This window comes from Panthera pardus, unplaced genomic scaffold (genome assembly GCF_024362965.1).
Source record: "Panthera pardus isolate Hobbes unplaced genomic scaffold, ASM2436296v1 HiC_scaffold_17, whole genome shotgun sequence".
NCBI lineage: Eukaryota > Metazoa > Chordata > Mammalia > Carnivora > Felidae > Panthera > Panthera pardus.
In genome coordinates this window covers 144,937,347-145,062,901 of record NW_026526732.1, presented here as the reverse complement: position 1 = coordinate 145,062,901, position 125,555 = coordinate 144,937,347, and the positions used below count along the sequence as shown (strand labels likewise).

At 41.4% G+C, this 125,555-nt stretch overlaps 2 protein-coding genes, 3 long non-coding RNA genes and 1 pseudogene across 7 annotated transcripts in view; 2 read left to right on the top strand and 4 right to left on the bottom strand.

The window, feature by feature from the left end:
* The first annotated feature begins 5,038 nt into the window (after positions 1-5,038).
* KCTD20 (potassium channel tetramerization domain containing 20) lies at positions 5,039-42,231 on the top strand. 2 transcript variants are annotated; one of them, XM_019456938.2, is made up of 8 exons: positions 5,039-5,152; positions 26,937-27,142; positions 29,765-30,038; positions 32,836-32,938; positions 33,296-33,416; positions 34,931-35,128; positions 36,915-37,025; positions 38,325-42,231. In XM_019456938.2, the coding sequence occupies exons 2-8, from the start codon at positions 26,983-26,985 to the stop codon at positions 38,615-38,617; spliced, it is 1,260 nt and encodes a 419-aa protein (XP_019312483.1). In that variant the 5' UTR covers positions 5,039-5,152; positions 26,937-26,982; the 3' UTR covers positions 38,618-42,231. The 2 variants fall into 2 exon arrangements, with proteins under 2 accessions (XP_019312483.1, XP_019312484.1); XM_019456939.2 differs by lacking the exon at positions 5,039-5,152 and having other exon boundaries at positions 27,028-27,142; positions 29,791-30,038.
* Positions 42,232-45,667: 3,436 nt separating this feature from the next.
* On the bottom strand, positions 45,668-88,152 carry STK38 (serine/threonine kinase 38). Of its 2 annotated transcripts, none has more exons than XM_019456941.2 (14): positions 87,862-88,152; positions 82,808-82,943; positions 72,264-72,315; positions 71,232-71,354; positions 69,327-69,410; positions 65,190-65,313; positions 62,803-62,957; positions 57,266-57,368; positions 56,394-56,455; positions 51,011-51,128; positions 49,606-49,729; positions 49,319-49,414; positions 48,161-48,255; positions 45,668-47,684 (listed from the first exon to the last, which is right to left on the bottom strand). In XM_019456941.2, the coding sequence occupies exons 2-14, from the start codon at positions 82,936-82,938 to the stop codon at positions 47,554-47,556; spliced, it is 1,398 nt and encodes a 465-aa protein (XP_019312486.1). In that variant the 5' UTR covers positions 82,939-82,943; positions 87,862-88,152; the 3' UTR covers positions 45,668-47,553. The 2 variants fall into 2 exon arrangements, with proteins under 2 accessions (XP_019312486.1, XP_019312485.1); XM_019456940.2 differs by having other exon boundaries at positions 82,808-82,940; positions 87,862-88,151.
* LOC128777742 (60S ribosomal protein L38-like) lies at positions 78,876-79,125 on the top strand (annotated as a pseudogene).
* Positions 88,153-90,155: 2,003 nt separating the features above from the next.
* LOC109271527 (uncharacterized) lies at positions 90,156-95,793 on the bottom strand. The gene is made up of 2 exons (XR_002082000.2): positions 95,040-95,793; positions 90,156-90,338 (listed from the first exon to the last, which is right to left on the bottom strand). It is a non-coding gene; the product is annotated as an uncharacterized LOC109271527 (long non-coding RNA).
* A 25,586-nt stretch (positions 95,794-121,379) lies between these two features.
* LOC109271798 (uncharacterized) lies at positions 121,380-123,574 on the bottom strand. Its single transcript, XR_002082116.1, has 2 exons — positions 123,438-123,574; positions 121,380-121,553 (listed from the first exon to the last, which is right to left on the bottom strand). It is a non-coding gene; the product is annotated as an uncharacterized LOC109271798 (long non-coding RNA).
* A 508-nt stretch (positions 123,575-124,082) lies between these two features.
* Positions 124,083-125,555, bottom strand: part of LOC128777741 (uncharacterized) — a 1,630-nt gene continuing 157 nt past the window's right edge. Inside the window, exons 1-2 of the long non-coding RNA XR_008423094.1 lie at positions 125,081-125,555; positions 124,083-124,970 (exon numbers count right to left, since the gene is read on the bottom strand). The exon at positions 125,081-125,555 is cut by the window's right edge and continues 157 nt beyond it. This is a non-coding gene — a long non-coding RNA (uncharacterized LOC128777741). The remainder of the gene's footprint in view (positions 124,971-125,080) is intronic.

Sequence of the window (125,555 nt, the reverse complement as noted above, 5' to 3'; positions counted from 1 at the left end):
TGTTTATCTGTTTTTCATGATAACGTTTCCTAAAGAGTGAAGGTAAGGGGCCAGGACACATACTTCAGTAAACAGACTCTGCCTTATCTCAGTTACTGAAATTTTGAGGGAAAGAGCAGGTATGGTTTGAGCAAGGTAAAAGAATGTCTTGGTTTTCTGTGGTGGGTCAGTGGGTAACTGGAGTCTATTTTGCAAGCCTAAAGTTTACTGGTTCAAACCCTAGTTTGAAGAATATATATTTAAGGGCCTATTTGTTTTCTTTTTCAGATGCAGTTCATTTAAAACTCTTACAAAGTTGGGGCGTCTGGGTGGCTCAGTCGGTTGAGCGTCCGACTTCAGCTCAGGTCACGATCTCGCGGTCCGTGAGTTCGAGCCCCGCGTCAGGCTCTGGGCTGATGGCTCAGAGCCTGGAGCCTGCTTCGGATTCTGTGTCTCCCTCTCTCTCTGTCCCTCCCCCATTCATGCTCTGTCTCTCTCTGTCTCAAAAATAAATAAATGTTAAAAAAAAAAAATTAAAAAAAAAACAACAAACTCTTACAAAGTTAAAAAAAAAAAAATTCCCAGCATTCTCAGTATTGGGTTCAAGTGAGACTTCTGTGTTCATAAACAGAGACAATGTGTGCTATCAGAGCTGGTGCATGGGATTTGGAAGGTCAGAGTCTATAAACTGCAACACAAGTAATGAGAGATAAACATATTATCAGTTTACACCCAGCGTCTGCTGTAGCCCCAGGCTAACGTATTTCTACATTTTCTGACTCTCCTATTCTGGCTCCCCATAGGACTTCTATTTACAGAGGTTTATTTGATTCTTGAGTCTCAAGCTAAGCATTCTATGCCCTTTTAAAAAGTTCGAGAATTCTGAGATGAATTGTCCTCACATGTGAGAGAGCGAGGGAGGGAGCTCTTGCCCCTATCAAAATCTCCATGGGAAATGTTATAGATTACTCTCCTGACCATTATAGGAATCTAACCATTAAGTTTCAGGAAACTGTTCCTTATCTTTCATCATTCCATTTACCTTTTCTCTAACACTCAAAATATACTCTACTACCTACTTATCCCTTACCTTCTAAAAAAAGACAATAACTCAAAACTGTATTACAATATAGACTGTCTTCCCAAGGATTTGGGTTTTTTTTTTTTACGCATTTTTCTTCTTTAAATAATTTAGCCTTAATAGTGTTCCAGGAAACCAAATGGATACATTGGAAAATAGCTAGGTATGGAGAAAATACATTTCAGCTCTTGGGTAGGACTGGCCTGTCTCTCCAGCCTTTTTTTCCTTTTAATCTTTTTATCATAAAATAAAACACAGAGGGGCGCCTGGGTGGCTCAGTCCATTAAATGTCCAATTCTGGATCTCAGCTCAGGTCATGATCTCATGTTTTGTGAGATCAAGCCCCACCCTGGTCTCTGCGATGAGCGTGGAGCCTACTTGGGATTTTCTCACAATCTCTATGCCCCTCCCCCCTCAAAATAAATACATTAAAATAGAATAAAATAAAATAAGATAAAATAAAATAAAATAAAATAAAATAAAATAAAATAAAATAAAATAAAACAAAACACAGAATCAGAAGATACTATAAAGGAAATATTTACCTTAAGAAATTATTCTAAGGCAAACACCATCCCCAGGTGAAGAAACTTTGCTACCTACCCTTAGAAGCTCCTTCCAAGTGTCCCTTCTCAATCATTTGCTACCACCAGCACCTTGTAAGTAACCATTATCCTAACTTTTATAGCATCACTTTCATTTCCTTTTTTCTTTAATGATTTTTCCACCCAAATGTTCACTCCTAGACAGTATAGTCTCTCCCTTAACACACAAAACACAGTTAAAAATTTTTTTTGATATATCTTTTAAGTCATTTTTTTTTTAACTTTATAATATTGAAGAACGGAGGCTCTTTGACTTGTAGTTTCCCATAGTGAGGACTTTGCAGATTGCATGATCATGATACAGTTCAACATATTCCTGAGTTTCCTACAAACTGGCAGCTGGATCTCAAGTCTATATCAGATTCAGGTTTGATCTCTTTAGCAGCATTTTAAGTGGTGGTGTGGTCTTTCCTCAGGAGGTACATAATGTCTAATTCTCTTTTTACGATCCTAGCTGTTAAGGCCTAATGCCTATATTAATTCACAGGGAGTTACGAAACTGGGATATTCTATCATTTCTCTTTTACTTAATAGTGGAATACTCTTACCTAGATTCACTTTCCCTTATCTCTAACTTGGTTACCCAAATAACCAAATTTAACTTTTTAAAGTTGAAAGCCTGCTATCATCGGCTACATAATTCTCCTGAGATCCTACCTTTGAGTTGTGGCTACATGTTTTGTTGAATTTGTAGATGAGACATTGTAAGTGAGACTAAAAGGCTTACCGAAGTTGTACGTAAAGCAGATATATACTAATAAAGATCCAGTAGCAAATTCCAGCCACTAAAAACTTAAAATTCACGATTCTTTGGTTGATTATGTTTTCAAGGTCCACTCTTCGTTTCCTTTGTGACTTTCATGAAGAGATTGTTAACAAAGGTGAACTGATAGAAGTGAAGGAAAAAGGATTCTTGTGAATATATTTTGGGTTAACTGCAGGGTTCCGGCCCCTCTCCAGAAAGTCAGAAATTAAATAGCTATTTACATCTACATTTGAGCACAATTTTGGACTTACAAATGAAAGTGATTAGTCTTTTAAAAAGTCTCCTTTTTTTTTGTACGTCCGCAGTGATCTAGAAATCATACAACCTAAATCATTTAGTTTTTAAAAATGCAAATATAATTACTTTGAGAGTTCAAAAATCTTGGGATTTTTGCATTGTTTTTACATTTACTACATATGATGTACTATGTAAAAAGGATAATTAGTTTCTTATACAATAACTGATAATAGTTATTGCTTTGAAAATATTTTCATTCTGAGATACAATCAACCTTAAATGGTTCGGTGTTGACAGCTGAAGGCATTTAAGGTGCTTCCTAGAGGCACTGAGGAGTTCAACTGGAGGCAATTATCAGAACTGCCATATGCTCAGTGGATGCTGAGCAAGAATTTGGGGGGCAAATGATCTAGATTCTCAGCCCACCAGCACCACTTCATAGTTTAATGACCTTAGATTCTTGTTTATGTCTTGTTTTCCTCATTTGTAATCTGAGTAGTAAAATCCATCTCCCAGAGTTGTTGAGAATTTTAAGCAATGTAAAATAGTGGAAAAGGTGCTTTGTAAAATTTACTGGTAGTAGATATCATATTTAAGGAGACTCATCACAGTTGATCAGATAAACTGTATCGCCTTCTGAACTAGCCATTATGGAAATGCAAAATTCCAGGTCTGCCAATGTGACATTAGAAAGGGTTTTCAGCTTCAGATATGAATACTTCTGAGAGATTCATGTTTGGAGATACATTAACTTATAAATAAATGATAAAAATCAGCATGAACCAGTGCTTTCTGTGAATATACATTTCTCATTTTTCATCTCCTTGGTGTCTACCCCAAAAAAGTGCTAGATCTGATATTCTATTCATTATATGAAATTATAGGCAAAAAGAGAACAATTTAGTCTTAACTATTAATTAAAAGATACAGTCATTAGCCTGTAATGACTTGTCTGACTTTTGTGCCAGATTTTTGTATATTACAAGTCTGCAGAGAAAGTTTTCCAGAAAGGAGGCATAACATTGTACTTTATAGAAATGGAAATAAAGGCATTAGTTTGAACAATCCTCTATGTTACTTTGGTTGTAAAGTTTGGATCCTAAGATTGTCTAAGACCTCTAAGATCCAATTATAATGAAAAATGTATAGCTTCAGTTTTCAAAATTAAAGTTATTGACCCTGACAATGCAATTTTGCTATACAAGTATCCAGCAACCATTTGCAACCTATTGGAATGAGAATCAAAACAGTTTCCTCATATTCCTTCCACTTCAATTCTAATCCTAATCTTTAGCCCCAAATTAGTTTCCAGAGACTTTTGTAACAAAAAAAGTTGACTCAGAATTTAAGAAATCATGCTATTAACGTATATGGTTTTCAACAATTTTAAAATAAAGCAGTTTGCATAATCAATATAACTTTATAACTTTTAAAAACACAAAAGCCACTAGAAATGAGGACAATAGGGGCACCTTGGTGACTCAGTTGGTTGAGCATCGGACTCTTGGTTTCTGGAGGGGTCGTGATCCCAAGGTGGTGGGGCTCTACACTGAACATGGAGCCTGCTTGGGATTCTCTCTCCTCCTCTGGCCCTCTCCCCTGCTCTCTCTCCCTCTCTCTCTCTCTCTCTCTCTCTAAAAAAAAAAAAAAAAAAAAATTAAAGTCAAGACAATAAGGATTGATGCTATTTCTTTCCTTTATGTTTTCAGCACTCGTTTTATAGGACACGGACCATACATTGTTTTTCGGGTGTTGAAATATTTTACTAGCACAACCAGTTTTCCAATAATCCGCTTCGGTTGATTTAATGTTTATTTATTTTTGAGAGAGACAGAGTGTAAGCGGGGGAGGGCAGAGAGAGAGGGAGACACAGAATCTGAAGCAGGCTCCAGGCTTCACACCCCCCCCCCCTTCCTTTGGCCAGAACGTATATCCAGAATAGTTTTTAAGCAAAACGTGTTTAAGGACCTCGGTTACTCTTGCTACGTACCCCCTTCCCCCAAACGGTTGGAGAGATCGGGGCTCCGCAATTCTCTTTAAGTATTGCTGTCCTGGGGCTTTGCGAAGATTATTTAACAACCCAGGTAACTAGTAACTTTCCGTTGTATACCTTTAATAATTGAGAGGGGGCATCCGCAGCTCAGAAATCGAATCCACCCCAGCTGCGCTGGAGTGAGAGCGTCCTCCCACGGACGGGGGTGGGGGGGCGTGTCGGGAAAGAAAGAGGACACCTCTCCGCGGCCGCCCCGGCGGCGGGCCGGGAGCCCGGCCTTCCCGGCGTGCCCCGCGCGCCGTGGGGACTCTTAATGTGAAGCGCTGGGTGACTCAGCCGCGTGGCCGCGCCGGCCAGGGTGGGGGGCGCGCGCCGCTGCGGCACGGCCGGTCCCCGCGGCGGCTCCTCGCGGCGGCTCCTCGCGGCGCGGTGTGCGCGCGCCTCCCGGGCGGGTTCGGGCCCCGAGCGCGAGAGCGCGGCGGGAGCGTCAGGTAAGTGGCGGCGCGGGCACCCGGTAGGGCGAGTGTGGCGGCGGGCAGGGCCCGGACTCTGCCTCTGTGGCGGGGGGAGAGGGGCATCTCCTCGGGCCGCCGAGTCGGACCCCAGTTGAAAGGCCGCGGGGGACTGAAATCCCCGCGACGAAAAATGTCCGCAAGCGGGTTTCGGGCGCCGGTTTTCGTGCCGAGGATAAAGTCTTACAGTCCGGAGAAGGGGGTGGCACCTTCTCAGGAAATCGCGAGCGCAGCCGTGGGGACAGCTGAAGTGTAACTTGACTGTTTTCTGCAGGCCTGTGGTGCTTTCGTCCCGCCGGCAGAGAAATGACGATAAAGCCCCGAGTGTTTCCTGATAACGCGTTTGCAGACGCGTTTTTGTTGGTTGGTGGGTTGGGTTCTGGCAGTGAGTCGAACTCTTTACAAATTAGGTAGTTGGTCGCACTTCTCATCAAACTCTGCCTGAAGCGGAGAGTGCGTTTTTGCTCGCACTCCACCCCTGCTTCCGAGTCTTCTCTGCCGCTGGCTTTTCGTTAGTAGCTCTGAGTGCAGAAGCGCCGGGCAGAGCATCTGGGTGATCTTTTCTTTCAAGTGAAACCATGCTCTTTATAGCAGTGACTTCAGGTTTACAAGCCTCGTTCTGCACTACCAACAAACCTCTTCGATTTTGGACTGTGTGATTCTTAATTGAAAAGTTCCTGCGTTGAACCGGTTTGTTTTTAAACACGAAGCCAATGAAGAAACACAATGGGATAAACAAGGCCGTGGAGGAACTGGTTAACCAGTTGGTGAAAATGCATTTTCCAGGTCCTTCCATTGTGCCCCCGTTAGCTGTTGAGCAACTAGCTGCGGCTGCGTTAGTTAACCTGCGAGACGGAGGGTTTTTTTTTTTTTAATGGTCCCCCAAAACAAAGTGGTGTAGTCGAACGTAAAGAATCCGGAGTCCAAAGAACCTCACCTCAATCCCTCCCACCCCCTCATCCCCCATTTCTGGGGCAGTGGTTCACTAGTGTAAGTTTGCTCATAAAAATGCCAGTACCACTCCCAGAATTTGGGTTCTAGAGATCTGTGATGGGTCCCTGAAACTGCACTTTAAGCAGGCACCCCCTTCCTTGGTCTGTTATACCACACTTTAAGAAACACCACCTTGGGGCTGCCCTGAGAATTTTTAGAACTGCCCAACTCCCTTACCCCTTTGTTGATTTACTCTCCCTTCAGTCCTAAGCCAAGAAGCCGGCTTCTCCAGTGGGAAACTTAAGAAAAGGTAGGGCTTTCTTGGACTCTGACACCAGGCTAGGAAATGACTTCCATACACGTTCTGATACTGCCTTGGTGGGTTAGAGATAGCCAGCGCCTATTAATCTGTGCTTTTTCCTTCTGGGGGCTGCTTCGAGTATCAGAATTTAAGCAACACCATTAGGCCACATCTTCTCATCCCAGTCTGACCATTAGAACCAGGGCAGCCAGTGCCGTGTAATTCCTGTGGCCTTGAGTCCTCAGAGTTCATGGTACCTAGCAGCACGGGTAGCATTTATGAGGGCTTTCAGGTCAGATGACCTCTCATTCAGTCATCAGATACCCGGGTAATGCCTGTTTTGTGCAAAGCCCTGGAGGAGGCCACTTGAGCAACAACATTGCAAAGATGGCACACGGTTGCATTGCTTCCTTGAGACGAAAATGAGGACTGAGTAACCTGTGCTGCTGAAAGCTTCTTCTGTTTCTTAGATCCTCTTGAGATAGATACGAAGGGGTGAGGTTAGAGTTAGGTGGTTTGACATTTTTCTGGTTTTGGTGTCTCTTTTTTGGTCTCCTCTCATTAATCTCTTTCTGTTGGCTTACAGAATGTCAGTGTCTTTCCTTCTGTAGCCCTGGGCTTCCTGATTACCGTGCCTTCCCTCTGCCCCTGAATCTGACCATGCCTGTCCCTACTTGGCTAACTGGAGTAAAAAGTTTAGGGAAGTTGTTGGAATGCTGAATGACCTCTTGCGGGAAGACCCAGAATCATGGAAATCAGAGGCTTTGAGATCTAAGGAAACCTATTACAAACTTACATAGTGGAGTCCTCATCTTTCAGGTAAAGAATCTGAGCGATGAGGTGGCAGAGGAAAGGACTCCTGGCTCCTAGCTGAGTGTTCTTCCACTAAATCATCTCAAGACAAATGCTTCAAAAATGGAAAAGGTTGAGAGAAATTCAGTTATAAGTAGATGAAGAAAATGGAAAGACTTCCACATGACTACAAAAGTAGTGTTTTCTGGAAAAATGGAGATTGAACGAGAATGTGATCTAAACATACAAATCATGAAGAGTGGGAGTACTAAAATAAGGACTCTGAAGCTGGAAATAAGTAGTAAAAGTTCAAATAAAAGCAAAAAGTTACCTTGTACTCCCCAGAGACATTACAAACTTAGTATTTTTTTTAAAAATTCAGTTAAGGGGCGCCTGGGTGGCTCAGTCGGTTAAGTGGCCGACTTCGGCTCAGGTCATGATCTCGCGGTCCGTGAGTTCGAGCCCCGCGTCGGGCTCTGTGCTGACAGCTCAGAGCCCGGAGCCTGTTTCGGATTCTGTGTCTCCCTCTCTCTGACCCTCCCCTGTTCATGCTCTGTCTCTCTCTGTCTCAAAAATAAATAAACGTTTAAAAATAAAAATTAAAAAAAAAATTCAGTTAAGCTTAAGATACTGGTGAATTTTTATTAAATAGTAGATGTTTGAGCAATGTCCAGAATGTTTTGAAGTTGTCACATAACTGTACTGTTGTCCTTATCGAAGTTACTAAGTATTCTGTGGGAGACAGAATATAAAACTGATATAATCTGGTTAAATATATTTTCTTGAGGGAAATGAGGTTATTGGGGTAGTATATGCATTTCTGGAAGGTAGAAGGAAAGGGGTATGTATGCAAAAAGAACCTTTTGGTATTTTTGCTTGCAGTCCCCAAGTTAAATATTATTGGATTGTCCTTGTATATTCATGAAAGAATTAGAAGAGTCAGTGCTTAATAATTAGACATTATTATGTGCCAGACACTGTACTAAATGCTTTACATCCGTTCTTGTATTATCTCCATTTTATAGTCAAGGAATCTAAGATACAAACAGCTTAAGTTTGCCCAGAGTCTGTTCAGACTTAAATCTGCCTGCCTCCAAAGGCATTAAGATTTATGCTCACTTCATTGGGTAGTAGTTAAGAATGTGGTAATTGAAGCCAGGCTTTCCTGAGTTCAAATCCTGGCGCCTTTATTTATTAACTTGGATAAAATACTCCTCAGTTTCTATGTCCCTGAAATAGAGATTGTCATAGGTACCTACCTCAGAGGGTTATTAGGGATGAATTAATTTATGGAAAGAGCTTAGAACTGTGCCTGACACATAGTACATTCTCAGGAAATAAATGTTGGCTTTGGTTTTGTTTGTTTGTTTTTTAAATTTTATTTCAAGGTATTCTTTAGATTCAGATTGTGCTTTCTACTCAGGCTTTATGATAAGTATAGATGTAAACTTTATCTCTGTTCTTACTAAAACGGGGGAACCTTGCTAAAATTTTGGAAAATACTGGATACAAATAGTGCAAAGATCTGTGACTGGGACCAGAGGGTTTGGTTTCTATTTGTTTCCTAGAGAAGGTTGTAAGGATCAGATGAAGTAACAAATACAAATAAAATTTAAATTGTATATGCTATGCAAATGAGAAATACTTATTAAAATTAGAGAGCAAAGTTGCAGTATATTATTGAGATTATTAAAAGAACATTTTTCCTTTAAAACAGGTAGTGATCTATAGCTCTATATGAAGATCACAATCTGTACCATAAAATCATCTAAGATTCCTTCCATGTGTTTGTTCTAAATCTCTTTTTTGGTGGTAGAGCATGAAATAGAATTTTTGCAGTTGTTTCTGTATATAAGTTTGCTAGGACTACCTAAAAAGTACCACAGACTAACTTAACCAACAGAAATTTTTTTCCTACAATTCTGGAGGCTGGAAGTCTGAGATCAAGATGTCTGCAGGATTGGTTTCTTCTGAGGCCTCCCTCCCTCCTTGGCTTATAAATGGTTGCTTCTTAGTGTGTCTCCTGTGGGCTTCCCTCTGTGTGTGTCTCTTCATGTCCTCTTCTTAAAAGTCATACTGAACTAATGACTTCACCCTAATGACTTCATTATCTCTTTAAAATCTTACTTTCCAAACACTCACATTCTGAGGATTTAGGAGTTGGGACTTCAACATCAGAATTTTGAGGGGAACACATTTTTTAGCTCATAACAGTCTGTTTAGAGAATTATATGCCAGGTAATCACAGTGCTCCATTGCCCTCATTGTTGAGTGCCCCGGGGCTGAAGCAACGTCCTTTATCCTGTGCCTGCCTACCTATCCTACCTTCCACCCGTTACTTAGAACCATGCTTGCAGTTGAGTACCCTAAGAAACACATGCCTCTGCATGAAATCATTGCATTTGGATTTAAAGCAAATTATTGTCATCCTGTCAAATAATCTGCTTAAGAAACTATTCCACATATTTTAGCCTAATAAATTCCTTATTTGTTTCGTAAGCATATTTGTTCTTTCATCTAAATTGAAAAATTTCAAAATCTCTTATGTAGTAATATTTTCTTTCTCTTAAACTGTCTTAAGCTTTAAAAAAAAAAGTTCTGGGGCGCCTGGGTGGCTCAGTCAGTTAAGCATCCGACTTCAACTCAGGTCACGATCTCGTGGTCCATGAGTTCGAGCCTTGCGTTGGGCTCTGGGCTGTTGGCTCAGAGCCTGGAGCCTGCTTCCGATTCTGTGTCTCCCTCTCTCTCTGCCCCTCCCTCGTTCATGCTCTGTCTCAAAAATAAATAAACGTTAAAAAAAACATTTTCTTGAAGAGGTCCCTGTTTTTACAGAGAATGTTTTCCTTTTTTCCCATTTTAGAAGTAGTAACACTTAGAGACTCAGGAGTATTCAATAAAATACAATTTAAAAACACATATGATGAGCCTATAATTAAGGGAGAATAATTAATATGTTCAGTCTTTTTTCCATGAATATATTTATTCTAACCTGCCTTTTTTAAACCTAATAAATCATACTGTTTACTGCTGTTTTAGTTATTAATCTAAAACATTTCTTATTAGTCTTTAATGTGGTAAATTATATTTTTATATTAATTTTAGAATGTTAAGCCAACCTTATAGTGTATTATCCCTTTTTATGTATCTGGATTTGATTTTTTTTAATAATGTTTAGGATTTTTGTGCTTATGTTTATAAGAGAAAATAACCTCAGAAAATGAATTGGAAAATATTCTTCCTTTTTCTATTCTCAGGAAGAGTTTGTAGAAGATTAATGTAGTTTCTTCCTTAAAGATGTGGAAGAATTTGCTAGTCAGGCCATTTGGTCCTAGAGTTTTCTTTATGGAAAGGTTCTAGTTATGGATTATGGTTCTCTGTGTGTATACGTGACAATAATATATGTCATCTATATATAAATACATATATATGTTAAGATAGTTATCATGGAGTTGGCCTATAGGATTGTGGCCGTCAGGAAGGGCAGGTTGGAATTCTGAACTGTTGAGGCTGCAATCCACAGTTGAATTTCTTCTTTCTCAGAGAACCTTAGTTCTGCTCTTATAGCCTTTCAATTGACTGGATCAGGCCCACTCAGATTATCTAGGATAATCTTCCTTAATTGAAGTGATTATAGACTTTAATCACATCTGCCACATACTTTCACAGTGATACCTAGATTAGTGTCTCATTGACCTAGGACTGTAGGCTAAGCAAGTTTACATATGAAACTGACCATCACAGCTTCTCTCCGGTCTAGTCTTGGCTCCCTTACTAGTTGTTTGATGCCTTCAAGCAGTTGTTTTTTCTGCTTTACCCATTTTTCTGAAGGGTGTATTATTCCAGGGGATAGGACTAAAACTAAGCATGGAAGACATGGTGGGTGTGGGGAGGAAAGCAGACTTTGGCTCAACCCAAGAAGAAGAAAAATGTTTCCCCAAGGATTGCTTTCCAGCTTTTTGAGTGAGCAAACCAAGAGACTTTTTATTTTTGGATATTTTTAGTTAGGTTACACTGAACTGGTAGAAGTGTTTTTTAGTCCTAGGTGATTGGGATCCAGATTTTTTGAGATTCATGATTGGTAAAATTATGGGGGAAGAGATTGGAAGCCCATTTAAAAAGAAATCTGGCCATGATTTTCTGTCACCATTCTTTCATAAAAGAAAAAGCATTTAATATCAAAAAAGAATTACAGGTGTAACTTAGGTACAAAGGATAGTCCTTCTCAAGAAAACATAACACTAATATATACTGTAATCCTTCACATTTCAATATTTTTGAAATCCTGATGTATATTAAAATCACATATGTATCTAATATGCTAGTGTTTCTTTTTCCTAAAAAGCTATTAGCGGATTGATGATGTCTCGGTCAGTGTCAAGTGTCTTTGAACTGGAGTAATTTGTGTGTGTGTGTGTGTGTGTGTGTGTGTGCGTGCGCGTGCGCTGCACTGTTATAATTTCTGCTAAGTATTCAGGAAAAACTTTGACACTAATTGGTACTGGGCCTTGAACCATCTCACACAATGATTTTGGATTGTCTCCAGAGTTTTCAACATGATCTATAGCTATAGTACTGATCCATGGGTCTGTCCGCAAGACCTTCATATACACACTTTCTTGCCATACACACACTTAGCTTTTTCCTGTAAAATGGCCTACTCTGTTGACTAATACATCTTTAAATTTTTTAATTGCACTGGCTTGTACTGTTCTTTTCAAGACCTTATTGCTAATAGCATATTGCTTTGATATTTCCTGGAAGTTTGTATAAGTAATCTTTAACAGCTTGTGTATCTCTTCCTTTATAGGATTTTAGGTTTTTAGCAAGCAGAAGAGTGTCCTGGACATTAGGGAACTCACCCCAGAGATGCCATAATATGTTGACTGGCTTTTTCTTAGGAGTCATAGACTTTGCCTGATCTGTTATGTGCCATGGATTGTTCTTAGCATAAAGGTGTCACTAGCATGACCATAACTCGTTGAATCCAATCAAAAGATGGAAACACCGTGTGTAGAAATGACAGAATTTCATTTATCCAGTTTTTAGGTAATACAGAAGTCCTCTCCTAGCAACTATTTAAACAGAAAAGGTGCTAGATATGCCCACTATTGGCACAGAAAGGTTGTATGCCCAAGCCGTAGATCTTGGGCTTGGAATTATATTTCTAAACCTATACAGTTTACGTAGAAATCGTGAAGTAAATCAGCCCTATAAGGAGAGGTAACATAACATGATGGTAACAGTAGACTGTGAAGCCAGAAGCCTGGGTTTGAAGCCTGGCGCCACTATTTATTAGCTGTGTGACTGTGAGAACTTTCCTTAGGCTCTTTCTTCCTCAGTTTCCTCACCTATAAAGTGAGGGTAATAATGGCACCTACTTCATAAAATTCTGTGACTATTAAATAACATTTATAAAGGACTTAGAACCATATGTGATACGAGATATGTGTGAATAAAGTTTATGGCCATCTGTACTTAAGATGTAGGGCTTGTAGTAATTTGACATATTGAATAGCCTCAGCTGATTAATTTGTGATCCTAATGTAAAATGTGTTCTTGAGTAATTAGGTTTTAGATTCAATTATTAATTTAAGGATGTAAGAAAACTTTGCTGTTTAAATATTTAAGAACTTCTTGAGATACACTAGAATTCATCAGTTTCACTTTTTAGATTTACCAGTTTTTTCATTACTTGAAGATTTGCTTGGTAGGCAATCAAAGTGCTAGAACAAAAAAAGAAAATACGTTAAGATTGTAGATATAGTTTGAAATCTTTGATGGAAACACAAAACTTAGGATAGTGGTTATAGGGGATTCAACTGTATTGTCATATTTTGTATTTTAAACTGGGTGGTAAGTATAGATTTTTTATTATATTGTTTAAATCTTTTTGTTTCCAGTATAGTAGTTTTTTTTTTAACTTGATAAATTTGTAACAGAAAGTAAGGGCAGTCTTAGTTACAAGTTGAACACAAGGTCTTAAGTCTTAATTTAAATCCAAGTAACTATAATATAGCCTCTTGGTGCATAAAACCTGTTCTTGGATGTAAGGTATATTGACAAAAAGGTACTGAGGGCAGTAAATTGGGGATGTCAAGTAGAAAAGACAGGAAAATCTGTCCGAGCAATTATGATCTTGTCACTACTGTCGTTGTGCTTTTATCTGCCTGCCTGTTAGCCTGGCCTCAGCAGTTCATAGGGGAGAAGGAAAGAAAAGGGAAGGAATCAGCTCCAGCCTTTCCATGGAATTGGCATGTCCTCTTCTCTCCTGCATCTCTTCTCTCATTGTGGCTTTCTTCCAAGATAGAAGAAATGAGGAACAGAAGTGGTTCTGCCAATAGACGTCTTTGAATTTTATGTCTTCTCCAACTTGTGCGGTTTTTTGCCTTAAATTCTATTTTGTAGGCTATTAATACAGCTTCACCAGCTCTCTTTTGGGTATGTCTCTCTTTCCATCCTTTGCCCATTTTTCTGTTGGGTTAGTTTCATGCATTTTTATAACCCCTCATTGAATATTGTGATAACTCTGTGTAGTATGTTGCAAATACGATTTTTCAAATCTATTTTTTATAGGATCTCTTGCCATACAAAAGTTTTTAGTTTCTTGTTTTTGGGAGGGGGTTTGTAATCACATGTGTCTTTCTCTTCTTTTTTAGCTTTTGGGTTTTTGGTCCTGATTATAAAGGCCTCTCTACCCCAAGATTGTAAGTCTCCTAGAATATTCTTCAAAAAGAATATTGTTGTGCTTCAGTCTCTCATCCATGAAATGAAAGATTATACTAAATCATTTGTTCCCAAACATAGCTAGTCTACAGGATCACCTGAGGAGCTTATTAAAAATTCATTCTCAGATCCTACCCTAGACTTACTGAATCAGAATCTCTGGGGAATGGGGCCCAAGAATATGTTTTTAATAGGTTCTTCTATGTAACTCTGATTATCAGTTAGACCTGAGAACCACTGGACAATATAATCACTTAGGTCTCTTATTCCAAAAATGCCACTTTTCTGTTTTGTATAACTCTCGTGTTTTGATTTTTCTCAACTAGATTGTAAGCTCTTTGTATGAAGGGAGGACTATGTCTTAAGTACTACCCTTCTTGACAATAACCTATTGAGATCCTGTTATTTCACACTTAGACAATTCCAATAGCCTCTTCTTTTAACTATTCCAGTCCATCTGTGGCTGTATTTATCTTGAAGCATTTATCTTCAAACATATTGAACATGAGCCTTCCATATGTAAAAACTTTGGCTACAAGACAAAATTCTATTTTACTTTATAATTCAAGGCCCCCATAAGTTGGCTCCATCGTGTTTTTCAACTTCCCCAGGGCCAGTATGTATAGTCGTCTAAGTTGTGCATTGTATAGCTTCTTAGATGATGGTATACATGGGGTTCCCTGGAGTTGTATGATATGATGGTGAACCTGATTTCCCCACCCTTTCACATTAACCCTTCACTCTAGCCTGATTAGTCTCCCACCCACCCCATTTTATGTAGTAATAAAGCCTTGTTCACTTTTACTTTCCTGCCTGTTCTATGCCATCTGCACTATCTGGCCTGCCCTTTCCTCTTTTCTCTACCAAAGTTCTACATATTAACATCTGCAGAGTGGAGTATTACATAGTAATAAAAAGAATGAGGCTGGTTTCTAATCACTCCTTTGGAGTGAATTCCAGGATATATTGTTAAGTAAAAATAGCAAAGGACAGGATTGGATATGGTGTTCCATCTTTTGTATAAGAAAAAGAGGAATTAAGAATTTATATGTATATACACATTTTATCCTAATTTCTTCAAAGAGAAACATGAAGGATAAACAGAAATTAATAAAACTGGTTATCTGTAGGGAATAGATGGGGAAAGATTGGAGGGAAAAGGGAAGGGAAAAACACTTCTCTCAACATTCCTTTCTGGTAACACTGTAACTTAAACCATGTAAATGTTTTACATAGTAAGTGTAGAGAGAAATAAACCTAACCTATAGGACATACAGAGAAAAAATAACTTGAACATATCATACTGATAATACATCAGGGAAGAATCATCAGTAGATTGCCAAAAGGACAAAAGGACAAAAAGAACTGCCCCCCCCCCCCCCGCCGTAGACTTAAAACTTAGTATGTTTATTGTGAGTAATAATGTTGATATTATAATTTTGAAACTAGTTTATGAACCAAGATTTTCATTGTAAGGGAAAAGATGCTAATATAAAGAAAAACTATAGTGTTGAATTTGAGTTGAAAGTATCAGTGTAAATTCTTGCTTGTTTAAAAAAAAACAAAAAAGTCCCCAGCTTTATCTACTGAAATGGCCTAGAAGCAGTGACAACCCAGTAGCTGTGAGGACAGTTAGTGCTCAGATCCTGATTTATAAATGCCATTGCCCACTGAAAGGAACAAAGGCTCCTGGCAAAGTGGCTGATTCCAGGTCTGGGGCAGAGATGGTAAAAGGTGCGCTTGGAGAAATCTTACGCCGGAAGTAGCCTCAAAAGCACATAGAATTGTGTTAAAATGACAGACAGTGGCTTGAAGAGAACTCCACTAGCCATATCTGGGACAGTTTAAACCAAAAATTGGGGACAGTTTTAAAAAAAATCATGGTAATGGATTATTATAATACACTAGATTAAAACAAATCTTTGAGTTCATAATGATACTTAAAAGGGAGAAATAAAGGAAAGGTGTAGAAATAGTTGCACTTCATGGAAGGCTGCTATACAGTAGATGTAGGAGGAACAACACAGTTAGCCCTCATTTTGTAGTCCCAAATGTAATAACTGACTCAGGCAAGAATCATCAGTAGATTGCCAAAACCACTGGGTGAAAGGTTATTGGGAGAGTATTACATCTCTCTTTACAGCGGGGAGAGATCTATAGTCACCATTTAACCAAGTGGCCAAGCTTTTCCCCTATAGTAGGGTATGGTGGCGTTATGTCTCTAATGTGATGGCATTTGGAAGGATACAGCTGCCATCTGTGTAGTATTCTTGTTGAGACACATAGGAGAAAATTTTTTACTTGTGTGGAAACAGATCCAGGATGTTGGAACTGACCTAGTCTCTTGTAAAATGTAAATTTCATTTTAAAAAAAAGATGGAGGGAGGGACTATACGAGGTTAAAAAATTTGGGACAACTAGGGGCACATGGGTGGCTCAGTTGGTTAAGCTTCTGAGCGGCTTAGGTCATGATCTCACAGTCCATGGGTTTGAGCCCCGTGTTGGGCTCTGTGCTGACAGCTCAGAGCCTGGGGCCTGCTTAGGACTCATTCTCATATTCTCTCTCTCTCTCTCTCTCTCTCTCTCTCTCTCTCTCTCTGTCTCTGTCTCTCTTCCCCCCACTCGTACTCTGTCTCTCTCTCTCTCTCTCTCTCTCAAAAATAAATAAAACATTTAAAAAAATGCAAGAAACAAGCCTTAATTATGGATCCCCAGAAAAGTCTATAAAAGAAAATATGAAACCAAATTAGTAAATTTGATTATGGATTATGTGTTGAGATTATGGAATTGTCCATTTTCTTAGATGTGAAAATGGTACTGTTGTGTTTTGTAGGGGAATGTTGTAATTCTTAGACTGTGCATACTGAAGTATTAGGGATGAAGTGTGATATCTGTAATTCTCAGGTGATTTGGAAAATCTGTGGAGGGGGAAGGAATGCAAAGTGCACCCAAATGAGGCAGGATGATCATTGGTAAATCTGAGGGGTATACACCTGTGTACTGATTGTAATGATTTTTCTATTTTCCTGAAGATTTGAAGTGTCCAAAAACTGGGGAGAAAATCTCTTCAGAGCCCTGTATAGATTTTGTCTGATAAAGACTTCCTTTTCCCAAGCACACCAGCTAGAGGTGATTTTCTCATATGAATTTTTATGACTTTTATGTTTCTTTTATGATCCCCAAACCTAAATGCATATGAGAGCCGCCTAAGTTGACTTTTTAGAAAAAATTACGAACTGCTGGACCCCACAATGAGCCTATGTTAATATACTCTGGGAAGATAGGCCTGACAATCAAACCAAGGGTTAGAACCGCTTATTCTGTATGTATTAGTTAAATTTATTTATCTTTTTCACATATTCCCACCTAACCAGCATGGGAGCTTAGGATCAGCCCTGAAGGTGTTCCACAGTCCTTTGCCCCTTTTTGCTGGCACGGTGTTATGTGTGTTCCACACAGTAGATGTTTGGTAAATACATGCTGACTATATATGTTTGCTAATTTGTTGACAGTCTGAAGAGGTTACCAGAAACTTCTCTAAATTCTGAGAGATTAAAATAACCTAGCTGATAAAAGTGCTTAGTCAATTCAAAAGATTCATTTGAAAGCTGTCTAGGTTTTAGTTATAAAATTAGAGGTTTGGTTTACAAAAATAACATGTCTGTTATCGGTAAATATTTGAAATTAAGAGTTACCAGTGGAATCATAAATGAATTTCATTACCTCTGCAAACAGACATATTCAGAATCCAGTACTTAACAAAAAAATACAGATACACAGATAAATAAAGGGGTTGTTAGTATTGGAATTGAAATGAGGGATAATGTGGTAGCTAGGTAATAATGCAAAAAAGGAGAAACAAGCAGAGATTAAAACTTTTATGAGTATGATTTTTATAAGCTTGAAGCTAGGTTTGAATATATGAATAATAGTAACAGCTAACAATTTTTCAGTGTTTACCATATGCCACAGATCGTACTTGATCTGAAGTATTTGTGATCCCTAAAATAGCTCTTCCAAATAGATGGTATTATTAATTTACAGATGAGAAAATGGAATCTCAAGAAGTTAGTCATGTGCCCAGATTCACGTAGCTAATAAGTGGTGGAATCACAAACCAAACTATTTAGTCTAGCTTCAAAGCACTTGCTGGCAAATATGGGAGAGGCAAGATAGGGTATGGTTAAATATAGCTTCCCTTAATTTGAGACTTTGTGAAGAAATGGTATGGTAAATGGGAAAACATTTTATAGCATCAGTTCTTTGAAAAGAAATCTAAACAAGGGGCGCCTGGGTGGCTCAGTCAGTTGAGCGTCCGACTTCGGCTCAGGTCATGATCTCGCAGTCTGTGAGTTCGAGCCCCATGTCAGGCTCTGTGCTGACAGCTCAGAGCCTGGAGCCTGCTTCAGATTCTGTGTCTCCCTCCCTCTTTGCCCCTCCCCTGCTCATGCTCTCTCTCTCTCTGTCAAAAATAAACATTAAAAAAAAAATTAAAAAGAAATCTAAACAAGATAAAGCAGTTAGGGGAGAAGGGTTGATGTTTACTAGGGGTTAAACAGTTGCATAGGCTCATAGGGAGAGTATATAAGGAGGGCATGTACTGACCAGTATTCAAGAAGTACAGTATCATAAGTTCTTTTTCTGCACAGAAGCAGTCTTCTGGTGTAGCTGCAATATTAACCTAGACTGCATAATCTATCTTTAATCCATATAATGTATTTGTATGTGTTAAAATAGCTGAAGTAAACTTACGTTTTACTTTTGAATTAAAAATTTGATTAAACATTGTCTCAACAATAAACAGCAAAATTAGTATTAATAGTTTCAGTTATCCATACATTTTTAATATTTCATTGGAATGAGTTATGGCAGTTATCTTTTTAGGTAAAGCAAGTTTTTACTTCCTATAAAAAAAGAACAAACAGGGGCACCTGGCTGGCTCAGTTGGTGGAGCATGCAACTCTTGATCTCAGGGTTGTGGGTTTGAGTCCCACGTTGGGTGTAGAGATTGCTTAAAAAATGAAATCTTTAGGGCACCTGGGTGGTTCAGTTGGCTAAGCATCTGACTCTTGATTTAGGCTCAGGTCATGATTTCATAGTTCGTGGGCTCGAGCCCCATTTCGGAATCTGCCCTGACAGTGCAGAACCTGCTTGGGATTCTCTCTCCCTCTCTGTCTGCCCCTCCCCTGCTTGCTCTTTCTCTCTCAAAAATAAATAAATAAACGTTTAAAAAATACTAAAATAAAATCTTTTAAAAAAAGGAACAAAGCTACATTCTGGGTAACAAACTAGTACAGAGAATCTGTGTACAACCTCTATCCATTAAATGTAATGTTCTAGGACTCTTATCACAGTAATTCTAAATTAATAAAATATATTACTCATTGAAGAAAAAACATAAATAGTTCAGACATAATTTTAAAAGTCAGAAGAAAACATTTCCCTGTTGACAACTTAGAAATATCATTTTAGAACTTCCAGATAAGTGACATAGAAAAATGATGGCAAGATTGTTAAACTGAAATTATACATGACATTGGCACAGAAATAGATGAATCAGTGGAACAGAGTGTAAAAACCAGGTCAAGCATTTATCATATGTCAGTATTTGATGAAGGTGACACCTCAAATCAGTATGGAAAAAATGGACTCTTCAGAATACATTAACGCAGTTAATTGGTTAACCATTTGAATTTTGGTAGATCCCTATCTCATGCTATATACAAAACAGATTCTATATGGGTTAAAGATTATATAAAAAAAGAAACAATAAAACACAAAATCAGTTGAGTGAAATTTGGTATAACCATGTAACAGAATAATATGTACCATTGAAAATGATGTAAGAGTGTGATTATTGACCTACAGCCAAAATCATGTTATGTTGAGAAATGTAGCATAGTATTTACAGAATTTCAAATTGTGAAAAATAAAAAAATATTTATGTGTTTATGCTTAGGAAATTCTGGAAGAAGAATTATGGGTGATTTTTGTCTTTTCGGTATTTCTGCCAGGAACAATAAACCTGTACTACCTGTGTGCAGGATTATTCTTTGTTTTTTAAAATTCTGCAGGACTAAAAAAGCTAAAGAAAAGACAGTTTGACGATAGAAGAGGAGGATGTGGTATCTTCCTGAGGAGAAAAATGGAAAGACACAGAAGGTCAAGTGCAAATGAAGTTAGGCAACTGAGGCAAAAAATAATTTGTAGAATTCCAGAAACAGTACACGGTGTGATTTCACTGAATCAAAATGACAAAGGTAACTGAAATCAGTAGAATCATACAATAAAACATAGTAAGTATATCCAAAAGTGGAGGATGAGCATGATGAGCTTAGAGAGCTAAATAAATGCTAACTAAGCAGTTGTTCAAGGGAGATTCACATCAATCTCCGCGTTTATCACTTGTCTTTTGTATAGTGCTTCGTGATTTTTGAGAGCTTTTCCGTGCATCCTATTTGAGAAAGGTTTGTCTAGCTTAGTAATGGCAGGTACCATCCTCTGTTTTTATGGATGAAAACAATGAAGCTTATAGAATGTTTTGGTGACATGGCTAGTTAATAATGAAGCCAAAGTCAGAACCTGCTTTGCTTATCTTGTGGGTGGTCTTGTACGATTATACCTTGTTCTCTCACAGACATCCAGGGAAATGAGAGCAAGTCATGGGAAATATCCAGTGATTCTAGTCAAGCCTGAAAAACTGGATGTGAATAGATCATGGCTATTACCTAATACCTACCCAGCAGGGTTGTCTTTCCCCACCCACTCAAAACTTCTAAGGCTTTCAAAGGTGAAATTTTAGAAGTATCGATGAAAGTTTTAAGTGAACTATGATAGCTCATTTTAATGTAATTTTATCAGATTAGCAAAGATGAAGAAAACTGAAACGCTGTTAGCAAGGGTTCTAGAGAATGGATGCTCCATGCTGCTGGAAAGAGTTTAAACTGGTATATTTATAGAGGACAGTCTGGCAGTACCTATCAAAACTTAAAAATTATTTACTTTTTTCCATATCTGTTTTACTTCTAGGAGTTTATTCCAAGAATATAGTGGGGAGATGCCCAGAGTTAACATGTGCAAAGAGTTCACAGCTTTGTTGATTTTTAAAGTATTGCTGTCTTTGTATATTGACTGAAATTTTTTCAGTGAGTACTTAATGGCTTTTATAAGTAGTGAAGTACTAACAATGCTATTTCATGGAAAAATATAACCATTCTATTACAGGATTCTTACATTACTACCATAACTCCTACATGTTAAGAACAGCAGCTATGACCCTGGATATTACTGACTTTCTCTTTCATTTGTGACAAACAATAGTTCTATAATCAGTAATGGATGAAAGGCAAGATGGTTCGGGGGAAGCAGTGTGATTGGATGGAAAGAATATGGGAATCCAAGAACCTAAGTTTAGAATCTACCTTTGCCTCTTAGCTAGAGTTAGGATTTGGGGCAAATTGGCTAACCTCTCTAAAACTTGATTTCCATCCCCACCCCCAGTTTGAGTGAGGATAATTAAAGCATCTCTCCTGGGGTTGTTTCAGTACCAAATAGATTAGGTTTGTAAAATTTCTTTGTAGACTCTCTGATTTGGGAATAAAACAATAATCAACGTTTATTGAATGTTACGTGCCAGGCATTGTACTAAGTGCTGATTTACTCCTTATATCAACCCGGTGTGGCTAACAGTTACTTCCTTTTTGTCAAGTGAGGAAATTGAGACTCAGATTTAGGAACCTGCACAGGGCCACAGTTATAAAAAGTAGAGCCATAATGGAAGATCACACTTGGAGAGAAATGTACCAAGAGATCTCTAAGAAGTTATTCATGCCTCACCAGTCTGCCAGAGTTCAAGGAGGTACATACATGTGAAGGGAGGACCCAGTGGAAATAATTTACTAACAGGGGTCTCTTTCTTTGCTCATGTAAACAGCTAAATTCTTATGGGTTGAGAAACAATGTAGGAAACTCTGATATTTAGAATGTTAAGAATAGAGTTTATATGGGCTTAAGACTGGAATGGTCTTATTCAGTATTCTTAGAAATAATCTGGAAAAAGGAAAACCAGAATTCCTTAAATAGAAGACTGAATTTCTTCTGAGATTGGAACATTAGGGTCATACTTGCAAAGGGGGTGAATAGAACATGACAGAAAAGCTTCAATAGAAGTTGTTTCAAAATATATATACCCAGAGGGGCATCTGGGTGGCTCAGTTGGTTAAGCGTCCGACTCTTGATTTCAGCTCAGGTCATGATCTCGCATTTTATGAGTTCAAGCCCGCATCCAGCTCTGCACGGACAGTGCAGAGCCTTCTTGGGATTCTCTCTCTCTTCCTCTCCTCTGTGCCCTTCTCCGTGCTCTCTCTCTCTCTCTCTCTCAAAATAAATACAAACTTTGGGGGAAAAAAAACATACACCCAGAGTACATTGCGAAAATGGTAACCTCTTTGCTACCAGTTAATGATATCTTAGAAGGTGATCATGTAGATATTTTAGATTATCTTCTACCTCTCTTGTCTCCCACTGCCCTCACTGTTACCCTTCTGGCTATCACCCGAGAATGTATGTGAAGCAAAATGGAAAATCTGTTCACCTTTAATAGAAAACATTAGCAGGGTTATTACTATGCATAAATAGAAAAACATAATGTAACTAGGCCAAAGTCAATGATAGGTGATTAAAATAGTTAAAGGAACATAGTGGTTTTTACATAAGAATGGACAGAGGGCCTCAGTTGGGTTAAGCCTCCGACTTCGGCTCAGGTCATAATCACACGGTTTGTGAGTTTGAGCCCTGTGTCGGGCTCTGTGCTGACAGCTTAGAGCCTGGAGCATGCTTCGGATTCTGTGTCTCCCTCCCCCTCTCTCTGCCCCTCCCATGCTCATGCTCTGTCTCTCAATGATAAATAAACATTAAAAAAAAATTTTTTTTAAAGAACAGATGGAAAAGACTGGGATTTGTTTGAAATGAAGGTTTGGCACAGATGTGACTACTTTCTAAATCTGATTTCTAGAGTACAGGTGAAGGGTAGATTGGTTTATGTAGCAAATTCTGTGGCATCCTACCTTATCACCACCCAGATTACTCTGAAGTTATTAAAAAAAAAAAAAAAAAAAGGATACTACCTTTTAAAAGATCATACCCTTGTGGGATGCCTGAGTGGCTCACTCAGTTAAGTGTCTCTTGATTTCAGCTCAGGTCATGATCTCCCGGTTTATGAGATTGAACCCCTGTGCAGAGCCTGCTTGGGATCTCTCTCTCTCTTTCTCTCTTTGCCCCTGTCCTGCTTTGCACATGCGTGCTTGGATGCTCTCAAATTAAAAAAAAAAAAAAAAAAATCATACCTTTGTACCATTAACAGTCTGAAAGCATTATGCTTTTGAGATAGATCCATATTAGGGTTGTTTGCCCCTGACCACTTTACAACTAGATTTTAAAATCTATTCAAAAAATGTTGACTAGTTCAGTGGCAAGATATTGAACTTAATGGCACAGTGATCCATGTAATTATCTTACATTCTTCAGAGATAATTGGTTAGAGGAAATTGCAAGTAAGAAAAAAATACATAGACATTATCTAGAGGTTATTTTGGATTAATACTCGAGATGATTATGTTCTAAGGAGAAACTGTGGTGTGTCCATTTTAAGGTGTAAGGAATATGTGGAGATACTTCCACCATCAAAGATTGTATGTAAATTTTCCAAGATGGGAGATTATGATGCTGTTCCAGGTCAGCAAAATGAAGACTTAACAAAGAATGGGCCTTCATGTGAGGTCTATGATATAAATAATAAATATATTTGCGTAGTTCTTTACAGTGTATAAAAATGCTCTCCCATACTGTGTGGAAGTGAAGCTTCAGCCAGCTTGTTGGATGTTAAGTTTTCTCTGCTTAATGGCTATATAGTCTGAGTTCTGTTATTAATATATTTCTGACTCCTAGTTCTTTTCTGAAGCAGTCTCTTCATTTACTGTTAAGTGTGCCAGGGGGTGTCATGATCCTTTAGTTTTCGTAATTGTATGTTGCTGTGACTTTTAGGACTGTGTTTTGACCAAAGATAGTTTTGTAGCAATAGAGACTATATTATTGAAGTGCTTTGCTTATTTATTTTTTCCTTTTTCCTAGATCTGTTCTAAGGACCAAGATTCATTTGGGGGATGGTTACAGAATTGAACCATGATAGGCATTGAAAACATAAATTCAAAGTTGAATGAAACACCAATCCTGGAAGGGGAGTAGTAGTATGTTTAAAGTGGTTGCTCTGGTGTATGTTGAAAACTTGGTGTTAGTTAACTTTTCAGGTTTCAAAGTTTTGTTCTGTCATTCTAGAATTACAGAGGAATTACTTCATAGGAGACTTTGGGTAAATGTTGCATTAGGTAATTTCTTAGTGTGTGCCACTAAGCTTTAATCCTGAGATGATTTCTTGAAAAAAGGAGTTCTGACGCCAGATACATTTGGGAGAAGTCTGTAATCTGGGTCCTTTCTTGGAGCTTCATAGTATACTCTAATCTTGTTCGTTGAAGCATTGTTTGTAATAGTTAAGAAACAGCTTAAATATTCATGGATAGAAGAGTGGAATCAGACTGTTCTACAGCAGTTAAGAAGGAATTGGGGCACCTGGGTGGCTTAGTCGGCTGAGCATCTGACTCTCGATTTCGGCTCAGGTCATGATCCCAGGGTTGTGGGATCGAGCCCTGCATCAGGCTCCATGGTCGATATTCTCTCTCTCTCTCTCTCTCTCTCTCTCTCTCTCTCTCTGCCTCTGCCCCTCCCCCTCTCTTTCCCCCTCCCCCTCTCCTTTCCCTCTTTCCCCTTCTCCATCTCCCCCTTTCTCCCCCCTCCCCCTTCCTCCCTGCCTGTCCCTCTGCCCCTCTCCCTCACTGGCTCTCTCCCTCTCTCTTTAAAAAAAAAAGAAGAAGAAGAAGGAATGAACCAGATCTTGATCTTTCAACATGGATGCATCTCAAGAACAGTAATTTAGAAAAACATTACAGAATGAGAATGATGGATGTATAGTATATAGTTTGTGTGTTCTTTTGAAACCATATGCTTTTACCAGCATATCTGTAGAGTATAAATTCATTTTTGTAAAGTCAAAAGGATTCAAACCAGCAAGCTGTGATATGGAGAAGTGATTGGGATTGGGGATGATGATCAAAGCATCCTTTTTTTTTTTAATATTTTTTTTTAACGTTTATTTATTTTTGAGACAGAGAGAGACAGAGCATGAATGGGGGAGGGGCAGAGAGAGAGACACACACAGAATCGGAAGCAGGCTCCAGGCCCTGAGCCGTCAGCCCAGAGCCCGACACGGGGCTCGAACTCATGGACGGCGAGATCGTGACCTGAGCTGAAGTCGGACGCTTAACTGACTGAGCCACCCAGGCGCCCCAAAGCATCCTTTTTAAGAAGGGAAATATTCATGTATTATTTGCAATAAAAATTAAATGCAAGTAAAATGCCTGTTAAGTGCTCAGAGGGCTACTTTCTTTTACCTCATTGGAGATGCCTAACTTGCTAAGTTTCAATTCCATCCTGCTGTGTATTAATTCAATTCATTATATACAAGTTAAACTTCATTTTGAGCCCTGATTCCACTAGGAAGAAACTGTTTTCAAACTATTCCATTGTAATGTGACTGTTCTTCACACATTTTAAGGAATAAATGAAGTAATTTATACAGTGTAGTCTGTGCAGATTCTCAAGAGATGGATTTATTCAGGCTTACCATCTTTGGTCCAGGAGGTCTTTAGGAGAGCAACAAAGAGAAGTTTGAACTTGGTTCTTGAGCCGCTAGTGGAAGAGCTGAGAAGCAGTATCTGTACTGCTCAGTGGAAACATTGCCATTCAAAACCTGTTAAGCTTAAAGAAGCAACCCCCCTTTTGGTCTTTCCATTGTTGGCAGTAATGCTCTTCCCAGTTCTATATCCTTTTCTTATCCTGTTCAGTAGACCTGATTTTGGCCTTTCTGAATCAAACTTGAGAGCAGTGGTGGTTTTGAGTTTACCAGTCCCTGGGGATCTTTTTTAACCTCTACATGTTACTGCCTTTAGTGACCTAACTTCTTCCTGAACTGGTGTTAGCATGCAGTCCATTTGCATAAAAATTGGTAGTGATGAAAGAGGATTCTTCTACCAGAACACCAAGTGGAAATCAGTACAGTATAAACTGAAAATGCTAATAAGTAGGGTGAACTTCAGAAATGTTTCGAGTAGCTGGGCATCCCTCAAGGATGGAAGGGCTGCAGGGCTTGATTGTCTGGAAGAAAGGTATGAAGCCTCCTGAACTGCCCTCCCCCGCCCCCCACATCTGCCTGATCAGCAAATGCCTTGCACGTGGCCGTAGCTCATTATGTGTTCTTGGTCACGACTGTGCACTGCTTGGGAGAGAGTTAGCCTTATCGCCAGTGACGTCTTCATGTAATTTTGAGGTGGGGGCTAGGGTTGAGGATAGGTGCAGAAAGAGAGAACTTATAAAGAAGAACTTGAGCACGATAAGTCAGATTTTGCTTGAGTACTCCCATAATACTCCCATGAGTATTATGGCTGTTTGTTTTTGTTTCCTATTGCTTAATTGTTGCAGGAACATATGTGTCTCAATTGTTTTTGAATAGAGGCAGGTTTTCTTTAATTGACCAGTTGGATTCTTCCCCTCTTTTGTGTCTGTGATACAAACATCATCAAATTATTGCACTACCATTTACTTTGTAGTATTGATCAAGATTGTGGCCAAAACTGTGGATTTGATATCTGTTTTTGGATACAGCTTAAAATTACTCCCAAGTAACAAGTTTATCAACATGCTTATATTCTTAGTGATGTGGTAAAGACCATTTAAATAAGCTCAATTCCTGTAAGTATAAAATTACAGAAATGTTTAAGATGTCATTTCTTCTCAGAACAAGACTGAGAGCTTTTGGTGAGTTCTCTAGTTTGGCTTTCTTTCCTTGGAAGTCCTTGGAAATCTGTTTTGAGAGCGTTCTAAATCCTGCATATTCCTGTCTTCTAGGATTTTTTTCTGGTCAAGCAGACAGTTCAGGATACAGAATCCAAGGATGAATGTTCACCGTGGCAGTGAGAGCGACAGGTTATTGCGGCAGGAGGCTGGCTGCCTGACGGATGAAAGCCCAGCTGCGGCACAAGAGAAAGAAACAAATAGCCCGGCTTCTTCTGGTCTTCAGAACCTTACTTATCCTCTAGGCCCCAGGAGCGATGGTATGACGCTTAGATCTTGACTTCATTTGGTGGGCTTTCCAACATCTGAGCATCCACTCTACCCAGAAGGCATGCATATTCTTTACCCAAATAAAATATCCAGCCAATTGGCTTAGCTTACATATCACAGCTCTATACAGCTGACCATCACAAAAAATCTCCACTTAATCAGTCCAGCATATCTAATGTGGCAATGATAGTATAAGAAAGATTGTCTTGGATTCCGAGTCAGAAGACACATTCAAATTCTAGCTCTGCTACTATCATCTGTAACCTTGGATGAGCTGCTTAATCTTTCTGAGCCCTGCTTTCTTAATCTGGAAGACAGGGATATTAATAATCTTCTTACTTCATGAGACCAAAAGACTTTTTAGTTATTGGACGTGCAGGCTCTTGATAAACTGTTAGGTTCTTCTTAATTTTTAATAAAGACAGTGGCAACACTAATAATATCAGTTACAGTTTATTGAGCATTCACTGTGCTAGGAACTTTACATACATTTTTTTTTTCAGTACAGGGTGGCAAATCTAGACCACTGCCTATTTTTGCAAATAAAAATTTTAAATAACAGCCATCATGTTTACATGATGCCTATTTGTTTACATATGGTCTTTGGCTCCTTTCCTGCTACAGTGACAGAGACCATGACCCACAAAACCCAAAATATTTACCTTCTGGCCTTTACAGAAAGTTTGCTGATCTCTGCTTAGATTAATCCTTGTACAGATGAGAAAAGTGAGGCTTCAGAAGCTTAGAAAACTTGTTCCGGTTCACACTGCTGGGAGTTAGGGGACTGGGATTTGAACTTGTGTCTTTCTGACCAGCGCTGTGCTCTTCTACATGTTTTAGCTGCCAGAGGAGCAGAGTGTGCCTGCCATCCTAGAGTGTACCGTCAGGGAGAATTTGTGCAGTGAGTTTCTTTTCCTACTCACCCATTTATGCTGGGTGCAACTTGAGGTGTCCTTCAGGAATCAGCCCGAGTTAAATTGCTTCGTTGCTGGGAGGGGGTGCAGGGGAGAGGGCAGCGGGCAGGGAGGGAATCGAGCATTCTAAAATCTGAATTTGTGGTGTAGGTACCTACTTTCAGTTTTTAGAACAGCGCTTTGAATGTGAAAGCCTGTCTTGGTGATTAAAGTGTTCTCTTGTTGTAAGCTTGCCTATGGATTTTGTGGAAGCTTGGCTCTTGGTATGCAGACACAGGGCCACATTGAAAATTTGTCAAAAGCTGTAGGACGTGAATCCTCAATAGGTTTTTGGTCTAGATTTTGGTTTCCTTTTCTCTAGAAGCAAATGGAGTGGGGGTGGGGGGAGTGAGTGTTCTCTAGGTCACAATTTATTTGGTTATCTAAGTGCCCAAAGTCAGACTCATTTCCCAGAGGTCATGGGCAGTAATCATGTTCGTGAATTATTGTGTACAAACTTAAAGTACATGAGGAATGGGAGATTTGGGGGGAAAAAAAAGATTTGAAGAAAATGTAGAAAAGTGTTAATTTGTCAAATCTAGGTGTCAGGATATGCATATTGTTAACTCTGTGCTTTGGTATGTTTGAATTTTTTCCTTAAAAAACTTTTTTTTAACTTAAAATATATTAGGAGAACTGCCAATTTAAAAGAATCCTATGGCAATCCTTTATAAATACTTTCCCCTGATTGTCTTCTGTGTACATCCAGATTTCAGCTACAGCATTTAGTTTTAAGCCTTTTTTGCATGATACAGTATTAACACACTTTGAAGTGCTCTCACATACTTTATTTCAGTTGATAAAATAATCCTGTGAGGGAGGTGGCGTGAACATTATTTTCATTTTACAGAAATGAACAAGGTTTGGAAAATTAAATAAATTACTTAAAATGACTCTTTGGTGATACTAGGATAGAAAACTGAGGTTCTGGGAATGAATCCTAACCCAAGGCCACTTGCAGTGGAACCTTTCTGCTGAGGGCAAGACTTGCCTTTACAAAAAATGGGGCGTTGGCAATGTTAGGATTCTTCTGTGCATAGTGAAAATGCATTTTTATGTGAATTTCTAGCAAAAGTAATGCATTAGACAATTAGAGACTATCATCCCTTCTGGGAAGTAAAATTTAGAAACATTTAGAAATTTTTGAATGTGGAAAATGAAATAGTTCCTGCACACAGAGGCAGCAGTTTCCTTAAAAAAAAAAAAAAGAAAAGAAAAAACAGGAAATATAAGAGTATTATTTAGAACTAGAAGTGGAAACGGAAGTAAAAAGTGATTGCCTCTGTGAAACAAACAGGGGAGGGCACGGAGTGTGGTAGGGCCTTGCTGGTTGTCCACAGAAATTCTTGAGTGCTTAAATTTTTTTAAGCCATGCACATAGTTTACTTTAAAAAATTTTAACCATTTTATTATAAAATGGGCATTATTGCCTTCATTCTCTCCTCCCCAACATACAAACCTGGAGAAAAGCTCAGGGTGATCCAATATGAGTTTCTAGTTTATTTTTCTTTGATTTGTTCGAGGCAAGAATTTTTTGCTTGTGAACACCTAAAAATGGGGGGTGGGGGGTAAGTTGGTTTTTTAAAGAAGAGCAGTTTTATTTTCCCCCCAAGCCTTTTTGCTGTCATGTTATTTTGATTTGTTTGTATGATCTTTTAGACCTTTCACTTGACTATGCCTCTCAGCCAGCAAATCTCCAGTTCCCTCACATAATGCCACTTCCCGAAGACATCAAAGGCTCCTGCTTCCAAAATGGGAATAAGCGGAACCATGAACCCTTTATGGCTCCAGAACGATTTGGAAACAGCACTGTGGGCTTTGGCAGTAACGTTCACTCCCAGGCGCCAGAGAAAGTGACACTTCTTGTAGATGGCACACGTTTTGTTGTGAATCCACAAATTTTCACTGCTCATCCGGATACCATGTTGGGAAGGTAATTGATGATAATTTCCTTCCAGATCCACTCTGTTCCCTATGAATAGAAATACCTGCTGTTTATCTTGCACTAGAATGAGGAAAAGAAGCACTGATTGCTTATTTTTCTACCTTCATACTTTTATGAGACAGGGAGGGCAAGCTTGTAAAACACCTTATATCTGTTGATAATTTGGGGGATGTACTTAATTTCTTTACAAAGCCAGTATAGTAAAATGAGCCCCCACAACTACCTGAGCAGTCAGAACTGTGGAAAATAATCTGCTGAGTAGCATTCCTTAGTCCTCGATAAACTCACTCTAAAGCAGAAGTCAGAGACCTGATTTCTATTACCCCATAGTTTGTATACCTCACAAAAGTAATAATCTTCTGAGTTCCACGTCAAAGATCTAGAGTTAAGGTGAGATCTATGTTGTTGTTTTTTTTTCTTTTGTCTTTTAATAAAAGATAGAATTAGACATGGGTTCCACATGACATAAGAACAAAGGCATTTTACTAAAGAGCATTTCACCTGCCATCCATTGCCCGTTATGCTTGGCAGGAGGATTATGCTGTCGTTTTCTAATGTCTCCATCACTATTCAAGTTTTCCAAAGCCAAATCTTTATATCTGGCTCTTTCATTGTTTCGTGATTGAGCTCTCTTTTCTTCATGTTCGACCCTCTGTGCTGCTTTTAGACTGTAGTCTTACCATCTCCTGCCTCCAGCATTTTAGGGTTAGAGTTTAGGAAATGGAAAGAGCCTGCCAAGGAGGAGCACTGTCCAGAAAGTATTCTTGGAGCCTGGGCTGGGAGTGAGGAGATTCTCTTTCTGGCCAACCACAGACCTTAACATGAGGAAGAGCAGATTGGGGTAGGAGTAAAAACAATAACTTGTATGTGTACACACAAACACTTGGCTTTTGAGGGTTTTTATCTACTTCGAAGTAGATCTTATTTAAAGATCTAACCTCACTCAGGACTTTGATTTAGAAATCAAAATGGACCATACTCATTTGTTGAGTTTTAGGCTAAATGGAATCCAGCTATTCAAATATATTTATATTTGAACATATACATAGAGATTCATGATGAACCATTTTTAACCAGAATCAAACTTGTATATTTCTCAGACATCTGAATTAAGACTAAACTAGGACATTAAAACATTTTCCAAATTGGCCCTATAGTTTATCAGACTTGACTTCCTGTCCTCGGTCTTGGTATCACTACACTATTGCACCCCCCTCCCCCGCTTCAAAGTCAGCATTAGCCTCAACACAGGCTGCTCTTTGAGGTAGATTGGCTCTGAAAACAGTGACCAAGAGAAGCAAGCAAGCATTTTCTGAGTAATAGATTAATAGACTCTTGGGTGACGCCCTTTGAATCTAGGAATGAGTTGTCCCATGACAAGAGAGTCTGATTCTTTATCTGGGTGGTTCATCAGCTGAGTCAGCTGAAGTCATCTGTTCTGAGAGTTGCTTGGGTTTGCTCTGTCCTGAGGTTATATACCGTGTGCATAAGCCTAGGCAGTGAGCTTACAGGTGTGGGCCAGTAGTCACAAGGGGACAAGCTGAGAGATTGCAAATGGATTAACATTAATCCATGTCACTACCAGATAGAGAACTCTGAGCTTAGGTTCCGCTGATGATACTTGGGGGGCGGGGAGGGGGGGTGGATTACATGGCACGTTGACTATTTTGATTCATAGCTGTCTTGGCTAAACTTCAGCCAGAATGTTCCAGAAACATGTCAGCATTCTTTGAAGACACTTATCAAGATGGATTTCTTCTGTATGGTATAGTGGTTTGAAAAGCATGTTATTTGGAGTCTTTTTCAGACCTCTGAAAAGCAGCCAATTTAGGGTGGCGGATAACAGTTTTGAACGTTGAACATAGGGGTTCCCAGCAGATTCAGGAAGGAAGTGGCAGTGAGGCCCAGTTGGAAACTTAAGTCGGGCTGGCTGAAGATCCCGACTGTCTGCCTTGTCCCTCACTCTGGTTTCCCATTCCATAACTCAGATGTACAGTGGGAGTGGTGGAAGTCGTGAGGCCAGTTTTACTGGAGGGAGGAAGGATGGGAAAAGAGTAAGAAAAAGGAAGATCTCCCTGTGCCCTCATGACTTCTGAGTTCATGCGCAGAGCAGACCCCTCTGAACTATGTCAAACCACTGATGAGCCTAGTATCTACCATCCCTGCCTAGTTGACCTGAAGTTCCCATCATTAGAGCTACTCCTCGGATGGAAGAGGGGCGTTTCCCCCAGAACTCCAGCATTAAAAAAATGTATCAGGAAACAGAGAACATTAACATCTACACCTAGCGCTCTGGATTCATCTATCACGTTAGATGTTTGAACAGCAAAACTCAGAAATACTGAGGACTGGCATCCTAGATAATGCTAATTGAGGGAGGAAAAGAACAGGAAGGGTCAGGAGCGTGAGACCCCCTGTCTTCTTTAGCTGCCAGTTTATAGGTGGGTTCCTCGGTGGTGGGGAGGGCTTGAGAGGCAACCCTCACACACTCCAGAGATTTTCCAACTTGATTTGCTGTCCCAGAAGCACCACAGGTGAACCTGGAGGACTTGCTGCTTCATTTCTCCTTTGCTCAAATGCTGAAAGCAATTGCTGCCACCTTTTCTGTCTGGAGGGAGCTTCTTAATAGGGGTTGGATCCCACCACTGTGTTTTTAATTTATGAGTTCTTAAACTATGGGAACGTGGAATGGAGTCTTACTGAATGAGGTGTCAAGGGGTCAGCCTCCTCTGTGAAGAATCCAGCTGGACTGCAGAAGGTAACATTGTTGCCTGGTATCTTTCAGAATGTTTGGACCAGGAAGAGAGTACAACTTCACTCGGCCCAATGAGAAGGGAGAGTATGAGATTGCTGAAGGAATCAGTGCAACTGTATTTCGAACCGTGCTGGTGTGTAGGAGCCTTTTTGTTACCTCCTCTTCCCCAGGGGCAGGCACAGACTCAAGTCATAAGACTTGAGGTCTCCATCAGATTGTTAACTGACTTTCGGTCTGTAGTCCGTTATTGCCCTTCCCTCTTTATTTTCTATTGTGGTAACTTTTAAGTACTTCTTGCCTGTCAGGTATCAAGTTGGGATTAAGCATGCCAGGAGAGCCAGGAGCCACTTGGCCATCTGATAAGTCATCCAGCTTGGTGGTAGTTCTAGTATCCTATCAGTTTAACAGAACTAGGAATGAATAGGGGGTTGAGGAAGTAAGTTTTCGTCTTGTTCTTCGCCTTCATTTCTTATTTTTAATCTGTTTACAGGATTATTACAAAACTGGTATCATTAATTGTCCAGATGGCATCTCTATTCCAGACCTTAGAGATACATGTGATTATCTCTGCATAAACTTTGACTTCAACACTATCCGATGTCAAGATCTGAGTGAGTACAGGAGCACTCCCAGCTGCATTTGAGCCGCTGAACTTTGAGTTTGCTTGAAATTGACTGGCAACTTTTTGTTAGTAGAGTTTCAAGCGTAAATTAAAAATCATCTGCCCGAGGCAGGTATTGTGATACTAACCCATTCCCTCTCTCATGCTTCAAAGCACTGTGAGGAAGTATACAAAAGAGAACATGTGTTGGGTTCTAAATCTAGCTTGTCAAGTGAGTCACCAAGCTAATTGCTTCCCCTCCTAGGACCTGGTGTCTCAGTTCTTTAATAAATAAGGATACTGATTCTTGGACATGAGTGAGCCTTCCCTCATAAAGTCAAACAGCATAAATTGGCTGGGTTCTTCTTAGAATTATTTTTATCATTATTTTTTTTTAATTTTTAAAATTTCTTTTAATGTTTTTTACTTACTTTTGAGAGAGAGAACATAAGCAGGGGGAGGAAGAGAAAGAGGGGGGAGACACAGAATCCAAAGCGGGTTCCAGGCTCTGACCTGTCAGCGCAGAGCCCGATGAGGGGTTCAAACTCACAGACTGTGAGATCATGACCTGAGCCGAAGTCATATGCTTTAACCCGCTGAGCCATCCAGGTGCCCCTTAATGTTTGTTTATTTTGAGACAGAGAGCAAGTGAGGGAGCGGCAGAGAGAGGGGGAGAGAGAAAGAATCCCAAGCAGGGCTGGATTCAGGGCTTGATCTCATGGAGCATGAGATCATGACCTGAGCTGAAATCAAGAGTCAGATGCTTAACCAACTGAGCCACCCAGGTGCCCTATTTTTATTATTGTTATTGTTTACTAATAGCTTTATAGCTGTGAACTTGCTTAATTCTTACAACAGTTAGCCCTGAAAGCCAGGTGATAACCCCATGTAACAAATGAGAAGACTGAGAAATTAGCATGTTCAAAGCTCTAAGCATTAAAGCTGGGATTAGAACTGATTGACTGCAAATGCCATTTTCTTATCATCTCCTAGCCTTCCTGAAGTTATTTTAAAAACTATTCTTTGAGGTTCATGATACATTTCCCTGCATACTCCATGAAGTTCTCTAGACTTGTGGTTTCCCTACTGAGTTTAGCACACAGTTAGAGCAAGTCCCTTGGTGTCATTAAACTTAGATTATTCCTCTTCTGTGGTACTGTAACTCCATGAAATTGGGGTCCAGAGCATCTTGAGAAGAGGTACTACAGTCATCCCCAGACAGCAGTTGTATCTCTTGTAGAATTAATGTTTATGGTTTGACTTGTACAGCTAACAAAACCGCACTTGTTCAGAATGCTCAGGGATTATTGAGCATGAGAAGGTTAAAGAGTAATGGAATGTGAAACATTTAACAAAATCAGTTTAATTAGCACTTCAGAGCAAGAAACAATTTCTGCCTTTAAAATGGGCCACCTCTCCGGAACTTATCAGTGACAACAGCCATTATTACCTCATAGTCTTTTTCACTCCGGTAATCTCTGCGCTAGGGCAGATAGGACGTTCACCTGCATTTTCTCTCCCCAGGCGCTTTACTGCATGAACTGTCTAATGATGGTGCTCACAAGCAGTTTGACCACTACCTCGAAGAGTTGATCTTGCCCATCATGGTGGGCTGTGCCAAGAAAGGGGAGCGAGAGTGCCACATCGTCGTGCTGACGGATGAGGATTCTGTGGACTGGGATGAAGACCACCCCCCTCCCATGGGGGAGGAATATTCCCAAAGTAGGAGCCCCCTGCACGGTGTAGATGTTTTCAGCGGGAAACATGCTGCCCAGAGTAACAGCTGCATCCTGTAACCAGCATGACTGTCACTGTTAAGCTGGCAGTGAGCACACTCACCTGGTGCAGTCTAGTGATGCACATCTAACTTTTATGCGGCTTATATGACGTTGTTATTCCTCCCACTCCTGCCCCCAATGTCTGATACTGTGGCAGTGTGGTGGCGATACCGAGGCCATTAATTGGTGGTGTCATTCTTCTCTCCATTTGTGTCATTTTTAAACCCTTTAAAAAAATTTTTTTTAACGTTTGTTTTTGAGAGAGACAAAGCATGAGCAGGGGAGGGACAGAGAGAGATAAGGAGACACAGAATCTGAAGCAGGCTCCAAGCTCTGAGCTATCAGCACAGAGCCCGACACGGGGGCTGAAACTCACAAACCACGAGATCATGACTTGAGCCAAAGTCTGATGCTTAACTGACTGAGCCACCCAGGCGCCCCAAATCCTTTTGAATTGGTAACAGTTCAGAAAGTACAAAAGGTTATACATTGAAAAGTCTTGATCCCATCCCTGCCTCATCTACCCAGTTTTCCTTCTCAGTTTCTTTTATATCTTCCCAGGTGTATTCAGTGCACGACCAATTACATACATGATTTTTCCTTTTTTTTTTTCCAAATAATACCCTATTCTACAGACTGTCCAGTACCATGTCTTAACATAAAAACCTTCCGTGATCTTTTTTTATGGCTGTATGGTATTCTACTGCATGGCTGTGCCATAATTGATTTAATTAGCTGTGTTGTTGATTTAAGCTATAAATTATAAATGATGCTGCAATAAATATCCTTTTAAACATAGTCTTTTCACACACATGTATCTCTGTGGAATGATAGTCCTAAAGGGGCACCCGGCTGGCTCAGTTAGTAGAGCCTGCAACCCCCTCATCTCAGAGTTGAGTTCAAGCCCCATGTTGGGGTATAGGGATTACTTAAAAAAATAAAATCTTTATTAAAAAAAGTTTCCTAGAAATGGAATTTCTGTGCCAAAGCTTTGTTCCTTTATAATTTTGGTAGATGCTGCCAAAGTTTCCTCCACAAAGGTTAAACCATCTCAAAACAACATGTGACAGGTTTCCCACACCCTCAACAAAACAGCGTTTTATTAAACTTTCATCTTTGCCACTCTGATAGGTAAAAAATAGCCTCTCATTTGAATGTTTCAATCTGCATTTCTCATTTCATGATCAAGACTCACCATCTTTTCGTTTTTAAGAGCCATTTTAATTTCCTCTACTGTAACTTTATTTGTGCCTTTTGCCCATTACAGAATGGATTGTTAGTCTTTTACTTAGTGATTTGTGAAAGCTCTGTGACCACTCTTTATATATTAAGGAAATCAGCCCTTTGTAATAAGAGTTGCAGGTAGTTTTCCCAGTTGGTTGTCTTTTTAGTTGTGTTAATGGTGATTTGGCTACGCAGCAGTGTTTTGGGTTTTTTTATGTAGTTGAATATATCAGTTTTTATTTTGTGGCTTCTGGCTTTTATGCCGTACCCAGAAAGGTCTTCCACACCCTGAGACTATAAAAATTTCTCACGTGGTTTCTTTCTTATGTTTGATCTATTAACATTTAATCTGTGATCCAACTGGATTTTTTTTCTTTTTTTCTTTTTTTCTTTTTTTTTGGCGTCAGTGTCAGATATATCTTTCATTAGTCTGATTCTCTTAGCTCATCTCCCTCCTCTTTTGGAAGTCTTTACTCCGTGACTAACCCAGTTTTTCTTTTTTCCAGTTCTTTATAGCTCCAAGCTCTATAGATTCTTCAAATATATTGAGAATCGTGATGTCGCTAAAACAGTGTTAAAGGAGCGGGGCCTGAAAAACATTCGCATTGGAATTGAAGGTAATAAACATCCCAGTTAGTATACAGCTTGCTTAGCTTATGGAGCAGGTTGTATCTATGGGCACAGCTTAGGTCCTTAAAACTCAGCTTCCAGAGGACCTAGAGAATAGGCACATATGAAAACCACATTCCTACCCCTTTGAAGGATTCCTGTTTTTTTGTTTGCCCTTACGTTTCCTTTTCATGTTGTATCTAGTTGTAAATGCTTTAAAACAGCTGCAGGAAGAAGTTCCACCTTAACTGTTTGGGACAAAGAGCAGTGAGGACTAAGGACACTGGTGGGCTCACCAAGTGCGAGGGCCATTCCTCCAGGTCTTGGTGAGGATCTTTTTGGGATCTGGAAGGGTCCTTCTGAAAACTATAGCTTGGAGACTCAAAATTTTAATTTTTTCCACCACATACCTTGGAGGAAGGTCTGTATGTGTAGATAGAACTGCTTTAAATGATCTTGAGCAATGACTCCCAACCGGTGGTCTCATGGAGGGGTCTTAGACACTGATTCTTAGAGAATGCTGAAGCTATTCTGGTCACACCTCCACGAGTGTTTTTTTAATCTCGCTGTCTCAGTCTTGCCCACAGAGCCCATCAGATCTTCACTGTGTCTGACTTAGGTTGGAATTTCAAGTTGGAAGAGATTTTTGAGATCTGTTAAATCTCTTTCCACTGTGTCATTCTTTGGTAACTGGAAACTCCCGGAACAAGGTGATAAGGATTACTCCATTTCCCAGAGAAGCCCATCCACTGTTCTACCATTAGAATATTTTTCTAGTAGATCTAGTAGATCACTTCCTCTGTCTTCTGTCTTCTTTCTAGTTCTAGCCTCTGAAGCTACTTTGAGTAAGATTTCTCCCATTTCCATGTGATAGCCTTTCGGATTTTTTAGGCAACATTCCTGTTTTTTCCTTGAGGCTACACATTACACACCTTCTTAACTGCTTCTCTGACAGCGTGTTCTCTACGCAGTAGAATTAGAGGACTGGAGTTAGCCATGGCCTAGAAAGACTTCTCTGGTATTGCTGCCAGGAACTAACAGCTTCTGAAATTATGCACCCTGCCATTAGAAGGGATAGAATTTTTACTTCCTTTCTAAGGGATAAGACCTATTCACCCGGATAGATGGGAAGTGCGCGTGTAGGTGGCTGGGAGTGGCAGAGCATGGTCAGGGGTCATTTCCCCAGTAGTTTTCATGCACAGTCTTTGAATTTGGGAGACAATTGATGTGGTTAGGGAAGGGAAAGTATGGAAGCTGGAGTGAGCAATTTGCTGGAGTCATGGGAATGGCCTTTTGCTTTATTTCAGGTTATCCTACCTGTAAAGAAAAAATTAAGAGAAGACCTGGTGGCCGATCTGAAGTAATCTATAATTATGTGCAGCGCCCCTTTATCCAGATGTCATGGGAAAAGGAAGAAGGGAAGAGTCGCCACGTGGATTTCCAGTGTGTCCGAAGCAAATCCCTCACTAATCTGGTGGCTGCTGGAGAAGATGTCTTAGAGGACCAGGAGATATTAATGCACCACCCACCCCAAGTGGATGAACTTGACCGGCTGAATGCCCCACTTTCTCAGATGGCTTCTAATGACTTTCAAGATTAGGGCCAGCTATGGACCTACCCCTCTTCGGAGCACTTCTCTGTCCAGAATGTCCACCGCCAGTCCTCCCATGGTTTGTCTCACCCTGAGTAGGAGACATGCTTCTCCATCCTCTCCCTTTCTCCCACAAATAACCTGTGTCCTTTTCATTACTGAGAAATCTGTGCCTCCGGCAGGGGATGAAAGGCACTCACTGGTAAATAAGCCACCAGCTTGGCAGTGGCCCTGGTAACTTGAAAATTTGGGGTCTGGTGCTGTTTACTCAGTCTTTGCATAACTGCAAAAAGCAGGAAAGGAAGTCAAGACTCCTGTTGCCTCCTATTCATCAAAGCAGTCCTCATCCTTTACACTTTGTTCTTGGCTTTTGTTTTGTTTGTTTTATACCAGGCGAAGTGAATTACTGAGCAGCAAAGGGACCAGACTTTAAGAAGAGACAATCTCTGGCTTCCACAACCAGGTACTAACGGGATTCTTATTCAGGATTTAATGAAGATGCCATTCCTGGTGGCCTCTGTGCCCAGATTGCATCCGGAAGACCTAGGCTGTCATCAAAATGTCCAAAAGGAAATTTCTTAAAGAGTTTAAGTTCAGCTTTGTTTTTCATTAATGCGACGAATAATTCAAAACCATACAGATTCTTTGACAGGAACTCTAGTAATAGTGGAACAGTGTTTATGAAACCCTTTTAGGCTCAAGGTTTTTGAGCCAACACAAATCAATTATTTGGAATGAAATTCACAACTCAAGTACAAGAACCTCTCCAAATCAGGCCACTTTGATCATCCTGTCTCGGAATCTGGTGTGAAGCCTTTAGGTCTTCACCCTAGGGCAGCACATTGCTATGGGTGTGGCTGGGAAACCTCAGTTGATACGGTTTAAAGGTTTTCAAGAGATGAGCAGAAATTTCTCACAAGTGCTTAGTTTCTCAACAGAGACTTCTAAAAGCTCCAGGGAAGGGGACATTTGGGGTGAAGCTGAGTGCGGAAACATCACCTCACAGGCTTTGTCCCAACGCAGGATTTTTCTTTGTATGTTCTTTTCATACTGTGGAATTCTTTTGGATATCAGGATATTTGAAGTAGCCAGTTACACAGCTCACACTGCGTAAAGAAACCATACTACTGTCATCCCCAAAGGAAGGATGAGTTGAAGGGATATTACACCTAGTAATTTTGTTTGATCTGTCGACTCTTGTGTTAATAATGCATTGGTGTAGGACAACCGAGATCACTCCCCCCAAGTACTAAACCATTTTCCCTTATGTCCCCATGGCTATTAGCAGAGCTAAATTTCAAGTCTAGAGCCAGATGTTAAGTGTCTGGGGATAATTTGTCATTTTGTGGTAAAGGTGGTCTTCTTATCACCTACCCAGAACCTTTACTCATCACAAATTTCAAAGAGGTACATAGTTTCCTTAACATCTTTAAGATAATGTGACTAGTTTTCTTAAATTCCATTCCCATAAGATACCATAGGACAAGTTAGTGGATTCCTTTTTTTTTTTTTTTTTTTTTACTGTTTATTTTTTTGAGAGAGACAGACAGTGCACGTCGTTGGGGCAGAGAGAGAGGGAGACACAGAATCTGAAGCAGGCTCCAGGCTCTGAGCTGTCAGCACAGAACCTGACATGGGGCTCGAACTCACAAGCTGTGAGATCATGACCTGAGCCGAAGTCGGATGCTCAACCTACTGAGCCACCCAGGTGCCCCAGTGGATTCCATTTTATGACTGCCCTAGTCCTAGTCCTCCAAAAGTAAAGTCAGATGGATGTCAAAAGCTGCTCTTTCCAGGCTTGAAGAACAAGAATGTTCTTAAGAAGTGTGTTGTCTTGTGCATGTGACTGGCAGCACAGTGGAAATCCATGCTCTGTTCATTACTCGTAAAGAAGTAGAAGTAAGGGGTTAAACTGAGCCATCTCCCACCTACAGAGTTCTTCTGACTACCACTGGCATCCAGTTTGTAAGGCTGATGGCAAGGGTTAAAGTTTAGGATTAGTGTTTTTTGTAGCCAGAGGTTACTTTTAGGTCTGTGAAACTCATGGACTCATTTGTCAGGTTTGGCTTTAACCTTATCAGCCCTACACTCATACCCACTAATTGACCAGCCCAGATAATTGTTTAATGGTGCTTTATGCTTATCAGTTGACTTCCGTGCCATCACAGAGGAAGTTAGAATTAACTGTGTGGTCTGGTAAGTATAACTTCTGTTGTACATCTTATGTATTAACATTTAAGTACAAACATGCCGCAGCTAATACTCTAAAACTCATTAGTTCTTGCTTAGGTAAAAAGCCAGGTATGAAAGTATGGCATGTACTTAATAACACTTTGTTCTATGTAAATGATTAGTTTCCTCAGGCTTTCAAGGAGTAGTTCTTTTTTCCTCCCCAGACTGGGTTCATGTGCATTTGGCCCCAACCCATAGGGTGAGTGAGCCAGAAACCTGTATAGGCAAATCTGCCAGTGTCCCTAGATGATGGTGACAAAAGGAAAAGTGGGGCTCACAGGTCCCTTCTTGTGGAGAGGGAGGTTTCTTCTGCACCCCCACCCTCCCAGTCTGGAGCTCAGCATCACTGTAGTTTGGTGGCTCCCCTTAGCCATAGCTGCTTGTTCCTGGGGCCAGGACATTCCATAATGGCAGGACCATGCAGTCCCCACGGGGACGGTGGCTGGGTTGCCGTCATTCCCTTCAGAGTCCGTTAATGGCCAGCTGGGTAAGAGGTATTTCTAATAAAGGTGGAACTCAGGTTTGGTGTTTTGTTTTGTTGTTTTTTTCTTTTTCTAAGTGCCTAAATAAGTAAGCCAGGCTGTTTATACAGAACCACCTTCAAAGTAAGATGGTTTTGCTCAGACTGTCTTACTCAGAGGTATCTCAAGCCAAGATAAACCTGAATTTGAGCTTTAGAATCTGAGTTTGTTAATGCATCATTATCATGTATCGTTAACTAGGAAACATTTGGCATTGAGCTGGAGAGTGGGCAAAGAATGTTAACGTGTGTCTGGTGAGATTACTTAACGGTTTCTCCAAAGTGGAGGGAAAGTATCAGAAAAAATGACAGCAAAAATGGTAAGGAAGCTAGAAAGTAGCTAGACTGACTGCACAATTTGTAACAGCCAGTATTATTTTAAGCTAAATTCCAAGAAACCAATGTGATATCTAATGTATACAAGTCTATGAAAATACTGTGGCATAAGCCCAGGAAGGATGGATGTATTTGCAGAAAACAATCAGAGCACAGGCTTTTTAACTCAAATTGTCAAAGTGTGATATGGAGTCTTTTTTTTTTTTTCTGTCAAGTCAATAGAAAGTTAAGAATCAAGGGATTTTAGTAATTTATTCAATGCCACTTCTTGCCATTATTTTGAGATTGTTAAAATGGGCATACGAGTTCAGAAAGGGAACCTGATGCCTTCACTGGTAGAGACGGAGCCACATTCGTGCTGTGGGTGGGATCACCTCTGCGGAAGAACAGTACGTTTTCTCTTAAAGGCAAGATGCTTATAGGTTTTACCTCTTTACTTTGTATTTACTTTGAAAGTTGCACTTGTTCACCTACCAGTGTTTACGAAATCCTGTATTTGGGATGCTTTTTCTATAATAAAATATTATCATTTGTGTTCATGTTGTTTTTTAGCAGAAAATAAAGTTGGAAGTCAAGATATTAAAGGGACTGAAAGAAGTAGCACCTTGACTGCCCAGAACAGAGCCTCTTCCTTTCCTGTGGGGCTGTCTGTGTGTGCCTTTCCCACCCTATTTCTTTGTAACTCCGAGGTTTCCAGAACCCTAATAGTCTGCCTTCTTGAGTCCCTGGTTAACTGGAATTCAAGACCTCCTGAATCCTCAAATCCAACCAAGTAGGACCCCCCCACAAAGCCAAATGTAAGTTTGAAAGGCGAGAGAACTCCCGGACTTTTATGTTCTGGTTTTGGTTTAAAGCAAGTGAGGAACCATGGCAGGAATGAAAGGTCCCCTGGAAGCACTGCTGTAGAGCTGCTGGTTTCTCCTTTGGTCTCTGTGGTTTGGCCTGACTCTAGTCCGGTGTCTACTCGGAATTTCCTCAGCTCACTTAGCCTGGGAGCTTACTGGTGGTAAAACTAAAAGTGGGGCTAAAGCCAGCCCCTTCCTAGCAGGGCTGCCTTCATTGGCACAGAGGTTAAGAACATGCTCTGAAGACGTGGCCTGTTGGGTATATTCTGTGTCAAACACTGCAGGACAACAGGGACACGATGATCTGGAGACACTCTTCAAGGGGGTTTTATAATTGTGTGGGGAAAACCTCTATGAGCAGTCCAGGTCGCTCAGGAAACCCAGAAGGATGGAGTAGCCGGTATTTACCATGAGGAGACTTCACGAGAGGATTCTAGAAGTGACACGTGAACCAAAGCGTGAAGAATGAAAATCGTCGTTTTGGATCCATGAATGTGCAGAGGGGAGGCAGTCCAGGCCAACTCAACCATATGAGCAAAGGTGAATTGATAATAGGGAAGATGGGGTGATGCAGAGATGAAGCCAGAGTAAGGCAGGACTCTTTCTGCCTCAGACAAAGATGTCTGGTCTCATTTATAAGAACTATTAGGAGCCCTAAAGGGTTTTATGTAGGAGAATGACATGATCAGACTTGAAATTTGAAAGAATTTCTTTGGCAGCAGAGAGGGCAGTGGGCTTGAAAGGGGAAGGACCAGGGACAAAGGTCAGCTAAGAGGCCACTGCAGCACATTCAGTAAGAAATCGTGAAGACACTGCTAGGATGGATGGCTGCATCCAGAGTTGTGCATGTTTACTGATGGGCGCGGTGTAAGACGTTTCCTGCGGAGGGGCGCCTGGGTGCCTCAGATGGATGGTTAAGGGTCTGGCTCCTGATTTTGGCCCAGATCCTGATTTCACAGTTTATGAGCTCAAAGCCCCCACGTCAGGCTCTGAGCTGACAGTGCAGAGCCTGCTTGGGATTCCCTCTCCCTCCTCTGGGCGTGTGCGCACACTCACTCTCAAAAATAAATTAAACAACACAACGCAGGTAAGAGGCGCTCCTTTGGATGGCTTTCGTTTGAGCCTGCGTGAGGCCTTCCAGACGGTGGTGTCTAGTGTCACCTGACTCCATGGTCTAGGGCTCCGGGGAGGAGTCCAGGAAGTCTTGCCCACTTTGAAGACCTCACCGCAGAAATGGCAGCCGAAGTCACAGGGTCAGGGAGATCACCGAGATCACACAAGTAAGAAGGCAAAGGCATAGCTCGGAGGAGCACCAGCATTTAAGTGGTAGCAGAAGAAATACCAAGAAGGAAGTCAGGTCGGAGCAGAGGTTGGTTTTTGTTTCAAGAGTATGTGTGCGGCAGGTTGGTCAAGACGAGGACTGAAGGGAAGTCAATGGATGTGGCTGTCAGGACACCAGTGACAGGAGAAATGACTATAAAAATGAAGACTAGCAGGTTTCACGCACAGGATAATTAATACATGTTTCCCACGAGGGGCAGAAGTGAGGGGAGTGAGTTGAAGCGGGAGAGGGAAATGGGGAAGCGACAAAGGCCACTGCAGTGTTCGCGAAGGAACACCGGCTCCACACCTCTGCCACACTACAAGCCCACACCTGCCGGCCTCTAAAATCCCAGACCACTCACTCACATCCGCCAAGTCACTGCTGGCTAACCTCATCGGGGAGCTTCGCTCAGCTCCCCAGCACCGCCAGGTCGGCTTAACTGGACTGTTACACCACCACTAACGTAGCGGCTTCACAGCTGACGCCGCTTGCTCTCAAGCCACTTGGTGGGAATTCTCAAACCGCTCTGCGGTTCAGAACCATGGCAGGCTCCCTGGCGCATTCCCACAGGGCCCAGTACTGTGCTCTGTATATTATGGATGTCTCACTGTTACCTGGGCAAGATGTTTTTCTTTGCAAATATGCCCGAAAAAGCATCATGGAGGTGGTTAAGTCAGTGGTGGCTCTTACAGCTCATTCCAGGAAAATACCATTCACTGAATCCTTTCAGAGTTCCAGAAAAAACACCATTTGGGTTAGACACAGAGGGCCAGGAGTGACATAAACAGGAGAAAGTGAAACCTAAATAGGCTTTCCAAGCAAACAATTCAGAGAAGGGGCATTGGCAGTTGATGGCAGAGGATTCCTACTATGCCAGATAGGGAAGTCTTGAAACCGCAATCTGCTATTCGGAGCCTGAATGTTAACCCCGGAGGAACTCCTCCATAGCTAACTTTTCAAAGTAATTCTAAAAGAAACAGCTCCTGGCTGGTCAGTCGTTAAGAGCATCCGACTCCCGATCTCAGGTTTGTGAGTCCAAGCCCCACACTGGGTGTGGAGCCTACTTTTAAAAAATGAAAAAAGAAAAACCGGTACTGAAGAGAATCCTGATGCACTCCTGAATCAAGAGGAGACTGAATGCTGACGGTATTCAGTTTCACTTCAGTATGCCATACAGTTCAAGTCCTGTCTTCTAACTCCCCCTACGGGAGCAGGAAACGGAACTATTTGTGAACAGGACCAGCATTGAACCAATGGTTCCCAACATGTCTCTTGAAACCCGTACGCTTTGCAAAGACAATACACATTGTGGCTGCAGTTCTGACGCCGGATGGCCTTTGCTTTCCCACCTCTTTCTGGGGTTCCTTTCCCTAAGCCAGAGGGGGACCCAACAGGACTCCTGCCCCGGTGGACCTGGAGGGCCGAGAAGCCCCATCCCAGGAGGCTGTGAGGTTCCCGGTTGACCCCAGGCGGGGTAAACAGCTGTACAAAGGACCAGCCAACTGACGGCATTTTTGTCAGCCACTCTGCCCTTGGCCTAGCTGCAGGGGGAGACCCCCACCGTGCAGCCCTGCAGCCGGTGGGAAGAACAGACGCTCAGGGTCAACAGAGGAGCGGCTCTCACACAAACACCGATTCAGAAGACGCGTTCTCAGCTAACGCGAAAGCAGGTCCCAGCCTCCCCGAGACAGAAAAAGACTCTGCCTGCATATGCAATGGTCCGCAGACAAAGGGGCTGGAAGAAGCCACCAGCACTCTGCCCCTTAGAGTCACAAGCCACACTTGCTTTAAAACACATCAGGTTCACGGTGTTTTCTCACACAGTTTTATTCAGAAGTTTAAAATGTGGGCATTTTCCCCTAAAACAAACCATCCCCTGCCACTCCCCACACACCATCACCACTCCTGTTAACTTCTCTTGAGCGTGCTTACCACACATACTTGCAAAACACCTGGGGATCAAAACGTCAACTATTGGGTAATACAAAGGAACTACCAAGTTACACAAAAGAATCTCATTTACTTCCTTGTCACTAACAGACCACGAATGAAAGATTAAGGGGCAAACATTACCTTCATCCAAAGTTAATACTTCCCTATATTCCTTTTTTTTCTTCCTCTAAGACATTAAAACCCAAAGCAGTTTCATTTACTACTGTAACTCTGATATTACCCCATTTTTCTTTGCTGAATGGCTGAGCTAGGACACACTGTCAAGTTGATCCTAACCTCAAGCCTAGCAGAAAGCAGACTCCCAGTTGTAGCTTGGCCATGATGCTTTGCAACAGGCAAAATTACCACACAGGTGCAAATGATGCTTAAAGAGTCATCAAAAATTTTAAAATAATGCATTAAAATGGAGCCTCCACATTTTTCTGACGCAGCAAAATTCCTCTAAAGGTGGTGGCAGCTGTGAAAGAAAAGGCACTTTGTGCTAAAATTCAGAGGGTCTCTCGTGAGAATGCCACAGCGGAGAGGCCTGGTCAGCCAGAGCTGCAGGCTACCCTTTGGGTGGAGGCGCATCCCCCAGGAAGGCATCTGCAAAGGAAAAATTCGTAATCATGATTCCAAGGCAAAATGGTTACTTAAATCGGAGAGGAGAAATACCGAGAGAGAAGACAAAACACAGCTGCATCAAGGACTGAGGAGTGAACTTTACACGGATTCGTAGGCTGGCTCTGCACTTTCTAGGGGGCTGGTTCCTTCACTTCCAAGAAGGTTCCAGAGACCAAGCAGGAGCAGCACCTTAGCCAAGAGAGGTTCCAGGCTTCCTGCCTCTGCCCGGACTCTCCCTGCTGTGTTCCCAGGAAGGAACCGAGTTCCTGCTGGCAGCGCCTGCGGCTATCGCTGGTCCACAACAACGTCCGTCTTACGGATTTTCTGATACGGCCATGAAGAGACACTGAAGGTTTTCCCCGTGATCTGGGACTCCTTGGCAAGGCCCCGTGGCTTCTGGGCCTTCTGAAAGCAGTGAGAGATGGAGCTAGTATCCCCCATCAACACTCAGAAAAGCAGCTTGAGTATTTTAGATGGGCAGGAGGAGAGAAATCACTGGATTGCGGGTCTTTATGCTAGTACCATAAATAAAGTGCACCGTGAATGGTGGCTATCCAAGCCACTCACCCGAGGCCGAGGTATGGGGAGAAGCCCCCCACCACCCCCTCAGAGGACGGTGGGGCATCTCCTTCAGCCAGAGTGCTGGCTGCTGAGGCTTTCGTTATTGCTTTATTTCCTTAGTACTATGGAGCTTTTAGCTGTAAAGGAAAAGAAATACTTGGTGGGCTTGGCAGAAAGCGTGTCTGTCACAAAAATCATAGAAATTGGCTGATATTCAGTAAGTACGTGTTACAATCTCAATAATGTTTGATGATGGCTGTTTTTTCTCCTTCATTCTGATGAACTTAGGAAAACGAGTTTTTTAAAACCTCTATCAAATTGGCTCACGATGCTTCTGAAGAAGCAGCACAGCTGTTTATGGCCGATGCAGTAGAAATGGTCGTCTTTGTTCTACAGGTTTTCGGATGCATTACGGAAGAGACTCCACTTACTATCGCATTTCAGGAGTTTACCATGACACACCGGTGGGTTCCGGAAACTTCTTGGAAACTCTTTCAAAAGAGCATGTGAGAGGAAAACCGCAATGTTGTACAAAGAACTCCGCTCCATTTAGGGTTCTAGTTCAAGGATACTATTTTGCTGCTTTCATGTAGGAAGGTATTGCCCCCCGAGCCGTGAGGCCCTCAAAGCGCTTGTATGTGTAATTGATGAAGACCCAGTCTTTGTTCTTGTAGTCAGTCTCAGGGTGATTACTTGTAGCCACTGGGAAAGAAATAGATGTGAGAATTGATTCACTGCCTCACCCGAATGGACTACTCAGTACTGAAGACATGACATTCTGAAGAAGATACCACAGTTTCTATTTGGGAAACATTGTTTTTCACTCTGCGAACTGCCTGCGTTTGCTTGCCTATGTTCTTTGAACCTCCTATTTTTCACGGATACTTTAAAAGTTGTATTTTCCCACTTCTGTCATTTCAGGTTATCTAACCTTTAATGTAACAAATAAAAACCAAAGAACAAACCTGTGTGATTTACCCATCCAGTTCAAACATGGGAGTTTGTATTCAGTCTCCATTCGACACGGTGTCACTGCTGCCCAGCATTAGCACTGGAAAACTACTCGCAAAGAACCGAAAGAACTGACGTTCCTCTACCTGACTTGTAAACACAACCCCAAAATGGGAGCGGAAATGATGTACCTATGAGGCAGCAGGAGGCAGTGTTGGTGATATTACCTGTTGGCTTAAGGATATCAGACTCCGGAAACTCATCGAAGTTTGAGGTATCATCGATGCTTTTGATTTCAATAGATATTGCAGCAGGTCTCTCTCTGCCAAGAACAGACATGTCAAAAATGACTGTGGTCAGTAATCACGCGCATCACTGCTGATTAAGTCTTTCTCCAAAAAAGCCCTCTGGTCGGGGCGCTGATAGCACAGAGCCTGCTTGGGATTCTCTCTCTTGCTGTCTGCCCCTCCCCGGCCTGTGCTCACTCACTCGCTCGCTCTCAAAATAAATAAACTTAAAAAGCCCCCGGGTCTGACGTGGGAGGACTATCCGTTGGCAGGCAGCATTTACTTTCTCTGAAAAGCTCGCGACACCGAGCGACCAGGCCACCTGACCGCATCCAAACCAAATGAAAAAATACAAATAACAATTTTTCACAGCTGGGAAGAAAGACAAAAATAGTGAGAAAAACGAAAATCTAAACTTAATGCACTCCCCTCAAGGCCTGCCCTGTCTGTAAAAAGGGCAAGTAAACCTCTGGGTGCTCCCTCACGAAAGGCTCTGCGCCTCCTTCTACCAGAGGTTGTCAACAAAGAGAGTGGCTGAGGCGGAGGTAAAACTTACAGGAATGTAAGTCAGAACACAATCACGAGAGATGACGTCTTCGCCTTCTGTCTGGCAACCAACCAACCTGAGTAAGAAGGTCGGACGGCAGCAGGCGGTGCAGGCTGTTGCTGCCACTGGCTGCGCTCCGCCACCGCCACCGTGGCCCCGTCCACCTCCCTCCCCACCCCCATCCTTCTTCCACTTTCTTCCCTACCTCCCTGTGCGTGGGGACAGCCCTGCTGGTGGCCCCCTGGTATAGAGAAGCTGGTGTGTTCTAGGTGAAAGCAAGGGCAACGTGCTTCCTAGGTGCTCCCTTCACCACGGAACCCGAAGTTCACTTCACTCTGGAAATAACTGCTGGCTTCCCCATACCCCACGCCACACGGCTGACAGGAAGCCCCAACTCCCAATCCTCACCGCGAACAAAGACAAGAAAAGACCCTGAATCTCTGAGCAGCTCTCTTCCCTAACGTGACTTACCAATAACAGTGTTTCTAAATTACTATTAAACAAATTACAGACTTTCTAAAATAATCCCAAAAACTTTTATATGGCTATACCTGATATGTTCCCAGTCAACGCCTTCAAAAAAAGAGTTACTTTTGATTTCCTCAACTCCAGGGGCTCCAATTCTATGTTCCCACTCACAGCAGAATCTGGAAAACACAGAGGCCTTTCAGCATACCTCAAGTAATCTCTTTGGAAACAGAAAAAGAACGCCCCCCTCCCCCCCTTTTTCAAACAGAGGGATGGGAGAGAGCAGGGGGCAGACCCAGGTAATAATTTAAGTTTAAAAATACGAATTCATTCATGTCAAAAAGCCTGGGTGGGAGGTGTTCTCTAATACCTCAAAATTAGATCCTTGGCTTTCTCAGAAATAGGAACTTCTGGAGGAAAAGTCAGAGTTTCTTTCCAGTTCATCACCTTCTTATATGTCTCTTGAGGGGTCTCAGAACAGAAAGGTGGGTAGCCTGTAATAAAAAAAGCACTTCAGAGCTTTTACATCCCAGAACTTTGAATCCGCCTGAAGTATTCTCCTTAAGATGATTCTATATATCTTCAACCCTCCATGACACGCACAAGATTTCCACTCATTCCAGAAAACATCTGAACTAATTTTTCATTCTCCCCCAAACTCCTAAACTCAAAGTGAGTTTGTGCTTCTGGTACCACAAAAGGAGCCGGCTCAGAGCTGAAGTTGGGAAAAGAAGGGAGGACACACAGAGGCTGCACACATGGAAACCACTGCGCCCAAAGAAGAAGGAAAGGGTGGAACATCATTAAGAAATGACTCCGTTCTAGGAATATCCTTACGCGGGTAAAGTGCCAAACAAGTTGGTAAGAAAAAAACCAGGGAGGCGCCTGGATGGCTCAATCCATTAAGCGTCCGACTTCGGCTCAGGTCGTGATCTCGCAGTTGGTGGGTTCGAGCCCCACGTCGGGCTCTGAGCTGACAGCTCAGAGCCTGGAGCCTGCTTTGGATTCTGTATTTCCCTCTCTCTCTCCCCTCCCCCGCTTGTGCTCTGTCTCTGTCTCAGAAATAAACAAACATAAAAAGAAAAAAAAAAACAAAACCACAGGCTTTAAAAGTGACCACCATGCCTCTTACTGAGAACTACAGGCAAGAGGATAAATACTCTCATACCATATTACTCCGCGTGCTCTCCACACAGATTACATCTGCCTCCACCGGCATCCATCCAGCGTCTCCAGAGACAACGCCGCCAGAGGCCACACTAGTCACCCACAGAATCACTCAGTGCAGCCACGATACACTTACTCTTCTAGTGCTCTCGGGCATATGACCACTCCACCCCCCGCCGACCAGAGTGTCCCCCAAATACCCAGACACACCATCCAAATAAGAGGGAGAGAGATCAGAGGATTCCATGCTTTGAAGGCTTAGAGAAAGGAAGGGGACAGCAAATAAGTAAAGAGTATGTGAGGCAATGCCCAGTTAAAGTTCCCTGCATACAACGAATGTTTAACAAATGTCAGTGACTGAAAGAGCTGCCAGATGGAGAGGATGAAAATGCAGAATGGATAAATGATCAGCAAAGCAACCGCAGGATGCCAGCAGGCCAGAGAATATACTTGGCTATTTGACGGCCAAGCTTTCTGCCTAGGAAACTTCACGTTGAAAGACAAGAGGGGAGAAGTGCTTAGACCACCCCTAATCGAAACAGTCTATTATCAGTATGCGACTCAACCCTGGCTGCACAGAGAAAGCCCCCTGAAAGCATGCAACTTACCGATAAGCATCTCGTACATGATCACGCCGAGCGACCACCAATCACAGAGCTTGTTGTACCCGGTCTGCATGAACACCTCAGGAGCAATGTAGTCAGGAGTGCCTACTGTGGAGAAAGCCTGAAACAGGTAGCACGCATCAGGGGGGCTCAGCAGGCAGGAGGGTGCCCAGAGTTCTGCTCCAGAGACCAAAGGTTTCAAGCACCATCTACGGCTACCCCCAAACTAACTGCACAGGATGGCCCAGGAGCTTCATGGCAAGTCTGATTTGCCAGAGCACTTCCAAAATGAACAGTGAGGCGAGAGACCATTCCCAAATACAGCCAAAGCCCACAGTCCACCAGGACACAGGATCCATGTTCACTAGTACCGTAAGTGACTGAATACCCAGAGAATGCCAGGCTCTGTACTTAAATGCTTATGAGCCTATTTAGTCCTGACACAACTCGGTAAAGAGGACTTTAGTAGTCCAACTTTGCAGATACAAAAAATCTAACTCCCAAAGCAGCTTTGTTCACAGGCTCAGAACTAGTTAAGTGGCAGAGCTCAGTGTGCAAATTTAGTACCTTGTCTAAATCCTCCCTCTTTCTACCACCAACATTCCTCGATTTGACAAAATCATAAAGGGAAGCTTTATTATCTATCACAAGCTAGTCATATCCTATAGGTTAGAGATTTACATCAATTTACCAAACTTATTTATGTAAATAGTTCTTAGGGGAAATTTTTCTAAATTCAAGTAATCTACTGTCATATATACAAGGACTACAATACTAGGGGGAAGTACACTCAGAGCCTTCCACTGTGCTCAGAATTTGAGAGTTTACAACACAGAAGACTCAGCTTTATCTAAGTGCTTCTGATATTATAGTACTTTTTTTTTTTTAACATTTATTTATTTTTGAGAGAGAGAGAGAGCACACGAGTGGAAGAGGGGCAGAGAGAGGAGGACACACAGAATCCAAAGAAGACTCCAGGCTCTGAGCTGTCAGCACAGGGCCCGACGCGGGGCCTGAACTCACAAACTGCGAGATCATGACCTGAGCTGAGGTCGGATGCCCGACCAACTGAGCCACCTAGGCGCCCTTGTAGAACTTCTAAAATAAAAAAAAGTATACCTGTGTTGTCTTTGGAAAATATTTACTAAGGAATACTGCAAACATACAGAAAAAAAAAAAACAGGACAATACAACACACGTGTACCAACTGCCCATACTAACAAGATGAATAATCCGCCATATTTGTCTCAGATCAACTTTTTTAAACACAAAACTACACAATTAAAACCAGATCCTCCCTCCTCTCCTACTGAAGTCAAAACCACCCTAAAGTTGCAGTGCTATGCTTGTATGAATATTTGCATAACTGGCATGATATTACTTCCCGAACATTTCAACTTTTAATAAAAGGTTTCATCTGGTGCTTAATTATTCTACATAATGCTACAACTTGCTTATTTAACTTAACATTATGATTTTGAGATTTATTCACAGAGCTCTGGCTCACCCATTTCACTGCTGTACACCTGTCCATTATACAAATGTCATAATGTTTTTTTTATCCATTCTTCTGTTGCTTCTAATGTTTCACTATGACAACACCTGAGTAAACATTCCCGTGACACCTCCTAGGCACTACAGTGAGAATTTCTCTCGAGGATATACCAGAAACAGTATCACTGGGTCCTGCATTATGAACATCTCCAACTTAACCAGATGTCTTCCAACTAGCCTCCAAAGTGGTTATACCCATTTAAACACCCCCAGCGGGGATGAGCTCCTGGTATTCCATATCTCACCAACACTTGGTTTTGTCAGACTTTCTAATTTTTGCCAATCTGATGAACATGAAATGGGATCTTATGTTTTAATTTGCATTCCCTTTATTTCTAGTAAGCTTGAACATGTATTTATATATTAATTAGCCACTCAGGTCTTTTTTCTGTGAATTCCCATTCAGATCCTTTGCCCATTTGTTTTTTTAGTTGCATTATCTTTTTTTTTTTTAATTGATTCATTGGAATTCTCTATGAATCACGGCATTAATCCTGGGATTCAGGAAATTAATCCTTTTTAGTTTTAGAAATTGAAAATATCTTCTCCCAGTGTGAGGATTATCATTTTTATTATCATTTTTAAGTGATGTGATAATTTATTATATACCCAAAAATGTGTGATTATCAAATTATGAGGCATGATAATAAAAATGAATAACTATAAGTTCAACTAAAGAACTGAATTATTCCCAATGTCATTAGACCTAAATTTGCACTCCTCTCCCTTCTGTCAGCCCACCTCTCCTAACCTCCTAATCTGACCTTACAGGTCAATTTTGTTTATCATTCCTAAAGAAATTTAATTTTGCCCACGTCTCTCTCTAAATGAGATCTTAGTTTTATTTTGGGGCTTTGTAAAAATGATGTCATTCTACATGCAGTCTTCTGCTATTTTTCTTCTCAATGTCTTGTTCCTAAAATTGGTCCATGATGTCACATGCAGCTGTAGTTCAACTATTTTCATGGTTGTAAAATATTCTATCCCACAGTGTAACCATTTTCCTGCCTATGGACACTGGGTTAGTTCCAGTTTTTTGCTATTGCAAAAATGCAGTGAACATTCTTATCCATGGCTCCTGGTTCCCAAGCACAAGATGCCCCAGACCATATGACTAGGGGCAGAAGTGCTGCTTGTAGGGCATGCACATGAATTATAAGATAATCCCAAAGCAGTGGGAGCATGTGGCTTATTTTTCATTTGTTTATGTCTTTCAATATACAGAAGGGTTTTTTTTCCTTTAAAGTAGTAAAATCAAGTTTTATGACCGGTACTTATCTTCATATTTAAAAAAAAAAAAAATCCTTCCTTACTCCAAGATCATGAATACACTGCCCTGTTCTTTCTTCTAAAATTTTTCAAGTTTTATTTTCCATCTACAATTTATTTTTGTGTATACTGTAAGGCAGGAATCCATTTTTTCCATATAGAATTGTACATTGTTTTTTCTTTTTTACATGGTTTTCTCTTAAATACAAATATTAAATAACAGAAATGCCAGTTGTTTCAAAGTCTGAGACATGGGGGCGCCTGGGTGACTCAGTTGTTTAGGCATCTGACTCTTGATTTCAGCTCAGGTCACGATCTCACAGTTCATGGGATAGAGCCCCAGTCAGGCTCTGCACTGACTGCGTGGAGCCCGCTTGGGATTCTCTCTCTCCTTCTCCCTTCTCTCTGCCCCACCCCCTGCTCCAATGTGCACGCATGCTTGCTCTCTCTCAAAAAAAATAAATAACTTTAAATAAAGAAGTAAGTAAAAATAAAGTCTGAGACACGGACTGGACCCTCCCCAAGAAGTATTTTCATTCTAATTATAAAGGCGAAGAAACTACAGCAACCCTTCAATTCAGAAAGTAGATTTATTACAGCAAAGCCAAGCGCTAAGTAAATCTTATTTGTTAAAAGATTTGTATTATAAAACCAGGGATTGGGGTGCCTGGTGGCTCAGTTGGTAGAGCATGTAACTTCACCTCAAGGTTGTAAATTCGAGTCCCACGTTGGGCAGAGATTACTTAAAAAAACAAATATAAATATTTTAGCCCAGTGGCCAAAAGTTAAACCCTGGCTTGCTTTAAAAAAAAATAATAAAAAATCACAGAAGAGCCTTATCTTATGTTAGCTTCCAAAACACAGGTAAATATCAGTTTCCCAATAATGCAGGAGCTACTATTTAAGAAACGGTCTCTTTAGTGGAGGCCCTCAACCTTCACAATACAGTAAAATCACCCAGAGTCCTTTCAAAAAATCAAATACACAGATTATATGCCCCAAACCAACCGAATCAATCTCTGGGAGTGGGACCCAGACATCAATAGGTTCTGAAGTCCACAGGTGATTCTGATGTGCAGCCAAGGTTAAGATCTACTGCTCTATGGAGAGACACAATAGAAGCATCTGATCAAATTTGTTCCTGGCATTTCCTAACCCTCAACACGCTATGTAAACAGTTTTTCAACCACATATAGAATTCAAACACTTCAAGAGTATCAGAGTTCCTAAGGAAAGGAGACTATGATGTGACTGACTATACCAACCTTAAGTATCCCCAAGTTAACGTTAGAAAAAAGATAACAAAGATGAATTTCAGTTACCACCTCTCCAGAAGTGTTTGGTTTAAGACCATGCCTCCTCCACGGCCCAGGTTTAACAAAAATATTCATTATGCTCATAGCATGGTCTGAGGCCTACCAGTGGGCCTCAAATCAAAAAATGCAAGCCTTTCTTTTGATGCTTTCTTAACCTTACAGGCATCCTTTTTCACCATGACAGCCAGCTACTACCAGCGACCTACTCAATGAGTTACTAAAGATACTACAGAGAACTCTGATTCAGCGTTTCACTAAGAATAAGAAGTCTGACCGAACACACTATTTGACAAACCTGCCAAGTCACTACCGTATACACCGACTAGCAGAGGTGCCGCCATTTCTAGATGATACATGTGCGTGGCCATCATTCCGAGTTAGTCATCATTTTCCCCAGCCGCTACTCTTGCTTCCTAAGACCAGTTGTTAGTTTAACTTTACCATCATTTACCTCATTTGCTATGGGCTTCTAACAAAGCCTAAGAATGTCGTGATACACATTTCTGTGATGTCCGGTCAATAATTTTCCAAGAACTAGACACTGGACTGCACTTCAAATATAAATGAATGATTCGGAATAAAAGTTTGCCTAGACTGCAATATTTCACTGGTTAATCTATACTTATTTAAATAACTTCCAACATACTATCAATAGGTAAATGCAATAATGTTACTTATTTTTAAGCTTGTAGGACATAATTTCATGTGTATATACTTAAATACTTATAAAGTAAATTATAAGCACTTCCCTTAAACTGCTCTCCAATTTTTATCACTAAGTCCTCTTTTCCACCACAAGGTAGGAAAGGGTGGGGCAGGTGAATTGAAGAGTCTTGACTTGCCTAAGTGAATCAAAATTGTAAAAGTTTGAGACCCACTGCCTTAAAGTTCTGGGTAGGTATTTGTAACTTAGTTTCATCTTGAGAGACCTCCAGCTTAAAGATAACCCCTTTACCACCATAAAAACAGGCAACAAGGGGAGTAGGAAGGAAAGGGCTTGTCACGAACGTAAGAACTCAAAATGAAGTCCTCCACTGAAAATGTCACAACCTGAACAATACTATCTTCCCTCCTTCAAAAGATTACCTTTCACTCCACGGACACAATGACAGCGTTCTATTAAGATAATCTTAAAAGCAAGGAACAGATGTGCTGTAAACATTTACTGAATGCAAATTTATGTACCTATTTTTAAAATTTGTTCATACTTGGTTTGTAGCATTTAAGAAGCCACAGATATTACTTACTAGCTGACGTCTATTTCTTTTCCAGGTTTCTGCTTTCCTTTTGGAATTCATGTTCTGGAAAGCTAAAAGTAGAGACGACAAGTTCTAATCAAAGTTCAAACAGGTATGTTTACTACTTTTTTGGGCTGGTTCAAGCCACATGAAGCCTTAAAGTTTTGCTTTTCTGCCCATACATTAGTAACTCTGAATAACACTTCCCAGCAAGTCTGTAAATCCAAATCAAAGGCACTGAAGCATTAGCTCAAAGAATCATACAGTCACGTGGATCATGTGGCCAGGCCTTCATCAGAATTACGGGGAATACAGTTTCATCAGAAGCAAAGGTCCCAAAGTGGACCTAGACATTGATAATTTCTCAAAGCTACCATCAAGTTTCCAAGAATAGTACTTGGTACATAATCAGAGACTTCTGAATTTATAGTACATTTTTGGCTTAAGTTCTCCAGGATAAACTGTAACTGTACCACACAGTTTCAATGGTTTGACAGGACTGGAGTGAAAGTAACACTCATAAAGATCAATGTCTTTCTGCCACAACAGAAAGAAGCACCTGGGATAAATCTAATCTGGAGCTGGTCCCAGGACATTTTCCTCTACTACTTTTGCTTGCCTGCCCCACATTCATCCCCAGTAACCTTCTCAGTAGAGCTCCAAAGAAGGCTCTTTGCAACATCAGCCTTAGTACATCTGGTAGCACTCATCTTGCCTCACATACAATAAAAACCACAGGCACACCTGAGAAGATATTTTTATTCTCTAGATTCATGCCAGGAGAATCTCCTAATCTGTCCTGCATATTTTGGTTACCAGGGTAACAGCTCTTCTATGCCCAGGTAAGGGATAAAAAGGCTAACATCATTGTTTACACTTACTGAAATCACTGGGGAGGCTGTGGTTCAGATTCCTATAAAATTCAGTCCTATGTGCTTTTTTCAGTCCTGTGCAAAGGCCAAAGTCAGAAAGCTTCACGTGGCCCTATGGGGAAGAAGAAACAAGGTAATGGATGAACATTCATGGATGTAGAACAAACATTCTGTTCTCTAGCTCCTTATAGTATCCAATACACCTCCACAAAGTATACTGTCTTTTTTTCTTTGATTATAGGGAAAAATAAATTAAAAATAAATTTTTAAAAGATCACCCCAAATCCTATTATTCGAATAAAAGTATTTCAATTCTTACATATTATCTTTTTGTCCAAACATAAAATTCCCAACATAGTTGAACTCTCCATGGCATCTAAAAATACTTTTACTACTTCTTGGGGCTCCTGGGTGGCTCAGTCGGTTAAGCGTCTGGCTCCTGGTTTCAGCTCAGGTTGTGATCTCGCAGTCTGTAAGTTTAAGCCCCAAGTCAGGCTCCGCGCTGATATGCAGAGCCTGCTTGGGATTCTCGCCCTCTCCCTCTCTCTCCGCCCCTCGCTCTCTCAAAATAAACTTAAAAAAATAAAGATACTCTTACTACTTCTTAACCTAATGCACTCAAATATTCCTGTGTTTCTATATGGTCTTCAAAATCACCATTTTTAATGTGTACATAATATTCAAATGACTTAGTACATCATTGTTTACCTAACCATCCTCCTCATACTGGGTGTTTATTCCATTTCTAATTCCTCACTCCATGTAATGTGGATTATAAGCACCCTGTGATAGAGAGGGTCTGTGCCCCCAAATCTAACCATGCACGGTACAGAGGATGGTCTTAATAAATGATTGTTAATGAGTAAATAAATCTTTGTTCATATAACTTCTTCTCTGCTTGAACTATTTCATTAGGATACATTCCAAGGAATAAATTATTCCAAAGACAGAGAATAAACTTTATTACATAGTTCTTGACAAATGTTGCTATACTGTATTTCAGTCATAAGTGTCTGACTTTATCATACTCTTCAAGGAACACTCACACCTCCTCTGAGCCAGGCCCCACGCTTTAAATGTGTAATCTCATTTATAACTCTTAAGTCACATTTCACTGACTCAGACTCATTAAATGGCTTGCTGGTGAAATGGCAGAACCAAAACCAAAAATCAATCCATGTTCCTTCTCCCAGACCAAGATTCCCTTACCCTCTCCAATCCCCTGATCCCACCTGGAAAATGGAGATAATGATATCTTCTTGGTAGGAATGATGACAATTAATGCATGTAAAGATCTTAACCTAGTGCCTGGCACATAACTAGCTCTAAGTAAGAGACAGGTGTTCTTGGGGTAGTGAAATTTCAAGTAGATAAGGAGGTAAAACCAAAAATAGGGGAGGGAATCCTGATGCTCAGGGATCTACATTGCTCAAGGTCACACACTTAGAAGTGGTGTGGCCAGGGGCACCGGGGTGGTTCAGTCAGTTGAGTCCAGCTCCTGGCTTCAGCTCGGGTCATGATCTCACGGTCTGTGAGTTCAAGCCCCGCACCAGGCTCCGTGCTGATAGTGTGGAGCCTGCCTGGGATTCTCTCTCTCCCTCTCTGTTCCACACCCCCACCCCCTGCCGCTGCTTTCTCTCTCAAAATAAATAAATAAACTTAAAAAAAAAAAAAGTGGTGTGGCCAAAGACTTCAACATCTGTGATCTATCCATACCACCTTCCTCCAGGACATCCTTGGGCCTTAATATACAAACTTCTCAGGATACATGAGGCTACAGAAGCCCTGCTCAGATGGGTCAGTTTTATTTTGTTTTGTTTTGAAGAAATCCCATTAGGTTTGGCCGTGTGTGTATGCGTACCCATGCGTGTATATATGCCCAACAAAGTAAACTGCCAAACAAAGACAGATTTGAACCTGCTAACCTGGTATCATTTTTTTCAGATCTTTAAACAACTTGTTGTATAAGTCAAGGAACAGAGTTTAATTTAGAGTTCTCAAAATTACATTTCACCTGGACACCTCTAAGGAAAGAGAGTGTCTTAAAAAGCAGTATCTGGAACAAATGCTATTCAAGCCTAAATTTTCAGGGAATTCTGTAGGTATCCTAAGTATGTGGCAGGAACTCAAAACATCTACACTTTCACTTCTAGAATCTGTATGGTTGAACACCGAAATGAGCTCGCTTGTGAAAACATCTTTCTACAAGTCTGGGCTAGCATCTTGTAGAGAGTAAACCTGCACCTAAAAGGGTTCCCCACTCCTCCTCATTATATTGAGGCCCCAAGTTCTTGGCTTTCAATATGTCTGCTAGACCTGAACAGAGACTACAGGGTGCAACTAAACCTGCACTAAGGCACCTGGGGCACAGGATCAGGGCATCTGAACCTGACTACACAAAGTAGGGCCAGTGCTTTATTAAAATATATCTGAGGGGCGCCTGGGTGGCTCAGTCGGTTAAGGGTCCAACTTTTGGCTCAGGTCATGATCTCATGGTTCATGGGTTTGAGCCCCACGTCGGGCTCTGTGCTGGCAGCTCAGAGCCTGGAGCCTGCTTTGGATTCTGTGTCTCCCTCTCTCTCTGCCCCTCCCCTGCTTGTGCTCTGGCTCTGTCTCTCAAAAATAAACATTAAAAAAATTTATATACATAGAATGACAGAAAAATACGTTTATATACATTAACATTTTTTTTAGGTTCAGAGAACCTTCAGAGAAGATTCTAAATCTTTCTTTCTTTTTTTTAAGTTTATTTATTTACTTTTTTTTTTTAATTTTTTTTTTAACGTTTATTTATTTTTGAGACAGAGAGAGACAGAGCATGAACGGGGGAGGGGCAGAGAGAGAGAGACACAGAATCGGAAGCAGGCTCCAGGCTCTGAGCCATCAGCCCAGAGCCTGACGCGGGGCTCGAACTCACAGACCGCGAGATCGTGACCTGAGCTGAAGTCGGACGCTTAACCGACTGCGCCACCCAGGCGCCCCTTATTTATTTACTTTTGAGGGAGAAAGCAAGCAAGGGAGAGGCAGAGAGAGGGACAGAATCCTAAGGAGGCTCCATGCCCAGTGCAAAGCCTGATGCAGGGCTCCAACTCACAAACTGTGAGATCATGACCTGAGCCAAGATCAAGTTAGACACTTAATCGACTGAGCTGCCCAGGTGCCCCAATATATACATTAACATTTTAAAAGCAGAATACCAAGCTACAAGCTACTTTTAGGATGTTAACTGTATATCAATTATAGACACAAACAGAGAAGGTATTGAAGCTATTGTACCAAAATAGTGGTTATCTTTGAATGATGAGATTATAGGTATGTTTCTTCTTTATAACTCTTTGTACTGTTCAAATTTTCTTCTGTGCATACACATTATTCTTATGATCACGAAAAAGAAATTATTTGATAAATCTCCAGCCTTCTTGAAATAGAAAGATAGTTTTTTTAAAGAACCTACACCAGGGGCGCCTGGATGGCGCAGTCGGTTGAGCGTCCGACTTCAGCCAGGTCACGATCTCGCGGTCCGTGAGTTCGAGCCCCGCGTCAGGCTCTGGGCTGATGGCTCGGAGCCTGGAGCCTGTTTCCGATTCTGTGTCTCCCTCTCTCTCTGCCCCTACCCCGTTCATGCTCTGTCTCTCTCTGTCCCAAAAATAAATAAAAAACGTTGAAAAAAAAAAATTAAAAAAAAAAAAAGAACCTACACCAAAAGTTCAGGTTTTTCTTTTTTTTTCCTTTTTTTTTTTTTTTAATTTTTTAATATTTATTTTCGACACAGAGAGAGAGACAGAGCATGAGTGGGAGAGGGGCAGAGAGAGGGGGAGACACAGAATCCAAAGCAGGCTCCAGGATCTGAGCTGTCAGCACAGAGCCTGACACGGGGCTTGAACTCACAGGCTGTGAGATCATGACCTGAGCCGAAGTTATACACTCAACCGACTGTGCCACCCAGGCGCCCCAAGTTCAGGTTTTTCAAAGACAGCAAGAAAACTATTAAAAGACAAGAAGAGGGACGCCTGGCTGGCTCAGTCGGTGGAGCATGTGACTCTTGATGTTGGAGTTGTGAGTTTGAGCCACATGTTGGTGTAGATTACTTAAATACATAAAAAAAAGAAAAGAAAAGAAAAGAAAAGAACAGAAAAATACTCAAAGAATTCAATTCACTTTTCTCTTTAAAAGTCCAGACAACAATTCTGTGTAACAGAACAGAACATTCTAAAAAATTTTTTAATGTTTATTTTTATTTTTTCAGAGAGAGAGAGAGCACAAGCAGGGAAGGGTCAGAGAGAGAGGGAGACAGAGGATCCAAGGTAGGCTCCACACTGACAGCAGAGAGCCTGATGCAGGGCTCAAACCCAAGAACTATGAGACTGCAACCTGAGCCATAAGCCAGACGTTTGACCAACTGAGCCACCCAGCACCCCTAAAATGTTAAAGCTGGAAGGGACTGTGGAGCTTCTCTGGATCGATATCCTCACTTTATAGATAAATGAGGACTGGACAGTGGGGAGGCCTGCCAAGGAGCAGCCAGAAACCTAGCAACACAGGGGTTCTCTTCTGATCTGCTGTGAGTTTAAAAACCAAGCAACTGAGGGGCACCTGGGTGGCTCAGTCGGTTGAGCGTCCGACTTCGACTCAGGTCACGATCTCGCGGTCCGTGAGTTCGAGCCCCGCGTCGGGCTCTGTGCTGACTGCTCAGAGCCTGGAGCCTGTTTCAGATTCTGTGTCTCCCTCTCTCTCTGACCCTCCCCCGTTCATGCTCTGTCTCTCTCTGTCTCAAAAATAAATAAACGTTAAAAAAAAAATTTTTTTTTTAAATTAAAAAAAAAAAAAAAAAACAAGCAACTGAACTCGTTTGCATGGCTAAAGAATACATAGGCCAGTCCAGAGGTTGAGCAAGACTCTTCTTTAAGCAAAGGACAAAAGATCTGGAACCTGAACTCTGGCACAGACTGCTGTTTTTGTTTGCCTTACTTCCCAGTTCTTGACTGGGTTCAAGAATAAGGTTGCCCAACAAAGGGATTCCCAATAGGTGATGCATCAGTAGAGTTAATTATATGCTAAAATTATAGTTAATTATGGGCTAGGAAAAGACGGTACCTTTGGCTTTATTATAAAATAAGCTTCTAAATCAGTTTCCAGGGCGTCCAACTCTTGATTTCAGCTCAGGTCATGATACTACAGTTCGTGAGATCGAGCCCCACATCAGGCTCTGCACTGACAGTGCAGTATCTGCTTGGGATTCTCTCTCTCCCCCTCTCTCTGCCCTTCCCTCGCTCTGTCTCTCAAAATAAATAAACTTTAAATCAATTTTCCTCTTAATCATTTTCAAAGATGTCCTTTATTTTTAAGAAGAGTGTTCAAATTATAGAATCATACACCTTTCAGAGAGGGGAAGTAGCAGCAAACTTACCTATAAAAAAAGAGAAAGCTATACAAAGACTATACAAAGCAATTCGTGGCTCCCTGTGATTACCACAAGCATTGCAGGTGTTAAAGCAGACATTGCTCAGATGAGGAAATACACACTGGCTATTCCCCCACCACAGTACCTTGCTGTCCAGGAGAAGGTTGTCTGGCTTGATGTCTCTGTGGATGAATCCAAGTTGGTGAATGGAGTCTATTGCTAATACTGTTTCTGCTATATAAAACTGAGTCTCCTCTTCTGTCAGGGTATCTTTTTTCATTAACAGGGTCATCATGTCCCCTGGAAACAAGATACAAAGCCAACACACACACATACATACATACACACACACACACACACACACACACACACAAACACACACACAACAATGCATGAGTAAGTGCCAGTTTTCAGATAGGTCTTCCCTATCTGCCTACATAAGGCAGTGCTAAACAGGACTCTTTTGTGTTCCAGAAACTGACCCACACTGCCGACATGGGTGGAAATGGTAAGTAGTTTCTAATACTTAAAGGTAAAACATTCACAGCCACAGAGAACAAAATGCTTTTAACCTAACCTGATGCTGACCACTAAGCAGTGATTCCCATTTTATTCTGGAGAGAAAAAGGAAAATTCTCTCACACTTTAAAAAAAAAAAAAAAATTCCTTAGGGTAAGTTTTTGGACTAGGGGAAAAAGTTACTTTACTTTTTAATTTGTCTGCAAACTACCATTTCCACATAGGTTATACCGCCATTGTTATAAATATAGGCTGAAATGCCAAACAAAAACTAAATACATGAGGAGACTGAAAACAAGCTCTCCAATTTGTTTACAAAACACCTGAACATAAATAAAAAGGTGAGATTTAGGTAGCACAGTGTAAGTCAACAAAAGCTAAAAAGGAACTGAAAATGCTACATACTGGGGTATGCAATGGCTGCCTCTCAGAAGTGCAAGGTGAACACGCCCCAAGATCAGCAGAGTGTTTTCTCCACTGTTACTATAGGTAAATATACACCAATATGCTTTATGCGACTTTTACAACACAGGATCAGTATTCTAGCAGTTAAAAGGTAAACTCCCTAGTTTTCGGCAAAGTCAAAATTTAATTATTTCTGCTTACTATCAGCAACATAAAATGGTGGGGAAAAAAAGATTCTGATCCTAACTCAATGGCTAGACAAAAGCAAAGCAAAGAAAATATTTAGAAGTAGTGTAAAGCTAAGAGAAACAGCAAAGATTCAGCTTAGATTCCATATAAAGCCAGTTATGGTCGGAAAACAGGGAAAAGAGAAAGAAACCTCTGATTTTAATAGAGCATCATACTGCTTTTTGAATTTCACTTATAACTTTGGGGGAATTTTTTGTATTCTTAGAGAAAACTGGATATTTTACACTCAGGCAAAAATTAAACCATTTATGCTCTCTTTTTTGACCCAAGACTTGAAAAACAGGATTCCCTAATCATTCCTGACAGCTACATATTCCATCTGGAGGCACACCAGAGATGTGGAGGTGGGGCACTCAGGCCAGCTCTAAGGTAGCTGTGTGGCCTCAGTGCTGTGGCTCAGGAGAGCAGAGTTTGCCCAGATCAGAGAGCTCAAGCCAGATGGTCTATGGCTCTGAGGCCAGCTCCACCGAGGGCAAAGGGCGGGGTCCAGGAGACATGAGAAGCTATGGAAGACGGGGCGTGTAAGGCTTGAGGAGACCCGTGTCAAGGGGCTGGTGACTGAGCTGCTTCTTATTCCTATTTAAGAACTAGCATCTAAATGTTAAAAAGTTTCTCCCCATTCTATCAGACTCTTCCCTAACTTTCATCAATTGTTCATAAAAAACTGGTGACCCTAGATCTAAATAAAAGTTGTCACAAGATCAAAATATTATGCCACAGTTACATTTGCTTTGCTATAGAACCAAAAAGAGAAAAAGTTTTCTTTTTTTCCCCCACCAGAGTGTGCTCACAGCTCATCTGTTCACTGGCAAACAGACTGTTCCCCAGGACAGATGGTATATTCTGTTATGGGTTTACTTTGGAGCTGTCTTAGGAGACACACATGCTGAGTTATGTAAAACTTGAAATCTCAGAAATGAGAGACTGAGTCTGGCTACTAATATAGGTAATGAGAAATTCACTCCTTATTAATGTAAGTTATACCAAAAGATAAAAAGTTGAAGCAAATCACATAATAGCTTCAATCTGGTCATTTGGGTAACTGATTATACGTGATTCCCATTGACAGGAGAGCAGGCAGAGTCCCTAGTTTATTCCTATACATTTAAAAAGAAAAATAAAAGAAAGAAATGTCCATCTGAAATCATGAGAATGAGTGAGAAGGTTACTTTTATGGCACTAAGAATTGTAGAAAGGCACCCCAGCACAAGACAGGTTACTGACCTCCTTTACAGACCTAAAAAAGATTTAGAAAGCAACTTTGTGAACACGATTAAAAGCAGAAAGGAGGGTTAATTGATGTGAGAGAGAAACCACAGAACAAAAAGGAAAAATGACCTTTCATCGTCAAGTAATTACCTCCAGGCAGGAACTCCATGATTAGGTAGAGGTTTAGCTTATCCTGAAAACTATAGAACATTTTCACAACCCACAAACTGTCTGCCTCCACTAGAATGTCACGCTCCGCACGAATGTGGCCAACCTGGAGGTATACGCATTTGATTAATGACAAGCCTTGCTCTGCTTCATTAGACTGTATATTTGTTTAAACAAGTTAAGTACCGTTTGAGTATTCAATTGTGATGATGCAAAAGATCTAATTTATGCTTAGGCAAACCTATGAACTCAAAATTGACAACACTGGACTTGACGGTATTCAGTCATGAACACTTGAGTGATGAAAGGCTTACAAAAGGACAAAATGAATGGCTGTCATGCAAACGGCAACTTTAACAGTGCTGTCAATTGAACCTGTGATTAATTAAAAGTACCATTCTTTTGCACATCTTTTTGTCCTAATAACCTTTTATGACAAAAATTAGTCCCCAAGATGAAACTCTCTAAACAAGTCCTGCCTCAGGTCTGCAATGGTGTCCGCAATGACAGTGCCCTGGCTGACAATTCTAGAATACTATACCACAGTATTCAGTTCGCTGCTGTGCACAGAGTATGTGCTCAATTCTTACGGAATGGAAATACAAGAATACCTAAGAAGAGTTACTGATTCGAATTTATGGTATTTCCAGCTTTCTGCTCTTACTAAAATATCTAGCCAAGGGAGACCAAATTGCCAAAAGGTTTGGGAGAACTGGCAGAACTACTGACAGAACTACATTATTTCATAATAATGTTTTATTATCAAATTTACCTTATCGACTTGAAATATGTAAGAGTAATCAAACCACAACTGCGTATTATCAAATCCTGTCCCCTCTCCTCTTACACTAAATGTCACAAGATGCAAAGGTGGGTTCAACCAGGTCTACATTTATTAAGACCCAGTGCGATCCTTGAATAGAAGTTTTGTTCTTAACATATGCAGCAGGGCTTCAGTCCTACCCTATGTTCACAGGTAAAGATGTACCAAAGTTCATAAACTAGCACTTCCGGTTGGCAAACTCAGCGCATGATTGTTGTTTTGTTCAATACGATGTTCGATACGATGCTTTGTTTTATTGCAATGTCTTTAGCAAAGCCAGGCACTCTCTCTTCCAATTGGACACAGGTCCCACCCTTCTCTCCTGTCTTACCCCTAACCTGCCTCATTCTTCCCTTCAGGCCCAAGGGAAGTATTGAGTTTACATATCTCAGTTTCCAGTCTCTACTAAAATTCTTTGGGAAATTTTTAAATAGCTTCAATGTTGCAGAAAACTTACATTTTTACATTTCTCTCTCCTTAGGGCATGAGGGTGGGAAAATGGTAGATAAGGGTGGTAAGGAACAGTGTTATGAAATCACAAAGAAGCTGAGTAAAGGCTAATGCTTTTACTCAGCTTTAATACAGAAGCAAAGCTTTTGGGAAACACTAATGCACTTGCTCAACCGCAGCTGTGGCTGTGCCCCAGTCATCACCGGACATAAAGACTGCGCAAGCCAGCCTCCAGCTGCCTCTGCTCTCCTGGCTCCCAACAAGGCCTCTACCTGCTGCAGGGAGCCAAAAAAAAAAAAAAAAGGGGGGGGAGGCAGAACTATTACCACTCGTCACTCACCTCGGAGGACAGAATGGTGATGGCAACACTCTCTGTTTGTTAAGAGGAAAGCTACAGGCCACCTACGCACACCTTGCCCTTCTCTCCTGGGGCTGAAACAGCAACTAGGAACCTCAAGATCTAAGAGTGGAGTGAGGTTAACATAGGGTAAGGGAAGGAAGAACCAAAGGTGCAACTCACATCAGAGGTTCCCTTTCTCTGTTCCATAAATATTTAATGGGGTGGAGTCACATGCTAGTTGCTATCCTGAGCACTAGGAAAGCAGAGATAAAAGTCCACCTTTTGTCCCCTCCTAATACTGTACTAGCATCACAATTGGAGGTTTTCCTTTAGCAATGTAAGAGAAACATGAAAAAGCTAGCTAAATGCTGGTCTCTTGTCCTTTAAAATTTATTTTCCAGACGGCAAAATTCCCACCCTATGGATCAGAATAACGACCTAAACTCTCAGTGGGTAGCTCTAACTCCTGTTCAGTTTAGTAAAAGCAAAGAAAAAACTTTTCCTAGGGGAAAGGAACCTGTACCTACAAAAAGTTAGGCTCTGAGTCTAAACTTGGTCAGCCCTACCCAAGTGATGGGTCTGCACTGGTCTACTTCCTCTCACGCCCTAGCACCAACCACACTTCTTCAAGATGGCCAACTCAGGTAGAGTCTGTGACCAGAAACTTTAACTGGATCACACTGAGATCAAATCTAGGGAGCACAGTCCAACAGCAAGGTGAGCTAACAAGTAAGCTAATACATTGTTTAAAATCCTAATTCTCATGGAAAGCTCCTCTACTTTCATGTAGGAACACTTTAGAAAATGATTTTGAAGAAGGCACAGTATTTGAAAAAATGTTTTTACACTGTATATTTGAATTGTCCTCTGTTACCATGCTGGGCAACTGGCACATGTTATGAAGGATTAATAAGTGAAAATCATGATGCATACTTTTTACATTTTATTCTGAACACTAATTATTTGATAAAGAAAGGTTTTGAGACTTGGTGAAAACTATAGGAAGGGCACCTGGGTAGCTCAGTCGGTTAAGTGTCCAACTTCAGCTCAGGTCATGACCTCGGGGTTCGCGAGTTCGAGCCCCACATTGGGCTCTGTGCTGACAGCTCAGAGCCTGGAGCCTGCTCTAGATTCTGTGTCTCTGTCTCTCTCTACCCCTCCCCCACTTGCACTCTGTCTCGCTCTCTTTCTCTCAAAAATAAACATTAAAAAAATTATTTTAAGTAATTTAAAAAAATAATAAATAGTTATATGAAATAGGTCTTATAAAAATAAAACTTACTTGTGAAATACAAAATATACTGACTCATCACTACAGTTTTCCATTTTCCTTTTCAAGACTAGCTAAAACTCTTTCAGGGCCTATACCCATACCACACACTAATTTTTAAACACATAAATAGGGCTGTTGAGCATTCTGAGTAAGGTTGGTATCAGCATAAACTATAGTGTCTGAATGTTTACTGCCAGGGTATTTGATACTGTCAACCGAAATTCCTGGGAGTCTAAGCTTATAGGTAACACATGAGAATTAAAGAGAAAATAAAAACTTCAAAATTTCGCTGGCACTTAAAAGGACTGAGAAGCTTCAGTGATTACACCTCCCTTCTAGAGGCAAAAAAGACTGGGTGTGGGGCCAGTCTCCAACCCTGCTCTTTCACTCTGTGTCCAGGGCTCTCCTTGGCACAGGCTCTCTGTCTTCCTGGAGCACCTGATCCTTTACAGGACATATGCAGGCATCACCCACTAAAATCTGTTCTTAAGCAAACAGCTAAATTAAATTAGATTTACAGAAAAGTTGCATTCTTGTTTTTAATATATTATCCAAAATTTAAAATTTTATTTTGCATAAAGTTACTTTTGCATCTTATACATCTACTTGCAAAGTAGGTTTAGGTTTTAGAAAGTGTTCTCGCTCCTTAAAGGAGAAATTGTACTGCTCTACCGTTTGCATTAGATTTTTTCAAATTCATTCAGAAAGAAGACTGGTCTGTCTTGGGTAGCAATGAGCTACTGAGAAGACCCAACTTTGGTTTGGGTATACAGAATGAAGCATATTAAGACACATTTTAGACTGCAAATTCCAAATTCTAATTCCTAAGGCTCAGTCCCAAAGTGTGTGTGTGTGTGTGTGTGTGTGTGTGTGTGTGTGTGTGTGTGTATCAGCATTCAATAGGAACGTGTCATCACAGCAAGTGTGACCCCAAAAATAGGCTCCTCATGACAAGCACAGCATGTGATCAATTGGGAGACACAAACAGCAGATGCTTCTAATAGGTTTTCAACTTTTAAAAGACTGCACATAACATAAGGCATTATTTGTACTTTTAAAATACATGTAACTGCTTCTTTGTTGGGGAAAGAAAAGTAATACATGTATATTTGTACATGACAGTGCTAAAGAAAACTGTAATAAGAAAATACATTTCAAATAAACAAAAGGAACAGTTTTACGTAACAAAAAGCTGATAAGCAGCCTAAGATCACCGTTACAATTGTGGTTTACCTGCTCTTTTTCAAGCATATCTGCTTTACGGAGTATTTTCATCGCATACACATGCCCTGTATCTTTCTTCTGAACAAGCCGCACCTAAGAGTTATAAAAGAAATGCCAAGTCAAAAGTTCACAATGCCAACGTAATTAATGCTTTCATGTGTTATAGGAAGTAATTTAAACTGGAAAAGTGTTACAATTTTAATATAAACAACCAGCAATAAAAAAAAACAAAAACAAAAAACAAAACAGAAAAAAAGTGCTTTTTAACATTCCAAAATGAGTAGATTTATTATACACGGTGAAGTCAGTTCTGAAAACTTTCTCAGGTATCTCTAGATCTGAACAGTTTGGCTCCCTCGTTGAACAAGTCAATCCTATTTGAAAACCCTCCCTTTTGAACTTAAGGACTCATTATAACCATGGCACCTGTCACCCACAAGCTCAGACAACCTAAGGAAGTGATTGCAACAGTGTTTAAAACAAAAGCAAAAGCTCATGTGCAAGAAAAATGTCTAGAAGGAAAAAACCTAAAATGTGTCATTAGGGAAACAGGGTTTTGTGCAGTTTTCCTCTTTCTTATCCTCCAATGTTTTTAGAGCACATAATTTTATGATGAAAAGAAAATCAATAGTCCACAAACACAAAGAAAAACTTTTTGGCAAGTCCCTGCACATCCTCCCCTGCAACCCCCCACCCCCACCAAGATACTTAGGCTATCTCCTCCCTGCACCTTTCTTCATGTTTTTCCTGACTGAGTCCCAACGTCCCTTCCTCACTAAACAGAAAGTTCTTTTAGAGGTAGTACCATACTCTTCCCCTGTCTCCAGGAGCCAACAGGGATTTTGAACACTGAGGGATCAATTTAATCTTTCACCTGTGCCTTTGAGTATGTACTCAACATTTCCCCTAGGTACGGGTTTTTAATAATATGCTGCTCAATTTATACAAAGTTAATGAAACTATGGCATCATCCACTTTGGGTGAGTCGTCCACTTTGGGTGTTTTCCACTAATGAGGATGACCTTGCAGGGGCTCATTTAAACCCTCCCCATAGACCCCTCTTATGACCGAGCAAGATGCATCTACAAGACCTGGTGGGACAAATGCTTTCAACTCTCTACCACTACCTGTATAACCCGTTTCTATAATCTCTGTCTCCTGGGGCCACCTTTTTAGAGCAATACAAATCTAGCGGGAAGAAATAAAGGGTGGATATATGCTGTTAGTTTGCTCCTGAAGAGGCAGTGTGAGACTGGGAAAAGCAAGAGCTTTAAGATCAGGAACTCCTTTAAGAAACAAAACAAACAAGCAAAGGGAAAAAAAGAGAGACAGACAGAGAAACCAAGAAATAGACTCTTAACTATAGAGAACAAACTCATGGCTACCAGAGGGGACATGGGGGAATGGGGGAAACGGGGTGAGGAATGAGGAGTACACTTGTCATCATGAGCACTAGGTGATTAAAATGAAAACTTTAAAAAAAAAAAAAAAGATTAGGAACTTCTGGGCCCAACTTCTGGTACTGCTGCTCAATGGCTATGTGACTATGGAGCATTACATATCCTCTCTCGGAGTCTTAATTTCATCATCTATAAAATGAGTCATTGTCATGATTATAGGAGAGAAACACTCAGTAAATAGTAAATATTGATTTCCTTCTACCTTTCAACTCTCCCTCTAAATCAATACTTAAAGCGTCAACATCATCTCTGGCAAAACAGAAGAACAATCAGAGATCTGGGTCAGTGGAGGGGGAGGAAAGGACAGACGGCAGTTACAATGTGGGCCTGGCATGTCTGACCCACCTACCCCATATTTCAGTTCTATCAACAATCATGAGCTTATGATACGTTGGCAGCTTCAAAGTTCTGTGGTATTTTTATATCTTATCTGGTAAGTAGCTGTGGTTTTTACCTCACCGAATGCTCCTCTGCCTATTACTTTTAAGGATTCAAAATCTTCCAATCCAAGTCTTGTTCTCTTCAAACGAAGAAACTCTGTTTCCTTCCGAGCATGTGCTGATCTCCTCAGTCGTTTCTAACGTTTAAATAAAGGGGGAGAGAGGAGGGAAGGGGGGGAGCTGAATTTCTGCAACTCCATAGCAGTCTTACTCATGACTGGAAAGCAGGGCCATGCCGATTAATCATGACCTTCTCACAGGTGAGAGCCTCACAGAAGAACCCTGAAGAGGCCACTCCTCTCCTCCCCTCCCCAGCTTCCGGATACAAAACCAAACCATTCTGATCACTGGGGTGCCTCCGGTGGACTTTGACTAACCTACTTCAGCAGTCAATTATTCGAACTTTTCTAATGAAGGCAGAATAAACAATCAATATTTTCCTTTAAACTTTTTTATATAAAATCAAAGTGTGGGTTGTTTTTTTTTTTTTTTTTAACACATTCGAGTTCATTTTATGCTCTATAATTCCAACAAGACTTTGGTATTTTTCACCATTTTCCTGGATTCTGTGATTCATTCCTATTTTTGAAAGCATTTCCGCGGTCATTTCAGTTCCTTGCACAGTTTCTTAACTGTATTTTCTCCTACCAAGTCTGTAGACACTGGGGGAAGGGCTGATTTGAGAAATATTTTGCCTTGATAATGATTTCAGGCATTTGCACCACTTCTGTGGAGATATTTCCATGACTTCTGTAAATATGCTATGGTTTCCTTTTAAAATTTTAATTTGATCTCATCTCTTTCTTTTCTTGGAATTCTAAATCTAATTAATTTATTACAACTGGGCCTAAATAAGACTTCCTCTCCTGGGTACTCAGTAATTAATTTCTCCATCTTCATGAATACCTAAATCCAGAAGTGCACCAGCCCTGCTAAGTCCCTCTGCTACTAAGCCAAAACCCTTTCTCTATGCACCAAGGCTAACAACTTGCTGCACAAGACTCGCCACGTTGGGTTTCAAGGAAAAACTTCCCAATATTAATTACCTCTTCGTCCTTTAGGCCTTCCTCTTCCATCACTTTTTCTAACTTCTTTTGTCTAAAAATAAATAAAAATATTTGAAATAACATTTGATAACTTTCTGAAAAAGCCTATACAAACACAGGGTTTTTTGTAATGATAAAAACAGGTAAATCTCAAAGTGCCTCATTAAAACAAATTACAGTTACTAAAGACAAGTGAAAAGATTCCCACCCTCTGTTAGTTCTACCTTTTGAAAAAGATTGTATAAGATGTTAATGCAACAAAGAATCTTATTTCAAAATGAAAAGTTCTCTTTCCTTTATTTTTAAGTTATTTCCTGCTTAACAAACCACAAAACAGCTGGTGTTTGATAACCTCTTCTATCAGGGTGTTTCTCTCTCTCTCCCAGACTGGTATCTACTTCCTTTATTTTTACATCTTCCTCCTCCTCCCTGCCACAAACAAAGAGCAATAAACACTAGTAAAGGCAGAATTTGGAGATTTGGGGTGGAGGGGAGAAAAGGGAATGGTCAAAATACGTGATTGGCACCACTATTAAAACTTAAGACTCTAAATCCTTGGAGTATTAAACTTTAAAAACTGCATCCAAGAGTATTTTTGAGCTACAATCTCACAGTGAAACAAGTAAAACTTCCTTATAACCAATTCCACACAACCTTTATTTATTCAGCATAATAAATGAAAGCACATGGGCTGGGATCTCTATCACTTATCAGCATTCCTGATAGCAGGCAATGTGAGCAGGACAGGGAAGAATGAAAGTACAGAGTACACGAGTACACGCAGCAACAGCATGTAGTCAATGCGGGGGAGGCACACAGCACTTCAAATGCCACACTTCAAATGTCAGTCTGTAGACGACTAAAAGCTACAGAGGCCTGTGTATAAAGGAGTGAGGTGATGAGGTTCTATTTTAAAATGACAGCCACAGTAATAAGCTGACGGGCTGGCAGGGAAAGCAACTGACAACGACTGAAGCAGACTGAAAGCTTTAGTAACGATTCAGACGAGCAGTAAAGATCTGGAACTAAGGCTAGAAACCTAGAATGAAGTGAACAGAGCTATTGCAAAGATGACCAACTGGCAGCAGAAGTCAAAGGAAAAATCTTACAATTTCTTGTGTGGGAGGATAATGACACCAGTAACCAAGAGAGGAAACACAGAGAAAGGACCAAGGGAAAGATAATGGGTTTTATTTTGGTCAATAAATAATTATTGCAATAATAGTAATTAGTTTAAATCAGTATCATGTTAGAAATCATATTACACATCCACAGGATCAGATGACATCAAGAATTCATATCCAAGCTCTCAGGAAGTAAAAAGATCTACTCTGACCCTGATTCGGGGGGGGGGGGGGGGGGGGGGGTTAGTCGGGGAAGCACGGGCATGGCTCCCAGTCTGCCCACTTCTCTTCTCTGAGTTCCCAGAATATTTTGGGGTATGTATCTATGTGTGCACATTACTGGAAGGAGAAGGCTGTATTACTGGTACTTTCAGGAGTGTAAATTAATTCCATTTCAGTGGTTAAATAGTTGAAGTAGAGAAGAATAAAAAGAATCAAAGATAACATCACAGCAAGAACTATAATATCTCAACCATGGTTAGCTCTTTTTGTGCCTTGAGTATCAAACACCATAATTTCCGACTATGTTTTTTTGAATGACCACACCAGACTAGGCTAGAAGTCCAATGTGCTATCATATAATGTGTGTCCCAGAGATGGTTGCTTCTGACTGTGTATTTTTTTTTTTTTTTTCCGAAAGAGAGAGAGGGGGAGAGAAAGGCAGAAGGAGAGAGAGAATCTTAAGCAGGCTCCGTGCTGGGCATGAAATCATGACCCAAGCCAAAATCAAGAGTCAGACCGTAACAGTCTGAGCCACCCAGGCACACCTGCTTCTGACTATATTTTAAATCTCAGTTCCAACTAAGAAGCTTTCCATAGCTTGACTGCAAGCATAATTAAATTGGTTTCTGTAGAATATCTACCTGAGAGCAAAGTTATCAGAATCAACTCCTTGAACACAATCAGATTCGTTCATCAGAAAAGTATCCAGAAAAAAGCCTATCCATGGTAATGATACTGGGGCCAAGCCAATGAAGATCTTAAAGACACCAAAAATGGCAAGCATAGCCTGAAATGAGGCTTACAAATGATATCTTCTGTGAGATGATCCCAAGAAATTACCATCAACTTTGTTAGATTCATGATGACATTGTAATTACACAAGTAAACGGCCATATTTTACAAGATGTACCCTACAGTACGTAGGAAATGACAGATGTTTAAATTTTGTTTTGAAACACAACTGCAAGAAAAAATAAAATGGAATAGATGAAACAAATTTAACAAAATCTTGATGATTACTGAATCTGAGGAATGAGTATATGGGGGTTTATTGTAAGATACATAGATACCAACATAGAAAGACATATAGTCTTTCTATATGTATGTTTAAAAGTGTTCATAATGAAAAAGAAAAGCAGGCCCCTCCACTGTGTGTCCCTGGTGGAAGAGCCAGTTTAGCTAACACTCCAGCCATTGGTGAAGCTACTCTTGCACTCAACTCCAAAGGTCCAGAGCAGAACCCCAGGAGAAAGACTGCCCACTTACACTTGGAGGCCACCCCCAACCTCACCCCATCAAGGGCTTTCTGTGAGCTCTACTTATCTGCATGAGAGCCCACTTCTCATAGGAGATGGTAAGGGCAAGTAGCTGAATCCTCCTTCTCCACTAAGAATAGCGTCTTGTACACAGCCAACTTCATAAAATGTGTGTTGCCAAATGGGGAGGAAAAGATCCAAGTGTGTATCAATGTGCAAACATATTTATGACTGCATGTAATTAGCCCCTTTTGCCAACCTTAAGTTCACCTCCCAGTACAGCTTGATTCAGAGGTTGCAGAAATTGGAGAAAAGAGCTAATCCACTCTACAAGACAGCTGACTAGACAATATTTCTAATTTCTGTTGATGAGACATTTTAAAACCAGGAAAAATAGTAAAGAAGTAAACACTACTTGTTATTTCCATGATCAAAATTGAGAAAACTCTCAAGAAATATCCTAAAAATGAATATTACAGATTTTTTAAAAATCTCGACAAATTACTTTGGTTTGACTGATATATCTAATCAGTGAATTAACAATCAAAGGTCAAGATTTACCCATTCCTGGCACTTAAATAAAACTGACACTTGCTGACTAATAGTAATCACAATATTACAACTCAGTATCAGATCAGACCAAATGCAGACAGGGGGAAATCTGGGTAAGACTATCTAACAGGAGTAGTAGAACTTGCTAATTCTCAAAGGGTAGAATGTAGGAAAATTCTTATTTGATTTGGGGTAAGAGGGGAGGAAACACACCATTACTTCCTATTAAATTAGGCTTTTGTGGCTTTAATTAATCCACCAAAATAGTATTTATGAAGAACAGAAACAACGCAATATTTAATAAGAAAACAATGCTGGGTGCCTGGGTGACTCAATCAGTTAGTTGAGCATCCAACTTCAGCTCAGGTCATGATCTCATAGCTCGTGGGTTTGAGCCCTGCATCAGGCTCTGTACTGATGTACAGCTTAGAGCCTGCTTCAGATCCTCTGTCTCCCTCTCTCTCTGTCCCTCCCCCACTCACACTCTGTCTCTCTCTCTCTCTCAAAAATAAACAAACATTAAAAAAAAAAATTTTTTTAAGAAAAAAATGCCAGTTTCCTTGGTTTTGGTTTCAGGCTGCTATAAATTATTTTGTATGAATATCTAGGCAAGGGGCGCCTGGGTGGCTCAGTCGGTTGGGCCTCTGACTTCGGCTCAGGTCACGATCTCACAGTCCGTGAGTTCGAGCCCCGCGTCGGGCTCTGGGCTGATGGCTCAGAGCCTGGAGCCTGCTTCCGATTCTGTGTCTCCCTCTCTCTCTGCCCCTCCCCCGTTCATGCTCTGTCTCTCTCTGTCTCAAAAATAAATAAACGTTAAAAAAAAAAATTGATTATCTAGGCAATAATCAATATCTACCACATAATTAGGATCACATAAGAGAAAGAATAGAAGTGGTGTTCCTAGAGAACCTTACCATCAGAGGCAAAACAAGGATTAAATAAAGAAGATGAGGGATGCCTGGGTGGCTCAGTCAGTTAAGCGTCTGACTTCAGCCCAGGTCATGATCCTGTGCTTAATGGGTTCAAGCCCCGCATCGGGCTCTGTGCTGACAGCTCAGAGCCTGGAGCCTGCTTCGGATTCTGTGTCTCTGTCTCTCTCTGCCCCTCCACTGCGCGCACGCGCGCTCTCTCTCTCTCTCTCAAAAATAAGTTAACATTAAAAAAAATCATTAAAAAATTTTACCAAAAACACACATCCTAATCCTCTTAAGTGTCTACCATTCCCTTTGCGCAATCTCTTTTGGTTAATTTGATCTTTTTTATTTTTTTTTAATTTTTTTTTTTTTCAACGTTTTTTATTTATTTTTGGGACAGAGAGAGACACAGCATGAGCGGGGGAGGGGCAGAGAGAGAGGGAGACACAGAATCGGAAACAGGCTCCAGGCTCCGAGCCATCAGCCCAGAGCCTGACGCGGGGCTCGAACTCACGGACTCACGGACCGCAAGATCGTGACCTGGCTGAAGTCGGACGCTTAACCGACTGCGCCACCCAGGCGCCCCAATTTGATCTTTAAGAAAAGCAAAACCACCACCGCTTTTGGAAGGTATTTCCATCTTAAGAATCCAAAACAGGGGCGCCTGGGTGGCTCAGTCGGTTAAGCGTCCAACTTCAGCTCAGGTCATGATCTCACGGTCCGTGAGTTCGAGCCCCACGTCGGGCTTTGTGCCGACAGCTCAGAGCCTGGAGCCTGCTTCGGATTCTGTGTCTCCCTCTCTCTCTGCCCCTCCCCTGTTCATGCTCTGTCTCTCTCTGTCTCAAAAATAAATAAAACATTAAAAAAAAAAAAAAAGAATCCAAAACAAAAAAAGCACTGATTTCAACCCATTTTGGGGTGTAACTTAGTGTAAATCACAACGTAACACTTATTAATAACGTAACACCATTATCGTATAATTACTAGAGAACATGATACATATCAATAATGAACTTTAAGGCAGAGCCAGTAGGATTAAAAACCAAGTATTACAGGGTTGCCTGGGTGACTTAGCTGCTGAATGTCAGACTCTCTATTTCAGCTCAGGTCATGGGATCGAGCCCAGTGTTGGGCTCTGCGCTAAGTGTGGAGTCTGCTTCAGATTCATTCTCTCTCTCTCTCTCTCTCTCTCTCTTGCTCTCGCTCTCCCTCCCTCCCTCTCTCTGACTCTCTCCCCCACTTTTCCACTCTCTCTCTGAAGTAAAAAAAAAACAAAAACAAAAAAACCTATTATCAAATAAAACAAGTATCTTAATCAGAACTCGTAAGTATTTGTTTTCTTTCTATAATACCAGAAACTACAATTTCAAGAGAGTGGTTGTATTTGAAAATAACTATCTCCAACAGCATGCCTGGAGATATACTGCACAAATTTATCCTTGAATTCCCCATGATCCCAACATAGGGCACTCTGCAGGCACTTCTCTGTTTCAGTGAACAGCAGCTAGCCACCACCAGCTATAAAATATTTTGCTATTTCACTTTCAGATCTGCATATTTAAAGTTCAATCATGATTTATACCTCATGGAGAGTGTGGCTGCAAAAGCTCTTATGAAAATATTAGTATATCAAATCCAGCAACATACAAAAAGAATACATTATATTATAATCAAGAGGGCTTTACCCCAGGAAGGCAAGGTTAATTTAACCTGCAAAAAATCAGCCCATGTAATTCATCATATTAAAAGAATAAACAGCGATGCAAAGATGCAGAAAAAGGATTTGACAAAATTCAACACACACTCATGTTAAAAACTCAGCCAAACAGGAACATAAGAAAATTTTCCCCAATCTACAAAGGACATCTCTGAAAAACCTACAGGTAACATCACAACTAATAGTGAAATAGTGAGTGCTTTTACCTTCAAATCAGGAACAAAACAAAAATGTCTACTCTCACCACATATAGTCAACGTTGTACCTGATATCCCAGCCAATCCAATAAGGCAAGAAAAAGAAGGTGATAGATTGGAAAAGAAGCAAAACTCTCTATTTGAATATGCATAATTGTTTACACAGAAAATCCTAAGGAATCTACCAAAAAAGCTACTAGAATAAGTAAATTAGCAAGTTGCAGGGCATAAGGTCAATATACAAAATTCAGGTATATTTCTATATGCCAGCAGCAACAACTGGAAAAAAAATTAAATATCCACTTACAACAACATCAAAACAACCCCAAAGTACTGGCAATAGATGAACAAAATAACATATAACAACCCCATATTAAACACTACAAAACACTTCTGAGAAAAATTAAAGACCTAAGAGAATGGGAAGATATACCACGTTCATGTATCAGAAGATTCAATACTGTTAAGATGTCAATGCTCCCCCAAAGTGATCTTCAGATTCAGTACAATTATATTCATAATTCCATTAAGCTTTCCTCTAGAAATTGACAACCTGATTCTGAAACTTATATGAAAATAAAATTGCCACTTGCCATGCTGGCTGCATGCTTGCCTGCACCCTTCGTAGCCATGTCTTACAAAATTGAAGAAATCAAGGATTTTCTGCTCACAGCCAGGTGAAAGGATGCCAAGTCCATCAAGATCAAGAACAATAAGGATAATGTGAAGTTTAAAGTCTGATGCAGCAGATACCTTTACACTTTGGTCATCACAGACAGAGAGAAGGCAGGGAAACTGAAGCAGTCCCTGCCCTCAGATTTGGCAGTAAAGGAGCTGAAATGAACCCAGCAAACTAATTTGAACTGTATTAAAATTTTTAAAATTCTTGAAAGAAAGAAAGAGGGAAAGAAAGAAAGAAAGAAAGAAAGAAAGGCAAAGAAACTAGACTATCCAAAACAATCTTAGGGGGAAAAAAACCAACAACGAAGTTGAAGACTTAACCTGCATGACTTCAAAACTTAGCACAAAGCTAACAGTAACCACGTCAGTGTGATACTGACATAGAGACAAACAGATCAATGAAAGAGAATAAAAAATCCACAAATGGGGGCACCTGGCTGGCTCAATCAGTAAAGCATGCAACTCAATCTCAGGGTTGTAAGTGTGAACTCCATGTTGGGTGTGGAGATTACTTAAAAATAAAATCTTTACAAAAATAAAATCTTGGGTGTCTGGGTGGCTCAGTTGGTTAGAGCACCCAACTTCAGCTCAGGTCATGATCTCATGGTTTGTGGGTTGAAGTGCCACATCGGACTCTCTGCTGTCAGTGTAGAGTGTACTTCAGATCCTCTGTCTCCCTCTCTTTCTGGCTCTCCCTCACTGATGAATGAATGAATGAATGAATGAATGAATGAATGAAAGAAAGAATAAAAGAAAAGAAAAAAACCTTCTAAAAAGAAAAAAAAACAGATACACGCTACATGGTATTTGGTTTTTGATAAAAATGCCGAAGAATCTAATGGGGAAAAGGAAATCTTTGCAACAAATGGTGCTAAAACAACTGAATATCCATAACAAAAAAATAAATCTCAATCCCCACCTCATACACTTATTAATTCAGGATGGATCATAGAACTAAATGTAAATACTAAATTATAAAACTTCCAGAAGAAAATGTAAACGAATATCTTTATGCCTTGGGAGGAGTGAAGATTTCTTAGAGATCACAGAATGTAATAGCTATAAAAGAGAAAAATGCCAAATTAGATTTCATCAAAACTATTTTTTTTATTAGCATTACTTTTATTTTAGAAAGAGAGAGCATGAGCAATAGAGAGGGGCAGAAGGAGAGGGAGGAAGGGAGAGGGAGAGGGAGAGGGAGAGAGAGAGGGAGAGGGAGAGGGAGAGGGAGAGGGAGAGGGAGAGGGAGAGGGAGAGGGAGAGGGAGAGGGAGAGAGAGAGGGAGAGACAGAGAATCCCAAACAGGCTCCACACTCAGCACAGAGCCCAATGTGGGGCTTGATCCCACAACCCTGGAATCATGACCTGAGCCAAAATCAAGAGTTGGATGCTCAATCGACTGAGCCACCCAGGCACTCCAGATTTCATCAAAATTTAAAACTTCTGGGGCACTTGGGTGGCTCAGTCGGTTGAGCATCCAACTTTAGCTCAGATCATGATCTCATGGTTTGTGGCTTCAAGCCCAGCGTCGGGCTCTCTGCTGTCAGCACAGACCCTGCTTCAGATCTTCTGTATCCCTTTTTCCCTGCCCCTTTCCTATTCACACTCTTTCTCAAAAATAAACATTAAAAAAAAATTTAGGGTGCCTAGGTGGCTCAGTCAGTTAAGCTTCCAACTCTTGGCTTCGGCTCAGGTCATGATCTCACGGTTCATGAGTTCAAGCCCTGCACCAGGCTCTGCGTTGACAGTGTGGAGCCTGCTTGGGATTCTCACTCTCTTTTTCTGCCCCTCTGCCACTGGTGCGGACTCTGTCTCGCTCAAAAAAAAAAAAAAAAAAAAAAAAAAAAAGGTTAAAAATTTTTTTAACTTTTGCTTATCTAAAGACACTGTTAAGAAAATGAACAGGAAAGCCAGAGACTGAAAGAAACTATTTGCAGAACATTTATGTGACAAAAGACTGGTAACTAGGACTTATAAAGAACTCCTACAACTCAATGGTCAAAAAATTTGAAGAAACACTTCACACACACACACACACACACAAAATATAAATGACCAAAAGGCACATAAAAAAATGTTCACCATCATTAATCATCATGGCAATGCAAATTAAAGAGTAAGATACCACTAACCATCTATAAGAATAACTGAAGTTAAAAGACTAACAGACGTTTTGTTCGCAAAAATGTAAAGCAACTCGAACTCTCATACGTTATTGATAATATTTTAGAAAAAGGTCTAGCAGTTTCTTATAAAATGAAACATACTTATGTATATTTATGAACCAGCAATCCCACTCCTAAATATTTACCCAAGAATTGAAAGCAAATGTTCACAAAAAGATCTGTACACAAACGTTCATAGAAACATATCCAAAACAGTCAAAAAGTGGAAAAAAGCCCAGATGTTTATCAACAAAAGAATGTAAAAACAGAGGTATAGGTATAGTCAGAAAATAGAATGGTACTCAGCAATATAAAGGAACAAACTATTGACACAACAGTAACATGGATGAACCTTGAAACATTAGGCTAAGTGAAAAAAGCCTTACTGAAATGAGTGCTTACTATATATAAATCCATTTACAACCTCCATTTGTATAGAATAAGCAAGAGTAATCTAAAATTACAATAGTGGTTACCTGGGGTTGAAGGAACATCTCCAAGAATCAAAGAACTTTCTAGGATGATGATAATGTTCTATGTCTTGGTAGGAGTTTCAGTTCTACAGGTACATACACTTGTGGGGCGCCTGGGTAGCTCAGTTAGGCGTCCGACTCTTGATTTCAGCTCAGGTCATGATCTCACAGTTCGTGGGATCAAGCCCCACATCAGGTTCTGCTCTGACAGTAAGGAGCCTGCTTGGGATTCTCTCCCTCTCTCTCTCTGCCCCTCCCCTGTTCACACATGTTCTCTCGCTCTCAAAATGAATATTTAAACTGTTTAAATTAAAATATTTAAAAATATGTATATGTATATATATACACACATTGAACTCATTTGCTATACAAGAAGTAAAATATACTGACATCTGCAACATACTTTGAAGTACAGCAAAAAATTAAGATGGTTTAATGAATGGATAGAGATGGATAGATGGATATGTGATAAAACAATGAATGGTAATTGAAGAATCTAGATGTATATACGGGTATTCACTGTATAATTCCTTCAACTTTTCTGTACTTCTGAATATTTTCATAATAAAATGTTGGGAACAAAATTTTAATTACGAGTTACTATATAAATAATATATACCAGGTGCTAAGTGACTGAGTGATTGCTATGTGAGAAGCACTATGGTGGATACTCACATATGTTATATCTAATCCCCACAACAATCCTGCGAGGCAAGTATTATCCCCATTTTCCAGATTGGGAACTGATACACAAAAAGTCTAAGAAACTGGTCCTGGCCTCAGACAGCTACTAAATGGTAAAGGCAGGATTCTAAACCCAGGTCTGATTCCATAAGGGCTGCTCTTTCTACTACATCGCACTACTTTAACAATAAATCTAAGAATTTGGCCAATGTTTTCATACTACTATGGAATTCTGTGTTATTTTTTTTCTAAGAATTTATTTTTAAGTAATCGCTATACCCAACATGGGGCCCAAACTCACAACCCTAAGGTCAAGAGTGGCATGTTCCACTGATTGAGCCAGCCAGGCACCCCTGTGTTATTGGCTAGTAGTAGAAATAAGTGGGTTAATAGCAAGGACTTTGGAAATCAATGGCACTGTCCTTCCATTCTAATGGGATAGGATATAATATGGATGCTGCTATTCTTATCTTCTTTCAACAGTATTATGAATGTGTTTTGTGACACTAGACAGGAATGCCAAAACCATGACACAATTTTCTCAAACAAAATTCTTTACCTCATTTCTCGTTCTTCATGTTGAGCGATAAGGTTGCTATAAAAATTCTCCAGTGTCACTTTGGTCATTGTCACCCTTTCCTTTGTGTGATTACTCATGGATGAGCAAGGTGTTGAGCCTGTCATTGCCATGGCTGCTAGAAACAAAAAAAGAAGAGGTATTAGTTTTGGAGTTAGAATCCATCAACTATCACTCTCCTACCTCCCTGGTAGGAAAGTAAACTGGTACAAGTTTTCTGGAAGACAAACATGTAAACATATAACAAAAGCCACATAAACAGAATACTTGGTGAAAATAAGTATGTATTAATGTCCTATGACCCAGAAATACCATCTCTAGGTATAAGGCCTAAAGAAATTGTCACACATGTTCTTAAGGAGATATGCACAATGATGTGCATTAGAGGGGATGTTTATTATGCCATCATTTGTGACATAGGAAGTTGAAGCCAATTCAGTAAGGAAATAAATAAAATGCTGTGGGTGCACATAAAGAAATAACATGCAGTAGTCAGAAGCAAATCTATCTGTACCTAAAAGTGACATGAATATCTTTAAAACATCTTGTTAATTTTAAAAAAAGGAAGAGAACAAGATCGTAACACCATAAGCGTAAATTAAGAAGATATAATATAGACACAGTATAATTCTTTGCCATCCAAGAATCTACCTAAAAGAAATCAAAGACCCATAGGGATTCATACACAAGGAGACTCAATGTAGCAGTGTAATGGCAAAGGAAAACTTGAAATAACTTGAATATCCAACAACAGAACTGATTAAATTATCGATTTATGTGTTTACCAGATGTGCACAGAATTATTTGAAATAAATATCAAAATGTTACCACCGGCTTAACTCTAGGCAGTAAGAACGCAATACATCATTTTATTCGTTTGTGCTTTTCCATAATTTCCATATTTTCTTCAATGAATATGTACTATTACTATTAAACTACAAATAACTTTTTTTTAATTTACATTTATTTATTTTTGACAGAGAGAGACAGAGCACAAGTGGAGGAGGGGCAGAGAGAGAAGGAGACACAGAATCCGAAGCAGGCTCCAGGCTCCAAGCCGTCAGCACAGAGCCCGACACGGGGCTGGAATTCACAAACTGCGAGATCATGACCTGAGCCAAAGTCGGACGCTCAACCAACTGAGCCACCCAGGCGCCCCTAACTACAAATAACTTTTAAATCTGCCATTCCTATAGTTAAAAAAAACCTATGACTAAAATGTCCATTTATAGGTATTCATGTACTGACATATCTTATGATATTCGATAAATGCTTGCTGTCTATTTGGATTTACAAATTAAAACAAATAACTGTGATAAAAAAACATCGTTACAAAGAAATAACCTGAATCATAATCTTAGTGATGGAAGAGATCTGAAAAACAAGGGACCCTAACCTCCTAGTTTTACATATGAGAAAACCGATACCAACAAGGTTTAAGTAGTTTATAGAACATTTTTTCCTAAATTTAAATTTCATCCTCCACCCCCACCCCAGATATTTTTGCCAGCCCATATTGTCACACTTGGCCACACCATTCACCAATCTGGACCTGCTCCAGCATTGGCAATAATGTTCAGTATTTTATCCTTATCATGCCTTCCTCCAACATGACTGCCTGCCTTTAAGTCTGTCCTTTCATCCCAATATAAAGCGGAGTAAAAGGAGGAGGGGCCAAGGGCCATTTTCAAAGATAGTACATTCTATGAAAAGTTTCCTTCAGGTTCCCTTTAATACTTAGCAGCTTTTTATTTTTTATTTTATTCTTTTTTTAATGTTTATTTTATTTTTGAAGGAGAGACAGAGTGTGACTGGGGGAGGGGCAGAGAGAGAGAGAGAGAGAGAGAGAGAGAGAGAGAGAGAGAGAGAGAATCTGAAGCAGGCTCCAGGCTCTGAGCTGTCAGCACAGAGCCCAACGCGGGGCTGGAACTCACAAACCGCAAGATCATGACCTGAGCTAAGTCGGACACTCAATGGACTCAGCCACCCAGACGCCCCATACTTAGCAGCTTTTTAAACTGTCTCGTAGATTAAAGCTATTAAGGAATGTGCAAATACTTATTATTACTAAGACAAAAGGCTTAACATTAAGCAACTTTATTAAAAAAATATTCAGGGAAAATCATATAAAAGAATAATTCTTTCAGAGCAAAGAAATTCAAAATCAAGGCTCTACTTCAAATGTTTTTATTGATGATGTGCCAAAATGATCAGTGACCACAAATTCAAGTGAACTCAGCTCTACCTTATGTTATTTGTTATTATGTTATATTTTTTATGGGGAAGTTTCTGCTAACACCAAACAAAGAAAACGCAAATGTTTTTAGGATATCAGTAGATTTTTCAAAAACCTCTGGTTTATGAAGCTTGGGTGTGGTTCCTTATTTGTCAGCCTATACCCCCTCCACCCACAATGAAAACCACATGCACTCTAAGTCTGGTGAAGAAATTTTGAAACCAGATTTAAAAACAAGTCTGAAGTAAGGGAGTGCTTTGTACTCCTCCCTGGTCTGAACATTTCTGGAGACATTTTTATAAATACACAGATGTGGTTACATTTTAACAACTGAAATTATTTTAACATAGAAATGCAACTAGAAGAGTGTTTAAACCTAAGACAAACAGCACCTTCCATGTAATAAGTGGTTAATAAACATAAGTTGAGCAAGTTAATGATTTTTCAGTTGTCAACAAAATTAAAGAACAAAATTACATTTACATTGATAGGTATATAAATACTGGGGTGGAGAAAGTTTTGACTCATTTAAGTCACTGGCATGGCTTCCTAAGCTTTTAAAAAGATCAACAGGATATTAAGCGTACTCAAAGATGATCATATAATAGGCTAACAAATTTTCTAGCAGAATGATTTTCAACCTTCACATACAGTCTCTAATGTAATAGCAAAGATTGCACTATCCTTCCCTTTGACCTTTCTTCAAAACCTCCTCCTCCCCTTCCTTCACTCATAAAAGGATGAGCCTATTCTAATAACCTTTCATCAAAAGATACAATTACTATTGCCCTATAGCAATTTATAGGCTTACTGGGTCAACCAAGTACCTTTTATAAGACAGAGCTTTCCCTTATGCTTTTGACAATTCAAGCCTTCATGCCCTGACCTACAGACTACTGGAGGTCCCTTCCCTGTTTGTTTCATTCTTCAACTCTGCAGAATTAGGGAATAGGTAGGTGAGAAATTCTTAAAAGTTTTATTTATTTATTTATTTTTTTTTTTAATTTTATTTATTTTTTTTTTTTGAGAGACAGAGAGAAACAAAACGTGCTTGGGAAGGGGCAGAGAGAGAAGGAGACACAGAATCCAAAGCAGGCTCCAGGCTCTGAGCTGTCAGCACAGAGCCTGATGCAGGGCTTGAACCCACGAACCTTGAGATCAGGACCTGAGCCGAAGTCTGACGCTTAACAAACTGAGCCACCCAGGAGCCCCTTAAAAGTTTTTAAAATTTAATAAGAGAACTGGATCTTTGTAAGGCAGGGGTAGGTACTGCAAACATAAAAGCAGATCACATGAAAACCATTGTTTTATTCAACCTAGATGGCTATGCCTGGCTGACTGACTTTACAATGGTACTGTTACCTCTACGAACACCCCTTCTCTCACTAATTCTTTCTTTGTGACTGACAATCCAGAACCTTCCATCTGGGCAAATGAACACGGAGGCTAAGACTACTCCTTAACAGTCACCCATCTCTGGGGCATCTGGGTGGCTCAGTCAGTCAAGCCTCCGACTCTCCATCTCAGCTCCAGTCTTGATCTCACAGTTTGCAGGGGATCGAGCCCCGCGTCGGGCTCTGTGCTGACAAGCCTGCTTGGTATTCTCTCTCTCCCTCTCTCCCTCTCAAAAGTAAACAAAAAATAACTTGAAGAAGAAGAAGAAGAAGAAGAAGAAGAAGAAGAAGAAGAAGAATCATCACGCATCCTAATTTCTCCTCCTGAACTGTAAGCCAATGGGAAGCAAGTACTTTTAATACCCTTCTCCAGTCTCATGCACAATGCTACACACTTAGTAAGCACCTTATAAAGATTTACGAAGAAGGCACTCATCTTTTATGACCATTACTAGGAGCTGGGGCTACGTATGTTTGGTAGGGATGGAGTTGGCATGTGAAGTGGTTTTCTCTACAAAGGTGGAGGATAGTGCTCTGGTCCCCTTGTGAGCAAGCCGCTCTCGAATGTCTGGGGTAGACAGTGGAGCCCATTACCGTGGTCATGTTTTACGTTTAGGGAAACCTCATCTACTGCCTGGCTAATCCTAATTCAGAGCCAAGGTGAGCTGAAAGGGGGAGGAAGCACAAGGTCTACCTCGCGCCAATCTTCCTCTGTACATTTCAAAAACAACAAGTGTCTCTTTGTGTCTTTCGGTCAATTCAAAGTGCAGCCGGGAGATCTGGTCTCTCTACGAGCTGTTCCATACACTTTCCGACACAGACTTTCCTCCCAGTCCTTATCGACTTTTCTTTTCTCCTCTTAAAAAAAAAAAAAAAAAAATCTCCGCTCAATTTTCCTGTGATTTTAAGATGATCTGAAGCCCAGTACCCTAACACTAGCCACCGGGAAGGGAGCAGACTCAAAGGAACCACACCCCAAGGTGGGCTTTCCACACCTCTGCCTCACACAACAGCTCTTAGGTTCTCAGACCCCAGAGAAAAAGCAAAAGAAGGGAAAACTGGCAATGACTGAGGTCCCAGAGGAGACTGAGCTGTTGCAACGAGTAGACAAAGCTGGCAACATGGAAAAGAGAGACAGCCTGGCTCCCCGCCCCAGCTGCACAAAAAGAAAGAAAGAATGGGGTGGGGAGCCTGGGACTGGGAAAACGTGGAGAGGAGTGACAGGGGACCCTCGGGAAACCCAGAGGAGGGGGGACTGTCAGGAGGCTGAGGAGGGCGGCCGAGGGGCCGACAGGACAGGGCTGGAAAGAGGGCGTCGGCGGGAAGGAAGAAGCCCAAAAAGAGTCGGGAGGAGACGAGGGGAAAAACCTGGGATGGCCTGAAGACAGTGGCACCGAGACACTCACCAGAGCCCCGGGGGAAGAAGGGCTGGGGGCGGCGACCAGCCGCGGACGCCGGCGCGGCCAGCGATGTCTCTCGACGGGCGGACAGGCGAAGCCCCAGCGGCAGCACCCGGCCGACCAGAAGAGACGAGGGGACGCCTGAGGGACTCTGGAGTCCGGGCCGAGGGGCGGTTGCGGGTGAGGACAACAGGAAGCGCTCCAACTGCCGGAAAAGACGGCAGCGCGAAGGGGCCAAGGCGGCCGAGTACCCCGCCGCGTAGTGGGGCAGGCGCGGCGGGCAAGGGCCAAGACTGCGCAAGCGTGACTTCCTAGAGACGCGGCGGGGGATTTCAGGACTGCGCGTGCGCGGCCCTGCAGCTCCCGCTCTCCCCGCCTTACCTGAGCAGGAGAGGGGGTACGGAGGGCGAAGTGTGAGGTGTGGGGCGCTGTTGGGGTGGGCGAGGCTGGGCTCGAGAGGGAGGCTCTATTTGTTTCTGGTTTCTTTGCTTTATTTTGAAATAATTTTAGACTTACAAAAAGCTGTAAAATTAATACAAGGAAGTCTCGATATACCCATCACCCACCCAGCTTCCCTCACCAGCTTACGTAACTATGCTACATTGTCAAAACCAGGAAATTGACATTGGCACAATACAACTGGCCACGCCAATACAATTGACTAGATTGCAGACCTTACTCAGATTTAACCAGTTTCCCGTGCACTCATTTGTGCGTCTGTGTGTGCTTGCGTGTTCACACTCATCTGTAGTTCTATTAAATGTTAACACGTGTAGTCGTCATCCCCCCACCTTCCCTTGATTTTCAGTCATGGTAGCAATAAGACGGCTAGAGCCCTTGGCCCCATCTTACTCTTCCTTAAGAGTGCCGTCCTTACCTAGGATCTGGTGAGCTCTCTTAACACCAGGCTATCAGGAGAGCATCCCAGTGTGCACAGAAGAACCTGCTTTTCAAAGCTACCCAACCACTTAATCTGTACCACCCCTTGGGGTAGAGGTCCCAAGCCTTTGGACGGACACTCATTCATTCCTTGAGAACTGAGCGCAGTTCACTTGGCCAGAAATTGTCAGGCTGCTGGAAACAAAGATAAGTAAGACATAGTGCCTGCCTGCCTTCAAAAAGACCATCTAGGAAGCAAAATGTGAGAGTAAGGTGTCTCACTCTTGAGTACTTGTGAGACCACAGAGCTTGGTTTTACCCTTCAAGCCTGGGGTCCTGGGCTTTGTTTCCTTAATGGTCTTTAAACACAGGCATTCCTTGACTGCTTTCATCTTCCTAGACTTCAAAGCCCAGTTTCCTTTTGTCTAGCCTCGTACAAAAACCACTTCACCTTTCATTCTCTCTGCCCAAAGGCCCTTCTCCCTCAATGCCTTTTGTCAAAATCCTGTCCCTCCTTATGGACTTAATAACAGTCCAAGATGTTTGCATAGTGCTTTTCAGTTTAGAAACCCCATTCACTCATTTAATCTCAGTTCATCCTCACAAATCTTTGGCACGTCACATAGGATGAGTTTTTACACATAAAGTGTAAACACATAAAGAGTTACAATCAGAGAAGCAAAGTGACTTGCCTGAATTGTCACAGCTAGTAAAGCAAGCAGCAAAGAAAGGAACCCCATTTTCTGATTGCAAATCCAATATTCTTTCTGCTTTCCCTTTTCCCCAGCTCAAACCTTATCTTTTCCTTGGAGCCTCCCCAGTTTCACAAGAGGTATTTTGTCCTCTATTCTCTATAGTTCTATAGTGATTTATCTCTACCCTAACTCTAATAAATACTAAGGTTTTCCTCAGAATAGCTTAGCCAGAATATGCTGCTCTTCTAGACTCACTTGTGGCCAGGAAGCAGGCACAAAACCTAAGTGCCACCAGTCGCTTAATACCCACCCTAGACTGAGTGTGGTCTGACCCTACAACCCATAGAATTTGGCCTTACTTGCCTCGCTCTAATACTGGTGTTGTTGGATCCTGTCTTTATTTTAAATGCTGATATTTTATTCATCATGCATTTTTCACATTAATTGTTATTTTTTAAATATTGCATTAAAGTATTATCTTGGGGCACTTGGGTGGCTTAGTCAAACGTCTGACTTCAGCTCAGGTCATGATCTCACGGTTTGTGGGTTCGAGCCCCACGTTGGGCTTCACGCTTGCAGCTCAGAGCCTGGAGCATGCTTGAGAGTCTGTGTTTGTGTGTCTCTCTCTCTGCCCACCCCAGCTTGTGTACTCTCTCTTTCCCTGCCTCTCCCAAAAATAATAAACCTTAAAAAAAAAGAAATGCAAAATCTCAGTTTTGCCCAGACTTTCTAAATCAGAATATGTATTTTAATTGAATCCTACAGGATTTGTATACATGTTAAAGTTGGAGCAGCTCTGGGCTAGCAGGAGCTGAGGACAGTTCCTATCTTCTCATGGAAGGAATATTCAGAGGCAACTGATGTCATTGCTTCCAGTGGGTGAGACACACACTGCCAGGGGTAAGATGCCTGTTGAGAGGTAGAGAGAGACATAGTGTGAGCAGGAGAGGGGTAGAGAGAGGGAGACACAGAACTCGAAGCAGGTTCCAGGCTCTGAGCTGTCAGCACAGAGCCTGATGCGGGGCTCGAACCCACAAACAGTGAGATCATGACCTGAGCCGAAGTCAGACGCTTAACCAGCTGAGCCACCCAGGTGCCCCATGTGGTCTTTGACAAAAGGATGAGCTTCAGCCAGTGAAGCTATGGCAGGTCAGCCTGATGGATTAGAAACAGGTGATTTCCCTGGGACAAAGAACAATTTGGGGCAGTGTTTAGAGAAGGAAAAGGCTAGTGGGTCTGGAACTGGGGAAAAGAGTAAGACATAAAGTGTTAATATTTGAGGCATCTGGCTACCTCAGTTGGCAGAGTGTGCAACTCTTGATCTCTTGTAATCTCCAGCCCCCGCTTTGGGCTTTGGCCGTAGAGCTTACTTACAAAAAAGTGCTAATCATACCATGTAACTCAAGTCCCATGGGGTTGAAGAATAATTTAGTATACTAACAGGTTATTGGCTTTCCAAGAGTTTTTAAATAAACCTGTTATAAAACTGGGAATCTTGGGGCCTCTTGGCTGGCTCAGTTCATGGAGCATGCAACTCTTGACCTTGGGGTTGTAAGTTCAAACCTCCCCTTTGGGTGTAGGGATTTCTTAAAAATAAAATCTTAAAAAGAAAACTAAGGTGGTTTGCTTAGGCAGAAATCCTGAAAAATTCAAAGTAAAAAAGGAACTAAGTGCAAAAGTAGCTTTTCATATTGTTTCTTGGTTTCAGACTTACAGGTACGCCAATGCATAGTACGTTTTTGCCTGCTTTGAGATTTGTATTTTCTTTAAACTGCTTAATGATGGGGCCAAAATAATTGAGAAGTCTTCAGAAATACAGGTTTTATGCTCAACATCACTCAGCATCAGGGAAATACAAATCAAAACCACAATAAGGTACCACCTCACACCTGTCAGAGTAGCTAGCATTAACAACTCAGGCAACAACAGATGTTGGTGAGGATGCAGAGAAAGAGGATCCCTTTTGCATTGTTGGTGGGAATGCAAATTCGTGCAGTCACTCTGGAAAACAGTATGGATGTTCCTCAAAAAATTAGAAATAGAACTATCCTACGACCCAGCAATTGCACTACTAGGTATTTATCCAAGGGATATAGGTGTGCTGTTTCGAAGGGACACATGTACCCCCATGTTTGTAGCAGCACTATCAACAATAGGCAAAGTATGGAGAGAGCCCAAATGTCCATCGATAGATGAATGGATAAAGAAGATGTAGTATATATATGTATGCATGTGTGTGTGTATGTGTGTGTGTATATATATATAATATGTATTATATGTATGGTATGTATATGTATGTATGTGTATGTATACACACACACACACACACACACACACACAATGGAGTATTACTCAGCCATCAAAAAGAATGAAATCTTACCATTTGCAACTACGTGGATGGAACTAGAAGGTATTATGCTAAGTGAAATTAGAGAAAGACAAATGTCATATGACTTCACTCATATGAGGACTTTAAGATACAAAACAGGGGGCGCCTGGGTGGCTCAGTCGGTTAAGTGTCCAACTTCGGCTCAGGTCATGATCTTGCGGTTCGTGAGTTCAAGGCCCACATCAGGCTCTGTGCTGACAGCTTGGAGCCTGGAGCCTGCTTCAGATTCTGTGTCTCCCTTTCTCTCTGCTCCTCCCCTGCTCACGCTCTGTCTCTCTCTCAAAAATAAATAATAAAAACATTAAAAAAAAAGACACAAAACAGATGAACATAAGGGAAGGGAAGCAAAAATAATATAAAAACAGGAAGGGGGACAAAAACATAAGAGACTCTTAAATATGGAGAACAAACAGAGGGTTACTGGAGGGGTTGTGGGAGGGGGGATGGGCTAAATGGGTAAGGGGCACTAAGGAATCTACTCCTGAAATCATTGTTGTACTATATGCTAACTAACTTGGATATAAATTAAAAAATAAATAAACTATTTTAAAAAAAGAAATACAGATTAAATTAATTTTTTCCAAATGACTATGCACATGCATGTGTGTGTGTGTGTGTGTGTCCTGATGAGTCAGTGTTTCTTTGGGAATTGAGGCTGAAAACTCTCAAAAACAAATGAAGGATGTGAAGCACCGGCAGGTTCAGTACCCAAATGATGCATGAACCTTTCCCACCTACCCGTTTGGTAGTGAAAATATTAGGAGGGAGGAAATTATACAAACCTTATGGAGCTAGGAAAGAAAGAGAACAGTAATTGTTGAACAAAAAGAGTGATGAAAACAAGTTCCCCAAAGCAAAAATAAATCAAAACCAGCAGTGAAAGAGATGTCACCGACCTCCTTGCTTAGATGGGAACTTTCCTGCAAAACAAAGGAGGTCCTGAGGCTCCCACTGTTGAAAGATTTTCTTTTAACTGGTGGGGTGGAGAGCTGTGAGAATCACAAGACTCCCAAGCTCCCTGAGGAATGTACTAAATCTTCCCATATTTGCAGAGGTCCCAGAACTGTCCTAACTGCCAACTGATAGCTGATCTCATAAATTCCCTAAAAATGTAGGCGTGTGAATCCCATTTGTTCCAAACAGAGGATAGGATATGCCAAAGTGTTCTATTTCCGTATGTTTGAAACATGCTGGGTTAAGTAAAATTATGTGAATTTCCTTATGGCAGGCCTTCTCGGGACGTTTAATAGCATTGTGACTCTCCATCAGGAACGTTTATTATACAAGATGCCATAAATGTATTTGATGTCTCATAGAACATTAGTTGGCATTTCCCTAAACAGACGCTCTGAGGAACACAGATCTAGATACTTGCCATCAGGGTGTGGGTGTGTGGTTATAGGAGAGAGAGGCCAAGATCACTCACTAGTTCTTCTGTAGCTTCTGATCAAAGGAGCAAAAGAGCCAACAGACTGTTACTACTTCCTGGCTTTGAAATATGATCTCATAAATTCCCCTTTAGTTCTAAATTGTGAATAAAGCTTTCAAAACCCAATATCCAAGCTAAAAAGAAACCTAGAGATCACTTCAACTAATCCTTCCATTTTACAAATATGATATAGGCCCATGGATTGGAATTAAGTTGCCCATAGTCACAGGTACATTAAATTGCAAAGTTCCATTAGAAGCAGGTTTCTTGACTTGCTGTCCACTGATCTTTCTCCTCCCCTCTGGTGCCTTTCCATACGACTGAATCCACAAACTAGCAATGGGCTATTATTACATGATTTTGACAAATCTGCCTAATATCAAAAATGAGATCTAAGCCAGCTGATGGCCCATACTATCTCAAACAAATCTCAATGTGATAAAATAATTCAGACAGTCACAGTCATTGGCATTTGAAGCGGCAGGATTTGACCTGTGGTTTCAACATCACATTCTTTATCTCTGAGGCCATAGCTTCATGATATCTTCCTTGAAAACTGAAAACATTTTAACTTATTTATTTTTAATTTTTATTCATTTATTTATTTTTTTGAGAAAGAGAAATAGAGAAAGCATGCATGAGTGGAGGAAGAGCAGAGAGAGGGGGAGAGAGAGAATCCCAAGCAAGCTCTGCATTGCCAGCACAGAGCCCAACACGGGGCTCAAACCCACCAACAGTGAGATCACGACCCAAGCTGAAATCAACAGGCGCTTAATTGATGGTGCCCCTGAAAACTGAATTTTTAAGTCATGTAGATGTCATGGCCCATCTCTCCTTATAAAGTGTTTTTTTTTTTTTTAACATTTATTTATTTGAGAGAGAGAGAGAGGGGCAGAGAGGCAGAAAGAGAGGGAGAGAATCCCAAACAGATCATGCTGTCAGCAAAGGGCCTTACACAGTTCATCAAACTGATGAACCTGATCATGACCTGAGCCGAAATCAAGAGTCGGCCGCTTAACTGACTAAGCCACCCAGGTGCCTCTCTCCTTATAAAGTTTTAAAACAGGGTTCTATTCAAAAAATAGATCAAGGATTCTTTCAAGTTCAAAATGAAAATCTCATTCCTACCTCTGTCTCCCTCCCTCCCACTTCTCACCTTCCATTTCCACATAATTAGCCATTGGTATTAGTGTTTTGTGTTTCCTTCCAGAGTTCTTTTTAAAAATTTTATTTATTTATTTATTTATTTATTTATTTATTTTTGGTAATCTCTATACCCAACATGAGGCTCAAGCTCACCACCCTGAGATTAAGAGCAGATGCCCCTCCAGCTGAGCCAGCCAGGTGCCCCTCCTTCCAGAGTTCTTTACACACATATGCATATAGAGTCATTTTTCTCCCTTATTGACACAAATGGCATGATATCTTTATTAGGCACGTCTCTTCCCCTTCAGGCTTTAGTGTCCCCCATTTAAATGTTTATTTAGTTATTTTTAAGAGAGAGAGAGAGTGCACAGGCAGAGGAAGGGCAGAGATGGGGGTGGGGGGTGGGGTGGAGACACAGAATCAGAAGCAGGCTCCAGGCTCTGAGCTGTCTGCACAGAGCCTGATGTGGGGCTCGAACTTTCAAACTGCAAGATCACGACCTGAGCCGAAGTCGGACGTTTAACCGACTGAGCCACCCAGGTGCCTCTAGGTTCCCCCATTTATAAAGAAAGGATATTGTCCTACTTCCACCCACTCCTCTGAACTTGTCAGATGCTGGGCATGCATTAAGCCCCCTGCTACTCACTCTGCTTCTCTTGACGATGTTTGGCCTTTTGGAAAGTCACACTTGCATGGCTGGTTTTGTCAGTGACCTCAAATTTAGAACGCTCAGGGTGTGGTCTGTAGACTCTGGTATTTCATGCTTTAAGAAAATCCAGGACAGAAATGTCAACATTTCCAAAGCAAATGAGGGAGTGGTTGTTTGCACTACAAATGAACCTTGCAAAATGATTCACCAAAGGCAACTTTCATGTATTTACATATATTTTGTTTATTAAATAAATAATACTTATACTTGGTACAAAATGCAAAAGAGTATACAATGCAAATGTCCCACTTTCATCCCTGGTGACCAAGCTCTCCTCCCTGTGGGCCGGTTTTCTCCTTAGTTTCTTGTTTCCATAGTTTTTGCATACGCAAACATATCCATATATATCCTTTTTTGAAAACAGCATTCTATTTTGTGTGTGTGTGTGTGTGTGTGTGTGAGCTCTACATTCAAAGTGGGGTTTGAACTCACGACCCTAAGATCAAGAGTCACATGCTCTACCGACTGAGGCAGCCAGGTGCCCTAAAAATAGCATTCTAAAGACAGTTTGGCACCTTGTACTTCTCACTAAAGAAAACCATCTTGGTGCGGCATCTGGGTGACTCAGTCAGTTAAGTGTCCGGCTTCAGCTCAGGTCATGATCTCACAGTTTGTGGGTGGGTTTGAGCCCCATGTCCAGCTCTGTGCTGACAGCTCAGAGTCTGGAGTTTCCTCCAGATTGTGTTTCGCTCCTTCTGCCCCTGCCCCCACCCCCGCCCCCCACACGCTCTGTCTTTCTCTCAAAAATAAATAAACAGGGCACCTGGGTGGCTCAGTTGGTTAAGCATTTGACTTCGGCTCAGGTCATAATCTCACAGTTCATGGGTTTGAGCCCTGCATCAGGCTCTGTGCCGACAGCTCAGAGCCTGGAGACCGCTTTAGATTCTGTGTCTCCTTCTCTCTCAGCCCCTCCCCTGCTCACACTCTGTCTCTCTCTCAAAAATAAACATAAAAAATTCTAAAAAAATAAATAAACGTTAAAAATTAAATAAAAGAAAATCATCTCGAGAATTCTTTTTTTTCCTTTTTTAAAATGTTTTTCTTTCTTTTTTTTTTTTTTTATTCTAAAGGCCTAGACCAGCTGTGCTAAGGAGTTTATTTTTAATTTTTTTTTAACGTTTATTTATTTTTGAGACAGAGAGAGACAGAGCATGAACGGGGGAGGGGCAGAGAGAGAGGGAGACACAGAATCCGAAGCAGGCTCCAGGCTCCGAGCCATCAGCACAGAGCCCGACGCGGGGCTCAAACTCACGGAGCGCAAGATCGTGACCTGAGCTGAAGTCGGACACTTAACCGACTAAGCCACCCGGGTGCCCCTAAAATGTTCTTTAAGAGATAGAGCACGCACACGTGCACATTAGCGGGGGGAGGGCAGAGGGAGAGGGAGAGAGAGAATCCCAAGCAAGTTCTGCACTGACAGCGCAGAGCCTGACACAGGGCTCAAACCCATGACCCTGGGATCACGAGCTGAGCTGAAATCAACAGTCGGATGCTTAACCTACTGGGCACCCAGGTGCCCCAGAAATCCTTTCATGTCAAGGCAAATAAAACTGCCTCATTTGTTTAGGGTTATATAATGGTTCAGTGACAGATATACCAAAACGAATTCATCTAAAAGGGGTTCTTTTCAATAGCGAACTCTATTATTCAACTGACAGTCTCATTTCATCCCTGAAGTCCTATTTTCAGCTGCACTCTATTGTAGGAGCAAGATTCTCTCTCAAGGTGCTTCCCATTGTGCACAACGCACAGAGAAGGTATCAGCACCTACAGGCCAACTTGTGCCAGACAGAAACTCACAAGTATTTTCACCTCCTAACTCTTAAGGTTGAACCTCAGATTGCTTCAAGACTCTCAAAGCTTAGTCTTCCTAATTTTTATTTTTATTTTTTTTAGAAGGGGGAGGAGGGAGGGACAGAGGAAGAGAGAGAGAGAATCTTAAGCAGGAGCAACCCCGAGATCATCACCTGAACCGAATTCAAGAGTCGGACACCCAACCTACTGAGCCACCCAGGTGCCCTCTTCCAAATTTTTAGAATAAGTTTTTGCCTCTGTCTAATTTTTAGAATAAGTTTTTCTCCCTGTCTCTCCCACTCTTTCTCTCTCCCTACTCCTTTCTCATTACCGAAAGCTGAACAATCTAATGTAGCTTTTTTTTTTTTTTTTTAAGCACCTAACTTTTGAAACCTCCCTCATTCTCCGAAGCTCTGACTACCCCCCTAATGACCACGGGCAGCTCTTCCTCTGGGTGGTTCCCAGCTCTGCCCTCACGACAATAAAGCTCCTCTACCATCATACTTATTAAAAGAATAGGAAAAACCTTGACCAGAGGCAGGGGATACCTCATCTCCCAGCCCTCAGTGTAGCCAAAGGGGCCCAGGCAGCCTCGGGAGCCTCATCCACCATTCACCACAGGAGATGTAGAAATATTGTCGTGTTTTATTGTGTGATCATTGGAATGATTGAGGGGCCCTGATGAGCCCCTTGGGAGGAAACACTGTCCATAGCAGAGTTTGGCACACAGTGCGTTCTCGTGAACGTGACTGATCGATTAGCTGGTTGAATAATATAATCAGACACTGGGAACTTGATAAAAAGTAGTCATTATGATTACTATTATGTCTTCTCACTGTTTTGTTGTCGTTGTTCCCCCAACCCAAAGAAAGAAGATCTGACTCCCACAGATATTTTATAATCCTAATCTTAGTCGACCTCTTATTTCACTTGCTTAAAATATTCACTTGCCTTAGTTCTGTGATATGACATTCTCGGGCTTTTCTTCCTGTCTCTGCATCTCCTCGGCTGCTTCTTCCTCTTCTGGACCTTTAGATGTTGGAGCTTTTCCAAGCTTAGCTCTGTGTCCTCCTCTCTCCCCCTGAGCCACATCGGTGACTCCTGGGCAAACTGTGTTCTGATGACCCCAGACTGGTGTTTTCAGCCCACAGCCCTCCTCTGAGCCCCACACCCATGAATCAGACTGCCTCTCCATCGGCTCTTCTGGAACCGACCCAGATGAAGCGTCTGCCACCTAGAGGAGTGAGGACTCGAAATCGGAATAAAAGCACTGAAATAGAAGGGGGTTTTGTGTGCGTCTGGAATTTGTACCCGTGCTACTAGCTATTTCAAATCTTTTTCACCTTCTTCAATTCTTTGATTTTACCAACCTCCCCACCCACCAACACACCCCAATTAGCAGATTCTATCACTTCCCGCTTCCCAGAGACCATCAGACAGTTCCCTCGCCTTCTGCCACCAAATCTACAGACATCTGCACTCTCAGGCTTTTCTCCTCCTGGTTAGGCCGAGTTCCTACATGGGCTTCGGTTTGTGTCACTTCTAGTCCCTCAGGGGTCCTTTGCAACTGGGTGTCCACCCTCCCTCTCCGCTCTCCTTTACCCACTCTTGCTGCTTCCTAGAAATGTTGATGCATGTTCAAAGAACCTCCGACTTAAAAGCCTCTTTGGGGCGCCTGGGTGACTCAGTCGGCTCAGTTAAGCCGCTGACTTGGTTTAGGCTCAAGTCATAGGGTCGTGGTTCCTGAGTCCGAGCCGCACGTCAGGCTCTGCGCTGGTATTCTCTCTCCTTCTCTTTCTGCCCCTCCCCCTCTCGTGTTCTCTCTCAAAATAAACTAAAAAAAATTTAAAAATTAAAAAAAAAAAAAAAACTTTAAAAGCCTCTTCCTTTGACCGCATATCGGACTCCTACCTACTACGCTTTACCATTCCCTTCCCAGCCACGTTTCATGAGGTGTCTCTGTTTACCATCTTCATTTCTATACCTCCCACATATCTCAGGCTCCTGCAATTTTGCTTCCATCCCACAGTCTGCTGAGACCAGCCTTGACAAAGGCAACACCAGTGTCTTCTGTATTCTTTAAATCCAATGGTCTTCACGTTGCTTGACCTCTCTGCAGCATTCACCAGTATTGGCCTGTCCCTTCTCCTTGTTCCATTGTTCTTTTCCTTATGACAACATTTCATAAATGGTTCGGGGTGGCTCACCTGGTAAATGCCAGCCCAGGGACCATGTTTGCTTTCTACCTTCACGAACACCTAGTTTTCTCTAACTCACCCTTCAGGTCTCCGCACAAGGCAACCTTCCCCGTTCCCCCAGACCTGTCTGTACAGTTCCCTGTTTTGCCTGAGTAGCAATTATCACAGATTGCAATTAGATGTCTTAGGCTCATTCTGCACCCCCCAGATGTTCCCTCTGAGTTGTATCTAATTTCCAGGGACTGCGGTGGTGGCAAGGCACAGGGGAGGGTGGCTCTTTGCTCTTGTATATCACCTAATGTGCTGCCCGGGTGAAAAGTACCAACAGCTCACAGTCCTCATGAATGTTAGTTTGAAAGGATCTGAATACTTTCCTTCATTGTCCTCACACATTTAATTTTTTCCCTATGTTTTTCCAGACCTTGTCCAAAGCAACCATTGGAAATGATTGAAGCATCAGTCCCCAAGTGGCCTGATGGTGGCCACACGACCTCCTTGTATGAAATTTCACCTAACGACAACCACTGAAGCCACCAAAACAATTATAGAAGCTCCCTCCCCTCATCCTTGTTCCTAACCCCTACCCCAGAAGGCCTGGCCCAGTTGTAGGGAACACAAAACAGGGCCTGGAGTACACAAGCTTCTGAATTCTCCACTCACCATCTCCTCAGTCAGGGGATCCTGATCTCATGTAGAGGTCAAGTAGATTCTTCCAAACCTTGGGTGTTGTCTTTTCACCTGAGTCTTTTCTGTTTCCTGCAGGGTCCTGGCTGCAAAGTCACGAAAAGACTCCTCTTTTAGCTGGGCCCACCCTTGCCTGAATTGAGACCACAAAGATTTAGTTCACCCAATGGGGGAAAAGGTCATGCACGGGACAAAATCCTGGGGACAAAAGCCATCAGTGGATATTCCAAAGTAGCCTCCTGACACAATAGTAGGGATATTGAGAATCTGGGGAAATATGGATTTGGAGATAATAGATGAATCCAGAACTTCCTGATGTCTTTAGTAGATAAACAGATATGGCAGAAGGGGAAAAAAAATCATTTTTCCAGAGAGTTAGAAAAAGAAGGGTTGTTTTTTTTTTTTTACTTTTTTAACGTTTATTTATTTTTGAGACAGAGAGAGACAGAGCATGAACAGGGGAGGGGCAGAGAGAGAGGGAGACACAGAATCTGAAACAGGCTCCAGGCTCTGAGCTGTCAGCACAGAGCCTGACGCGGGGCTCGAACCCACGGACCGTGAGATCATGACCTGAGCCGAAGTCAGACGCTTAACCGACCGAGCCACCCAGGCGCCCCAAAGAAGGGTTGTTTGATCTTCAGCTTTACACAGAGAAATTTCTGGAGCAAAATGTGAAGATTTTGTGGTTGTTGAATTGCAGAGGGTATGAGTCATTTATAAATATTAGGGAAAATGAAACATGTGCTTGTGCCCAAATGTAGCTAGCAAGAAAGTTAATGATCACCCACATATCTCCCCTTAATTACCTAATTAATCTAAATACCTCCTACCATCTTCTGACCTTGGTCTTCCCACATGTCCCCATTTATTGTGTATGACCTAAATGAAACAGCATGATCACCCCAAACAAAAAAACCCACAGATAACCAGGAGAAGCCACATGTTTGAGAAAGACTCCCATTATATTTTCAAGTAACTCTGTATTAACACACACTTTTTTTTTTTTTTTTTTAGAATCTCAAACCCTGGGAGGAGGATTTAAGATGCAAGTCAAAGGCAAAGTGACCTCATGCTTTTTCTTCAAATACTGCTGGTTCTCAAGAGGCAGGAAGCCAACTCCAGAGGCCTCTTGCTTTGTGATAATCCTTCAGGACACAACAGAACAACAAAGCACCAAATGTTTGCCTGTAGGTGGCTATACTTGACACAGACCAGGATGAGGTCTGTCCAGCTGCCTCTCTCTCAACACCAAAATGCACCTTGAGATCTGGCTCTCTTTGGCTGATTAATATCTTTTCTTCTTGTTGACATCCGTGCAATGGAAATCTGGCCTTTGGGGGCCCCTGCAGATGACTTTCTCCCATGATACTCTCTCTATCTGCCTTTGTTTTTGGAAGCTGTTTTTATGCTCACTTAGACTTCTCTTTGGAGAGACAGCATTGGAGAAAACTGAAATAATTGGACTCTGGGGAGAGCTGAGTTGCAGAGCTGAGGCTTAAATGAACTGACAACATAATTTTCTCCATATCATGTTTTTAATTTCAAAAGCCTGCTCAAAAACTGGCTCCTAATTGAAGAATTCTATTTTTTTTCATCATCATCATCATTATTATTGTATATTACTATTAGCAATCAGTTATTGCATACCTACTCAATAAACATCGTGCTGGGCCCTCGAGCTCATTTTCTGGCATCCGTAAGAAACAAGAATTGTGGGTTTTGTTTTGTTTTGTTTTTTACCGCTTATTTATTTATTTTGAGAGAGAGAGAGAGAGAGCGAGCATGAGTGGGGCAGGGGCAGAGAGAGAGGGAGAGAGAATCCCAAGCAGGCTCAGTATGGAGCCTGACTTGAGGCTCGATCCCACAAACTTTGAGATCATGACCTGAGCCAAAATCAAGAGTCAGACGCCCAACCAACTGAGCCACCCAGGTGCCCCAGAAACAAGTATTGTTAATCCTATCTCAGAGATTTGAAAACTGAGTGTCAGAAATAAAAGGCTAATAAAGGGCAGACAGAGGCAAATTAAATGGGAAGCTAATGAAACTAAGGAAATTCAAGGTACCCTGTCTTACATGGAACTCTTTCAAGGGCCTGCACCTAATATTGCATGCATAAGCTTTAGTCTTCTCCTTAAGAGGAGCTTTCAATATTGTATAGAATTCAGTCCTCACCAAATCTGGATCTGTTCCTGATGTGGAGCCCAGAATTATCTGACTTTGAAGCCTATGCTCTTCACACAGAACTATTGTTCATCATGAAATGCAAAAGTCAGAAATTATGCTCCCTAAATCTGCATAATGTCAAATATGCCAATACCCTGTTCAAATACTATGTGAGTCACTTGTTGGTGGAATCAGAAACACATATCAGCCGAGACTCATCTGTCACCATGTGGCTGGTGGGATGAGAGTCATATGAGAGAGTGGTTCAAAGGACAGGCTTTGGTGCTGACTCCCTGAGTTAGAATTCTCGTTCTCCCACTTCATCTTTAGCTGTGTGTGTTTAGGGAAGTTACTTAACCTCTCTGTGCCAGAGTTTCCTCTTCTGAAAAATAGGTACAATAATGGTTCCTACTGCATAGGAATTTATGCATGTCTGTGTGTATTAAACGAGTTAAAACGTTTTTTCAAACTGTAGGTCAAGAACCATTAGTGAATCATGAAATCAATTTAATGAGTTAACCAGCATTTAAAAAAAATTTTTTTGTTTGTTTATTTTTGAGAGAGAGAGGCAAAGCTTGAGCAGGGGAGGGGCAGAGAGAGGGAGACATAGAATCGAAGTAGCCTCCAGGCTCCGAGCTGTCAGCACAGAGCCCGATGAGGGTCTTGAACTCACGGACAGTGAGATCATGACCTGAGCTGAAGTCGGACGCTCAACCGACTGAGTCACCCAGTAGCCCCCAGCATTTTTGTTTTTTTAAATAGAAGATATCAGATTGCATTGCACATAAGGTAAGTAATTGGTCTTTTTTTTTCATGTTTATTTATTTTTGAAAGAGAGCGCAAGCACGAGCAGGGGAGGGGCAGAGAGAGAAAGGGAGGCGGAGGCTCTGAAGCGGGCTGCAGGCTATCAGTGCAAAGCCCAATTCATGGGTTTGAACCCATGAATCAGGAGATCATGACCTGAGCCAAAGTCGTATGCTCAATTGACTGAGCCACCCAGCACCACCCCCATAATTGTTTTCTGAAAGTTTCGTTTCTGTTGTATATAGTATGAAAGTATGTATATATGTATGACTGTGCTGTATTACTCTGTAAAATGTTGCTGTGAGTCACCATCCAAAAGTTTTGAAAACCTGTGAATGAATACAACCAAAGCCATTAGAAGCATACTGGGCATCTTGTGAGCACACGGTAAATGTTAGTTATTACCATGGTGGTAGACCTACGAAAGTAATCATAGGTGTGCTTAATGTAGTCCAGATGTTTTGTTTGTATTATTTGTGTCCTTTAAAACAAGTTGCTCTGGAGACCACAAAATCAATTTTGTGGGTTGGGACAGAACCAATGTTTACTGTTAGGTAGACAAAACAGTATTAATGGAATGTTTTACACCTGCCCACTGGTTGTTTCGATATTGTTTGCTTCCAATGTATATTTCGGATGGAATCATTTAAAAAGCTCATCTTTCTAAGCTCCTGCTCCCTACAAAGGGAAATGGTACAAGAATGTATAAAAAATAAAAATCTGTGGGGCCCCTGGGTGGCTCAGTCGGTTAAGGGTCTGACTTCGGCTCAGGCCATGATCTCACAGTTCATGAGTTCGAGCCCCACGTTTGGTTCTGTGCTGACAGCTCAGAGCCTGAAGCCTGCTTCAGATCCTGTGCCTCCTTCTCTCTCTATTCCTCTCTTACTCCCACTCTGTCTTTCTCTCTCAAAAACAAATAAATAAAGATTTTTTTTAATTTAAATAAAAATCTAAGAAAAAAAATTATATGTCTCATGTAATCCTAATGTTCCTTTAAAAATAATGTTTTATTATTATAAAATCATGCATGTCCAGGGTAAGGGTAGAAAGCTAGAAAATCCAACTAAGCAAAAACATAATAGCATCATCCCATTACCAGAGATTACCGCTGTTAAGATCTTAGTTAACATCAATTTGTATCTTTTTTTTATATACCTAGTTTTTAATTCAATAAAATTATATCCTACATATTATTTTGTGAACCTTTTTTTCAGTCAACAATCTCTTTCTCTTCACTCCTGTAGACTTTCGTTTTATTTGATATCCAAACTATATTCAAATTTCCCCCCAAATATCCTTCTTAGCAAGTTTGCTGAAAGCAGTATTGGTATATTCCTTGATCTGGTTATGACCCTTAGTGTCTTCTGATCCTTTTGTCATGACATTGACTTTCAGAGAGCCCAGGCCAAGTGTCCTGCAGAATGTTTCAGTTTTTGATTTCTCTGTTTACTTCTTTGCACCAGTGTTTACCTTGCACTTTGCATTTACTGTAAATTAAAAGTTGTATCTAGGGGCGCCTGGGTGGCTCAGTCGGTTAAGCGGCCGACTTCGGCTCAGGTCATGATCTCGCAGGCTGTGAGTTCGAGCCCCGTGTCGGGCTCTGTGCTGACAGCTCAGAGCCTGGAGCCTGTTTCGGATTCTGTGTCTCCCTCTCTCTGCCCCTCCCCCGTTCATGCTCTGTCTCTCTCTGTCTCAAAAATAAATAAACATTAAAATAAATAGATAAATAAATAAATAAATAAATAAAAAATAAAAGTTGTATCTAAAGGTGTGACATAAATAAATAAATAAATAAATAAATGTGTGACAGACTTAATTTAGACATTTTGGCTAGACTATAGTTTTAGTAGTGTTATGTATTCATATTACATCATCAGAAGACACCTAATGTCTAGACCCATTACTGATGCTGAAATTCACCAGTCTTAAGGGGAATGATAGCCTGATTCTCCCACAATATAATTACATCTACTCCTCCAATTTGACACCAAAAATGAACCAATATGGTTATTAACTGAGACTATTTGTGCATCCAGTTCTCTGTCAACCATTCATTGAATTATTTAGGTATAGCAAACAATAAATGGCACATTTTTAAAGAGTACTGTGTTATTTTTTTAAATGTTTATTTATTTTTGACAGAGAGAGAGAGACACAGAGCATGAGCGGGGGAGGGGCAGAGAGAGAGGGAGACACAGAATCCGAAGCAGGGCTCCAGGCTCTGAGCTGTCACCACAGAGCCCGACGCGGGGCTCAAACTCACAGACCATGAGATCATGACCCGAGCCAAAGTCGGACGCTCAACCGACTGAGTCACCCAGGTGCCCCCTGTGTTGATTTTCTATTGCTGCTGTGACAAATTAGCACGAAGTAGGTTAAAACAACACAAAATTTATTATCTTACAGTTCTGTAGGTTAGAAGTTCAACATGGGTCTCACTGGGTTTAAGTCAAGATCTCAGCAGGACTTCATTCCTTTGTACACGCTTGAGAGGAGAATCCATTTCCCTGCCTTTTCCAGCTCCTAAAAGTTGCCCACTGCTTTGGCAGGTGGTCCCCTTGGTCCACCTGAAAAGCCAGCAACATTTCATCTCTTTGACCATTGTTCATACTCCTCTCTTTCTCTCCACTTCTATTTTTTTGTAAAGATTTTATTTTTAAGTAATCTCTACACCCAACGCAGGGCTCAAACTCACAACCCTGAGATCAAGAGTTGTACACCCCACCAAATGAGCCAGCCAGGCACCCTCTCTTCCATTTTTTTTTTTTTAAAGTTTTTATTTATTTTATTTTGATAGAGAGAGACAGAGAGAACGAGCGAGGGAGGGTCAGAGAGAGAGAGAAAGAGAGAGAATCCCAAGCAGGCTCCATGCTGTCATCGTGGAGCCTGATGCAGGCTCAAACCCACGAGATCACAATCTGAGCCAAAACCAAGAGTCGGATGCTTAACCAACTGAGCCACTCACGTGTCCCCCCTTCCACTTTTAAGAACCTTCTTGATTATATAGGGCCTACCCAGATAATCCAGGATAATATATTTTAAGGTCATCTGATTAAATTTAATTCCATATCCTACCTGAACTCCATTTTGCCATATAACATACACATTCATAGGTTTTAGGGATTAGGATGCAGACATGTTTGGGGAACAATTATTCTGCCTACCACAATCTGCTCTGTGATCCCCAAAGATTTAAGTCCATCTCTTATGCTAAATATATTCACCCATTCCAAGATCCCCCAAATCTGAACACAATAGAGCATGAACTCAAAGCCTAAAATCTCATCATTGAAATCACCTAAATTAGATATGAGTGAGACTCTGGATATAGACCATCCTGGGGCAAAGTTCCTCTCCATCTGTGGACCTGTGAAACTAGAAAGTTTTCTGCACCCAAAAGACAATGGTGGGACTGGCATAGAATAAGAGTTATAGACATTCCTATTCTAGAATGAAAAAAGGAAATCTCTGGTCCCAAGTATTCCAAAATTCAGTCAGGTAAACTCCATCAGGTTTCAAGGCTTGGGAATAATCCTTTGGCTCTCAGCTCTGTTCTCTGGGTTTGAGGCTTCATCCTGTCATCCTTCCTTTTTCAGGAAAGGTATATGTGTTCACAGCTGAGGAGTTTTATCAGCCTGCTTCCTGTCCATAGACTTTGTGGGGTCTGACAGCCTTTTTTCATTTTATCTACTTGGCGCCCTTCAGTCCAAGCAGTTCTACTGAGTATAACCTTCTCAATAGCCGTGTGGGTCTCCTGTGCCTGTCATGGGGATTCACTGCGGCAGATAAGAGATTCTTCCACTTATCTTTCCTAGATAATCCCATCTCTAGCTTTTTCTTTTATTGAGATGGCTGAGGGGATCTATGAGTCATACCCTTAGTCTCTTCCAAGAGTTTTTTTGGTGGTTCCAAAGAAATCTGATGCAAACATCCATGTATAAGTCTTTGTGTGGACATATGCTTCCATTTCTCTTGGGTAAATACCTAGAAGTGGAATGGCTGAGTTGTATGATGCATATTTAACTTTTGAAAAAACTGCCAAACTGTTTTCCAAAGTGGTTGTACATTTTACATTCCCACCAGCACTGCGTGAGAGCTCCAATTCCGCCATATCCTCACCAACATTTAGTATGGTCAGGGTTCTTAATTTTAGCCACTGTAATGGGTAGAGTACCTAATGCTTTTAACACCAGTTGACAATCCTTGCTTGAATCAATTTTATTAGAGCTTGCAAGATGCTGATTTTTATGGGGCGCCTGGGTGGCTCAGTCGGTTAAGTGTCAGATTTCGGCTCTGGTCACTGTCTCACAATTCATGAGTTTGAGCCTGGTGCCGGGCTCTGTGCTGATGGCTCAGAGCCTAAAGCCTGCTTCGGATTCTGCGTCTCTCTCTCTGCCCCTCCCCTGCCCATGCTCTGTCTCTCACTCTCTCAAAAATAAATAAACATTAAAAAAATGTTTTTAAACATGCTGATTTTACATTTATTTATGTTTAAATTTTTTAATGTTTATTTGTTTTTGAGAGAAAGAGAAAAAGAGAGAGATGGAGTGTGAGCGGGAGAGGGGCAGAGAGAGGGTGACAGAATCTAAAGCGAGCTACAGGCTCAGAGATGTCAACACAGAGCCCGATGTGGGGTTCGAACCCACAAACCATGAAGATCATGACCTGAGCCGAAGTCAGACACTCAACTGACTGAGCCACCCAGACGCCCCTTATATTTCTTTTATTTTAAATAATTTGTTAATGCTTGTTTATTTATTTCGAGAGACAGCGAGAGAGGGAGGGATATCTTGAGTGGGGGAGGGGCAGAGAGAGAGAGAATCCCAAGCAGGCTCCTCGCTGCCAGCACAAAGCCTGATGCGGGGCTTGAGCCCACGAACCGTTAGATCATGACCTGAGCCAAAATCAAGAGTCAGACATTCAACCAACTGAGTCCCCCAGGCGCCCCTGATTTTATACTTCTAACATCACCTCTACATTGATTAGCTGGCGTTCTTAGTAAAATAGAGCTTTTGCTCATCAACTGAGGTTACATAGTTACCCTAAATATAGTTCCCACTAGAACAGAACTTAAATGTTTGAGTCTCTCCCTTCAGTTGCCCATTTTCAAAACAAAGAGTTGTTTTAATCCTTACACCCCATTTTGAGTCAGGCAGGCCATTCTCCCTTTCCCATTTTGCAATATGAAACATGATAGTGAGACTCAAAAGAGCTTGATACTGAAAAGTTGCTCAAGGTCCCAGTCTCAGCCAACAGCCAAGAATCCTGATAGGAGTTTGCTTCTAGATTTAATTAAACGTCTCGGTTGCCAAGGAACTCTGAAGACTTGTCACGGTATGCCCAGGCTGGGCGCCTGCTTCCTAGCAACGTGGTCATACTCTATGGAGAACCGTTTCACCTCCCAGCTGTTAACTCCCTCATTTGCAGCAGGACCATTACCAAGTGTCTCACAGTCTGTTGTGCTGCCCCTTCCAACACCTGCGGTGTGGCACAGAAGACAAACTCTGTGGCCCGACAGGCCTGGAATGCATTCTTTTGCCATTAAATCCCCCTTCATTGACTTCTCTCTGAGCTGACTGTTTTCTTTCAGAAATTAGAATTAATTAGGGGTGACCTACTGGGCTAATTTCCAAGTCAGGATGGGGCAGAAAGTACCAAGAAGCAGAAAAGCCAGGAATCTGAAAGCAGGTTTAGATGGCAGAGTCAGTAAGGGACACGGAAGCTAAGGAGTAGGTACACAGGGCTGGTTTTTCAGCTGGAAGGCTCTGGAACAGAGGTAACAGCTGTTAAAATATTCAAAGACTTCTGTGTTTGTTGCTAAATAGCTGCTACTCTGAGAACGCCCATCCGTACCCCAGTGCCTGTCTCCTGCCCAGCTTGAACCCCAATCTCTTCTCTCACCACCCTCTCATGACTGTTTTCATTAGCTAGGGTCCAGGCTGAACCAGGGTTAAATATTTTGAATAACTCCCCTGGGTGTGGACACAGACTGGACTGGAATTCTAACTGGTATGACCTGGCACCTATATTCTAAGTTGAACATGAACACAGTGCTGTCAAACACTGTCGAGACACTGCCCACCCTTGGGTCATGTACTTGTGGGTAGTAGGTGGCTTGTGTGGTCATATGTACTTGTTACTGTTGGGATCAAAAGTTTGAAAAACCCAGGGATTCTTGGCAAAGGGGACCAAATACAGAGGTATGTAGCTTGTTTCTGGAAAGGAAAGACAACATGACTAGGAAGTAGGCAGGGCCAGGTATGAAGGCCATGAGGCTCATGGTCAGTCAAGAGTAGCCTGAAAGCAGTGAGACCCAAATGTGGGGCATAGGATAGAGTGAATTGGGGGTCTGAAGAACGTTGGGAACAGAAGGGCATGTATCATATTTGGATGTTTGCGTTCTTTAAATTTTATTTTATTTTTAAGTAAACTCTACGCCCAACGTGGGGCTCCAACCCAAGACCCCGAGATCAAGAGTCACGTGCTCCACCAACTAAGCTAGCCAGGTGCTCCTGGATATATGTTTTAAGCATGAAGGACTAAGCACCTCACCAAAGAGAAAGCAAAGAACTTAGGTCCTGAAAGTAGCCAAGCTCCTTATGGAGAGAGACATACAGGGAGCCAGGAGGAGACTGTAGAGGCCACTTTTAGTCAACAAATTTGCTCAATGGAAACCTGAGTAAGGTCAAAAGACCCACAGTGACCAGTGGGCTGAATGCACACAGGCTCTTTAGGTGACCCACCTTGAAACAGCCATAGGCCCTAACTGACCAATTACAACCAGGCGCAGTCCCTTAGATTACCAAAAAGGGGAAAATTCCATACATCCCCACACTCCCTCACTCTGCCCTAAAAGTGTAGCCCCTCACCACCACCTCATCAGAGTTTCTGTCCTGCCCATGGCTCCCTTGCAGTGCAGTCAATAAACTTCTATCTCTCTCGTTCTGCCTTGGGTGAATTCCTTCACTGCATATGCCGCCAGCCCATACCCAACTGGGACACTCCACGTTTGGTGGCCCCCCATTCAATCAGAATGCCCCACAGAGACCAAGAGGAAACCATGAAGCCTCCCTGCATTAGCAGGCAGTAGAGGAAGAAGCACCCTGAAGGGCCCTGAGAATGAAGAGCCACAGAGTTGGGAACTTCCAAAATGGGGAGGGAGAGGGACACCTGGCTGGCTCAGTTGGTAGAGCATGCGGCTCTTGATCTTGGGGTTGTGACTTCAAGCCCCAAGCTGGGTGAAGAGATTACTTACATAAGTAAAAAAATAAATAAATAGGGGCGCCTGAGTGGCTCAGTCAGTTAAGCGTCCCACTTTGGCTCAGGTCATGATCTCGCGGTTTGTGAGTTCGAGCCCCGCGTCAGGCTCTGTGCTGACAGCTCAGAGCCTGGAGTTTGCTTCGGATTCTGTGTCTTGCTCTCTCTCTGCCCCTCCCCTGCTCACGCTCTGTCTGTCTCTGTCTCAAAAATAAATAAAACATTAAAAAAAATTAAAAATAAATAAATGAAATGAAATAAAATAAAATGATATGAAGTGAAATGAAATGAAATAAAAAACTGGGAGGGAGAGGACAGAGATGCAAAAGAAAAGGAACCAATATGTGAAGGGTTAAATAGACTAGGATTCCAGATACTTGTGGTGTGGGGGGCAGCGCTCAGAAGAGTGTGGGCCTGTGGTTAGTATCCTGACTACAGGGATCAAACCTGGCTCTGGTAATTCTGAGCTCTGGGACACTGGGTAAGTGACTTAACTTTTTGTGCCTCAGTTTTTTCATCCATAAAAGAGAGATAATGAGAACATCTACCTCAGAGAATTTCATGGAATAAATAAGAGCATTGGGAGGGAGAGGGGCACCTGGCCCCCCCATGGGGCTCTACACTGACAGTGTGGAACCTGCTTGGGATTCTCACTCTCTCCTCCCTCTCTGCCCTTCCCCCACTCATGCTTTCTCTCTCTCGCTCTCAAAATAAATAAATAAACTTAAAACAAAAAGCCATATTAATAAAAATAAATTTTATTAAAAAAAAATTTTTTTTTAATGTTTATTCGTTTTTGAGACAGAGAGAGACAGAGCATGCATGGGGGAGGGGCAGAGAGAGAGGGAGATACAGAATCTGAAACAGGCTCCAGGCTCTGATCTATCAGTCCAGAGCCCAACGCAGGGCTCAAATTCACGGACCGCGAGATCGTGACCTGAGCCGAAGTCGGACGCCCAACCGACTGAGCCACCCAGGCGCCCCAAAATAAATTTTAAAAAAGGCTGTTAAGTGCTACCTGTAAGCCATATGCCAACTTAGGACAGCTATGGGACGCGCTACCTAATTTTTTTACACTTTCTAGGACTGAGTTTCCCTGGCTATAAATTACAGATTGATGTGTAGACCCTAGAAATTCAGAAAAGAAGGGGAAAAAAGAAAGATAGCCATGGAAAGACAAATCTCTTTCCAAACACAGGATTAAGCTCACACTAGAAATTGTGACATCTTGACGCCTCTACCAGCCCCTCTTCAGCTGCTTCTTGTATTTTCTTCTCAGCAAACTCATTTCCCTGTATGTGTGATTTCCAGAGCACCAACCACGGTCAGTGAAATAGAGATTTCTCATCCCCTAGTTGCACAAGCAATCCTTTTACTCAGGCTGGATCCTTTTCCAGACCTCTTTGTGGGTCTGAGAACCAAATAAGGTAATACACTGAGCCAGGCGTTGCCGTTCAGGCCCCACCCTGGGGGGAAGAGGGTGGTGCTGAAATCAGAAAAAGGCTCAAGAACAGAGCTGCCAGAGGGGGCTGGCCCAGCAAGGAAGGACATGTGTTCTTGTAACATGTTGTTCCTTGGAGCTGAAAAAACAAACACACACACACCCAGAGATGTCAAAGGCAGCCTTTCCAAACGGCCACAATTTCTGAGCATGGCTACACTGCACTCTTCAAATAATCATCAGGCTCCAGAGTCACCTCCATCGAATCCCCACCTCCGTTCCTTACAAGTTGTGTGACCTTGGGCAAGTTACTTAACCTTTCCGTATCCCAGTTTCCACTTGTTTCAAGCGTAAAGTTACATTTTATAAGTCGGATAAATTCTAGAGAAAACCCCAGGGTGAAAGATTAGTGGGTGTGCTGGGTTGGGGGGAGGAGGGGCTACATGTGGAGAAAGGTATTTGGGGGGGTAGGCAGTGTCAGGAACAGGCAACTACTCAAATTAACCCTCAGCTCACTCCCAAACTTCAGTGGTCATGTGACATTCCAGTCCAGGGGAAATTGGATCACCAACTGAAAATGAAAGTTTGAGGGGCGCCTGGGTGGCTCAGGGGGTTGAAGATCTCTGACTCCTGATTTCGGCTCAGGTCGTGGGATGGAGACCTCGGACAGACTCCATGCTGGGTATGGAGCCTGCTTAAGATTCTCTCTCCCTCTGCCCCGCTCCCCACCATTAAAAAAAAAAAAAAGAAAAAAAAAAGTTTGAAAACCTGAAACTCCGCGTTTCCCAAACTTTTTGATTCTGTGCCACACTTTGAGAGGACTTAACTTTCCCTAGATGCAACATGGTGATTGAGAGGGAGGAAGTGTAACTTGAACAAAACTATCAACTCTAACCTGGGATGACAAGCCCTCGTTTGCTGGCCCTGCCCCTTAAACTTTAAAACAAATGTAGGGGCGCGCCTGGGTAGCTCAGTCGATTAAGCCTCCTACTCTTGGTTTCAGGTAGTAATCTCACAGTTCGTGGGTTCAAGCCCCGCATTGGGCTCTGTGCTGACAGTGTGGAACCTGCCTGGGATTTTTTTCTCTCCCCCTCTCTCTGCCCCTTCCATGCTCACTCTCTCTCTCTCTCTCTCTCTCAAAAATAAGGAAAAAAAATACAAACAAAAACTCATGAAACAAGCTACAGGTTTTTATCTGGAGAATAAAGCTTTATTTAGGTATACTTGTAATTTAAATTCTAAAATATGTGGCAAGCAGTTGGAAGCAATCCAGGTCTGCTCAGGTAGGCTGGAAGACGCCAGAAGCAAGGGGTACTATTGCTAGGGGTCCCTACCTCACAGTTTGTTTTTGCTCTAAGGCCAAGCCTGAGAGAACTGACTGCTGCAGAGCCTGTAGGCAAGTGTGGACAGGGCTGGGAATGAGATCTTTCATAGTCATTTCTGATGAACATTTAGTGTTGTCTTTGTGTCAGGCTGGCCTTTAAACGAAGAAGCTGGGAGCTCACCTGTCCCTTCTAAGTAACTGCCTGAAAATGTGCCATAATCTATTAAATGCTACATTTTTATGACATTAGCTACAGGATAACTCTTCCCTTTCTCCTTTTCTTCCTGCTCTCCTCTTATGGATTCTCTCCCTTTCCTTTTACTTTATTGTGGAAAATTTCAAACATATAACGAAAAGTGGACGGGAGTGGGGCGACTGGGTGTCTCAGTCAGCTGTGGCTCAGACTCTTGATTTCGGCTCAAATTCTGACAGCACAGAGCATACTTTGGATGCTCTCTCCCTCTTTCTTGCTCTCTGTCCCTCCCCCGCTGGTGCTCTCTTTCTCTCAAAACAAACATTTTTTAAAAGGAATTACAACAAAAGATAGGGACTTTAAAAATCATTAGCATAGTTCTTTAAAGATTAATCATAATTCCTTAATGTCATCAAATATTTAGTCAGTGTTCAGATCCCACATTTTCGTCGAGGGTCAAAACTCTGATGTATCATATCTATAGATTTGATAAATGTCTTAGCTTGGGTTGCTCTAACAAAGTACGGTAGACTGCGTGGCTTATAAGCAACATAAACTTGGCGTGCCTGGGTGGCTCAGTGGGTTATGCATCTGACTTTGGCTCAGTTCATGGTCTCGTGGTCAGTGAGTTCGAGCCCCACATCGGGCTCTGTGCTGACAGCTCAGAGCCTGGAGCCTGCTTTGGATTCTGTCTCCCTCTCTCTCTGCCCCTCCCCAGCTCACTCTGTCTCTCAAAAATGAATAAACATTAAAAAAAATTTAAAAGGAAAAACAAACAACATAAACTTATTTCTGGAAGCTGGAAGTCTAAGATCAGGGTGCCAGCACGGTCAGGTTCTGGTGAGAGCCCTCTATTGGGTTGCAACCGGCCTGCTTCTCCAAGTGTCTTCACGTGGTTAAAAGAGTGCTAGATAGTCCTCTGGCCTCTTACGAGATCACGGATCCTATTCATGAGGACTCCACCCTCATGAGCTAATTACTTCTTGGAGGCCCACCTCTACATGTAACCACACTGGGACCACCTCTAAATGCAATCATGTTGGGATTAGAATTTTAATATGTGAATTGTGGGGGGACACAAATATTTAGTCTGTTATATTGGATTTATAAGATTTGCTTAAAGGCTTAGGATACTTTTGCTTGTTACAATTTTCTTTCTTCTTTTCCCTTAAAAAATTTTTTTTAAAGATTTATTTATTTGAGAGAGAGCGAGTAGGGGAGGGGGGAGAGAGAGAGGGAGACAGAGGATCTGAAGCAGGCTCCGTGCTGACAGTAGAGAGCCCGATGCAGGCTCCGAACTCATGAACCGCAAAATCATGAGGTGAAACTCACATAATGCAAAATTAACCATGTTAACGTAAACAATTCAGTTGCACAATATAGTACCACCACCATCTCTACCTAGATCCAAAATATCTTTGTCATCCCAAAAGAAACCTCGGCATCCACTATGAATCTGCTCACCACTCATCCCTGACAACGCCAACCTGCATTCTATCTCTGTGAATTTACTCCTTCTGAATATTTCCTATCAATGGGATCATACAATACGTGACCTTTTGTGACGGCTTCCTTCACTCAGCGGCACGTCTTGAAAGTTTATCATTTTGTAGCATATATCAGTACTTTTTTTTTTGTAGCTGAATCATATTTCACTTTTATCCCTACATTTACGTACGCTACAATTTGTTTATCCATTGATGGACACTTGGAACATTCCTACCTCTTGGCAATTGCGAATATTGGTGCTAATATGCATGTGCATGTTCTTGTTTGAGTACCAATTTTCAATTCTTTGGGGTATATACCTGAAAGTGGAATTACTAGGTCGTAAGGTAATTCTATGTTCACTTTTGTGAGGAATGGCAAAACTTTTCCGTAGTAGCTGTACTATTTTCCATTCCCACTGGCTCTACATGAGGGTTCTAATTTCCCCACATCCTCACCAATATTTGTTATTTTCCTTTAAAAAAATTATTATTATAGGGTGCCCGGGTGGATCAGTCAGTTAAGCATCTGACTCTTGGTGTTGGCTTGGGTCATGATCTCAGTTTTGTGAGTTCCATCCTGGCCTCTGGCTCTGTGCTGATAGCGCAGAGCCTGCTTGGGATTCTCTCTCTCCCTCTCTCTCTGCCCCTCCCTCGCTCGTGCTATCTCTGTCTCTCTCAACGATAAATAAATAAACTTAAAAAAGAAGAAATTTGTTAAAAAAAATTATTATCATGGCCCTCAGAATGGGTGTGAAGTTGTAACTCATTGTGGTTTTATTTTGCATTTTCCTAATGACTAATGATATTGAGCATCTCTTCTTGTGCCATTTTTTATTTTTGTTTTTTCAATGTTTATTTCTGAGAGAGAGAAAACAGAGCATGAGCAGGGGAGGGGCCATTTTAAATCGAGTTGCTTCTTTTGTTGTTGTTGAGTTGTAAGAGTGCCCTATACTAGTTCTGGATATTAGACACTTAACAGATATATGATTTTTTTTAAATCAGATATATGATTTGCAAATAGTTTCTCCCACTCTGTAGGTTGTTATTCCATTTCAACCCCAACCTGTTGCACCACCAACTGGGGTACTACAATTCAGTCTGATATTAGACACTCAAAGTTAGCATAGACTGGCACTCAGTCAACAAGACTGACTCCACTTCAGACACCAGCCTCAGTATCTGGATGTCTCCAGGCTACCTGCACCCTTGAACACGTGGCTACAAATGTAGGTGTTTCCACGACACCCTGGGTTTGGTAATTCACAAGACTGATCCACAGAACTCAAGAAACCGCTATATTTGCTGTTCCGTTTTTATTATAAAGAATATAGGCCACGTGACTCTTGATCTTGGGGCCCTGAGTTTGAGCCCCATGTTGGGTGTAGCAATTATTTAAAATAAATAAACAAATAAAACAAAGGATGTATATATATATATATGTATGTCAGGAGGAACAAACTAGGGAGATGCATAAGGGAAGGTCTGGGAGGGTCCCCAACACAGAGCTTCTGTATTCTCTTCTCATAGAATCAGAGTGCATCACTCTTCAAGCACATCAATGTATTTACCAATTAGGAAGCTCCACTGAGCTTGTGTAGAGTTTTTAATGAGAATTTGTTTACATAGGTTTAATTGATTAAACCACTGGCTACAGGACTCAATCACCAGCTCCCACCCCCATCCTTCTCCTCCCAGCAGTGGGTGGGGCCTGGCTCAATGTCCCAACCTTCCAATCATGTGGTTGCTCAGGAAATTCCAAGGGTTTTAGAAGCTCAGTGTCAGGAACCTGGAACACTGACCAGACAAATTCTTTATTACACAGCAGCTGCCTTTTCACTTTTTAAATAATGCCTTTTAGTGCACAAGTATTGTTACTTTTGATGAAGTTCAATTCAACTATTTTTTCTTTTGTTGCTAGTACTTTTGGTGTCATATATAGGAATCCGTTGCCAAATCCAAGATCATGAAGATGACAGTTTTGTGGTTTTAGATCTAATAGTTAGGTCATTGATACATTTACAGTTAATTTTTTTTATACAGTATAAGGTAGGATTTCAACGTCATTTTTCTTTTTCTTTTTCTTTTTTTTTTTTTTTTGGCTTGCGGATATCCAGTTGTCACAACATCATTTGTAGAAAAGACTATTCTTTCCTCACTGAATAGTCTTGGCCCTTGACAAAAATCGATTGCCTATAAATGCATGGCTTTATTTCCAGACTTTTAATGCTATCCATTGGTCTATATGTCTATTCTTGTGCGAATACTACAATCAGTTGAGTACCAAAGCTTTGTAGTAAGCTTTGGAATTAGTGTGAGTCCTCCAACTTTGTTCTTATTTTTTAATACTATTTTTGTTTACTTGGGGCCTCTTGCAAATTCATATGAATTTGAGGATTGGCTTTTCCATTTCTGCAAAAAAGGCCTTTGGAATTTTGATAGGGATTACATTGAATCCATAGATTGCTTTAGGTAGTATTGCCATCTTAACAATAGTAAAGCCTTTCAATCCATGAACACTGGAGATCTTGTGTGTTAGAATTTTCAGTCTGCTGTAATAGACTTCTGCAATGTTTCAGAAAATTAAATGTATTGGGGCTCCTCGGTGGCTCAGTTGGTTGAGCGTCCAACTTCAGCTTGGGTCGTGATGTCATGGTTCATGGGTTCAAGCCCCACATCTGGCTCTCTGCTGTCAGCTTAGAACGTGGGGGTCGAACTCACAACCCCAAGCTCAAAAGTTGCTCTACTGTCTGAGCCAGTCAGGCACCCCAGATTTCTGATTCTAGTTAAGATTTATCTAAGGACAGTGAGAATTATTGATCTTACTAAGAAACAGTAGATTCTTAGAAAATAAAATAACAACGATTAGAAGTTTAGCTTAAACATACCAAAAAAAAATGGATTCAAGAATTTGAAACTGATTAATTTAACATAAATCAAAACACCAGAGTTAATCAATTATTCCTTTTCAGGCACAAGAGCCCCTCCCCCCTTGAAAATAAAAAGTCCGGTTGCCACATATAATCTTCTATGTGGAGGAGGGGAAAGTCTCCACGGTATTCATACTTCTAACATAGCATTGTAGCAGCTATCTGAGCCTGCCACAGAGAAACATAGTAAGCACTCATTTTTTTTTTTAATGTTTTTTATTTATTTTTGAAGGAGAGAGAGAGAGCATGAGTGGGGGAGGAGCAGAGAGAGAGGGAGACCTAGAATTTGAAGCAGGCTCCGGGCTCTAAGCTATCAGCACAGAGCCGGATGTGGGGCTCAAACTCACAAACTGTGAGATCATGACCCGAGCCGAAGTCGGACGCTTAACTGACTGAGCCACCCAGGCGCCCCAGCACTCATTTTTTTTAAGTTTATTTTTTTGAGAGAGAGAGAGAGAGAGAGAGGGAGAGAGAAAGGGAGAGAGAGAGAAAGAGCAAGCAAGGGAGGGGCAGAGAGAGGGAGGGAGAGAGAGAATCCAAAGCCAGAAAAAATCTTTGAGTATAGTTGACCCACGATGTTACATTAGTTTCAGGAATACAGCATAGTGATTCCAAAAGCTAATCCAGTAAGCTATGTTCACCCTAAGTGTAGCTACCTTCTGTCACCATACACAATCACAGTATCTTTGACTATATTCCTTATACCGTACCTTTTATTCCCGGGACTTATTCATTCCATAACTGGAAGTCTGTATCTCCCACTCCCCTCACCCAGTTTGCACTTCCCTCACCCCTTCTCTTCTGGCAACCACTGGTTCATTCTCTGTATTTACAGGTTTGATTTTGCTTTTTATTCACTTTTTTTTTTTAAGATCCACCCGAGTGAAATCATATGCTATTTGTCTCTCTTAGTTTGACTTATTTCACTTAGCATAATACCCTGGAGGTCCATCCATGTTGTCACAAATGGTGCAAACTCATCCTTTTTGATGGCTGTGTAATATTTGTGACTGATTCACCTTGCTTCTTGGAAAGCACTTAGTAGGCACTCGGTAAGTACTTGTTGATATATGAATAAATACATATATAAAATGAACATTCTACACATTAATAAAATTTCCAATCTATTCCTCACTTTTTTTTTTTAATTCCTCTAAATTACTGCAGGAACTTTACACATTCTGTACCCTCTTCCAGGAACATTCTCTCATGCCTCTCACAAATTTTGCCCTGCTGCTTTTGCTCAATTGTGTCTTCTTTGGGAAGCCTTCTTTGGTTTACTTAATCAGGCCACTCTCTCCTATAATATATTCTTTTTTTAAAGTTTTTTTTTACATTTATTTATTTTTGATAGAAAGAGCACAAGTGGGGGAGGGGCAGAGAAAGAAGGAGATACAGAGTCCGAAGCAGGCTCCAGGCTCCGAGCTGTCAGCACAGAACCGGACGCGGGGCTCGAGCTCACCAACTGCGAGATTGTGACCTGAGCCGAAGTCGGACTCTTCACCGACTGAGCCACCCAGGCTCTCCTCCTATAATATATTCTTAGGGCAACATTTTCTTCTCCAGATAATTTTCCACATAAATAATTTCATGACTGCTTGTGTTATTCTTTCTCTAACTCCCCCCTATATTAGAACTTAGCTCCATGGTGGCAGCAGCCTAAGGCTCTGTTTGGGCTATTTTGTCCTCTAAATCCATCTTAGTGTTTGGAAAATAGAAGGTACCTAATAAATGCTTTTTGAATGAATAAATGACTGTTAAGTACGTAATACGATCCAAAAAACTGTTTCAGGGGATTATATTTAAAAAAGCATAGAAAAGCTATCGAGCTATCAAAGCAATTAGGTTTAAAAAAAGAAGCTTAAATAATATAAGTACCAGAAACACTATTTTCAAATACTTGTCAAGGATATGGAAATAAAATGAGTTTTTATTTTTTTATTTAAAAAAATGTCTATTTATTTTTGGGAGAAAGAGAGTAAGTGTGAATGTGAATAGGGGACAGGCAGAAAGAGAAGGATACAGAGAATTCCAAGCAGGCTCTAGCTGTCAGTGCAGAGCCTGACGTGGGGCTTAAACCCTCCAACCGTGAGATCATGACCTGAGTGGAAATCAAGAGTTGGATGCTTAACTGACTGAGCCACCCAGATGCCCCACTAAAATGAGTTCTTAAATGTTTATCATAATCATGTGTGGTTATTTTTCATTTGTCCCTGTAAATCAACACTGCCTAATAGAAATATAATGTGAACCATGTTATTTTAAAAGTACTGGTAGGCACAGTTAAAAAGTATAAAGAAAGAGATGAAGTTAATTTTACTTATTTATTTGTATTTATTTCAAAGTTTATTTATTTATTTTGAGAGAGAGAGAGAATAAGCAGGAGAGGGGCAGAGAAAGAAGGAGAGAGAGAGAATCCCAAGCAGACTCTACACTGTCAGTGCAAAGCCAGACACAGGGCTTGAACTCACAAACCGCGAGATCATGACCTGGAAGAGCTGAAATCCAGAGTCAGATGCTTAACTGACTGAGCCACCCAGGCACCCCCATTTGTTTATTTTTATTTATTTATTTATTTATTTATTTATTTATTTATTTATTATTATTTGTTAAGTAATCTGTACACCCAGCATGAGCTTGAACTCACAATCCCAAGGTCAAGAGTCACATACTCTACCAACTGAGCCAGTCAGGCATCCAAAATGGAAGGCCTTTTATAATTATTCCCCCCCTTTTTTTTTTAAAGTAATCTCTGCACCCAATGTGGGGTTTGAACTCATGATCAGAGATCAAGAGTTAGATGCTCTGTGGACTGAGCCAGCCAGGCACCCCTAAGTTAATTTTAATAATATATTTAACTCAAAACACCACAAAAGTATCATTTCAACATATAATCAATATAAAAACAAGATTTTTACATTTTCTAATATACTAAGTGTTGGCACGCACCCCAATGTTTACATCAGTACTATCAACAATAGCCAAAGTATGGAAAGAGCCCAAATGTCCATCAATGGGTGAATGGATAAAGAAGATGTGGTATATACATACAATGGAGTATTACTCGGCAATCAAAAAGAATGAAATCTTGGGGTGCCTGGGTGGCTCAGTCAGTTGGGTGTCTGACTTCAGCTTGGGTCATGATCTCGTGGTTCATGAGTTCGAGCCCTGTGTCAGGCTCTGTGCTGACAGCTCAGAGCCTGGAGCCTACTTCAAATTCTGTGTCTCTCTCTCTGTGTTCCTCTCCAGCTTGCACTCTGTCTCTCTCTCTCAAAAATAAATAAAGATTTAAAAAAAGAAAGAAAAAGAATGAAATCTTGCCATTTGCAACTACACGAATGGAACTAGAGGGTATTATGTTACGCGAAATTAGTCAGAGAAAGACAAATATCATATGACTTCACTCATATGAGGACTTTAAGACACAGAACAGATGAACATAGGGGAAGGGAAGCAAAAATAATATAAAAACAGGGAGGGGGACAAAACATAAGAAACTCTTATACACGGAGAACAGAGTTACTGGAGGGGTTGTGGGAAGGGGGATGGGCTAAATGGGTAAGGGGCATCAAGGAATATACTCCTGAAATCATTGTTGCACCATATGTTAATTTAGATGTAAATTAACATATAGTAAAATAAATTTAAATTTAATTTAAAATAAATATAAAAATATATACAAAAAAAATATACTAAGTGTTGGGAATCCAACATGTATTTTACATTTACAACACATGTTAATTTGGACTCAAATAGGGGCGCCTGGGTAGCTCAGTCAGTTAAGCATCGGGCTTCACCTCAGGTCATGAGCTCACGGCTCATGAGTTGGAGCCCTACGTGGGGCGCTGTGCTGACAGTTCAGAGCCTGGAGCCTGTTTTGGATTCTGTGTCTCTCTCCCTCTCTCTCTCTCTCTCTCTCTCTCTCAAAAATAAATAAACATTAAAAAGACAACAACAACATAGACTTCCTGCTTAAAAAAATTTTTTTTTGGACTCAAATAGTTGTGTTTGTCCAGTGGCTGCTTTATTGGATAACACAGCCCTGAATCAGTTTTCTGATCTTCTCTGCCCTATTCTGTTGCTGTGAGGCTGATTCTAAGCTTGCATCACTCAGCTCTCTTGTCCTCAGGTTTCCCAGAGGCTTTGGGCAACGGAAGGCACCACTGTAAGATGGGACTGTGGGAAGAGAGATTAGTCCAGTTAGTTATTCCACCTCTAACCATCCCCTCCCCCCTCCTTAGCCCTGCCCAAGCCTCTGTAAATAATTACGTCTTCAGTTAACTCTTTGTTGAATGTGCCATCTGCTTGCTGCCAACACAGTCACTGAGCCAAGTAGTTAATGGACTATTGCTATAGCCCAGGCTCTTATTAGATTTTCCTTTGGATACTTGAAGTCAATCACAATATTTTAAGTGTCAATTCTTTTTTTTTTTTAAAGTTTATTTATGTTGGTAGACTCAAGTGGGGAAGCACAAGTGGGGAAGGGACAGAGAGAGAGAGAGGGAAAGAGAGGGGGGGGTGGGGGGGAATCCCAAGCAGGCTGTGCACCACCGGTGCAGAACCCAATGTGGGGCTCAAACTCACAAGCCACGAGATCATGACCTGAGCTGAAGCTGGTCACTTAACCGACTGAGGCACCCAGGTGCCCCTAAAGTATTAATTCTTATACATATATATTCGTGCCTGCCCATAAGTAATATTTTTTCCTTAAAAAAAAAGTACTTAGTGAATAGTTAATGGGTGCATTTGAGAATCAGAAGAAAACTCAGGGCCATGGTTCTCAATTTGAGGTACTGAGAAAGTCGATGTTAGAGTAATTTTTGTGTTTGGAGTTTTTCTTTTTTTTTTTTAATTTTTTAACATTTATTTTTGAGAGACAGAGCAAGACAGAGCATGAGTGGGGGAGAGGGGGGACATAGAATCTGAAGCAGGCTCCAGGCTCTGAACTGTCAGCACAGAGCCTGATGTGGGGCTCGAACTCATGGACTGCGAGATCATGACCTGAGCTGAAGTCGGCTGGGAATTTTTTTTTCTTTTTTCTTTTTTTTTTTTTTTTTCTAGAGAGAGACAGACAGACAGATACTTGCTCTGTCTCTCAAAAATAAATGGTAAAAAAAAATTTTTAAAAAAAGAAAAACTCCAAACACAAAAATTACTCTAACACCGACTTTCTCAGTACCTCAAATTGAGAACCATGGCCCTGAGTTTTCTTCTGATTCTCAAATGCACCCATTAACTATTCACTAAGTACTTTTTTTTTTTAAGGAAAAAATATTACTTATGGCCAGGCACAAATACATATGTATAAGAATTAATACTTTAGGGGTGTCTGGGTGCCTCAGTCGGTTAAGTGACCAGCTTCAGCTCAGGTCATGATCTCGTGGCTTGTGAGTTTGAGCCCCACAGAGCACAAGCTGGGGAGGGGCAGAGAGAGAGGACAGAATCTGAAGCAGGCTCCAGGGCCTGAGCCATCAGCACAGAGCCAGATGATGGGCTGGAACTCAAACTGTGAGATCATGACCTGAGCTGAAGTCGGATGCTTAACCAACTGAGCCACCCAGTCCCCCTGGAGTATTTCTGTTTGCAAATGTCAGGAAAAAAAAACAAAAAACAAAAAACAAAAAACCTAACTCAAGTGGCTTAGGCAAATTTGGTGAAGTGTTAGGAATGTATGCTACTAGGAATTCCAAAAATAGAACTGGGTTCAGGGCTTCTTTAATTAGAGTTCCAGGGCTCTTTATTTCCCATCTCTCAGCTCTCTCCCTCCCTGTAGGTTGGATCCTCTAAGGGCTGCCTCTTCCCTCTAGAAAGAGGATGGCTTCCCTGGCTCAGGTAAGCCACTAGTCAGAGGAAATGAGCACATCTCTGGTTGGCCTAACAGCAGGACTAGAATTAGCAGTTGACTGGTCTGATTGTATTACTCATCCATTCCTGAACTAATTGGTGTAGCGAGGGGGTGCTAAGAACTAGAACGCTTTCATGAACCCAACCACACCTGAATCAATGCCATGGTCTACCACGAGGAAGGTAGTTCCCCAAATGAAATCAAGGGATGTTTACTACAACGTATGATCTCCATTCCTTGTCCCTACCCACAAATATAGACATGTCCCTCTGACAGCTTCATGTGGTTCTAGAATCTGGACAAGAGTGGTTGATGATTGAATATATTTAAAGCAACATTAAAAATAATCCATAATTTAAATGGATCATTCACTTGGCTGCAGTTACCAGAAGGTGGAAAGTGTGTGTGGATGGCCAAAGGAGGTTCAAAATGTATTCTGGAATACAGCTGGAGGGATTAAGAGTGCTCCATTGAAAGATGCACGCTAGACTAGCATTACACTCACAAACCCAAAGACAGGAAAAATGGTGGGAATGGATAGGATATTCTTTGAAGAGTCAGCATTTTTTTGAATAGAGATTGTCAGGTGATCTTCGTACTTTCTTCTAAGTAATTAAATAATTAAATATGTTTATGTGCTGTGTGCCAGATTTGTTCCTAGGCCCTAGGAATGCAGGAGTGACCACCACAGACAAAAGCTGAAGTTCCTGTGAGAGGAGACAGCACATAACAACCCCGAAAGGCTGGTATTATTATCCCATTTTACAGAAGGAAATAATCCCGAGACAGGGTAAGAGATTCTTTGTTGGTTTTTTGTGGTTTTCTTTTTGTTTTTTTACATTTATTTATTTTTGAGAGACAGAGACAGAGCACGAGGAGAGGGGCAGAGAGAGGAGACACAGAATCTGAAACAGGCTCCAGGCTCTGAGCTGTCAGCACAGAGCCAGACATAGGGCTCAAACCCACAGAATTACGAGATCATGACCCGAGTGAAAGTCAGACGCTCAATCAACTGAGCCACCCAGGCGCCCTGGGGATTCTTTTCAAGACACTTTAGCAGTATGTAGTAGTGGGACTTTGATAGTCCAGATCCAGGACTGTCTCACTTCAAAGCCTTTGCTTTGGCAGAAGAAAATAAAATTCAAACCAGGAGAAAAGCTTACCCAGAGGAGGGGATCAAATCGAGACAACAGAAGTGAGCCAGAAGAGAGAAATATTTAGAGAAGGGAAGAAAAGCAAGAAGAGAAAGAGAAAGGGTATGCTAGAATCCCCCTTCACCTGGGAAACACCCCAGGTAAGGCCAGCACAGGTCCTGGCTCTTCGACTGTAGTTCCTGTCCCTCCTCTTTCCCTGCAGTATGAAATTCCTATTCTACGATGAGAAAACTAAGGCTCAGAGCGATTAAATCTTTGCATTCCACCCCCCACCCCCAACCTTTTAGAGCCACGAGATAAGGATTCAAAAGAAAATATCCGGGAGTGATAAGTAAATACTGGCATATCTTTTTCATTTTTGTAACTGAAAATACAAGGTATTAGTTTTCTTTTTCTTGAAAGCAAATTTAAATTGTAACAATAAGTCAGACAGCACTGAAGGGGGGGTGGGGGGAGTAGGGGCGTAGGTTTCACGACACCAGACAAACTTCGTAGCTTGACTCACTGTTCCAGAGAGGGAGGGGTTAGCGATTTTTCGAGCACGATTGCGGTATTTCTCTCCCAGTAGTGAATTATTCTTGAGGCTCTGTTTTCCTAGGAGGAAGTGGAAAACAGAGGAAGGTGTGAGTGGTCCAAGAACCCCAGCCCCACCCCCAAGTCGTCAATATGCAGGCAGGCTTTTCCCGGAGAGAGGCCAGACATACCCTTCCTGGCATTTGTTTGGGGGCCCGGAATTTAAACTAATTCTTTTCAGAAATTTCTTTTTACTGTTATTTGGTAAAGGTGAGCGTCCAGATGGCCTGGCCGGTCTCATTTGCGTTTGAGTTTCTATTAAACCTTTCAAGAGTCCGGGATGATGACGCCACCCTTCTCTGCCAAATCCTGCAGTTTGGGTGAGAGGCGGGAAACCAGCCAGAGTTGGGCCGACTTTCCAGGATCGGGCTTTTCCGTAGTGTAAGACGCGGGCGGGCACGATCTGGTGGCAGTTTTGTCACCCACAGCTCAGTGACCTTGGGAGCAACTCTGAAGCTCGTCTGTAAACACGATGCTTTAGTTCCAGTCTAACCGTTCTCGTGGATTAAGTAATAAGTTTACGATCTAAATCTTATTTGGGGCAAACGGCTCTATCAGCGTTTGGGAGTAACAGCAGTGGTGTTATGAAACCCTAGTGTATCTGGA

What these genes read in the sequence shown, in the direction of transcription:
- KCTD20 (XM_019456938.2), top strand. Translation starts at nt 26,983, where the DNA reads ATGAATGTTCACCGTGGCAGTGAGAGCGACAGGTTATTGCGGCAGGAG. An exon ending in GGGGGAGGAATATTCCCAAA is followed by an intron (nt 35,129 to 36,914) that starts GTAGGAGCCCCC and finishes TCTTTTTTCCAG; the next exon opens with TTCTTTATAGCTCCAAGCTC. An exon ending in CATTCGCATTGGAATTGAAG is followed by an intron (nt 37,026 to 38,324) that starts GTAATAAACATC and finishes GCTTTATTTCAG; the next exon opens with GTTATCCTACCTGTAAAGAA.
- STK38 (XM_019456941.2), bottom strand. Translation starts at nt 82,938, where the DNA reads ATGGCAATGACAGGCTCAACACCTTGCTCATCCATGAGTAATCACACA. An exon ending in ATATGCTTGAAAAAGAGCAG is followed by an intron (nt 65,314 to 69,326) that starts GTAAACCACAAT and finishes GTATACCTCCAG; the next exon opens with GTTGGCCACATTCGTGCGGA. An exon ending in CATGTACGAGATGCTTATCG is followed by an intron (nt 49,730 to 51,010) that starts GTAAGTTGCATG and finishes TTTTTATTACAG; the next exon opens with GCTACCCACCTTTCTGTTCT.